Genomic DNA, 144,179 nt, shown 5'->3' with positions numbered 1-144,179 from the left:
TTGCACCATTTACTTCTTTGGTAGGTTAAGTTAACACGGGGGATTATCTGAAGATAGTGAGAAAAGATTGAATCAAATTCTAGGCTACCTGTACCACATTTTAACAGCCTGGTGACTCTGTCTGGAATGTATGTAGCTATCACTGTGGCAAACAGGACATTTAGCCATCTATGTTGATCCATTATGCTGGCACCGGTGGGATCCTACTGGGCCCAGTCTGCTGTGTGGCTTTTCTCTGTAATGGAATCACTGATTCTCTAGCGCGGAGTTGAGTTGTGTGTCCCAGCTTTCTGTTGTTTTTTTGAAATAACTTTGTCCTTTGTTAATCACTATTATATGGAACGGAAAGAGCTTTCCAATCAGTGATTCACTCAAGACCTCCCTTTGTGATTTGAAGCTGATGGAGTGAGGGCAACAGTTTGGATCTTGTAATCCCTATATCTTGATGGCCGTTACGTCACCTTCTACTGCTCCACCACGTGGGGAAAGAACATACCGAGAGCCTGGAAACTGGCAAAGGTGTAGCTGACACTTCTTCATCTCAGCTAGATGCCATGCGTTACGCTGAAGCCTTCACGGGTAAGGTCTTTTTTTGTCATCAGGACAACCCTCTGAAGTAAGTACAACAATCTGCATTTCAGGGAGAGGAAACTATGTCTTAGGTCAGGGCTGTCTAAATCCAAAAGCCATTCTCTCAACCACTTTGCTGCACCGTCCTTTGGTTATTAGTAGGTGCTCAATAAACAAATGGATTATTGAATAAAGGACGTTATCTTTGACACACAGTCACTCCTGACTTTTGGGTGAGTTTTTTCCCATCTTTAGTTTTTATATTCCCATCTTTAAAATGCAAATCTTAGATTAGGAAACCTCTAAATTCCCTTCCACTGCTGCCTATCTGTGATTCCAGGATACCTTTAAGTATCTGGTTATCTGATTCATTTCAAGGTCCCCCAACGAATTCTTATCTCAGGGACCTCCTAGAGAACATAGAGAATGAGCATGTTATGGCTAATCTCTATTTTACTGAGTTTAATCATTTCGTTTAATTGATTTGCTCATTTTTTAACCCTCCTTCCTAAGGATTTGAGAATTTCAAAATTAGAGAGAAGCAAAAAAGAACAGAGTAAGGCAAACCAAGTAAAATGAGACCAGGGTAAAATCAGTACGTAATCCAGACACACGAAGGCTTAACTCCTTTGTGAAGGGGGTGGATTCCATCTCTGGCTGTGAGCTTCTTAGTGATCAGTTTTTCTAAGAGACAAAAGAGGGACTCAGTGGGAGCCGCCCAATTTCATAGACAAGGTTGCCACTCAGCTTTGACTGGAGCCAGGCAGCGGGGCTGGACGGGATGCCACCTCTTGGGCTGACGACCACTTCAGAGACAGACCCATCTCCCTGCTGGACTGAGGCCTCATTAGGCTGTGATAAACTAGAAAAGACAAGACCAGGGCTCAGTGGAGCTTGGGCGACCCCTTACCATGGTTTCAGCACATGAAGCCACAAGGCAGAGCCTGGTGGACATGGGTGCCCTTGGGTCTGTTGGAGGACAGGAGGGAGGCAAGGCTGGAGAGGGCAGAGGGTGGGATGGCGGCTGCTGAAGCTGGGAAGGCTGAACTGGAATCGAGTTGTTGATCCATTGCAAGGTGATGAAGAACTGGACCCAGAAGGGGGTTGTGAGACCCGGGAAGAAAGCAGACTCCGAGCAAGAGTGAAGCAGGCTGGGGATGTCCTGGAACAACTCCAGAGGAAGAATGTGGTTGACAGGAGTGTCTTAATGCCGTCACCGCATGGGCTTGAAGGGAGGGGGCCATACGGGGTATATTTCAGGAGCTGGAGCAGGTGGGCAATGGACAGGTCTGGGGCTGGGCCCACTGTCTATCGGTCCAAGAGTATCTCTGGGGCCCCGGGCAAGGAGACCCTGCCCAGGAGCTGCCTCAAAGCCAGTTCTCCTTCTATGTGACCCTAATTCCCTGTCCCTCACCTCTTCCATGTGGCTTCACTAGAGGTCTTGGCGAGGGGCTTGACACTCAAGATGGACATTGAAACTCCCTGAGTGCTCTGGGGTTGAACGCACTGGAAAGAAACAGCCTTTTGTGATCAGGATGTGACTAATCTGGGAGAGGAGCCTGTGCTCACAGATGGAAACACCTGTCCTCTGCATGACCAGAGGCACATCTGCTAATCGTGCTCATCTTTCTTTGTAAATGGCAGAATTCAGGATTTTTGCTTGGAGTAGGGAGTAGCGGGGGTCATGTTGTCAATCACACAGAAGCGAGATGAAGCCTGGCCCTCTCTGCCCCAGCGTGTGTGAACTTACCCTCCGTTGCCCAAGTTCAAAACCCAACACCCTCCACTAACAGCCGTATTTCCATTGCAGACTTTGGAGAAGAGTAACTCATTGAACACTGAGTCAGGGCTGGCAGGAACCCTCGCTGGAAGGGCCACTAGATCCGCATGCACTTTCTCACGCTTTTATTCATACCATTTGCCATTTGAAACACTTTGTAAACTGTAAAGCACTCATAAGTATCAATGAATGCAATTTACTCATTCATTCAGCAAATATTTGCAGGGCATCTAATGTGTACCAGATGCTGGGCTAAGTGCTGGCCCTGCAGATGTGAATAAGACAGGCAGTGTCCTCAGCGCCACAGAGAGCTGTGGAGGGTGGGTGAGAGAATGTAAAGACATTGTCACAAGCAGGGTCTGTCAAAGCAAACCAGGAGTGCTAACGGGAGCCCTGAGACCCCAGGCCCCTGCGGGTGTCAGGTGGGGATGGAGAGTTTTAAGGCGGGGAGGGTTCAGGGAAGGAGATTCGTGAACTAAGTGTTGAAAAAGTGGTCCAAGTTGGACCACGGGGCAGGACACAGTCCAGGAAGAAGGAACAAACAGGAGCAAAAGCCCTGAGGCAGGAGAAAGCCTGCTGTAGGAGAAAGAGCTCTCCCGCTATGTCAGCACATGCAGAACAGGAAGGAGGAAAAGGGTTAGCTTGTTTGCTGGTGAGGATGGCAAAGGCCATGATGGGGCACAGAACGAGTCTGAGCTTTTAAAAATAGGTGATGGAAAGATACTCAGTTGTTTTCAACAGGGAGAGGTTTTGTTTGTTTGTTTGACTCTTGATTGCTTTAGTAGCACTGTTTTTGTTATTTCAGAAAAGATACTCGGTCCACACCAGAGGGTTTTCATTCTGGAGAGGTATAAGAATGAACTGTGGAATTGTTTTAAATGCACTCGGCTGGGTACCACTGGAGCTGTGGTGGGTCTGACCCCAGCGTGTGGAGCTAAGTGATTTCTGATCTGCACAAGGAGTCCCCTGGAGCGGCACCGAATGTGGGTGAGAGGGACAGGAGACAGGCGGTGAGCAGTGAGGCCGTGTCCCTGATGGTTCAGGTGCACACAACAGATGAATGGGTACCATGGGCTCTGGAGCATTGCAGTTGTTTATTTATCTGTTACCTAGGACTCAGTTCACTCGTCTCCCACCCACTGGAGCCCCCACTGGATGGCATGCAGTGGATACCAGGTAAGGCCGCCGTGGACCCGCTCCGAGGGCCTGTGGTCTAAGGCAGCATCTTCACCCTGCTGCATAAGAAAATCATCTGGAGAGCTTTTTAAAAAATGTAATTTTGTGAGCCCCACCCTAGATCATTTAAATGAGAATCTCTCCTGGGAAGGATGTAGTCCTAACTGAAGTGCAAGGTAGGAGATGAGAACGTGCCAAAGGTTACTAGGAAAAGGAGGTGACGTGTCCTGAGCGTGCAGAGGAGAGGCCTCGGGAGGGTGGGCTGGAGGAGGTGCATGTGAGGGGTGTGGATAGAGACTGTGGCAACCAACACCTTTCCCGGGGACAGAAACGAGCCCTTTCATTCCAGAAAGACACTGCACAGGACTGCAACATCGTCCTGGCTCTGCCTCCCCCGCTGTGCTATCGTTCCAGACAGTGGTCTAACCTCTCTGTTCTCAGTTTCGGCACCGGTAAACTACCACAGGCTGGGTGCTTGAACAATGGAAATTCATCACCTCATGGTTCTAGAGGTGGGAAGTCCAAGATCAAGGTGTCAGCAGGGTTGGTTCCTTCTGAGGCCCTGAGGGAGAATCTGTTCCGTGCTCCCTCCTGGCTTCTGGTGGTTTGCTTTGGCCTCTTTGGCATCATTGGCTTAAGAAGCGTCACCCCAGTCTCCTCCTTCATCTTTACACGGAGTTCTCCTTGTGTCCATGACTGTGTCCAAATTTCCCCTCTTTATAAGGACTCTACTTATACTGGGTTAGGGCCCACTTTAGTGACCTCATGTAATTTGATTACCTCTGTAAAGGCCCTCCAAATAAGGTCACATTCTGGGTTTAGGCCTTCAACATATGACTGGGGCTTGGGGGGGGGAGGTAGATATAATTTGACCTATAACAACTTGGAATAGAAATTTTATTTTTATTATTATTTCTACCCCTTTTTGAACATTAGGTGCCAGACTCTATGTAACATTATCTTATTAATCCTCCCCAAGCACTGCGCAATAGATGGTACAGACCTTATTTTAGAAATGAAGAGGCTGAGCTGCAATGAAGTTTAATAGCTGGCCTGGGGTCGCAGGAAGCACATGGCCTCGGTCACCAACAGGGAGCGAATGGTGGAGCCTTTCCTAGCCCAGACCTGGCTGCATGTTACCTATTACGTTTCCATTAAGGACGGGGCAAGCCTGACCGACCTCAGAAAGCCCTTTCAGGTTTCTGAGACCTGTCTTTTTCAGTTGGGAAGAGGAAAGGCCTGTTTGGCTTTGCCGTTCTCGAGAAAATGCAAGTCTGCAGGGCTCACGGGAAAGGTATGCGTGTATTGAATTTGTAACAGGATACTGGAGTCCTGGCTGTCTTTCTTTATTCATCGGGTTTCAGAGCTGGAGGTACAGTACAGGGAGGAGGACAGGCGGTTGTGTAATTCTCTCAGGAAGAAAGCCAAAACGAAAAAGAAGAATGCAAGCAGCGTCGGCACACAGGCAATTTTACAGAAAAGAGATGAATGTTCCACTGTGTCCTGAAATGGTCATGGAGCACCGCGCTGGAGGAACTGCTGCCTTTTGCAGTTTTGCCAGAGGCATGATCTAGACGTCGTAAAGGATCACCCGCTCTGCTCAGCTCAGTTCAGCTGTGTTCGAGGAATAGGAACTGAGCAGCTGTTGAGGCTGCATGCTTACATCCAGAGACAGTTCATGCTCTGCAGCAGTTTGGAGTCTGCAGGTAGCTGCAGACCCACAAAGAGATCACCTTGGAATTATGTGCAGAAGAAAGCTGGGGGGCGGCCTGAGCCAGCCTGGGGCAGGGTGTGTGTGTGTGTGTGTGTGTGTGTGTGTGTGTGTGTGTGTGTGTGTATGTGTGTGTGTGTGTAAAATCAAGGAGGGCTTCCTGGAGGAGGCAATGGATGCATCTTAGAAAAGAGCACATACGGAGTAATGGGGTAAAGTGAGGAAGGCAACAGCACAAGCAAAAGCACAGAGGCACAGGACAGCACACATGGGGACCAGCAGGCAGGGGTGTTTTAATTCAGGATAAATGTGCCTCTTTGGGGGAGATGACTGCTGCCAAGCTTCTCTTCAAGGGTTAAGACAGCACATCTGAGCCTCTTCCATTTGAATCTCACGGGGCCTAGAATCGAGTACAACCTCCAACGTTACAATTCTGTTTTGGCACAACTGGCTTAGAGATGCCAAATATATACTCAGTGGAATCTGCATCTGAAAAATCAAAGTCCTTTAAGGAAAGGATTAATTATTAAGAGCATATCTATTCAAGCTTAGCACTTAGGAACCAGACACAGATTGGGTCTGAATAGAGCCGTGAAGAGATTCTGGATGTAATATTTAGATTCTTGTGCCATGACATCTTGCAAAGTGTTAGCTGACCCAGGTAATAAAAAGAGAAGTTCATATACCCCCTGCTAGCTATTAAAATTCTTCCACTACCTTCTCCTGAGATCACCCAAAGATTAGCCAAATATTAGGGAACATATCCTGCGGCTGCAAAGTTTTATGTACTGTGTCTTCCTGCTGGTAAAATGACGCTTAGTTTGTAAAAGTAGCAAGGGGCAGAAATGCAGAAAAAGGATCTGTTGTTAGTGTAAATACTCCCTCTACTGTATTATGCTAACGGAGGTATCAGATAAAACCACCACATCACAGAGATACATTTTTCCTTGGAACAGAAGACTGTTTTCTTTGTAATGTTAATCCTAATGTGGTTTTGAGAAGAATATTAAATATTGATGAATCTTTTAGAAAAGTTGTGGATGATAATGTGTCTTAATTCATTATAAAAACTTTTTAAAGACACTGATGATTATTCTTTCAAAATTACGTTTCTGACTGTAAACATTTTGACTTCTATTCAAAGGGAATTTTTCCTATTACATTATCAATATGCGGTGGAATTCATCCTTAAGGCAGGTACTTCCAAATCTGAATCCGGTCTTGCACTGTTTTTAAGGTGGCACATTTGGGATTGCATGACTGCCTGTCGTTTGAAAGTATGCCTGGGTGTCATTCAAGAGAAACAGAAGTTACTTTCAGTACTTAGAACAGGAGGAATTTAATCCAGGGAATTAGCTACAATGGAGAAGGAAGATTGGAGAAGCCGAATAAATAACAAATAAACAAAGCAACCCAGAGATTAGCACAAGAAGGAAAGCCAGTACCATCCCAAACTGGATAGCAGCGGGATGAGGCCATGCTGCCCAAGGCCAGAGGCCAGGTCTCCAGCAGGGCTGGAAAGGCTGCAGTGAAGAAAGAAAGGGTAAACACCCCAGCTCTTCCCTTCCTCTAGCATTCCCATTTCTCATCCAAGACACTCTTTGGCCATCTGGAGCCCAAAGCCAGCTGAGAAAGGAGCCTGGAACTGCAGCTTCGGCCCTAGCACAATGCAGGCTCTAGCAGAGGCAAGGCCAGGGATCTGCACAGCTTGTCAGCTTTTCACCACCTTTAGTTATTGGCGAGAGAGAAGGGGCAACGACGTATGAGCCCCTCTTTGATTAAGACAGGTGAAAGGAAAAAGGGGAGGAGGGAGGAAAATGTTTCAAGTAGAGAAACAAGCTGGAATCAGAGCCCTGATCTTCCTTTCCATCTTTTCCTCTACCCTCTGGAGTCTGCCTGGTGTGTTTTCCCATTTCTATTTTTTATTTTCTTCTGACTTTTCAGATCTTACTCCATACCTTTAAAAAATGACCCCCAAGACCTAATGGGTTCCTCCCCGAGAGGTGTATTTGCTGGCGGCATCCAGGGAAATCTCTGCAGGAAGAGCACATGCTTCAGGCACAGAAGGATGGATGCCCTTCTTCCCTCTAGTCATCTGTCTTTTGGCACACGTGGCCCCTCCCTTCTCATCTGCTGCCAGCCTGTATCTCCTGAGAGCAAGGACTCCTCCATGTCTTATGGTCTGCTGTATACAGTAGGTGCCCAATAATGAGAGCTAGGATTTGAAACTTGGCTCAGCCATGAACTAAATGTGTGACATTGGGGAAGGTCTAAATTTCTCTGAATTCTATTTTCTCATCTGAAAAATAGAATGAGGGGTTCTTAATATCTACTCTTCATAGTTTTATATGGATGACTTACAATCTACAAGCATTTTCCTGGAACACTGTAGCTTTGGTTCTTAATCATTTTTAGTGCATCATTCTTGCCTGGGTCACTGCAATAACCTCCTAATGGTCTCCCCACATCTACTCTTATCTCCCATGGTTTATTCTTAACATAGCAGCCAGGGTGATCCTTTTGAAATGTATTCTGCACATCACACCTCAGTTTCAAGCCCTCGCATTGGCTCCAGTACCCTTGATGTTTACATGGTTCACCTCTTATCCCCTTCAAGCTGTGCTCAACGTCACCTTGTTACTGAGGCCTCTTCTGACTCTTCTACTTAAAATTGAGCCTCACCTTCTATACCTTGTCAGCATCCTGGCATTTCTGGTCCTCCTTCATCTTTTCAACTTTCCCTTTTGCCCGTAGCACTCAGCATCTTCCCACATACTCACTCATTCTCTCGTGGTTAGGTCTGATTCCCTTACATACATTTCAGCTGGGAGAGACCAGGGTTCTGGTTCTGCCCTTACCACATGGGTGGCAGAGCCAATCCCTCCGCCCCACTGCCAGGATTTCAGTGACCTCATTATTTCCACGAGCAGGGGTCCAGATGAGCTCTAACTTGTTCTCAGAATTTAAATTCCATCCTGTTAGCCCGTGCACATGTTTTCAGAAGCCGTTCTCTGCGAGTGGAGCGCACCCATATTTCCCCTCACTTATCTGTCCCCATGTCAGGCTGGAGGCAGCAGGTTAATTACATGAGAGGCTATCTCACAAATGAGTGAAAGCAAAATGAAGAGGCTTCCACGAGCGTCTCTGGAGGGACAGGGTCTCAGAGGGCATCTGGCCTCTCACCCCTTCGCTCAGGGCTCTTGCCTTTCTGCAGTTCCTATGGTGGCTGCTTCAGGATGGTGTGCGGGGAGGGGTACAGGATGCTGAGAGAACCAGGGTCCAAGTTAACTCTGCATCTCTCTACAGAATAATGTCTGAGCTCCTCAGCCTCAGGTGCAAGTCTGTCCATCCATTTATCTGTCCACTCGATGACCTGTTTATTCCTTTCTCCAGCCTATTGTCCTTGAGGTATTAGATGCCTTTATAAGTTCCTCTCAAATCATTAGGGTTTTTTAAATTATTATTTCGTTTTTTCCCTCCTTGAGCCCTTGCTCATGCTATTTGCTTAGCCCTCGATGTCTTTGCCTATCAGAATCTTCATCACCCTCTTAAGTGCCTCTGGCAGAGACTGGCAGCACCGACTAAAAACAAGGGAGCCCCCCTCCATTCCCCAGCTGCCCTTGCACTTGGTGAGTTGTGTGACTAATTCTGGCCAAAGGACAGTGGATGAGAATGACATGCGACCGTTGCAGACAGAGGTGTCTTCTCGACATGCTCTGCTCTCCCTCTGCCAGCCAGCTGAGGCCAGAAGATAGCAGAGTCTCAAGATGGACACAGCCCAGCCCCCAGAGAGGGCCCCTGGAGGACAGCCACTCTGAGAAGCGCTGCTGAAAAGGGTTGCATGACTCCACGGTGAGTGAGAAATAACTTCGACCGTGGAAGCCACTGTCAATTTTGTGACTATTTGTAAGCAGGTCAGTCATTCAACAAATACATATTGATCGTGATCGATATGATGATGAACTACATATAATAATGAACAGAACATACCTAGAACTTGCTCACAGGGAGCTTGTAGCTACGTGTGGGGAACAGACTTTACTCGTGTATCACTGGATATATCCAAAGCATAGGAAGTTCTGGGAAGAGTTGGGCAGAGGAAAATGAGAGCCTAGCGTGTATACATTGGGCATGGGGACACCAGTGAGATGGAATCCATCTTGAAGATCTGGAAAGAGTCCCCAAGTCAGTAAAATCTTAGCTAAGATCTGAAGGACGAGGGCACTGAAGGGAGGGCTTTCAGGAGAAGGGTGTTCAAGGTGTTCAGGCTGAGCTGGAGGAAGGTCAGTGGGTTATCTGAACACACAGTTAGTTTAACCCATGGTAGGGATTAATACATGTTTGTTAAATGAATGACCCATCATTAACTGATAATAGGAAAGATTGAAGGAAGTAGAAGCAAGAAGAGGAAGGAAAATTGGGGCATGAAAGGTACCTCTCCAGAAAGAAAAGCACCTGCATCTGTAAAGAAAGAGGTATATGAAGTGTTGCCCTATTAAGAAATCTCCCTCAACCTCAAACCTGTTGCAATTAGAGGGAGGAATGGGAAGGGCTTTCTCAATCTGTCCTTTGTAATGTGAAACTTTGTAAGGGGTTTATTCTGTATTGTGTTTAGAAGATTCCTCTAAGCCTGGCTTTCCCTCCAGAGGCACCAGGAAGCCATACAGGATCCATCAGACAGAGGAGAGGAAATTCTGCTTTTCATTCTACAGAACGGAAAACAAAAACTGATGAGTGGGTCTTTATGGCAAATGTGGACAGAGTGTTTGGGAGAAGATGCAGAAATCCATTTGTAGTCTCCTGCACGAACACAATAGAGTAACCCTGTGTGCTCTTCACCGGTTGATGAACAGAAAATTTATATCTTATAATCTAAACCGTCAGAGTTTCCTTTATGTAATGACAATAGACTATACACAGCTACCTTTGTGGAACCTAAAAACATCATTGCTCAGGGCCAGATGTAATGCGCAATAAATAATTTAGCAGCAAAGCTCCCCTCATTCTATTTACGGTAAGTTAGAATTCATCTCCGTGGCCCATGTGAAACAGCACTTAGTGGATGGCAAAATCCAAATATATCTCCAGTGTAACCTGATTCGCACTGAAAGAGCTCCAAGAATTCCAAAGATACTGCAGAGCTTGGAATTCCTTGCGCCCTCCAAGTCAACATATGTCCTTTTCTCCCCTCCTGGTTGCTTTTGCTCCAAATAACTCAATGCCTGATGTGTAGGTCTATTTGTTTCAACCTTGGAATGCATTTTTCACCTCCTAAAATGCTTTGCATAGAAACTGTGACACCTCAGGCCCTGGGTGCATGTTCATATTTTTGCGTCTAAAGAGTTTTTCGCTGTAATATGCACAGCAATCATGTGATGGCCAGGGAGATTCTTTGACGGACGTGGAAACCAAGGCTCAGAGAGCCTGGGGCTTCCCCAAAGTGGTCAAGGGGTGCTTTCTTTCATTCAAAATATTTTAACGAGCACCTTTTACTGGCAAGGTGTCATAGTTACAACGGACACTGGGTTCCAGTGTTGAAAAAGACAGAGGTGGTCCCTAACCTCATCCAAATTATATTCTAGTGGAGAAGACAGACATTTACTATTTATGCAAATGATGCCTGCTTTGGGGCTGTGGCAGTGCCCCTGGAGATGCTTGGGATGGCAGTGAGCATGGGTACCTGCTCTGTCCTGGAGGCCTGGGAACGCTTCTCTGAGGAAGCAGCATGAGCAGTTAGATTTAACCGTTTCATAGAGAGAAGGGGAGAACGTTTCCAATAGAGGGACAGACAGGCAGAAAGGCCCCGAGGCAGAACTTGTTTTAACGCAGGAAGAAGATCTTCAACAGGTGGCAGAGGTCTTTAATTTCACACCTTTGAAGCCAACTAACCAGGCTCCCTTGCTGTTAAAATGAAGAGACCTTGTAACATTTGTCCTGGCTGCCATCTGAGAAGACCACCTCTACCTCCCAGAAGAAGATTGTAACCTCAGCTTAGCATGGAGGCTGCTTTGGGACACGAGGGACAAGTGAAAACAACTCATGGCCAGAATGTATGAATTAATGGTCAATGAGAACAACGTTTGTTTCCTGGAATGAGATGGAGGCAATCATGTAAGAATTATAATATAATAGTGTCCTAACCTTGAATGGGATGAAAACATACTGTTGTAATGCTACCCAGTGAGTAACAGTAGCTTATGTTTTTGCGGGCCTCTCACTGCTGTGGCCTCTCCCGTTGCAGAGCACAGGCTCCGGATGCGCAGGCTCAGCGGCCACGGCTCACGGGCCCGGCCGCTCCGCGGCATGTGGGATCTTCCCGGACCGGGGCACGAACCCGCGTCCCCTGCATCGGCAGGCGGACTCTCAACCACTGCGCCACCAGGGAAGCCCAGTAGCTCATGTTTTGATAGCACTTTCATATATAATGATTGTCAGCCTCTCAACAACCGTGTGAATGTGTACGATCCTATCCTCCTCATCTTACAGCTGAGGTTACTGGAGTTTAGAAGATGAAGTTACTTGCTTATGTGACTCAGTTACTAAGAGGCAGAACTTGAACCCAAGCCCTTTGCCCTGCCTGTTGCATTTCCTCTGCTCTACCATGACCCCTGGATTCTCCACACTGCAGCTCTGTAACCTCGAGTGAATTCCTTAACCTCTCTGGCCTCAGTGTTCTGATGTGTTAAAGGGGGAAAATAATAATACTGACTCACAGGGTTAATGCGACGATTAAGTGAGTTAATATATGTCGTATGCTTGAGACACAGCCTAGCGCATAGTAAAAGCTGTACAAGTGTTAGCTATATTATTGATTCTCTTTGTTATTATTACTAGTTTAATATTTTAATTTTATATTAATAGCATTTGACCATTCCATCAGTTTATTCTGAAACTAATAATGAGTAGATAAGATCATCAAAAAGGATATTCTTTATTCTTTTTTGATAAATGGAATCTATTAAAATCAGTTTAATGGACCTTGACCTTCAAAGGAGTCATCAGACTTAGGCTAAAGTGATCACTCCCTTTTCTAACAAACCTGTCAGTCACAGCACAAGTAGTGAATGACTGAGATTCATTCATTCATTTTCAATAGAACATGCACTGAGCACCTATGGTATGTCAGACACTGTTCTAAAGCAAAGTAAGAAAAATGCTTGCCTCTGAAAGGCTTACAGCCTAGTAGAAAGAAGGAAACAAAACAAAGACTCAATACATACTATTCCAAGATGATAGGGCTTTAGAGAAAAGCACAGCAGGAAAGGGAATGGGGGGCAGGGGGAGGGGGGTTTCAATTCAGTGGTCAGTGGCCACCCCACCAAGAAGGTGACATTTGTGCCGGGACCTGTAGGGGGTAAGGGAGCCACCGCTGGGGCTCCCTAGGTTAATAGCATCCTATAGGCAGACTGTTTCCTATGTGTCCTCTAGTTGCTTCATATCGATGTTTTTGTGAGGAAAGAACCTTACCTTTGCAATTGATTAATTCAGTAATCACTTTCATTCATTTATTAAGCATTTTATGAGTATCTGCTTTGTTCGAAGCCCTGTCCCGGGTGCCACGGCTCCAGATGAACAATGCCTCATCCTGGCAATTACTGTGAAATTCACAGTGTAACCGGGGAGGCTGAAAGTCCATCCACAATAACCATGCTGTGTGATAAGGGCTGCAGCTCAGGGAGCACAGGGAGGTATTCCTCCACACCAAAGGTGAGAGAGAGGGGGTCAGGGTCTCAGGGCAGGTGACAGTCAAACGAGCTTTCAGAAAGGAAGGGGACTTTATTAGGAAGACCAAAGAGGGCGTTCCAGGCAGAGGACTGTGCCCAGTCAGTGACGAGCACAGTGGTGTCCTCTGGTGGCTGGAGCAAAGGACGGGCGGAGGGTGTGGTAGGAGAAAGTCTGGCAGGTTTGTGAGCACAGGAGGCTCACACACTGGGATGGGGGACGTGACCTTTTTTCCTGGACCTGGTAGGGGTCAAGGAAGGATTTGGAGCAAGGGTGGGGCATTATCGTACTGGTCTGTTAGAATGACTCTCTCCACGGCTGTGTGTGGGAACGATTGGCTTTCTAACGGTACCCGATCATAGTTCTGGAGATGGACTAGCCAGAAACATGACGGATTATGAAGCCTTCCAGGCAGATGGACTTAAGAGCTGCTGCTGGATTCTAGATGTTGTAAGAAGGGCGACTCGACAGAACTTGATGATGACGTGGCTCAGAGCAGGAGGGAGGAGGCCAGGAAGGGTCCTGGGCTTCTGACATGGGTGACCCACAGGACGATGACGTCACTGACCGAGATAGGGACTCTGAAAGATTGTGGGTTCCAATTCAGACATGCTGCCTTTGAAGACCTCCAAGGACATCACTGCAACGAGCAGCACCTACCACGTGCCCTGCCTGTGCCCATCAGATGCAGGCAGCCTGGCAGGTCCTGATCCAGGGTTCCATGCCTGACAAAGGCCCATCGTCTTCCCGCCACGTGGGGACTGAGGTGGCTTGTCTTCTGTGTTCAGGAGATGCGCTCACAGTAGCAGTTTGGAGAGCATTAGCCACACACCATACACTGTTTGGAGAGCTTGACAGTAACTTTCACACTGTGATCCTTAACTGCCCTCCAGATGGTTGGTACCATTTTATGTTATTTATATTCTTTCCTTTTTTTGTTATTTCCATTTTGTAGAGGAGGAAACCAAAGCTCAGAGCAGTGAATCAACCTGCCCAAAGTCACCCAACTACTTACTAGTCGAGTCAGGACTTGAATCCAGAACAAGTAACAGGACCTGCATTCTTAGTTAACACCCTTCCCACTTAAGGCTTTGTCATTGCTTTGTGTTTTGTTTTGTTTTGTTTGTTTTTTTCAATAGCTTCACTTAAAAGAAGGGGTAGGGTGGAAACTTCAACTAAGTAAAAATAAACTCTTGTTGAGAAAATATTGACTATAGAAAGAGAGCCTTATAGGTATAACTGAATCACTTTGCTATACACCTGAAACTAACAAGACATTGTAAGTCAACTATACTTTAATTAAAAAAAAAAAGAAAGCTTGAAGAAACATGGGTCTTACATAAAGTGGATTCAGTAACAAGCTTATTGGTACAAGAAGCCATGCTTTCACTCTCTTTGAGGTTCCCCCCAAAATACATATATTAATCAACCATCATTTATTGAGTATCAGTCTGCACTGGGGGTGTGCTGGGAATGGAACAGTAAATAAGATAAACGCTACCTACGCCCTCAAAGAGCTTACCAAAAAGGAAACCAAAAACGAGGCTACTGTATTGGCCCCAAGGTGAGTCTCTTTCTACCAAAGTTTAGAAACTGAAACCTCAAAAACAACTTGTCTTGACTGTGCTCGGTAACCTAAAGCCCCAATGCCCTTCTCTGTTTGAAGGTCACCCTCAGAATCACATGAGCCTCTTGCCGGAGGGCAGAGTTGGGAGAAAAGGAGACTGGAGTGGAAAAGACAATATTCAAATTGGTGGCCAGCACTTTTACTAACTTTTTAATAGTCACAAGCAAGGGCATTGTCTCAGAGCAAGGCTGTAGGATTATTGTCACTTCCATTCCATAGACGAAGACAATGAGGCTCTCAGATATACAGCAGCTTGTTGCTTGGTAGCAAAACTGGGATTCAAATGCAGGTATCCACCTGTAAGTTCCTTACCCTGTGTGGGTACCTGGCTTCCCTTCTGTTTCAAAAATCTTACTGAGATTGCCTTTTTCTGAAACGCTTCTAGCCACCTTTGTGGTGGAGGGACACTGGTGAAAAACTTTTGAAAAGTTTGATAGGAAAACTTATCTTTATGTGTCACCGTCTTACGGCACCAGCTCCGGCAGCCAGTACAGAAAAGAAAGGCTGCTGTGGACCAGCTGTCTTCTCCACTGTTTCAGAGAATATCGTCTCCTTGGGCTTTATAGTTTCTTTTACTTTCTGGAGAAGACCTGTTGCCTTGCTTTCTGGCAGATATTCTCCTGAAGAGGGGTGTCCCACTCCAGGAAGCTCATGGTTCAGTGTAGAAGCAGAGTGCAAGGCGAGGTATGGCATGAGCCCTCCTGGATTGTCACAGCACGAGCCTGGCTTCCCCTGGAGACGCCACTACCAGGACTGTGAACCTCTGGCCAAAACCACTGTGATGTGCCCCCTACAGCTGGGTCTAGGGATCCTCCTGGGCCTGGCACCCCTCCCCCCCGCAGCCAAGGGCGTCAAGAAGATGGCTTGTCCCTGCGTCTCCCTCGACAGAGGGCCACCGCATGGGGCAACCCACCAGGCACTGATTTCCCTGCTTCCAGACTGACAGCAAGTTCACTTCACCCAGACTTGTGTTCCTGCGGACAAAGGGAAACACGAGCTGTCATTTTTCCTTTAAAAATTGTAGGATTCCTTTTTGTCTTCTTCTAGCTAGTGTTCATGGATATATATGTATGTATCTATATGCCGATATACATATATATGAATATATACTGAGATGGAAGAGCTGGGAAAGCTGCAAAATTATGTTACACTCCAACACATTAGCCAGGAAAATCCCTAGGGAAGCAGGAAGAGGGTTGTGAGGGATGATGCTTCATTCAGGGAGAGCCTGGCTAGAGCAGATGAAATTCATCATTCTGTTCTTTGGCTCACAATTTCATACCCAAATACATACCAAAAAAAAAGAAAAAAAGTTCTTCTGGTGGTTATGTTCCAGACAACAGGGTGATCTCCCCCTTCCTCCTTCCCGCATGGCCACTGAATTAACCTAGCAGTGGAGCATTATTCCCAATTGGCCAGAATTCTCCATGCACCCTCCGTGTGCCTGGCAAAGTGGGAATTGCTGTGAGCTAGTTAAGAAATGTACGGTCTCCAGAAACAGGATTACAGCTGGTTAGAATTGTGCAATGTGCTCCTACAGAGTCATTTAACTCTAAGACCCTGGAGGTCAGGACTCACATTGCATTGGCGTTCATACTCTTGACACTTAGGGAGGAGGCTAGACCTTAACAAACACTCAAGGATTATTCTTGGAATAAATATATAGTGAATGAAAACTGAGCATGTTAATATTATGTTTAATACCATTTTTCTTCTAGAAATATTATCTTTAATACCATTTTCTTCTAGAACATTAAAATGCTAAAATGTGTGGTCTGATTAGAGTATAGGGCATTTTAACATAAGACACATAATAGTCTTTTTTTTTTTTTGCGGTACGCGGGCCTCTCACTGCTGTGGCCTCTCCCGTTGTGGAGCACAGGCTCCGGACGCGCAGGCTCAGCGGCCATGGCTCACGGGCCCAGCCGCTCCGCGGCATGTGGCATCTTCCCGGACCGGGGCGCGAACCTGCGTCCCCCGCATCGGCAGGCGGACTCTCAACCACTGCGCCACCAGGGAAGCCCCATAATAGTCTTCTGATTAGAATCTTTGTTGAGTGGTTCTCAGGGAATGGGATGTTTGAGTTGAATTCTGAAAGGTTATGCAATCTGTTCTCCTGGTACCCTGCTCCAGTTCAGGTGGATTTATGTGTGTTTGCCTGCCCCACTGAACTGTCATCTCCTGGGAGGGCAGGAATCAAATATGATATAACTTCTTTGTTTCCAATAGCACCTTCCAGAGGCAGCACTAGGAGTCAGCATGTTGTATTAGAAAGAGCTGCCATTTGAATCCCACTCTTACTAATACTTACTTGTTCTTTGAGCAATTTCTTAAAAACAGTTGGAGCCTTGGTTTTCTCATCTAAAATAAGAGATCATTGCTATCTCTTATTGAGATAAGAGATATCTCTTATCTATCTTATCTCTTATCTGTCTCTTATCTCACCTTCTAGAGGTTGTTACGAGAATTAACTATTGTTAGGGATGTAAAGGGTCTAGTATAGAGACTAAAATTATTGTCATGTGGTTAATGACAGTATCTCCTCTCCTCATCTTCCTTGGTAAAGAAGAGATGTTGAGTGAGTCAAAACCAAAGCCAAAGGGGACAAAGGGCGGTGACAGTACTGAGTATTTATGGTGGCAGGGCCGCAGTCCCTAGGAAAATCCACAGAAGAGAGGAGAAAAGTGTCAAGCATTGACTCATAGACAGGAAAGGACAGGCTAAGGATCAGGACTCTATCCAGGTCCTGCAGGAGTAGATATGGCAAGACCAATGTAGGAGATGGGATCCTTTTCTAGAGAAATCCTGATTCCCAAAGCAGGTGGTGCTTTCACGCTATTCCCCGGTTGGAACACCAGCCCTTACTTACAAGTCGATCAAACCTCACCTCTCCTGGCCTTGCTCAAGTTTAATAACGCCTTCCAAGAGCCAGCTCTTCCCAGGGGGACCTAGTATTCCTTTGGCCTTACTGATAACTTTGTTTCCTTTACCCATTTAGTATTGAACATCAGGACCAACCCAGATCCCACCGTAGACCCACAAGGTCAAGAGTGCTGAGGATGGGGTAGGACAGAGTAGAACGGAGATTTTTAGAGGGCCTATGCATTGTAAAGCCTATCACGACCTCATCTGAAATGAAAAGAAAACCCAAAAACAAAGCTGTAAGATAAAAATGAATTCAACTAGGTTGAATGGATGAATGTTTTATAAAAACCGTCAAAAATCAATTTCTTTATAGAAAAATTTCCTTGTGTGCAATTAGCCTGGCTAGTGTTTGGTCTGCCAGCTGGGACAGTTAATACCAACGCACAGCTAGGACTGAGGTCCCACTGAGAAAGCTTTGGCTATCCATGGAGCCTTTTCCAGAGCAACTGGGGCTAAAGCCCAAGGAGTAAAAGCCTGTCAGGCATCAAATCTGAAGGAGAGAAGGGAGCGGGGCTGGCCTCAAGACAAACCAGTCTAACCTGGAAGAAAGCAAAGGGAGAACATAGAGTTGCAAATTTCTACTGGCCAAAGACCTAAGGGAGCAAGGTTACACCTTCCAGTTGAGGAAAGAGTAATTGTAGCATGTAAGTTGGATGTCCAAGTAATTTATCATTCAACCCGGGACAATTCTGAGAGGAAAAGGGGTCAGTATTAGCAATTATGCTGAGAAAAAGCATAGGCAGAAGCTAGGAAGTATGTCTGCCTACCTAAACGGATAGCATTAGATCTGAAGGTCATATTATGGGCTCCTTGGAATAAGATAAGGAAAATAAAAACGCATCTTCGTATTTGGGCATACAAGATTTACTTGGTACATACATGCTTGATGTAGCATTGTAAAAATTCAGCAAGTAAAATTCACTTCTTTGGCTTAGAATTCAAGGTCTTCTGCCCTCAGGCTTAGCTTATCTCTTCCCACACTCTGGCCCAAGGAAAACTAAACTTTTAGCACCTCCCTCCAAACTCTGCTTTTTCTCACTTTAAAATTCTATCCATCCCTCAAGATCCAAGTCAGGGTTAATAGCCTGCAGGCCTGGTCCCACTTCACGTAGATGGCTTTTAGAACTTTCCATCTTACTTTATTATAAATTAGGTTTATATTTTATTTGCCCCCTGACAATTTTTTTGCTCATAGTCGCCTTTTTTAAGGTAGTTTGTAAATTAAAATTATATACCGGGGCAGGATGTGGAGTTAGCTTTGGACTAGTGTAGATTTATACTTCTGTTATGCTGCACGGTTCCCTTTCTGCAGGGTCCTCAAAACCCAACCCTGAAACAGGGCAGGACCCTGTGGTGCTCCGGGGCATGGAAGCCTTTCAAACAATTGCTAATCAGGGAAGAGAGGGGATGCAGAGACGAGGGAGAAGTAGCCCAGAAATAATATTGCAGCCTTGGGGCAGGGTCCTGGTTCCGCCTCAAAGGATACGCAGAACAGTATGTTTGAGCCCTTTACAGAACTAAAACCTCCAACAAATAGAAGATGTTAGCATTCCTCATTCCAGAGCGCCCACCTGAGGCCAGAATAAAGGAGCCAGAGAAGCTCCCTACCTGAGACCACAGTAAAGGAATGCAGGCCCTGTACACAACCTAATCCTTTTCAGCAACCCTGCCCTTGAACCATTGCTATAAAATTCCTAACCAAACCTCCGGGGATGGGACACACAGTTTTGAGGGGCATGGGCCCACTGTGTCCCCCTTCGCCTGGCAAGGCAATAAAGCTATTCTTTTCTACTTCACCCAAAACTCTGTCTCTGAGATTCAATTCAGCGCCGGTGCAAAGAGGCCGAGCTTCCAGCATCAACCCCAGTGTCTCCTCCCTACCGCATACATCTTACTTCCTTTACCACCAATGGCACATATTTATTGATCTGCCTTATCCATTGCTGGGAGATCCTCAAAGGTGGGGATGATCTCGGGAAGCCTTGGCCTGCAGCGGCTTGAAGCAAGATTTCGGTTCCGGCCAGAGAAGGAGGTCGGGCAGTGCCAGTGAGAGCACTGAATCCTAGCCACTAGACCATCAGGGACCAGGGGCCAGTGACAAGGCCCTGGCCCATCAGCTGTGTAGAAATGAATTTCCACATAGAGGTGGAAAGTAGTAAAGCAAGTAAAGATTTATTAGGAGGAAAAATCTTACAGTACGTGTGGATAGAAACACGGGTGGGCTCAGAGAGAGAGTCGCGCCCCCGTGGTAGTTTGAATCACTTTTATGGGGCATGTGTTCCAGGTTTCCTTTGACCGATCACCTTGCTTTGCCTGGTTCTGAGTCCGTATTTGGTATATCTCAGGGTCCTCCCATGTGTGCGTTGCACATCTCTTAGCCAGGATGGATTCTAGCGAAGAGGCCTATGGGTAGTTGACGTCACTTACTGTGGGGTGGCGCCCCCTCCCTTTTTGACCTCCAAGGAGCCTTTCTGCGCATGTGTTGTCAAGGAGGTCTCCTTGACTTTGAGAATGAGGACTATGTGGTCTTTTATCTCTGATCTGGGAAGGGCCCAGCCTCCTCCATCATCCTGCTTTTATGGAGTTTCCGCTATTATGGAGTTTCTGTCCACAATGCAGAAACTGTTCATCCTGGGGCCCATCTATCTCCTGCCTCAAGGAGACTAGATCTGCTTAAACTTTGCAAACTCCACCTCCCACACTGCACAGGAAGGGGCCCCCATCCAGTAAATCTGCCCGTGAATTCAGTTCGTGATATCATTTACGTTCCAATTTACCCAGTGATAATGATGAAAGGAGCAACCATGTTCTCAATTTCTTCTTCTCTCAGAAAACTAACTGTAAGGTTTTTGTGTGTAAGGGAGGGGAAGGAAAGGAGTTGGAAGGACAGTAGCTTCTTTGCTAAATTTGGAAATAAATTCCCAGACACTCTGTAGATGAATGATTTTTGGTAATAATGAAACTTCTCCACGTTTAAGTTGAATAATATATAGTTACTGACAAAGAGAGGTTAAAAATGTTAATTCAATCCACATCTAGATAGTCAATCAGATAGCTATTATGTAAGCTTAATTATTTAACTTTTTTTAGTTATCTCCTGCTGACTCATGTTCTCCAAGAGCTGCCTTTCGAATCACAAACTATTCTTGCCTGTCAAACTTTTCAATGCCTAGAGACATTTCTATTTCGTCTGCCCTCTCTTGTCAGACTCTTTGTGGTTTCCTCTGTCTTCCAATTAAGCGTTAACACTGATTCTTAGATAATTCATTCAAATCCACAGGAACTCAGTCGTCTAGGAAGGAATTTTAATGACAAAGGAATTCAATGCTCATTTTCTTCCTTTCATCTCTGAACATTAGGATTTACCAGGTTTTCTTTGAAACTATATGTGACTTCACTCAGCGCTGGAGAGTTGGTGCCTGACCACATGGCTAGAAGGAAAGACAGAGATGATTTCATGGAAGTTAAAAATTCAGAGAAATATAGATTTTGAAGCAATTTTAGAGCTTCCTTTGTGCAGCCATGTCTTTTATGGGTAGAAGCCTGAGACTCCCTAGAAGAAAAGGTTGCTGGCGAGGCTCATGCAGGAGTCCTAATTCCCAGTCAGATGACCTTTCCTCTACCATCTGCTGCTTTGGGTCTACCACTTTGGAGGCCAATGTCCACTCCAAAAAGTCAAGTTCAGGCATGGTGAGGCTGTGATATTGAACATCTTGTTTTGAGATCTTCTCTGCATTTTCCCTTCTTCCTCTTTCATTTCATCCCCTCTCTGGAGTAGTATTCTGTCTAGGGCATAGACTTTAAATCAAAGCTCAGAAGAAAACACTTCAAATGAAACCAAAAGAGCAGCAGTGTTGAGACCTTGCTTTATCTCCAGCTCTCCTGGAGCTGACCACTGAAAACTTTTCTTAAAGATAGTTTACTCTCAAGCAGCCAGCTAGCAAAACTTATTTAGAAAGGAGATACTTTCATTTAAATAGTTCGAAACCGAGTTGGCCTGGGAGAAGTGAAGAGTATCACTCATCCACATGTTACTGGCTGTTGGCCGAGATTCCTCAAGTAGGAATTATTTAGAGAAATCCAAGTGATAATGGACATGACTCTGGCTGTGAATTGAGAATTTTTACTGGGGGCATTTTTGACTAAGAGCAGAAAAACTGCTTAGATAAAACCAAATATAAAACTACTTCAACTTACTACTAATTTTTTCAATAATTCACATTTGTTTTATAAAGATAGATCCTGGTTTAACAATTTTTAAGATCATTGAAAGAATAAGAGATACTTTTTTTGATTCTCTATTTCATCTGGGCGCTCTGTTAGTGCTTCATATGAACATGAATCCTTGTATAACCTTTCAGGTAAATGTTTTCTTTCACACTTTATAGATGAAGATTTTGAGGTCTAGTAAGTCACTGTTCCAAAGTGAAGAACCTTGCTAAGTATCTTGCTAAGCTGGGACTCAAACTCAGATCTGAGCTTTCTCCAAAGTTATCTGATGTCAGTGTTCTTTCCACTGAACAGATTTCCTCTCTTAGAGTTCATCTCAAGAAAAATCCCATGCAGCTCTGAAATTTCAGTGCAGATGCTTCTTCCTCGAGAGAGCCTCAGATGCATATCTGGACCACTTACGTGCTACTCTACATACTCATTCACAAATCATTCATTTATTCACTATCCACAGAGTGTTTGCATGTCCCAGGCACTGTGCTAGGTCCCAGAGATTAATCAGAAATTATTTCTGTCTTTAAGGAGCTCAGTGCCTTAAGCTAGATTAGATCAAGTTTCATTCATTCATTCATTCATTTGCTTACTGCCTATGGATGTCCTATTGTTTCAGCACCATTTATTTATTGAAAACCTATCCCTCCTTCATTAACTTGCTTTCAGACCTTTGTCAAAAAATCAGTCGATTCTATTTGTGTGAGTCTATTTCTGGGTTCTCTGTTCTGTTTCATTGATCTATGTCACTAATACTGTACCGCTTTGATTATTGTAGCTCTATAGTAAGCCTGACAATTGAAAAGAGTGTTTCCTGCACTTTATTGGTCTTGTTCAAGATTGCTTTAACTATTCCAGGGCTTATGCCTTTACATGTAAATTTTAGAGTAAGTTTATCTATGTCTACAAAAACCTTGCTGGAATTTTTATAGGAATTGTATTAAACTTATAGATCAATTTTTGGAAAATCGGCATTTTTATTAAGTTGACTGTTCCAACATTTATTTGGGTCTTCTTTGATTTCTTTAATCACCAATTTGATTTTCAGCATACAGATCCTGTATTGTTTTAAGTACATACTTAAATATTCTACTTCCTTTGGACGAATTGTAAATGATATAGTATTTACAATCCGTTTACCACATTTTCATGGTTAGTATATATAATTTTCTTTTATTGTTGATCTTGTATTCTGTGACCTTGCTGAAATCACTTATTAGTTCTAGAATTTTTTTGATTTTTAGATTCCTTGGGATTTTCTACATAGAAAACCATGTCATCTGCAAATATAGAGTTTTAATTTTTCGTTTCCAATTTGTGTGCCTTTTATTTCTTCTTCTTGACTTATTGCTGTGGCTAGACCTTCCAGTACCCTCTTAAGCTGAATGTACCCTTAAGCACCTGATAACACCAAATGCTGGTGAAGATATAGAGAAACTGGATAAGTCATACATTGCTAGGGGGAATGTAATATGGTGTAACTGCTCTGAAAAACATTTTGGTGGTTCCTTAAAAAATTAAACATGCAACTATCATAGGATCCAGCAATTGTTCACTAGGCATTTCTCTCAGAGAAATGAAAAATTAAGTTCACACAAAACTTGTGAAGGTTCATAGCAGCTTCATTTTTAATAGCTAAAAATGGAAAATAACTCAGATGTCCTTCAATAGGTGAATGATTATACAAACTGTGGTACATGCATGCCAAAGTATACTAGTCAGCAATAAAAAGAACTACTGATAAATACAACAACTTGGATGAATCTATAGTGAATTGTGTAGAGTAAAAAAGAAAAAAAAAGCCAATTCCAAAGGTTATGTACTGTAGGATTCCATTCATACAAGATTCTTGAAATGACATTTTAGAATTAGAGAACAGATTAGTGGGCCGGGGATCAAGGAGGAGATGGGTGGAATGTGGGTGTGACTATAAAGGGGCAATAGGAGGGATTCTCGTGGTGATGGAAATGTTCTATATCAGTGTTAATATCCTGGTATTGTAATACCATTTCAAAATTGTAAATCTCTGGAGGTACGGTGGTAAAAGTATTGATACATGAGATCTCGCTGAATCATTTCTTATAACTGCATGTGAATTTACTATTATCTCAAATGAAAAGTTTAATTTAGAATGTCCAGTGTATGAATGTGATACAAAATGTGCAATACAAATATTAATAGTAGTTTTTACTATTATCACTATTTCTAGTATGATTGACATTAAAGAGAGGAGTTACGGAGAGATTAAACATTAAGTAAAGAATGAGAAGGAATTAAAAATAATGATCCCATTGCCAAGCGTTGGAATGACATTTTTGGTATGTGGTTGGAGATGGAGAAAGGCTGGCTAGAAAGGTCTTCTGGAGTCTGCTGTGCTCTCCCGAGGATGCCCTCCCTGGACATTCCCTTTTCATGAGGAGAGAGGCTGGTGAAAGGTGAGCTAAAGGTGCTCATCATTAATTAAGCCACATGAGGGGTGCTAACGAAGCTTCCTCAGACATTTTCTCCCTGAAGTAGCAAAGGCAGGTGTGAATTCACAGAGGTGCACATGCATTCAATGGGAGAATCAACTAGGTAGTGTCCAATCGTATGATGGAGGCCAAGAAGTGTGGGCTTTTGGAGATGATGAGGAAACACTGGAGCTGTTCTGCAGGGAGGGATCCAAGGAAGCTACATTTCACACTGGCTCTGCTGGGGAGAAGGGAGAAGAGGTGCACGGGAGCAGGTCTACAGGCTGGGTCATGGGCCAGAGGTTGTGCTGAAGCCAGGGAAAAGATGAAAGGAGTGAGATGCAATGCAGGGGCAGGAGGTCCCTGCTGCAGAAGAACGAGGCTGATTTTTTATAGGTGTTTGTAAATGAACAAAGTAGGGAGTTTTTCTACTGCAAGCTGAAGAGATTGTCTGGGGTTTCTTACAATGAGGGAGGGAGGATTCAAGAGGAGTCAGTTAAAAGGAAGATATTGGAAGATGGGTACTTAATGACTGTGTGGGATCCAGGGTTAAGAGGCCAGATTTCTTTCAGACAAAAAGAGTGCCGTCTCTTACTTTGAGATATAGAAGATGGATAAACAAGGAAAGATAATCCAGAGAAAGTTTGAGGCTTGGAGAAGTAGGCATCAAATGGGATTGAGAGTCCAGAACAATGTTCTACTTCGTGCATTCTTCTAATGGCAGAATCAGCTTCTTCAAAAGTTCTCCAGAATATTCCAGTCTGAAATACTCCATTCAGAGGAAGGAAAAAAAAAAAAAATCACAAGAGAAATGGCTCCCAATGGACTAAGATAATTCTTTTTTCATTTTTTATAAATTAGTTTATGGTCCGTGACATTAAGAAAATCAGTGCCATTTCTCATGTTTACATAGCATTTGCTTAGCTGAATAATTCTCCTCCAGGGTGTGAATTTCTTCATGATGGATTTGACAGGAGACATCATTAATTCAGAAAAGCCTCTCTCTTTACATGTCTGATCTCCTCCAACTTATAAACTCATACAATACTGAAGCCAGAATTCTAGTTTCACCGCCTCCTTTAAGAGATGAAGAAAATGTAGATCAAGCTAGAAGGGTTACCAAAGAAATCAGTGAGGCTAGAAACTGAATTTCTTTTTTACTGTTTTGATTCTCTTTTATGAGTCTTTGAATCAGTAAAATGACTCCAATTTAATACAGCCCTACCCGATCAGGGTTGCTGACTCCCTTCAGTAAGTCCAGGGGTTTCTGGGGTCTGGATAATAAAAAAAAATTGAACTAATGGGATCAGAGTTGGTGGACCTCAAGATCCAAAGGAAGAGAAATGGACAGTATGGCTAAACCAGAAAAGCCATTGGGGGAGTGAGGTGGAAAATGAGATGAGGTCAGGAGTGAGGAAGATAGAAGATGGCAGAATGGAGTAAACAGACAGGTATGCAGACTTCACATGGCTCATGTGTACTGACATCCTCTTTTCTTTTTATTTATTTAAAAATTTATTTATTTATTTTTGGCTGTGTTGCGTTTTTGTTGCTGCGTGCAGGCTTTCTCTAGCTGCGCGTGCGGTCTTCTCATTGCGGTGGCTTCTCTTGTTGCAGAGCTCGGGCTCTAGGTGCGTGGGCTTCAGTAGTTGCAGCATGCAGGCTCGGTAGTTGTGGCTCATGAGCTTAGTAGCTCCGCAGCATGTGGGATCTTCCCCAACCAGGCCTCAGATCCATGTCCCCTGCATTGGCAGGTGGATTCTTAACCACTGCACCACCAAGGAAGCCTTGGCATCCTCTTTTCTTTTCTTTATTTTTTTTAAATCAACACGGTAGGGACTTCCCTGGTGGCACAGTGGTTAAGAATCCACCTGACAATGCAGGGGACGTGGGTTCAATCCTGATCTGGGAAGATCCCACCTGCTGCAGAGCAACTAAGCTCATGCGCCACAACTACTGAGCCCGCGTGCCACAACTACTGAAGCCCACGCGCCTAGAGCCCGTGCTCTGCAACCAGAGAAGCCACCTCAATAAGAAGCCTGTGCGCTACAACAAAGAGTAGCCCCCACTCACTGCAACTAGAGAAAGCCTGTGCACAGCACCGAATACCCAACTCAGCCAAAAAAGAAAAAAATCAACATGGTAGACCATGCAGGCATGAACCTACGTAGTATGTGCCTGCAATTTGCCAAGCTTGTTAAAGATGGAAGGAAATAGAAAGCATTGAATACTTGACTCTCTAGTCCCAATGCCCTGTTATTGGCTTCATTTTGGCATACTTGAATCAATCTTGAGCACTCTGGACAAAAGGGACTGGACTGAACTCTGCCACAAATTCACTCGGTGACCTTAGGTGTTACGTTTCTCCTCTCTTGGCAGAGGAAATGAAGGTATTAAACTGGTCCCTGGGGACCTATTCACTCCTGGAATGCTGTCATTGTTTCTGGACAAGATGGTCAGGCTAAGCATAACTGGTAAATTCCATGAACCCCATTTTCTCTTTCACCCCAGCCCCCAGATATTTCAGCTCCCTATGGGGTGAGTTCCAGATGCCACGAAAGGATCACCTCTTCTCCCACTCTGATGTTCCTCTGAGAGATACAGCAGCCAGAATTCCTTCCCTAGCTGTTACCAGGATACATTTTATTCCCCATGCTCTTAAAATTCTCAGTGCTAGCATCCTGAGCTGGGATGAGAAGCTGGCATGGCAAACATCATGCAGAAGGAGTGGCTTGTGTCTGCTCTTTGCCTCTGTCTGATTTTCACAAGATGCCCTTGTCTTGGCATCATGCTATAGTGAGTGACCTCTGAGGTCTCACCATGAAGGGAACAATTGCATAACTGGAGCAGCTATGCTGAAGGAAACAAAAACATAAGGAGATGAGCCTGCAACCTGTAACAGAGAGGAAGTAGTGAGCACAACAGAGAGATTCCACACGTTCCACTGTGGACCCAGCATCACAGCACGGCACAAGTATATTTTGAGGAAACCTTCCAGCTTATGCAAATACAGTCTTCTGTCATACCCCATTGTCTTCTTCCGCGAATACAGGTACAGTGATTTTGAGTTTCTGCCACACATCTTTAATTTATATTATAAAATTTAATAATTTTACGTTGTCCAGGTACTTGTACAAGATCTATTTCATGCCATTTAACATAACTGAAGAAAACTTAAAAAAAAGAGATTTGGTTCATCTAGAAATGAATTCTGGCCTGGCAGTATTGACAGGGAGATTCTGGTCAAGTGGCTTTCTCTCTCTGGACTTCAACTCCCAAATAAATGAATTGATTTTATCTTTCATTTGTTCATTAAAATTCTATGAGTGTCACCCATGTCCCAAGTGCTGGGAAAATAAAATAAAGCTATCGCCTTCAAAGACAAATCTTCACTTATTAAATGATAGATATTGACTGCAAGGTTGTGAGTCTCTTCTCTAAAGTCAGGCAATCAAACCATGGATGGGGTTATAATGTTGTTTTAGGTCCATGGGTCATCAGCAGGCCCTGAATACTGTGGAAAGAAGAGAAGCTTTGTCTCATAGATGGCCTGGGCTCCATCCTGCCTCTGACCTCTACCAGCAGTGTGACCTGTGTCTATGTGTGTATGACAGCACTTCGTTAGCTACAAAGCGATGACAAATGTCAGGGATGATCTATACAGGAAGAACTTGCTTATAGTAGAGGACAAACTGATATTTCGAAAACTAATCTCTCCTTGATTGCTCAGGTTCAAGATTGACCAAGATTTTGTATCTAGTTAAATTTTTTGTTGAATGGTATTTTTAAAGTTTTATTTGGACTTTTTATGATCCAGTGACTTTTGGCAAGGTATCCACAGAAACGAGCTACAACTTGGTGCAAAATTTGGGCTCCAGGTGTATGCAAGAAATGTTCCTAAAGGTAGTTCTTGGGAATCTTGAGCATCTAGAAGAGCATCTAGAAATAATGGATTCTAGCCGCAACATTTTCTGGTGAAGAAAATGGAGTCCAGAAGAAAGCTAATGATTTTCTCTGGATCACATAGGAATTTGACCCATCTGGCAACTCCCAGATCTTCTGGTTCCCAGTTCAGTGTCTGTTTGATTATTCTACATTCCCTTATTACATAGCTTTTTCTTTTATTTGTTACCCTGGACTAGAACTAGAGATGGACAATCCCAATGCTCTTCCAAATAGCTCCCTATGCATGTTTGAATCTACTAATTCTTTTTTCAGATTTATTTAATTTATTTTTATTTTTGGCTGCTTTGGGTCTTCGTTGCTGCACGAGAGCTTTCTCTAGTTGCGGCGAGTGGGGGCTACTCTTCGTTGCAGTGCACGGGTTTCTCATTGCGGTGGCTTCTCTTGTTGTGGAGCACAGGCTCTAGGCATGCGGGCTTCAGTAGTTGTGGCACGAGGGCTCAGCAGTTGTGGCTCACAGGCTCTAGAGCACAGGCTCAGTAGTTGCGGCACACGGGCTTAGTTGCTCTGCGGCATGTGGGATCTTCCTGGACCAGGGCCCGAACCCACGTTCCCTGCATTGGCAGGCGGATTCTTAACCACTGTGCCACCAGGAAAGCCCTGTATCTATTGATTCTAATGCCGAGTTAGGATATCATCTTTGTTACTGGATTTATTCGAGAGATTGGATTACGTTGGATGGGAGTTGGTGAGATAGATGTTCATTATAACCCTTCTAACATTCCTGAATGATAAGAACTTATTCCAAATCCAACAGACATCATGGATGACTTGATCACTGAGTAGGAGAAGCAAACAAACAAACATTTGTGTGTCCTCATGGGAGGGAGACCTAAATTTGCATCATAGCTTCACTACGCCTGTCTGAACTTAGGTTAGTTACTTGCCTTTTCTGAGATTTCTTGCTCAAAAATGCCCACAGAGCAAGGATGGTTTATTAATTTTCTTAATCTGCTATAATAAATCATCACCAATTTGGTGGCTTAACACAAACAAACAAACAAAAACTTATTCAAAAGTCTGAACTTCAGTGGGGACAGTCTCCCTCTGGGAACTCTAGGTGGAGAAGCTATTTCCTGTATCTTTCAGCTTCTGATGGCTTTCCTGGCATTCCTGGGCTTGTGGCCACACCACTCCAATCTGCACCTCCATCTTCACATCACCTTTTCCTCTGTGTGTGTGTTGTAAGGACATTTTCATTGGCTTTAAGATGCACCAGATAATCCAGGACGATTTCCTCATCTCAAGATCCTTAACTAAATTACTTCTGCAAAGACTCTTTCTCCAAATAAGGTAGCATTCCTAGGTTCTGGGATTTACATGTGAGCATATATTTTTAGGGACTGACCATTTAACCTACTACAGAAAGTGTGAAGATTAAATGCATAAGCCTAGCGTCTGGCACACAGAGATAGGGCTCCACTAATGTTGGTGGTCTCCTAGCCCAGCATTTAGCGAAAATTTAGTTGCCTATTTTTCTTTAAAAGTGGAAAGTGATTTTCTGCCTAGATAATTTGGTTAATGCAGCTGCCACTTAGGGAGCAACCGCTACGAAGCTGGAAGTTTTCAGGCATTGCCTGACTTAATCCTTACAACTGCAAGACTAGAAACTTAGGCTCAGCGAGGCTCAATCTTTTGCATGAGCTCAGTCTGTGCATGGCAGAGCCTGGAGTCCATCCCAGGCTGGCCTGCCCACTGCCTGTGGTGTACCAGTCTGTCTCTTCCACTAGGAAAGTAATTGGCGGAACAGACCCAGTGCTCAGTGAATTCGGGCTCCTCAAAAAGTATTCCTCTTTGAAGGCAACAAATGAGAGTCCACAACCTGCCTTTGCATTCCGATTTCTAGGCCATTTCATTCTAGACGGGGAAAGGCCTCTGAAAGTATTCTGAACTTTTTCCTCCTGTGCATCTTCTATTCTGAGTCATCTGTGTGTGCAGTATGATTAGACTATTCATCAAATTCTTAATAAAAACGTTTTCTGAAAGGGTGCCCACCGTGAATTATGGAATACTTACTTTCACTTGCCTCATCTCATTTGAAAACGTGGTGCGCCATGATTAAATATCTCTGCCATGAGCATTTGGGCTTTTCAGAAGAGCAGTACATTAAGATTTACTGAAGTGTTTGGAGAAAGTTCTGATAAAACAGTAGACCGTGGAATCTGCAGCTCAGTGAATCGAGCTGACGGAAAACAACATTCAGAGGTCTGTGGGTTCCGAGGCCGGGGATGATTTTCACATCTGATGAGTCTTCTCTGTGTTGGTATGCCTCATTCTCATTCTATCTGTGGGGCCTCATGAATGTCAGGGAGGTAATTGAAGACAGGAGGATAAGGCTGCTTTAGACTAAAAGTCCATCTTCCTGGAGTCCTCTTGGTCTGAATTAGGGACAGACAGCCCAGAGTGAGGCAGGAACAGGTTGCTTAGGTCTGCATTGGTCAATTAAATTTTGGATGAGTGCGTGTGAACCTGAGCACTGTACTCTGTAGGGGCACGATGAATGGATTATTCAGAGAAAAGATACCAGGATTGGGTGGTAACTGGAAACCAAGTTATAGGAGATGCTGTTGAAGAGAATGATGGTGGATCTCCAATACCCAAGTTCAGGAATCTGAAAGAGTAGACAATCTGTTAAATCTCAGGGGGTAAATGAGAACCAAAATATGCGAAAGATGCAAGAAGACCTACAAAGGGTAAGCAACAGCATCCAGCCGGGTGCCCACCAGTTGGACCCAATAAATATTTGTTCAGTGAATAAATGAATGAACATAAATGGAAGAGGCTTTGGTGTGGAAAGATTGGATTTCTGAGTCAAATAAACTGAGATTTGATCTGCCATCGCTTAGCTGTGTGTACTTGGTTGAGTCATGTCTGAGTTGATTTCTATTCTTTAAAATGAGGACAATGGAACTTACTTCCCAACACTGTTACGCAGCTTAAGATTAGACGAGATCAAAGACTTTTTGAGCCCTGGTTAGTCTCAGCAGGAGCACAATTAGTGGAGCTAAAGAAAGAGGAAAATTAGATCAAAACAAGAGCAGATGTGGCCAGTGTAAGAGCTGTGTCGTCAGGGACATTTCATGGGGGAAAATGGCTGAGACGGGCCACCAGTGGCACCACTGAGTAACCCATGTGTGTGATGACGACTCTATGCCATTCAGAAAGTGTGATAGTAAAAAAAAAGTAAGACATGTAGAATTCATCAGGGGAGTGTTCTTTAAAAGCTGGGTTTAAAAAAATGTTTAATGTGTTTCATTTATTCTTTTATTCATGCTTTCACCCTAAACAAGATAGAAATAGTTTTTAGGAACTTTTCTTAAGTGTAACGGCTCCTTCCTAAAATGAGGAATAATACCTTAATTCTTCAATTGTGTGATTCGCGTTCACTGTGTTTTTATGAGGCCAAGCACTACTCCATTTGTTCTTTCTGGATTTCTTTTGTTTGTTTGTTTTGTCTTCGGCTGCACCACGTGGCATGCGGGATCTTAGTTCCCCAACCAGGGATCGAACCCTCAACCCCTGCAGTGGAAGCACAGAGTCTTAACCACTGGACTGCCAGGGAAGTCCCAAACACTTCTCCATTTGAATAAGCAGTTTCTGTTTGCTGAGTATGAAATTAGAGGAATGCAATGTTAATTCTCAATTAACATTAACTATAAAACCATGTCATTTTTTTTTTTCTCCCATCAACGGCATGGTCAAGGTTAATAGGGCAGCCAGGATTCTTGATGACTCTACCTCCCAGACTCAACCCTTCTTCCTGCTTAGACCCCATGCCCCAGAGGTTTTGGCAGCTTCCTGATTCTTGATGACTCTGGAAAGCTTTTTCCTGACTCTGCCAAGCTTACTTCCTTCTTTTTTGTTGTGTTTACTGAATCATCTGCTCACTTCTATTACAGCACAAATAAAATAATAGTAAAATCTCTTTTTTTTTTTTACATCTTTATTGGAGTATAATTGCTTTACGATGGTGTGTTAGTTTCTGCTTTATAACAAAGTGAATCAGTTATACATATACATATGTTCCCATATCTCTTCCCTCTTGTGTCTCCCTCCCTCCCACCCTCCCTATCCCACCCCTCTAGGTGGTCACAAAGCACCGAGCTGATCTCCCTGTGCTATGCAGCAGCTTCCCACTAACTATCTATTTTACGTTTGGTAGTGTATATATGTCCATGCCACTCTCTCACTTTGTCTCAGCTTACCCTTCCCCCTCCCCATATCCTCAACTCCATTCTCTAGTAGGTCTGCGTCTCTATTCCCGTCTTACCCCTAGGTTCTTCATGAAATTTTTTTTTCTTAGATTCCATATATATGTGTTAGCATACGGTATTTGTCTTTCTCTTTCTGACTTACTTCACTCTGTATGACAGACTCTAGGTCCATCCACCTCACTACAAATAACTCAATTTCGTTTCTTTTTATGGTTGAGTAATATTCCATTGTATATATGTGCCACATCTTCTTTCTCCATTCACCCGATGATGGACACTTAGATTGCTTCCGTCTCCTGGCTATTGTAAATAGAGCTGCAATAAACATTTTGGTACATGACTCTTTTTGAATTATGGTTTTCTCAGGGTATATGCCCAGTAGTGGGATTGCTGAGTCATATGGTAGTTCTATTTGTAGTTTTTTAAGGAACCTCCGTACTGTTCTCCATAGTGGCTGTACCAATTCACATTCCCACCAGCAGTGCAAGAGTGTTCCCTTTTCTCCACACCCTCTCCAGCATTTATTGTTTCTAGATTTTTTGATGATGGCCATTCTGACCAGTGTGAGATGATATCTCATTGTAGTTTTGATTTGCATTTCTCTAATGATTAATGATGTTGAGCATTCTTTCGTGTGTTTGTTGGCAATCTGTATATCTTCTTTGGAGAAATGTCTATTTAGGTCTTCTGCCCATTTTTGGATTGGGTTGTTTGTTTTTTTTGTTATTGAGCTGCATGAGCAGCTTGTAAATTTTGGAGATTAATCCTTTGTCAGTTGCTTCATTTGCAAATATTTTCTCCCATTCTGAGGGTTATCTTTTGGTCTTGTTTATGGTTTCCTTTCAAACTACCACTGGCATTTTTCACAGAACTAGAACAAAAAAATTCACAATTTGTATGGAAACACAAAAGACCCCGAATAGCCAAAGCAATTTTGAGAACGAAAAACAGAGCTGGAGGAATCAGGCTCCCACCTTCAGACTATAGTACAAAGCTACAGTAATCAAGACAGTATGGTACTGGCACAAAAACAGAAATATAGATCAATGGAACAGGATAGAAAGCCCAGAGATAAACTGACGCACATATGGTCACCTTATCTTTGATAAAGGAGGCAGGAAGGTACAGTGGAGAAAGGACAGCCTCTTCAATAAGTGGTGCTGGGAAAACTGGACAGGTACATGTAAAAGTATGAGATTAGAACACTCCCTAACAGCATACACAAAAATAAGCTCAAAATGGATTAAAGACCTAAATGTAAGGCCAGAAACTATCAAACTCTTAGAGGAAAACAGGCAGAACACTCTATGACATAAATCACAGCAAGATCCTTTTTGACCCACCTCCTAGAGAAATGGAAATAAAAACAAAAATAAACAAATGGGACCTAATGAAACTTAAAAGTAAAATCTCTTTTACTAGTGCCTAGAATATAGCAGACACTACATCACAGGTTCTGCCTATATCGACTCATGAAATCCTTTCAACAACCTTGAGAGAAGATATTATTTGCATTTTACAGATCTAAAGCTTCCAGGGCTTAGGAAGCTTGCTAATATTAATCACTCAGTTAATGAAAGGCAGACCCTGAACTTGAATGGAGGTTTTCCTGGATCCAAAGTTGTTTTCCTCAACTTTAACATGATATTGTGTCTCTTTCCACTAGGCTGTGAACATTTTTCAGGGCAGATATGGACTGTAATTTACTTCTGTGTCTTCATTGCCTTCAAGGGAGCTATACTAGATGCTCAGGAAATGTCTTTAGTATCATGAAAGGTGCTTCTGAAATAGATGGCTCCTAGGAAGGAACTGAACACAAATCACACACACACAGAAACAAACACATACACAGACACACACACAGAGACAGAGACACACCCAGATACACACACAGAGAACTACACACAGAAACAGAAACACACACACAGTGACATAAACACATACAAACACACACACACACACACACACACACACACACACACACACACACGCAGCCCATTAAGGAAACTTTTTTTTATAGCCTAACATAATGAATAGAGAAAGTCCCTGATGATCGTACAGAAGGTCCCTGATGACTCAGTGACCTGGATTCTGACCTGCCTAGCACCTGCGAGAGGGTCAAGTTGCAGCACTGTTGAAGCTGCCCAGTCAGCCCACTGCGTCTCCGAGGCCTGAGTTTTCATACAATCAGTGACTGGGAGTTTTCCCTTGCGCGTTGGTGAGCTTCCGACGAGATGGAAATAGGTCTGTTTGTGTTTAAGGTTGCCCAACTCATAGCCATTTCCAGCACCAGTGAGCAAAAGCAGGGAACATAGGAACGAGGTGCAGGACAAAGGGGAAGGGAGAGGAATGCTGTGTTCAAAGCTCAGCCTAGGTCAGAGTTACACTGCAGCTCAGATTGAAAAGTTCTTTTACTGCAATGCAGTTTGCTATGTTTTCTCTCAACAAATTCCATCTAACAATTTATTAGCTTTTGCCTCAGTCTGTGCCACCATTTTCCCCTTCTTCATGAAGCTAAGAAAATAAAACATGAAACTGCTGTTGGTTGAAGTATCCATTTCCCAGGGCTGCTGTAATAAATGACCACAAGCTAGGTGGTTCATAACACCCCACGTGTATTCACTCAAGAAGTCGGCAGGACCTGAGGCAATCTGTTTGCTCAAGGGCACAGTTTGTTCCTGTTGCAGGTGGCCCAGGCGTTCCTTGTCTTGTGGTCATATCGCTTCCATCTCTGCCTTCAAGGTCACGTTACTCCCTCCTGATCTCCTATCTTTCAGGATATATGTAGTTGCATTTAGGGCCCATGCATACAATCCAGGGTAAGGTGCAATGACTCTTTCTCCAAATAAGGTAACATTCATAAGCCAGGGGTTCAGGACACAGACATATAATTCCGGGGGCCACCGTTAAGTCAACTTCAGTTCATACAGTGTCACCTGAATTACCTGGGAACGTGTTCAAAAGACGCATCTCTAGACTCAGGTTTAGAAGACATGGGGTCAGGAACCTGAACTTAGTATGAGCTCCCTGAATGAATCTCATAGCTCAGCCAGATTTGGCAAACCCTGCCTGGAGCTTAGACCAATACATCGTTCATTTAAGAAGTCTCCAGAATGATCTTTCTAAAACAGAGGTCAATAGCATATCACTTCTCACGTTCAATCCTCCACTCTTCCACATACTTCTTAACCTCCCTCCTGAGGTTCCATATACAGAGGGTGCTCTAGCCATGCAGGACCCTTCGTAATTCTGAAGGTGCAGCATCTTCTCTTATCTCTGGAGGTGCAACATCTTCTCTTATCTCAAATTCGTGACATCTGACCTCCCCTCTATTCAGAACCTTCCCTCCCCACCTTTAGTTTTATTTACTCTTCTGTGTATTTCAGCATCGATTTCAGGTAAATCCTCCGTGGTACCAGACGAGGTTTGGTGGTCCTGCTGTTTACTCTAACCAGCTCTGGGTTCACATCCCCGTCACAGAAGTTAGCACATCAGACTAGGATGGCATGGTTATTTCTCCCTCTCTCCCCTTAGGTTGTGAGCTCATTGAGGGCCAGAACCGTGTCTCACTCCCATTTATTTCTCTAGTACTTGGCAGAGGGTGTGTGACATGTCATAGGGATTCAGAATATGTTTACCATAAAATGAAGAATGAATGATTCCTCCTTATATCAAGTTTCCCTCTCTCTCAAGGTCTTTACCATATTTTCTGAGTATGCTCATTCCAAAGAGAATTTTGTTTAAAGAGAAAAGGCCCAGGGTTTCAGATTGCATTGCATTAAAAACAAAAGTCATGTTGTTCTTTTCTTTTTTTTTCATTGGTGGCCTCATATCCCTTTAATTTGGATGGGATTGTTTACAAAACCTATTTACATATTCATCTCACATACCAGTCAAATGAAGTAGGCAGGGCGGTTATTAGTATCTTCATTTCACCCATGAGAACATAGATCCAGTTAGATCAATTGACTTATCCAGGGTCACCCAAGCATTCCGTGGTGAAACCCACATTATCTGACTCAAAGACAGCAGAATTTGCACTATCCAAGTTTGCCTGTTAAAAAGTATACTAGGAATGTGTTACTGGGATCAGGCTGATCTGTGATGGGTACAGAATATGCAGTAGCAGAGATGCATCAGGATGATGCAAAGGGAGGGACTGATGGTGGGACTGGGGGGCCAAAGTCTCCCTGACCCAGTTACCCAAGGGACAAAGCAAAGTGCTGTTGACAAAGTGCAGTGTTGGCTGTGCTGGGTACAATTATAGTCCGAGCTCAAGTAGCTCTGTGGCTAAAGGTGGCTATCTTTAAATCCTTCAACACAAGTCTGAATATCTGGAGTTGAAGAATAAAGGTAGAAGGGCATAGGGCTAGTCGGCCCTGAGGTCAGTTTCCCCTCTAGCCAGATGTGGACAAAGCAGGAAGAGCAACGCCCCTGTGTCTGACCTTTGCAGGCACGGTGACCCACCCACTGGTAGACCTGACTCAGTTCATGATCAGTTAGGTTGGTACCGCTCCTTGGGGGAGGGACGAGAAAGGGGGCGTAGGGAGACTTCTGGGGAGTTTCCCCAACTCACGTTGGATCCCGATGACCAGTTTGGTGGTTCCTTCATTTGGAGAAGCCCGGGACAGTCAGGGGTAGTACAGCAGGTGGTCCTTCACAGCTGTGCGTTCAGAAATAACAGAACAAGACAGGAGACTAGGAAGCAGCAGTTTGATTACATGGCCCTTGGCGCCTTGCAACAAATAATATCTTGGTTTGTAGAGGTGTGGTCTGGAAAATGGGCCATGCTCACCCAGGCAATGCCCAGAGATGATCCATTGTAATGGAAAGACGATATTGGATCTTCCACTTACGTTGATCTTGTATCCTCTCCTTTTTGACATTTTTGTATTTTTTTGTGTCAGTTCAATAATGAACATGACATTTTGGGTGCAGTAGTTGGAGTATATAATATATAAACAAATAAATATATGTATAAAAAGGTAAAACTAAGATCATTTGTATATTACTGGTCTAGAGATACAAAGTCAATCAACCACGTATTCTAAGCCAGGCTGGAATGCTCTAATTCAGTGACTCCCAAACACCATTCCATAAATCTGCTTTGATTTGGCTTCATGAGAATAACTGTTAAAAACACAAAATTTCAGGTGCCACTTCTAGAAATTCCATAGTTCAGAGTGGGGCCCAGCAAGCTTCATTCCCTGCCTTGTCCTCAGGTGGTTCCACTGCAAAGCCAGGGGTGCTCCTTTCTGGGCCTTGGTTCTCCTGAGGTACAGCAGAGAAACCGGGCAGACGAGAGCCTAAAGCCATTTCTCTCCTTGATGCTCTGTGAGTCTATTAATTTAATTTATATGGAGGAAAGGTCATGGCACCCAGAATCTGGAAAGCCGGATGCTAATTTCTACATTTTCATTCATTCACCTTCTGACATTGCCTCTGGGCATCTCAGTTCCCTTATCTGTTGGATAGAAACAACAGTTAGCATTTACTCAGTGCTTACTGAATGCCGGGCGTTCTAAACAGTGAATGTCTAGTAACTTATCTAATACATCAACTTTATGAGGCAATAAACTTATGTTTATTATCACTATTTTGTAGATGGGGAAATTGGAACAGAAAAGATGAAGTATCAATAGTTCACCTAAGGACACACGGGAAGTAGATGTTATGAGCAGGTTATAAACCCTGTTAATGGTCCCTAGAGCCCACACTCTTAAACACAGTGGTATTAGCAAGATGTAATAAATTAACCTATAGGAGAATGCCACACCAATGACTAGAATCCAATGGTTAAAGAATTCCGTGATTCCAATCTAAATGGGAACAGGGAGTTATTTATACGCCTGATTTGCTGTGTCAGATTCATCTAGTGGCCTGAGCATGGTGCTGTGGGAAGGATCCAGAGCTGGGCATCAGGGACCTGGGTTCTAGCCCTACCCTGTCATAAAATCAGTGAGCCAATCACTCCCTACTTGTGCCTTTCAGCTTCCCCATCTGTATGGCATGCTAAGGTGCCTTCTGGCACTAAGGATCTATTCTCTGTTTGTTGCCTGTAGGTAAAATTTTGAAAAACATGCTTATTTGAGGTGGAAACCGTGACAATACCAGTCACAGCTCGGTTTGCTTTGCTGGAAGGTATTTGAAAAGACTGCATGTACCCATGACAGAGGCCAAGACAGCCCACGTCTGAAGCCTTGCCCATTCTGTTCCTTTGCATTGTCAGCTCCCACACTGTCAGTTTCCATGGAGTGATGGGCACTAGAGGACCTGAAGCATGTTCAGCTACAGGAGCCGTGGGGCTGTCAGGAGATGTAAGGAGCCTAACAGACATCAACCAGGGAGCCCTGAGGCCTAAAGTCTCCTCCTGGGAGCAACTCCCCGTGGTTTAACAATGATCTTCTTTGAAGCCCTCCCTCTATTTAACAAAAACCTTTCCTTTTATTGTTTTGAAAATGTCAGAGGGAGCTTGAAACCTGTATGAAGGATGAGGGAGAATTACAAAAGTAGTGTCATGACCCTGAAGACAGAGATCTTCTGAATAGGACCATTAATTTACTCAGTGAGCTTGGACTGGTCATTTTTCTATCCTGGACTCATACCTTTATGAGTTAGTAGTATTTTTTAAATAAATGAAGAAATGAACAAACAACAGCTCACCACCATCATCTCACACACCTGTAAGGCAGGTGTTAGGATGCACGCTACTGAGGACCAGTTGAAGCTCCTGGAGGTTAATGACTTAGCGCAGGTTACCCAGCAGGTAGGCAAAGATCTAGAGCTAAGTCCAGATCTCCCAGATTTTCTTTGAGGCCTTGTCTACTGTACCCTGGCTGCCTCCCTGGAGCTGGATAACTCAACTAGGCTGTAACCATGTGTTAAGCCCCATCTTCCCTTTCATGGTCTGAGTGTGGTGTTGTGTCACTGGACACAAAGGGCTCTTTCACCAGCTGCCTCCACTGAGGACCACCCAGGACAAAGTCAGTTTCAGCCACAGCTGGACAAATTTAGGTCAGATCTGGAGAAGAATTTCCTGGCAGGGCAGTTACAATGGGACAAGTTCTTGAGCAAAGTTGTAATTTTCATCTTTGGAGGATAAGAAAATCAGAGCAAGTTTCCTCTGTGTCAAAGGAGCAGAGGCTTTAACTTTGCAGCCTCTTCATATCTCTTTATACCAGACAAGTCCTTGAAGCCTAGAAGACAAAAAACTTGCTACAAGAAGAAAAGAAGTTGCCTGGTGTAGTAGACAGAGGGGGTCAGTCTGCAAGTATTTATCAAACCCTCAGTGTATATCTTGCATTATCTAGATGCTGGGGTTAGAGCGACAAATGAGACAGTCTCCATCCAGATAGAGATTTGATTCTCGTGATGGGAGACAAACTCATAAATGAATAAGATGATATCCTATACCAATGAGACTAGGAAGATAAAATACGATAATTTGAAGGAGAGACTTGGGGCCGCCTTAGCTGGGTGGTCCAGGTGGTCCAGGCCCTCCACTTCTGAGGAAGTATCTTTGGAATTGTGACCTGGAGGATGAAAAAGCAGCAACCAGGTGGACATATAGGGGAAAAGCATTCTCAGCAGAAGGAACAATAAATGCAGAAGTTTGAAGCCCAGCAGACCTGTTGTGGTATATTCCACTTACTAGCTGACTGTTCCTCTCAGAGCCTGAATTTCCTCATCTGTAAAATGGGTCAGTATCAACACCTATTCATTGGTTTACTGAGAAGTTTAAATGAGAAAAAAAGATGCTCAGAAATAAAACAAGACAGAGTCCCTGCCCTTCGGGAGCTCACAGTACAAGCAACGAGGAGGAGATGCAAGCAACTCAATTTAGAAGAAATAAATATGAAATATATGATAAATGATAATCAACATCATCAAAGTCCAAAGTGCTTGTCCCTCCTAACATACAGACCTACTGTTGTTATAATCTATTGTTCAAATCATAAACCTATAAGGAGAGTGAGCCAATCTCTGCTGGAAAATCTTTCTCCGCCCTGGGGCATGTCTAATGCTCTATATACCCCAGTGTCCCCTATACCCAGGAAGCTCAGTGACAATTTTTAAGACATCAATCAGCAAGAGTAACCTAAGAAAGAAGAAAAGAAGTATTAACCCTGAGCTCCGGGTGTTTGCAGTCATAAGTAATAAACACGCACACCTTTGTCTTCTTGCCTGGAGGGATGTTCTCCTATGGATGACTGAGATTGTCTAGTGTTTCATTTTAAAGAATACTTCTCGCCTTCCCAGACAATTAAAGGCTACAGTTCATGCTGATTACAGCTTTATTCTGGGGACTCCATTTTTTCACCTCCAAAAACAGTGCTTATTTCACCTTTGGATACAAATGATACAGTTTCATTTGATGGCAGTATTGAATGTCTTTATAAGAGCTTGCACGCTGTCATAGCCGGGGGATTATATACCAGGGAGGACTGTGAAATCAATTGAAGAATTATCTCCTGAAGAAAAACAGTGCTGCCCTAGGAGGTGGTGGAATTGACTGTTCTATAATAAGGAACAGAGCTCAGGCAGCACTTGGAGGGAGAACTTTCAGCCATACCTGATACGTCTCTGTAACTGGCATTGGTGCTTTGTCCTGTTCATGCTGCGTCTGCACAGTATCTGAAGGGGCGGGGCTGCCTCCATCATGGGCCACATAATGTGCTCTAACTATAAACCACCTGTGACCTTGACAGCAGTCCTGAAAGGGAGGCCTCAGATCATTCCTACTGAGCAGTAAATAAATGCAGTCAGAGGGGTTCAACTTGATCGTGATCACATGGCTGGTAAGGGGTGGAAAGAATTCCTAGCCTGTGTTCTTTTTTTCATTGATGCCACATATCCTGAAGTGTTTTGAATAAAGTGTAAGATTCAATTCAAATGCATATAAGGATGGCCATCATTTAATCGGTACCATGATCGCACCCATATTTGGTCATTACAAAGACAACTGAATCCTTTTCTGAGAACGCAAATCCTTTTCGACATGCTTTAACCGTAGTTGCCCCTTTACGGGGACGTTTGCTGTGCCTTTATACATATCCTACGGTCTGCCTGACACGACCTTCTCCTTCTACCCCTGCCTTCTGTTTAATCCCTTGTATCCTTTCTGAAAATTTCCAGGTAGAGGTAATTACTCTAACCTCTGCTCGCAGAGTGCCTGCCCCTCGCATCACCCTGAACTGTGTGAGTCTTCCTTACAATCTACGTCAAAACTCAGTTTCACCTCAACAGCCAGTCTGCTTGGGGGGCGGGGACAGGACTGGGCACAGTTCATCTTTGTTCTACAATCGCCAAGCACAGGGTCTGCACACAGTAGGCACAGTGGGTACATGCTTGAAGCTGAAAGGGAGGACGGAGGGAGAGAGGCAGAGCCATGTGTCCGCCCCCTTCACCCATGTGGATTCAGATAACTGAGGCAGAAGAAAATACCCCAGGATTACTATAGCAAAAGGCAGCCGTGGTGGGTGTGTGGGAGCAGAGGGCCGACCAGGGTATTTCAGAGTCCTCAGAAAGGCTGAGAGCCCGCTGCACTGGTCCATCCCTGGGCCAGAGAATTGGTGCTCCCTTCACAGGCATTGATCAAATTCCAGGAGGGCATCTCCGTAATCTGCACATTCCAGTGGGTTTGTTATCAACCTTCTGGTGACAGAGGGGTGAGTGAACGCAGGAGGCCCTCGTGTAGTGGGGAATGTTACAAACGCCTGGCACCAGGCTGAGCTCCTAAAATGCACCCTCTCCAGCAAAACGTCCTCCTTGAGCACAGTGTGTGAAAGTGAGAAAGGACAGGAGGTGGCCTTGAGTCCCCGAGATGCCAGCCCTCCCTGCTGGGCCCTATACTGTACGAAACACATGACACAAGCCACCCCTGAGACGGGCACTGCCATTGCCCTTGTTCCTTGATGAGGAAAACGACTTTCAGAGAGATTAGGTAATTCATCGCGGCCAGTGGGTGAAGGCAGAATTCATACGCAGGTCAGCCTGACCCACCCCTGTTCTTTCCATCTCCCCGTTCTCCTTCATTTCTGGAAATGTTTTCCTTTCTTAAATATCTGGAGAACATATAGACATTAAATATTAAACTATATAGCATTTTCCCCTGTTTGATATGTATTTTTCATAGTCTACTATGTGAAGACACACTTCAGGGCACTTGGGCATCACAGGGAATCATTTGATGTGGGATCTACCTTTGGGTACTTGCCATATAATTGGGGATTGAATCAAAGGAAGAGAAGAGGTCGGAGAATAGCGAGAGCTTGTCATCACGGGCCTGAGTCAGTGAAACAGGCATGAGTTCTGGAAGGAGGGGCCAGAAGAGGCCAGTTCGCAGTAGCAGGAAGCTGAGGACATGCTTCCAGAAGATCAAGAGATCCGGGAGGACCCCTGTGTATGGCCGGCTGCTTGGTTCCATCTTCATTTTCTTAACAATCATAAGCCCTTTGGCTTTTGTGATTTACATATGTATTTTTTTTTCTTTTAACAAGGAAAATACAATGTCAGTCCAAGAGTGTTAGCAGAGCTTTACGAAAAAGGTGATTTCAAATCGTTCTGTGTTTGGCAAACTTAGTGGCTCTGTCTCGACTCAGCCACCACCGGGACGGGGGGGCGGTGGGGGATGTCCCCTGAGAGCTGCGTCCCAGTTTTAGATATAATCTCATTGATGCCAGTGTTGGAAGATCCCCTTAGAGATTAACTTCCTTTCCCAGGGGAAGAAAGAGCTCCAGAGAAATAACTGGCCTGGGTACCTCACTGATCTTTGGATCCAATCTCAACATTTCCCCATGGAGGAAACTGAGGCCCAGGGGAGATGGACATAGCTTCCAACTCTTGGTCGAGACGATGTTATTCGCTTGGTCTTCTACATTGTTCAACATCATTGTCATTCAGTATGCTGTAGTAAGAATTCTCCATGTCAGTTTCTGAGCTATTGGGCTCAGGTAAGTATAATGTATCTTTATGAAATTTCATACCAAAATCTTTTACATAATCAGCATTAATCCACCCATAAATGTAAAATACGGAGCCACGGTGAAAAATTTTATGCAATGTTCTGTGCTCTGTTTACACAGATATTCTGAGGAGGAGAAAGGGAGGTGTTTCTGGAAAGTGGTAATTTTCTCAAAACTTTGATATGTTGATTATTTTTCCTTCAGGATAAATATAATTGATCAACTCACACTGAAAAAAATACATATGCTTTAGAAATTGTCATGGATTATGGGGTTAGATAATTCTAGACATATGGATTCTAGTAGAACTACTGCCAGAAAGTTTTCTCATTCCTGGAGCTCTGTTGTCTCGTATGTAATGAACAGTTACTGCATGGAAGGCATGGGGTTAGATACTGAGCACTGACTTGGGGAAAAATACCAGGAATAGATACTGCTCAGAGTATGCGAGAGGAGAGATCACCATGGGACTGAGACCCACAATACAATAATAATACAATAAGTGATGCGTGATGCAAAAGTATCGGTCTTTTCCAGATTAATTTACAGACAACACAATGTGTATCAAAATTCTAGAGGTTTTAAAAGACAAAATGTTTCTGAATTTCATTTTGAAAAATTAATGAATAGGAGCGGGGGAGAAATTGGAAAACCAGAGCGAAATGTAGGACTTGATTTATCGTTTGCAAGAATGCGTTATATAGCTACAAAATTAAGAGTGTGGCAGCTGTGAAAAGTTGGCAGTAAAAGGTATGGCACAAGAAGTACAGCAGTCAAACTACTCCTGTTGCATGTAAGAATCTAGTATGTTAGTCAATAAAATATGCTGACAAATTTTGCTAAGAATTTTTTAATTGCAATTAATTCTTACCTCATGTCGTACACTAGGATACATTCCTGCTGAGTAATTAAATCCAATGCACATTTCTAATTTAATTGACTGTTTAATTGTTACTGGGCTGAGGAAGAGCTTCTAATAACAATGGAAAAACAAATCAAAAAGAAGAAGAAGAATATATTTGAATATATACAAATTAAAAATGTTGCACAGCCTGAAACTTTAAAATCCAAATTGAATAAGCCAGTGGGGGGAAAAATAACAAAACAATGACAAGGAACACAGTGAAGACATTAGGAGGAATTTCAAAGAAAATTCAAAGGTTCTGTACACAAATGAAAAAAAAATGTTAAATTACACTAGAAATGTAGAAATTGGCAAAGATATTGACAAATAATATTTAATGTTTGGGAAAATACTCATGAGATACAAACTTGAAGACACACGTATGCTCAGATGTATATCCAGATGGTGGCATGTTTCTAGTGTCTTCTTTTTACTTTTCTTTAACTTTCTAATAAAAAGATTAATTGATAAGAAAGAAAAGGCCTTTATTAAAAATAACAAACCCAAAGGAAAATGGGGTCAGATCAAGTTCTTTAGGGTCCTGGAGGAAATGGAAATTTCTAGGCAGAAGCATTTTTCAGCTTTGCTCTCTCATCTCAGATTTCCCTTCCTTGTTCTCCCCACAATCCCCCAAAGTCACTGCAGTCCCTTTTCTCCTACGCGAACTGAGCTTTTTCCTTCATAGGATGTTTTTATTTAGGTTGAAAAGCAATAACATTCACAAGACTTTTCCCCCATAGTCATGGAATCTCAAACCACTCTTCCTTGTGATGTCATGCTTTTCTGTGGAGAAGGCTGCATCCTGACAAGGGAACCAGGCAGTGAGCTGTGCATGTCAGCTCACCCCATCCTCAGGAATATCCAGCCTACAGGCGTGGGCACCGTGAACTCTACTTACAAACCAGGAGAGGACATCTCAGAAGGCACAAAGATTCATCTGCATCCCCATGGAGCCAGGATGAGGCAAAGTCTGGAAGGGAGCGGATGGGAACGCCATGTGTAGAACAGGCAAGAAAGATGGGCAGGAAATTTCTCTGACTCTCAGCTCATTGACACTTCTCCTTCACAATGTCGCAGTCCCTTAAAGGGACAAAATTTGCATTTGTTGAGTGCCACAAGAATCCAGGCAGTAGAAAGAAAAAAAAATAGGGTGCGTTACTGAGGGGAAAAAAGGTGCAATTGTTTTTTTCTGGATGCACAAACCTAAGAAACAAACCAAAAACAAACAAAAGAAGCCAGGCGGCCACACGTTGTGCTGGGAACTTCGTACATTGCAGCGAATCCTGTGGCAACCTGGCAGGATAAGAGCTATGCCCATCGAAAAGGATGAAAGTACTGGGACCTGAGATGCTGACAGGCTGGCAACTAGCCTGAAGCTGTACCACCTAGAGAAGTTCCTAGTAAATCCCAACAAGCTTTCAGGAATGACGGTCTGATGACACAAAGCCCCTCGTTGTTCGCTCTCTTTATGTAGAGAAGGTAAACCCTAGACCCTCCCAACTCCCGTTGCAAGCACCCATGAAACTGTTTTTATCATCTTTATTTGTGTCTCCCTGTGGTGGAAATTTCTGTGTGATTTCATGTCCTCTTGTATCATCCTTATTTCAGCTTTGCTTCTCTCCAAGTTTACCTTCTCAAAGGCTCAGAGAATCACAGAACTAGTCTCTGAAAAGGCGTAGGATGACTTGGAGTGAAATGAAACAGGGGTCTTTGCTACCTACATACATATTTGCAAAGCAACGGCATAAGCAGTTTCCCAGGTGGACATTTTTATTTTTTTAGAAGTTATGCATTACAATTAGCACAGACAGGAAGTACTCTTCCAACTGCTCCCCATGGGGCTTCCCCCACGTTCAACTACACCCTCCCTCACATGTATACACATAAAAACCAAAAGAATTTATGGACAAAATCAAACACGGACACTATGAGTGACTTCCATCCTCACAGCTCCCCTCCCCCAGCTGATTGATGCTATGGGCAACCATTGCCAACAGGTACCATATGTTTGGGGCCACATGGCAAGGCTGGCTTCAAGTCACAGCACAGCTCCAATAACTGTGTGTGGGCGGAGAGGGGCACCACTGGATGTGTTCTGTAATCAGTCCTTCTCAGAGTGGCTTCTCTGTCAATCTCAGGTCAAAAGAGGATGGCTTTCCCCGGAGAGAGCGATAATAATAGCTGAATTCTTGATAAAGCAGAAATTTCATTTTCATAGCTCCCTAAGGGTGCTCTACATGACTGGGATGAGAATGTACCAAATCTAGGATGTGCTGGGCTCTGGGCTCAGCACTTTATTATCTGCAGTCACGCAATCATTTCTTAGGGCAAGCTCTGCAAAGTCGGGATGCTTATCCCCATTTTAGAGCATGGGCAATTCGCTTACCTAAGAGCACACAGCAAACGTACAGCAGGGCTCTGGGACTCAAGGCTTTCTTTCTTTCAAAAGCTTATTCTTTCTGATTCAAAGCTTGTTCTCTAGCCACAGCACTGCCCCGCTGTCTTCAGGGTACAGCTGCAGGGCAGGGCTGCATCTGGTGGGAGGGATGCTAGGGTGTGAGCCAGAGGGAGCACATCACATTGGTGTCTGCAAATGTTCTGCTCTGGCTTTGCTACTCATGAGCAGGATAAATCAGGCTCGTCCCTGGACCTCTCTGGCCCTCCATAGGGGCTAGTTCTTATTAACCTGTCTTTATGGATCTATATAATGCTGCACACGCCCCCTCCCTTCTCACCACTCTCCTGGGTGCTTGGTACTCTGACCCGTCTGCAACTCCCACTCCACACTGCTTGTGCAGGACAGCAATTTAACTCTTATGCCCATGTTTCCACTTTTCATCAGTGTAATCATGAGACAGGACTGCAGCATCCTGTTCTTTTACAACCTACTCATCAAACAAGCAAACAAAACCAGGAAGACTCATATCTCGCAAAGTTGAATCCAGCTTAAAATAAAATGACAATAAAATTAGGTCATACATGTCAATAGTATGCGGGGAATGTAAGAGCTCAGTACTCGTTGTGTTCTCTACTTTTCTAGGTCCCTTCAAAGTCAAGCCCTGTGCTAGGCATATAACATTATAGTATATGTTCATAATGTCCTGTTAAATCAGCAAATGAATTGATGATGTCCACATGAAACAAAGCTCATTGGCAGGCTTAGCTCCCCTTAAGCAGAGCTGGGAGCTCTGGAGCCTGACTCAACAATGTAAATTAGGTCAGTTTTTGTTTCTGTTATTTACAAATGAATTCAATTGTACTCTCAGTTGATCATTCTGATTAGTCCTGCTGAATGGGGACTTAAGTCGGTTACATATAAAACCTAAGTATTCTGCCCATCTCAGAATGAACCAGAGGCTGAAAAATGACCAAGAGCGTCCAATGATTGATTGAATGACCTCAACAGGACAGAGGAAAGGAAGAGCCTGCAAGTCTTTGGGCAGGAGATTTAACATCTCCAAATCCCAGCCTCATTATCTGTGAAATAAGCATGGATTATAAAAATAATGTAATGATAATAACGATACTAAAATAAGCTATCATTTGATGAGTTACTACCAGGTCCTGGACCTTTAACAGAGAGCATCACATTTAAAATTTTTTCTTTTTCTTCTCTTTCTCTTTCTCCTTCCCCTTCTATGAAGGTTAATTTTATGTGTCAAATTAGCCCAAACACTTGGTCAAATGTTTCTGTGACGTTTATGTGACATGTTCTTCTTTCGATGAGATGAACATTTAAGTGGTTGAACTTGGAGTAAAGCACATTGTTCTTCATAATGTGGGTGGGCCTCATCCAATCAGTTGAAAGCCTGAATAGAACAAAACTCTGACCTCCACTGAACAAGAAAAAATTCTGCCAACAAATGGCCTTTGAAATTGAATTGCAACTCTTTCCAGTCTCCAGAATACCAGCTCACTCCGTCAGATTTTGGACCTGCCAAGTCTCCACAGTCACATAAGCCAGTTCCTTAAACTAAATTTATCTCTCTCTCTCTCTCTCTGATGTTGGCCTGTTCCTTTGGAGAACTCTAATACAACCTTTCTTTCTTCTTTATTTCCCTACTTTCATACCTACACCCTTCTTTCCTTATAGATTAGAAAATTGGGTCATGGAACTGACATAAATTGATGAGGGTCTACTGGCTTGTAGACTAAATTTCAGGTCTATCTCCCTCCAAAGCCTCTATGACTGCCACAGCTCCAGTTAGTGAATTGTGACATGCTGTGCAAACAAATGGGCCCTCCTTTGGTGGGTTTTGTACCACAGAGCACATCTGGCTGTGGTTTCTCATCTCTCATCAATGCTGCACCTTCAGGAGCTTCCATGAAACAGTCAAAGACTCCCGCAGATCTGCAAGGCTACATAGAACCTGCCACCAAGTATTATGTGTCTCCTTTGTTGTATTTTGCAAATAAAGCAGACATTTTACTAGTGTTAACGTATCATTTCATGGAGAAAAGTACATCTTATGAGTGGATCGAATCTACATAAGGTGCAGTCAAAGTCACATGCCTGTTCAAGCTCTCGTTTCTCTCTTTTCCTCTCCATCCCCATCTCACTGCCTGAGTTCATATTTCCACCAACTCTTCAAGAGTGTTCTTTTCCTCTGCTCCTACCAGCAGCGTGTTGCCTACAAACCATTTTCCACAATATAGACAAGATGATGTGTTTAAACTGGAAATCTGACTACCCTACTTCCCTCTCCCCCAGGCAAAAACCTACCAATTGCATGATTGTTCATAGGATTAAGGCCAAGCTTCTTAGTAATATAAACTCCCTATTATCTATTTTCTGCCTTAATATCATTTCTTCCTAACCCTCTGTCTTACTTTATGCTCCAACCATAATTGATGAAGGGCATTTTCCCTGTGGTAGTTTCTATTATTTTTTAAAATATTCAGTGTCACTCCTTATTAGACACCTCTATGTGGTGCATTAAACAAATCCAGCCCGTGGCCATGTGACCTGCTTTGGCCAATGAAATGTAACAGGAAGTGACAAGTAGCACTTCTAAGCCATCATGACATTTTACCACATGCCCTCTCTGTCTTCTGATCCACATGTTCCAGGCAGGGGCTGCTTCTTTAGCCTGGACTCCAGAATAAAGATGTGGAATCAACCCTAAATCAATCTGTGATCATTATGTGAAATGAGCAAGAAATTCAGGCTTATTGTAAAAACTGCTAAAATTTTAGGGTTGCTTTGTGATCATCACATGACAGTCTGTGCTGACTAAACCCTCTCTCATTCTGAATTAGGTAACCCTTCCTTTAGGACTCACTGTGCCATGCACTCTATTTTTATCACAGCACTTATCACATTAAACGGCATTTGATTTTACACACTTGTCTTCCTTATTATTTGGAGAAGCCCTCAAGGACAAGAGATTGTGTGCATGTTTACCAATGTACTTCCAGTGCCCAGAACAGACTACCAATTGGAACATGCTGTCTAAATGTTTTGAATCAATGTCTTTTATTTTTAAGATGTTGGGGGTAGGAGTTTATTAATTAATTAATTTATTTTTGCTGTGTTGGGTCTTCGTTTCTGTGCGAGGGCTTTCTCTAGTTGTGGCAAGCAGGGGCCCCTCTTCATCACAGCGCACGGGCCTCTCACTATCGTGGCCTCTCTTGTTGCGGAGCACAGGCTCCAGACGCACAGGCATCTAACTTAATATGCTAACGGATATAAATGCTGAAAGTGTTGGAGAAACTTTCTGCTTTCTTCCAGCCCTCCCACTATTCCTCACTGCTGTTGTATTTGATGCATCCCAGATTCCCAGGCTGAACTTGGAGGAACTTAACTTCCTCCTGCATCCCAATAATTCCCTCTCTACTCCCATCCTGTCATTCTTCCGTCAGCAATCCCTGGGGGATAATTGGCATTTACTACCTTATACAAGATGGGGTTTCCTCCTCTAAGACCTTCCTCTGCTGATGTTCTCCCAGGCCGTCTGCCTACTCACTCTCTCTCCAGCTCTCTAACACATTTAAATTCTTTATTTCCTCTGACATTTTTCTTTTTTTGACCTTATAACACGCTCATGTTTCCTCCAATTTAGAAAACACAAATCAAAACAAGCCAGCATTTCTAAAAGAGGCTGCCGCTTCTGTGCCATGCTTTTCCTCCTGGCCATTCTGTCTGGAGCAGAACACTGCAGCGTTCATACATATCCTCTGAGCGTCACTTCACACTCATCCCTAAACCTCCTGTACGTGGATTCTGTACTGAACTGAAGATAGATTGGTGTGTATCTTCCACCTTCCCAGCTCAGACCCGAAAGAGGCACCAGCTGGAGCTTTGTTGCCCGGGAGCTAGTAAGGAAAGCCAGGATACAAAACGTCAGGAGGTGAATCTGAAGAAGCCAGAATGCGAGGAAACTGGAGGTGCCATCCCCACTAGACTAAGAAACCAGGGGAGAATGGGCACAGGAGCAGAAAATGGCAACTTGGCTTATAAAGTACATGGGAAATTGGTTAGGGCAGTAGATGTCGAGCAGTTGTCTGAAGTAGGCATTTTCTACCTCTTTTATGATCAGGCAAATGGATCAGTTTTGAGAACAAAAGCTCATAGAAAACCCATCATACAAAGCCTTTAGGGGCTGTTCTTGTTTTTACTGGGTGTGAAGAGCTTGGCTGATTGGACTGCTTTCAAGGGCAAAGGCAGAACAGAGAAAGCCCTTTAAGGCTGCCATGGATACCCCATGGCCTGGGCAGGCACCTTTCCTCCATCTCTTCTCCTCCATATCTCTACTGCTCTTAACAGTGTCTCTCTCTTCACTAACGCTCCCCCCATATTTATCATCCTCTGCTTCCCTGCTTTGATCTCTAGGCTTTAGGGCAATGCACCACGCTGGTCTCGTAATATTTCTCTAATCCTGCTTCTCTGCACTTTTCACTGGCTTCAAGTTTGCCTCATCCCATTGCAATGGCTGCTAGAACTCTGTGCTCCCCTTTCTTTGTACCATTCTGCTCTGGAGAACTCATTCCAGCTATCACGTCAATGCAAAGACAATCCATAATTACATCCTTAACACCAAGGCAGCCTAAATGATTAACTGAACACCCCACTGCATTATGATTCAGCACATCCACCCCGAAACCCTGTGTCTGTCTCCAAACATCTCCCTTCCCTCCCATCTGCCTGTTATCTCTGTTCATGCAGACCTGCCAACCACACTTGACTTCTTCCCCTGCCCAGGTCTCCACGTTGGCCAGTGGAATGGTCTTATCTGCTCTTCTTTAAGAATTTGTTGTTTTTGTTGTTGTTTGCTTCTGTCATCTTGTCTCCATCCCCGTCGCCTCTGGCTTTGTTCTCAACTGGATTCATCGAGTGATCTCTCCTACCTTTTATCTCCATGTCTGGGTTTCCTCTCTCTCGCTGTGCTACAACAGTCTGATATTCTACTAATGATGGAGCCCAAGCTCAGGAAAGTTGAGTGATGTTTCCAAGACTACACACCATGTAATTGGCAAAGCCATGTTCAAACCCGAGTTTTCTGCCTCCAAATTCTATGCTCTACAGCTAACATTTCTGTAATTGGGATGTTTCTTGCAGTATGTACTTACCCCAGAAAAGGTGGGGACCCTATACCCTTGAAATAGATGAAGAATTAATCCTAAGTGTATTCACTTAGGTTGCTGAAAAAATGATGGTGGTTTAGAGGAAAGGAGCAAAATGAGACCTGCAGAAAGGCATCCCAATGTGACTACTTGGGGGGACAAGAGGAGCAGCGGAAGGAGACCCTTCACATTTGATTCTAACAACTCTGTGATCCTCACCCATTTTATATTCGAGTAACTTCAGACTCAGAGAAGTTAAGAAAATTTCCCCAGGTCACCCAGCTAGTAAGTGGCAGAGACAGGTGTCTCATTCTCTTTGTCTCCAGAATTGGTTTCTCCCTAGTCCCCCATCTTCCTTAAAGCCTGGGAACTGTTAACACACACACACACACACACACACACACACACACACACACACACACACACACACACATATATGATTAATAGATTAAATCACCATCCCTCCTTCTTAGTACCTAAATCATTTCTCCTGATTCTTTGTCTGTACCATGTTCTTTATGCCTGAGTCCCCAGGATAAAATTATAAGGAAATGTGTCTTTTCAACATGATTGTAATAACCTTATTCTCCCCCATGAAGTACTTAGCAAAGTTATTTGCATACAGTAGGGCTTTAAAAAAAACTGTGTGTCCACGTTTTTTGGTTCTTCTCTCATTTTGGCTGCAGGAACCCAGTTGCACTGTGGAGTTCAAGGTATCGGGTAGGATGAGTGATCCAGTCTTTAATCACTTCCTTGGCTGACAGACCTGTGTCTGCAGTCTCCACCTCTAAAGCCCTGTAGTCAAGCCCTTCCCCAACCTTCCCAGGGAGCAAGTTCCTGCCAGTCAGCTCATTTACATGGTAATAAGAGTCCATCTCTGTCTTTTTATCTTGAAAAAAAAAAATCAGTACCTTGACAGTTATTCTTCCCTGATGAGATGTCTGATAAGCTGTCTGTCTTAGACACAAAGTTACTTTATCACAGTGTTTTACAAATAAGAAGAAAATTGTCAAGGTCCAAATAAAAGTGGTGTCTACCTCACCAGTCCTGACATTCCCCAGGAGAGCCAAGCAGAGCGGTGTCTCTGAAGCGCAGCAGCCGGGGCAGCTGGAGCCTGGACAGAGGCTGATGGGACACACCCAGAAGAGCCAGCTAAGGAGGGGTCTTGACTGGGGCAGACCTGCCCCCTTAAAGATAGAACAACGTAATGCAAAGCGGCTACATCAGTCTCGGACTTGGGTTCAAATCTCCACTCAACTTATTCATTTTGGACAGGTCTAAACTTTTCAGGCTCAGGTTAAAGGGGGGAGTGGGGAAGGGTTGTATTTGGAGTTTGGGATTAACAGATGTAAACTATTATATATAGGATGGATAAACAACGAGGTCCTGCTGTATAGCACAGGGAACTATATTCAATAGCCTGTGATAAACCATAATGGAAAAGAATGTAAAAAAGAAGGTATATATATGTATAACTGAATCAATTTGCTGCACAGCAGAAATTAACACAGCATTGTAATCAACTATACTTCAATAAAAAATCTGTTTTTATAAAGGGGAAAAGAAACTATCATTTATGAAGAGCTGACTGTGTGCCGGGCACTTTGGTAGTTATCTTTACAAATACCACCTCATCTTATCCTCACAAACTTATACATTAGAGATCATTTCCCCTCCTTTTCAGATTGTTGATTTTTTTTTTGATAACTACCTTCTACAGTACCTCCCTTTTTTTTTTCTCCAAGTAGCCTAGGATACCACATCCAACATATTTCTACATTTAATGAGTAGTGTATATGGAACCTGAATTTTTCTGAGCCTGTCCTAGGGGTCATGTGCTGTGTCAGGCATTTTATATCCTTAGTCTATTCTTTAAAAAAAAGAAAAAACTATTTTATTCTGCTAAGAGCACAACATGAGATCGACCCTCTTAACATGTTTTTAGGTGCACAATACATTGTTGTTGACCATGGGTTGACCATTGTTCTTGTTCTGTGGGTCTCTAGAGCTCATTCATTTTACTGAACTGAAACCTCACGCATGTTGATCAGTTGCTCCTCACTTTCCTCTCTCTCCAGCCCCTGGCAACCACCATTCCATTCTTTAATTCTATGCATTTGACTATTTTAGACTTGATAGACGTGGAATGATGCCACGTTTGTCTTTCGACGACTGTCTTATTTCACCTGGTGCAGTGTCCTCATGTTGTTGCAAATGGCAGAATTTCCTTCCTCTTTCTGGCCACTGTGTGTATATTCCACATTTTCTTTATCCATTCATCCTTTGATGGACTCTTAGGTTGTTTCCATGCCTTGGCTCTTGTGAATAGTGCTGCAATGAACCTAGGAGTGCTAAAATCTCTTCAAGATTGATTTCTACATCAGGCCTGGAGGCAAATATAACCCCATTGGCAGAGGAAAAATGTTCAGAAAGACTCAATCTCTAAACTAGAGTTACCCAGTTAACGGTGGCCAGGTCAGAGTTCATACTCAAGTCTGGCTACCTCTATAGACTTTGCCCTTCATACAACATCGAGGTCTTCCTCCACTTGGATTTTCTTATTGTCTCTTCCAGGACTTATAAAACCTTTATAAATGTTTCATCATTCCTGATTAAAGATACAATTTTATAAGTCACATCAGTCAATCTTTATTAAAATCTTCTAAAATATTCCAGCTTGTGATACTGGAATTTGTATTGAAATTTCCAGCAGTTGTTTTTTTTTCTTTAATTATATGCTAATTGCTATTTCTAAGCATAATTAGCATTTTGAATTATTTAGTGTAATTACGTCAAACAACATGTTTAATTTGTCATGTGAAGTACAATAATTAGTAATAATTCTTGAAAGGATGTCATTACAAGTTTGAGGTATTTACAAGGGATAATTACGTCAAATGTGATAATATTCAAGAGTAATACTAGAGTTTATAAAAAGATATTGCTGCAAATATTTGGAAGGTTTAATGTTGTGGTCATTTTAAATATTTTTGTTCTTCAACAAAAGTCAAACCTGTCATGGTTTAGTGGTCTGTTTATCAGTTAAAGGAATAAAAATGAGATCTTAGATTACAGCTGAACTAATATTTAATCCGTCAAGTGTTCTTCCCGCCTCCTCCCTTTTTTTATCTCCAGAGTGAACAGTAATGGTTTTCCATATTAAATAGTTATACTTAAAAAATGACTCTGGGAAAATAAGGACAATCCAGAAACAAATGGATTTCCTCCAAATATGGAAATTTCAGGCTCAGATAAGAGGTAAGCTAGGTTAAATGACCCAACCATTTCATGGCTGCATGGCTTGCCATATCACTGACATATTTAATTTTCAATAACCTTGCTACCATCATGGAGGGGAAATGAGATGATGCTAAATTGTTTTGTAGTTGAAGGTGGTCAACAAGTGCACCCATTCCATCATTGTGTGGATATTCCAGACTCAGTCTAGAACAGCAGCAGGAAAATAAAAAATTATAAGTAGTTCTAGTTCTGTCATCACTGGGCTGATCTGGGTGATCCTGTACGAGCCATTTTACCTCTCTGGGCTTTAGTTTCCCCCCTTAAAAAATAAGGAAAATAATACAAATTTCAGTAAGAGGAGGCAACAGAGTGGTTGGGTTAAGCCAATGTTCACTGCATGAGTTAATAAATGAATAAGCTTTGGCATGATGTCTAAAATAGAAGCTGGTGAAAGGTAACAGAAAATATTCAGGATTTGAATTCAGGCAGAAATGGTTAAGTTATTCATTCATTTATTAATGCTACCATAATTTATTGATCATTGCCTAAGTACCAGGCCGTTGGCTAGGATTTGGGGAGTGTGTCAGTGAACTAAATTAACACAGATATATTTTCCTTATGTTCTAGCTCAGTCTTTCTCAAGGTGTGATTGAGGATGCATCAGAATCAGGCAGGGATGTTATAAATGAATAATTACACTGTGCATGTTAAAAATGGGCCACACCCTGACCTGCTAAATTAGATTCTCTAGGTATGAACTTTGGGCCTTGCTTTTTTTTTTTTTTTTCCTTTTTCTTTTACAAATATTTGATTCTTACAGTGCTTAGAGTTTGAGCATTACTGGAGTACATGTTGACTAAGTTACAAGCCAAGTGTGTGAACTTGGAGTGGTTACTCAACGTCTCTGTAAAGCAATTTCATCATCTGTTAAATGGGACGAGTACTACACACCACAGAACTTAGTGGTGAGAGCTATAAATCGTCTCCTTAAGTTGCCTAATAGGTGCTCAGTTAATGTTCAGTGAGTTTTTCAAAGGAAATGATTTTACAGGTACCTGTGATCCCAGAAAGGACATGAACATGTGATTTCCTTAAATCAAGTCATATTTTAACTATAGTAACACATTTTTCCATTTAAAATGAACAACGAGAGTTCTCTGGTGGTCTAGTGGTTAGGATTCCAGGCTTTCACTGCCATGGCCCGGGTTCAATCCCTGGTGGGAGAAGATCCCACAAGCTGCGCAGCACAAGAACAATGACATCTCAGGGCTATCAGTTTTGTCAGCTTAGATTTCATGTGACACAGTTCCAATTCAATTGGACAATGAGTTATCAAGTACCCACTCAAATGTAAGGGTGCAGAGATGTGCAGTGGGGTTCTTGACTTCCAGCAGCTCATAATCCTGTTAGGGATACAGACCTGTAGGTATGAGTCATGGTCCAAGCAGGGAAACAAGCCGGTCGGGGTGTTATAGGAAGTGGATTATGCAGGGGTGAAAAGCAGAGAGGGGAGGGGCAATACAGAAATTGGAAACAGCAGTGAAAAGCTCCCACCTCTTAGCTGGAAAGAGAAAGGGAGGAGGTGGAGTGACCAGAGTCAGGGGGCACAAGCTGAAACCATAAACTTGCCTGGGGGAGCTGGATACGGAGCAGAGTGAGCTGCTGCCGGGAACACCCTCTGAGACAAAGCACAGAAGGAGACAAAGTTCTGGCTTTGCCCTTTTTCTCCCCCTCCCATGGCTTGTCATTCCCTCACACTGACAGAATCCAAGCTGAAGCATCTGAACAAGGACCCGGGAAATGGAGCCTGAATGGGGTCAGCCTTCCTGCCACACAAATCAGGGGAAGGAGAGGGCAAGATTCGATGTGGAGGCAAATGGCAGGACTGACACGTAAGGGAGATTAACGCAAGAGGCTGCACTAAGTGTTAAGACAGAGGTGTGTGGGGAGAGAGAGAGAGGACAGCAATGTCCTAGAGGAGCCAGGCTGGCTGCCCAGGCAGAGCCTTGAAAAAGGACAGAAATGGGATGAGATCACCATGGTTTGGCATCTTCCTTACAGATTTTCTGGTTGAGAGTCTGTGTTTTGCCAAAGCGCCCTTAAGTGATGAGACTCCGGGGTTCTCAACCTGCCCGTCAAAACTTCAGGCAATGGAAGGGAAAAACCAGACCTTATTATTACTGATGTACAAGGAAGGATACCTTTCACAGGATACTCATGTCTAATGTATGTCTAGTCTCCCCTTTTAGTGACAGGTATTTGGGAAGCTAAGTTATAATTAGAAGTGGTTCCATAAGTCTAGAACCAGGACGAGCGGGAAAAGGAAGAATCTTAAAACTGAGTGTAGGGCTTCCCTGGTGGCGCAGTGGCTGAGAGTCCGCCTGCCGATGCAGGGGACACGGGTTCGTGCCCCGGTCCAGGAAGATCCCACATGCCGCGGAGCAGCTGGGCCCGTGAGCCATGGCCGCTGAACCTGGGCATCCGGAGCCTGTGCTCCGCAGTGGGAGAGGCCACAGCAGTGAGAGGCCCGCGTACCACCAAAACACAACAACAACAACAAAAACCTGAGTGTAATTCAGCGACATCTCTTCTGTAGGATAACTGTGTTTCATCCCAAGAAGCAGGAGGAGGAGGGAGATGGCGAAGGAGGAAGAGGACAAGAACGCTGTCACCAAGTGATGATACGTTTCTTTACCACCTTGCATTTTTATCTTAAACTTATTGAGAAAGCTATTTTATAATGTTTTAGACACCGAAGCGAAAACAATATGAGTAGCCAAGTCCAAGTTCATGAATGCACAGTCAGTGATAATTACAATATTAATACTGCCTTGCTGACAATAATTTTAAGTCTCTCTCACTTCAGATGCATCTGGATTTTAGAGCTGATATGCGTTTTTAAAAATGCACATTAGACCTGTTGGAAAATGGTAGCTTCAAGAGATAGGAAAAGCTCTTTAAGTTTCTCAGCATCTAGAGAGAAGTTGTGTTAACACTAACTTCACCTTGCTCTTGGATTCTCTTTGGTCTGACCTCCAGGCAGATACCTCTCCATTCTGCCCATAGAGTAAGAATCAATACAATAGTTCAGTTTTTCCTTAGGCAAAATCACACTTGGCTATCTACGATCAGGCCAGGCATCTCTAAATCCCCCTGACCTTCTATTTCCAGTACTAAATTCAGACTGCAACTAGAGGTGACTGGTATCACCCATGACATTTTAAATCTTCTTTATTTCAGTTTTCTTGATTGGAGTCAGGAATTTCTGGAGTGCTTTACTGTCAACTGCATGAAGACAGATCTATTTAGTATTTTTAACTTATAAGTATCTTACAGCCAAATATAGTTTCCCCCCGCCCTGCATTTTCTTATTCAACCCTCGTGAAAATGTCGTGGAGAGGGCAGACACCTAAGATTGCATTGCTGTTATTATCTTTTTTAGGCAGAGGAAGAAACAAAGCATCTGCTATTTCTTTTGCCAGCTGCCTGAACTATACAACTCTTTCCAACCTGGGTAGAATATTGTCTCTAAACAGAAACCAATTACTTTATCTGGTGGGCAACCAAATAAAAGGTGATCTGTTACATTGCTGGGTTGGAAAAGAAAGCCACATGGTTGTGTTCGAGTGAGAATATGCTGGTCTCTACCGTGGAATCTTTTTAAGGGATTTTCAAGGACAGTTGGACCATATTTCACTTTCCACCTATATTAACTTCATAGCCCCACCTCCACCAGAAATATGCCTTTATTATATGTCACCAGAAAGACACAGATGAGGCCTCATGCAGTGTATATATTATCCTGGACTCAGTGAGCGCTTACTACCTCCCAGGCACCATGCCAAGCCCTTCACAGGCATTAACCCCAATCCTTTCAGCAATCCTTGGCACTACATGTTATTATTCCCACTTGAAAAGGAAATACAGAGAAAGCAACCATCCTGCTAAGCACTGTGCAGCCAGGAAAGGGAAGAACTGGATTTCTAGCCTGGGTCTGACTGGTACCATGATCCATGCTTTTTTTTTTTTTTTTGCGGTACGCGGGCCTCTCACTGTTGTGGCCTCTCCCGTTGCGGAGCACAGGCTCCGGACGCACAGGCTCAGCGGCCATGGCTCACGGGCCCAGCCGCTCCGCGGCATGTGGGATCTTCCCAGACTGGGGCACGAACCCGTGTCCCCTGCATCGGCAGGCGGACTCTCAACCACTGCACCACCAGGGAAGCCAGACCCATGCTTTTTAATCTCTTTCACATTGATTCCTAGAATAAGCCCAGAGTTATACTGAAGGGCTACAGTTTGTTGCATGACTCAGTCTGGAATCCATTTCTTAGGCCTCCTAAGAAGGTTTCTCTTTGTAATATGGGATTTTGGAACTCCTAATTCTAACATGTGCAATTCTGCATTATAGCAGGGCAGGCTGGGGGCTTGGGGTCGCAGAATGGGTCAGTAGAAGTAGGCACAAACCAGACAGAATGTTCTTGCCTCGTATACGGTCCTTTGCAGGTCTTCTGCTGAATCTTCTATTATCCTGTTATCCTCCCTGAAAACAAGGGTGATGGAGGACACACGGAGTGAGCAGTTACCTATACTATATGCCTGTTGCGTTGTGAGTAGCATGTAACAGTGCTGGCAGACTTGTGCGGATGTCAAAGCTATTATCTCCTTTGACTGCACTGCTTTTAGGTCACTCCTCTTTGTCCTTGACTATATCTAAAGACCAGGCTTTGGGCCAAAACCTGCTCTGGCTTCAAAGAAGAGGTTTGCTTGTGGATTCTATTTATGTGAGAGATGGTTTATCACGCATACTCTTAAAAGATACAACGAATGTGTCAGGCCGACAGGTGCACACACGTACAAGGAGAGACCAGAGACGCTACTGCCAACATGTGTGAGTGTCATGTGAAAACAGAATTAAAGCCAGGGTTAGTGATAATTTAGTCAAACTCCCCATTTTACAGAGAAAAAAAAAATTAATGGTCCTAAGCTAGCAGCTTGCACAGGCCTAGATCTAGGAAGTATTTAACCAGTATCTGGAGAGCCTCTTTGGCCAAAAATTCATTAATTCTAACTCTACTGGATTTCTGCCTGGTAATCATAGAAACTTCCCGTTTCCACTATTTGCTTTTGCACTTGCATTGCTGCATGAAATGCAGCCATTTTTCTGGCCACCCGCTTCTTGTTGGACTGACACATCCCTACTCTTTCTTCAAATGCTCAAATGTTTCTTCTTCCCTGACTATTTGGAGCAGGGGGCGGGGGCAAGGCAGGCTGTCCTTTCCCAGGGCTGCCACCGTCATTGATTTACATGTGCTTTGCACATATGTGGACCATTTGCAATGCATCATTTCCCATTGATCCCTTTGGTTTCACAGTGAGTTGTTCATTCTTCACTTGCTCACCCGAGTGCCCACCACAGTTTCTGGGACATCGAAGCTCCTTAGTAAATATTTGCTGAAAAAGTGTTCTTCACATACCTCATTGATGTATTTCCTGCTTTGTTCAGATATCATTTGAAGGAGATTGAAAGGAAGGAGGAAATGTGAGGAATGAGAGCGAGAAGAGAGAGAAGGAAACAGCAAACTAGAAGGAGAGTCAAGAAACAGAAGGTGGGAAGTCATGAAAGCATAGGACGCGGGTGCTCTGGGGCCAGCCTCGGGTCCCTGCTCCACAAGGCTTTGTGCTGCCTCTTGCCCTGCAGAGGGCTGTGCAAGGACACAGGAGAGGAATGAGGGCCAGGATTGGGCTTTACTTCTGACACGGCTGTGGGGTTAATCACGTAAGGATTCCGGGACTCCCAGCCTTTCAGGGCTAAGTGCCCCATCGCACTGTCACCCCTCGAATCTCTTCTGCACATTCCATGGGGACGACGGAACTGTGTGGCTGGGGAGGCGTAACTTTCCCTCTCCTTTTCTCTGTGTTGACTTTATGGTTGGGTTTGTGAGAGCTTTTCTCTTTCTGCAGCTTCCCCACATGCCCATCTACCCTCAGGTCAGTTCCTCCCGTGCATTTCTGGAAGATAGTGGGCCTTACAAGTGCTAAGGAATACACACCAAGGCACTAGAAAGAGCTGCCTTTCCTCCCACTGTAAAACTGTTCTGAGGGACACTGTTAGGTCTGGAGGGACTTTTTGCTCTGCTGAGTTCTGTTCAGCGAAGCTGTCATTGCTTTTCCTTCAGGCTGTCTCGCTTTCTGCCAACTAGAACTAGCAGAGCTGTTTAACATTCATATCCTGTGGCTTATTTTGAACAATTGAATCAATATTTCATTAGAAAATTGTTTTCTGAGTCTACTGGAAATGTGATTTTTAAAAGATGGATTGCATTTGTTCGTAAAAACCATACTAATTATTTTTATTTACAATAAGCTAAACATAGTTAAAACGCAGAATTGATAAGTTCTGGCGTGTGTGTGTGTGTGTGTGTGTGTGTGTGTGTGTGTGTGTGTATCTGGTGAAACCATCACCACAATCAAGATAATGAAAATATCCATCACCTAGAAGTTTCCTCATGCCCCTTTGTAATCTCTCTTTCCTGCACTGCACCTCTTTGTACCTCTCCCCTCCACATTGATGTGCTTCCTCTCACTATACATTGTTACATTTTTTTGAATTTTATCTAAATGGAATCATACAGTATGTGCTCTGTAGTCTGCCTTCTTTCACTCAGCATGATTATTTTCAGATTCATTCATTGTACAGCAATATTTTGGTTCCTCTTATGCCATTGTATGAGTATACTAGGTTTGTTTATTCATTCACCTGCTATTGGCATTTGAGTTATTTCCAGGTTTGGTCTATTACAATTAAAGCTGCTATGAACATTTTTGAACAAATCTTTTCATGAGCACGTGCTTTACTTTCTCTTGGGTAGATAAATAGGGATAGAATGGGTCATATGGTAGATGCAAGTTCAACTTTTTAAGAACCTAGTTCTTAAAGTGGTTCCACCATTTTACACCACACCAGCAGTGTATGCGGGTCCCATATCCTCACCAGCACTTGGTAAGGTCATTCTTTTTAATTTTAGCAATTCTAACAGGTGTGTAGTGGTGCCTCACTGTGGTTTTCATTTGCATTTCCCTAATGATTAATAGTATAGAGATTCTTTTCATGTCCTTATTTTCCATGTGCTTATATCTTCTTTAGTGACATGCATCTTCAAATAGTTTTCTCAGTTTTTGTTTTGCTGTTTTTGGATCCTTTGTTTTTTGTTATCAAGTTTTGAAGATTTGTTATGTATTCTGGATACAAGTCTTTTGTCAGGTGTATGATTTTTAAATATTTTTTTCCCTTTTCTTGGGTCTTTCTTTTCATTCTCTAAGTCTTTCAAAGAGCAAAGGTTTTTAATTTGGATGAAGTTCAACTTATCAGTTTGTTCTTTTGTGGATCCTGTTTCTAGTGTCGTATCTTTGCCTAACAAAAGCTCACAAAGGTTTTCTACAAGAAGTTTTATAGTTTTAATTTCTACCTGTAAGTTGATCATCTGTTTTGAGTTATTTTTGCATATGGTGCAAGACATGGATTTCAGTTTATTTTTGCCTATGGATATCAAATTGTTGCAGCATCATTTATTGAAAAGACTATTCCTTTTCCATTGAATTGCTTTTGCATCTTTGTTAAAAATCCATTATCCAAATACCTATGGGTCAATTTCCGGACTCTATTCTGTTCTATTGATCTATACTTTTCTATACTTGTACTAATACCACACTGCAGTTTTATAATAAGTCAAAATCAGGGAGTGACAGTCTTCCAACTTTGTTATTCTTTTTCAAACTTACATTGGCTGTTTTAGATCCTGTATAATTTCACATGAATTTTAGAATCAATGTATTGATTACTACTAAAATGTCTGTTGAAGTTTTGATTGGTATTGCATTGAATTGATAGGTTAATTTGGGGATAATTTACATCTTAATGATACTGAGTCTTCTGACCCAGGGACAGGGTATATCTCTCCAATTTTTAGGTCACCTTTAATTTTTCTATGCAATGTATTTAGTTTTCAGTCTATAAGACTTCCATGTACTTTATCATTATCATTATGAAATTATTTCATTTATTCCCAGTAATATTTTTTCCTTTAAAATGTATATTTTTGATATTAATATAGCCAGTATAGCTTTATTTTGAGTAGTGTTAGTATTTGTATCTTCTTATATCCTTTTACATTCAACCTATTTGTATCTTTATATTTAAAGTGTGTTTCTGTAAGCAGCATATAGCTGAATATTTCTTTTTTGTAAACTATGACAACGTCTACCTTTTAATTGAGATTTCTAGACTATTTAAATTTAATGTGTTTATGTGTTTAGGTTTAAGTCTATCATCTTGCTATTTAAAATTAAAAAAAAAAAGAATTCCAACTGTCCTTTGCTCCCATTTTCTTCTTTTTTGTTTTCACTTTGGATTAATTGTGCATTTTTTCATAATTCCATTTTATCTTCTCTCTTGGCTTTTCAGCTATAACTCTCTGCTTTGTTATTTTAGTGGTTGCTATAGAATTTAAAAGTACACCTTTAACTTATCACAATCTACCTATAAGTGATACTGTGCCACTTTGAATATGGTATAAGAACCTTAACACAATATGTTTCCATTCCTCCTCTCTCAGACTTCATGCTATTGTTGTCATACATTTTACTTATACATGTTATTCTGTATGTTATTATTTTTATTTACAGTCAGTTATCATGGAAAGTGATTTCCATAATTAAAAAGCCATCTATTTCCCAGGTAGTAAGCATTTCTATTGCTCTTTTTTCCTCTGCCTAGACTCATATTTCCATTTGATATTATTTTCCTAAAAGATTGAAAGGAAGCCTGAAAGACTTCCCTTAACATTTTTAGAGTGTGTGTCTGCTGGTGATGAGGCTTTCAGCTTTTGCTTTTCCAAAAATGTCTTTATTTCACTTTTGGTTTTTGAAAGATATTTTTGCTGGGTATAGAATTCAAGGTTGACATTTTGTTTCTATCAGTATTTTTAAGATATTCCTATCCTGTCTCCTTGCTTGCTCTGTTTCTGCTTAGACGTCTCTGTCACTCTTATCTTTGTTCCTTTGTATAAAATGTGTCTATTTTTTTTTCCTGGTTGTTTTTAAGAGCTTGTCTTTATTGCTGGTTTTGAGCAATTTGAGTTTTGTGCCTTGGTGTAGTTTTCTTCATATTTCTTAGATCTGTAGGTTTATAGCTTCATCAAATGAAAAATAATTTTGCCCATTGTCTTTCAAATATTTTTTCTGTTCCCTTTGCTTTCTTCTCTAATTCAGGGACTACAAAGTATATATTGAGTTGCTTAAAGTTTCCTACAGCTCATTAATGTTCTATTCTTTTTAGTTTTTAAATTATTATTCTACCAGTGGTTTGTTTTAGTTGCTTCTATTTCTATGCCTTTAGGTTCACTATCTTTTCTTCTGAAGTGTCTAATATGACATTAATCCTATCCAGTGTTATCATTTTTCTCTCTAGGAGTTCAATTTGGCTTTTAAAAATTCTTTCATGTCTCTAACTTTGTGAATACTTGAAATACATTTATAATAACTATTTTAATGTCTTTGTTTGCTAATTTTAACCTTTGTATTAGTTCTGGGTCAGAATTTTTTATTGGATGGAAAACATTATAAATACTACCTTGTTAGATACTTTTTTTTTTTTACACTCTTGTAAACATTCTTGAGTTTATTCTGTGATGCAATTATTTGGGAAAAGTTTGATCCTTCAGAGTCTTGTTTTTGTCATTCATTAGGCACATCCAGAGAAATTTAGGGCTTACTCTCCATTACTGAGCCATGAATTTCCTCAGTATTCTACCCAAAGCCCAGCGTACACTGAGTTTTTCCAATCTGGCTGGTGGAAACAGGTACTATTTCCAGCCATGTGTAAGTGCTGAGCCCTGTTTCTGTTAATTCTTTGGATGGTTCTTTCTCCAGTCTTGGGTAGTTTACTCATGTGCTTGTCTGGATCAATATTCTGGTGAAAACTTAAAGAACCTCCTTTGCATTTCTCCAGGATTCTCTCTCTCTTCATATCTTCCTCTTCAGTACTCTGTCCTACAAATCCTGACTTCCTTGGTTTCTCTGAAATCTCATCTTTGTTTCCCTGCCCAAGAAGTTCACCACATTCTGCCTAGGTTCCTTCTTCCTGCAGCATAGTCTGCAAACTATCTCAAGGTGGTGAACTGGAAAAATTGTAGGGCTTACCTCCTTTGTTTTCTGTCTCTCATGGATCATTGTCTTTAGTTGCCCGATGCTCAGTGCCTTGAAGACCATTGCCTCTTATTTTTTGTTAGTTTGACTTTTTTTTTCAAGTGGGAAGCTAAAGCTAGTTCTGTTGTTATAGCTTGGCTCAATGTCGGAGATGAATTGTGTTACTTTTGATCCACAGAATTATATCTCCAACAGTATAATAAAAGCCAGAAGACAAATATAATTCAATATATATATGTGTATGTATACATACATATATATATATATATATTTCTATTCTAGACCTCCTTTTTAATCTTATCTGAATCCAACTAAAGTATACTTATGGTTGTTCTGAGGACAAAGCATTATTGAGTTGTGGCATGTAAAGAATTAATTTTGTATCATATTCATTTCTAACAATTATTAAACATGTCATGTTATTGTGGTACTTTGAGTCACTGGGGAAATGGAATATTTTGGACATACAGAGCCAAGGGAGTCTGAGTGGATCTCTCATGGGTCCCCATCAGGACCATATTCGCAAAAGGTACTTAACAAATATGGTTGAATGAACAAATAAGGGAAGAAAGTGTGACTGTAAAATGATGAGGCTGGTTATTTAGTGTGCATATCTTCATGGATGAAGAAGAAGTCTAGTCCGGTTGGAAAAGGACATAGACTTTGGACATGGAGGAAATTGAGGTCTAATTCTAGCTCCCCTGTCTATCAGGTAGGTGAAAACAAGTTAAAATATCTATGTTTCAGAGTCTTTATCTTTAGAGATAATGTTATCTATCTTGCAATACTATTGTGAAGATAAAATCAGATGTGCATGAGCTTCACCTACATAGAAAGAGCATGGTGTGCAGTAAGCATCCAATTAATGTAAATTCTCTCTCTTACAAAGCAGCCCATGGGGAAAGGTAAAACCTGTACATGGTTATTGCTCACAATATGCAAAGGATTGATTTAAGACATGGATGAACAGACTTAAGGATTTCTTCACTGAAGTCAAATCTTTGAACTTTGAGAATGGATTTGATTTTTGCAGAGAGCCAAGAAGTATTCAAAGACAAGGCAAGGAAATAAATGGAGTGACTTATCAACGGGGATAAAAATAAATAGGTACAAAAGGATGTGACTATAAAATCATGTCATACAAAGTCAAGTGTTTCACAAGTAAGCACTCTATCAATCTCCGGTTTGGGAGCCAAAAGTGTTCTGAGGATTACTACACCATAAGAATAAGCTTTCCACAAACTCTTGGAAGAAAATACATTCATGTAGATATATACCTTCTGCTCTTTCAAAAAAAAAAAGTAAAACAATGAAAGAAGTCTAATTTTATTACTATCTGATCACACTTTTTATAATTCCTTGTATCCATTGGAAATGTGCTTTCACATATGCTCATTTGTAACCTGAGGAAACAGAGATTCAGGTAAGTTTTAAGTGACTTGCCCAAGGTCACACAGTTGGTAATTCACTAGGCTGGATTTTGAACCCAAATCATGCTCTTTTCATCATGCTACCTATCTTTATTTTGTACCCTAGTCAAAAACCATTTCATTTTCAGAACAAAATTAATGTAGTCGATCAACCGATAACACCAGGGAAATTATTTGGGGAAGTAAGTAATGCTACAAATTATTACTTTTCTTCTTATTAATTTTTATTCCCAGTGTTTCAAGCTGAAGATAAATTTAATCTGCAAGCATTCTTAAAGAGTGACTTCAGTTTTGTGCAGCCAGGTCTTGGCAGTTGGAAAACACATGCAGTGACATGAGTGAGAGTCTGAGCCCTTATCTCAGGGGTCTCCGGTGGCCTGTGGGCTCAGAGTACAGTGGGAACTGCTTTTCCCACACCTTTTTCTCAAGCATGCAAGTGCAGAGAGCTGGGATGGTCCAGCTGCATCCAATTAGACTCCTTCAGACAGGAAGGGAGAGGAGCTACAGAAAACAGTGGAATGCACAGTCTCACTTGCACGAATGCTTCAGCCTCCTCACCCGGGCACGCTGAGCCCTGTTGTGGAGGAAGCCCAGGCTCTGGAATGCAGCGATCTTCACAAGGGGAACATTGTTCTCTGCAGCGGACAGTTCACTGCGCTTTAAGAGTGCCCACACTGTGAGTCAGTGGGGGAAACAGATCTTGGCTCCAAACCAGCTTCACTCTGCCTTTCCTGACCCAGATGCAGAAAAGTCTGGTTTTAAAAACCATGCACCTTTTAAGATCAAATATGGGCTGTCCCTATGTCTAAATATTCTTGTTATTACAAAATATCTAGACCAGATTGAGATGAAATATGGAGCTCTAAGAGAAATGATATTCTCAATTAAGCAGCTGGGTCCATGTGAGGAGACCAGCAGTAGGTTAGAGCAGCGGACACTGGACCATTGGGCTTTCCCAGTTGTCATTGGACCTAAGCAGAAGAAACAACTCTTAGTCAAATTTGGAATTATTGGGTGTTTTTTCCTGCCTTGCCAAAGCCCGTATGTCTCACCAATACAACCTATTGGGCTCATTGTTTGGCATTTTTTGCTGATCTCAGCTCAGGGAGAAGACGTGCGTGGAAAGGCATGCCAAATCATCCTCAAGGCTCAATTTTAGAAGGATAATCTTATTTTCCATTGTACTAGTTAAAGGTACTATTGACTTAGATTGTTAAAGCTTAAAGTTACCCGAATGTAATGACTCCAAGTATATCTCATCAAAACCAGCATAAAGGTAATATGTAGTTTTGGGCTAGAGTCCAATATTTGGGTGGTTTCTTCCTTCCCTAGTTGACGTAAATGACGGTGAGACCAAGGCGGCAAATTTACCCTATTGGGAAAATTTTAAATGCTTAATCTAAAAAAAAAATATTCATAAGTTTGGTATTGTTATCCCTACTATAACAGAAAACTGCTATTCAAAGAGTGCATTGCATACTTTGTTAATTACAAGACCAGTGAACAGTAAAGCTCAAACTTAAGATTTGGGGTTCCTAATAGTTGGTGTATTAATTTTTACATCCCTTGACAAACAAACAAATATCCCTTAATAAGGTCAAGGTAACACTTGAATCAGGGCAGGCTGCCTTCCCAGTCCCGGAAATGTGTCAGTCTATAGATGTGTCCATGTATTTATAGAAGCAGTGGATGGTGACCAGGAGTGATCTAGACAGGCCATATTCACCATTGATTGCTTAGGTTACCATAGTCAAGGTAGATGACAAAACCTTGGCAAAGTTTTTATAGGGATTAAGTAGGAAAACATATGTCAGGTGCCCTGCATGGTGCTTGTATGTGGTCAAATCTGAACCTAAGATCCGGAATACATTTCAAAGGGACTCTGAGCTTGGGGAAAACCTCATTCCTTGGCTTTGCGAAGCGCAGGCTCTGGACACGCAGGCTCAGCGGCCATGGCTTACGGACCCAGCCGCTCTGCGGCATGTGGGATCCTCCCAGACCGGGGCACGAACCCGTGTCCCCTGCATCGGCAAGTGGACTCTCAACCACTGTGCCACCAGGGAAGCCCCCTTGGGAGCCTTTTTGTAAACTTTCATCTGGGATGTGTGGAGGTCAGGTATCATCAGGGACCTTTGTCTCTTGAAGCCATGCACAGGGAAGTTGAATTGCAAAGCCTTGTGCCTTTCCTAGTAAGTGGCTACCTCTTCTACCCAAAGGACGCAGAAGACGTTGCCTGAGCTGGCTTCCCTGTTCTGATCCAAAGCCACACACCCCACACTAAACAGGACAGCCTCTCTGCAGAGTGAGGGAGGGTGACCAGAGCCTTGGGGAGGCCCCCACTTGTGGTCTGGCCTCAGTCATAGTTGGTGATATCTGGGGCATGACGTAAGACTGAGTTGTTTGCTTAACTTTTTAGTGAGACTACTATCTGAGGCTCTGCTTGTATCTTTTTCTGGTCCCTGATGTTTCTGCTACTGGTATCTATTTCTCCTTCCCTCCAGAGCCAGCTACATACAATGGAATGTTTCACGGAGATTCCCTGCACCCCCCTTCCCACTGCCTACTCCCCTGCTGTCTCCCTTCACTCTCCCCACCCTTCTCTACACACTCAGATCTCTAGGATAGGAAAAGTCCTCACTGATGAAAAATGGCATGTTTCTAGCAACCTGACATGCACCCCTTTTCTGGGGTGGAAAGACGCCTAGAGTGGGGTATGGTGTGTCCAAGAGCTGTCATCTGACAGAGGGAGAGGAGGGGTGGCAGTGTGTACGCTCAGGTTTCCAGGACTTTCCATGATCTTGTTGCTGCCCTTCTTCTGGCTGGAAGATTCATTTCTTGCCTTGAATACAAGTAGAGTTCTTAGGTATTAACACGCAGCGATCTCCAAGGCAGGACTATCTGAGCTCCAGGTGCCTTCATACAATCAGCTGCTCTAAACTCTCTCCGGATGCTTCACAGGCATCTCAAAATCAGCAAGTCTAAACGTGAATTTATCACTGTCCCATCAAACCGGCCTAGAATCCCATGTTCCCTACAGCCCGAGAATAGACCCATCAACTGCCCAGCCACCAAAGCCAGAAACTTCCCCTTCCCTCACCCCTTACCCAACTAATCCCTATGCTCCACTGAATCATATATATATCTTGCATATCTCTCCCCTACAGCTGTCTCCACTGCGTATTCTAACCATTATCATGCCAGTACTTCCCTTCATCATCTCTCACTTGGACTATTGAAGCATGTCCACTCAACCACGAAAGTTTTCAATCATAACAGCTTCTGGACCCCATTGCTGATCAATTAAGTTACTGGGGGAGGGGTGGAGTCTGGGTATCAGTATCATATTAAAATCTTCTTGGATCATTCTAACTTATAGCCAAGGTTGGAAACCATTGTTCAGTAATGCAAATCTGACCCCGTCTCTCACACCCATGCTTGAGCAGCCTTCTTTCACTCTTACCTGACCTTGAAACAGCATCCTACCTGGGCATGCATCCCGGTCCCCTTTGCCATTTTCTCATGCCATGTCACCAGTAAGCCCATCTCCTGCGTTTTAAACAGGATCGGTCCTCTATTTTGAAAACTGTGCTTGATATCAAATGCTAGTAGTGCAACTGGTCAAGGCTAAATGAATCATGGTCATATTTTATTTTTATTTTTATCTGGGCATCTCCCAGCAGGATGGCGTTTTGGAAAAGCCTAGTCTGGGAGGGAGGATACCTCATTTATTCACTGGATATGTAAACAGCTTTTTGTGTGATCTTGAGTAAGTTGTTATCTCTCTCGCTCTCTTGGCCTCAGTTTCTCCATCTATAAAATGACGGAAGTAGATTCGTTTCTGATATATTTGTTGTAAAATTTTATGATGATCTCCATTAATGTGTATTTCCCTCAGAGCTATGTGTGTTCCTGGAACTTATTTCTTACCTGGAAGCATTTATTTTACTCTGTCATTGAGCTGTTTCACAGCTCAGATTTTTATCATGACTAGTCATTTTTGTCTGTTTTCTAGAAGACTGAGCCTGGTACAAGTCAGTTTAGTTTGATAAATGGGTTAAAAGCCTCATGGTGAGAGAGAAAACAAAATCCCCAAACTTCCACAAGACACTCATGTGACAGGAACAAAGAAACACAGGAAACTCACAATCCCCCACACCCTTCAAAAATGTGACCATAGTAACATCCCCGGCCCTGATAATAAAGAAGTCAGCTCTTCTGGGGTTCCGAGTACACATTGGGACACTAGCTAAATCCTGTGGGCTTTCAGCTCTGAGGCCTGCTGGACCCAGCCCATGCCCCTTGGTTTCCAGTTTGAACAACCAGGCCTTTTCAAATGGAGTACTGAGGCATCAGCATATTTTTACAAAATAACATTCCAATGATGACTTAAGTGTCACCGAATTAGAAACAGATGGTTCACATTCTCTCTTAAATATACATGTTTGAAAATTAAAGCAAAGAATATTTGACATAAGCTAGTGAAGGGTTTTCCCAGTCTTTTAAGGATTAGAGTACCAGCGTGTCATATTTAGTTGAATCCAAAGACCTCAAAATGTGTTCTTCAACCATCAGTTTTCTCACTGGTAGAGATGAGACAAGCTCCCAGTATTCAAACAGATCCGTGTTCTCTCAACCTTGGCTATACATTGGAGTACCCTGGAAAGCTTTGAAAAGCAAAGTGAGGCTTTGGTCCCTCCCCCGGAAATTCTATGGAATTGGTCTGCAATCGGTCCTGGGCATCAGGTTTTGTTTAAAGTTTTCCAGGTGATTCCAGTGAACAGCCAAGGTTGGGCATGTCTGTGATGGAAGACTCCAAGGAGCCTGGGCTTTTCAAAACAAAAAGCATTTTTCTTCAAATTCTCTGGATGAATCAGAAGGAAACATAAATTGATATGTACTGTGTCCATGCGAGCTAGAATTATAGGAAACAATGGATGTTTCAAGATGTCCATAGATAGAAAGGTTGCTTGGGAAGGGAGTCAGTTTTCATCACTTGGACCAAAGGTAGGCACAGAGAGGTCGTAAACGGGATTCTAGCATCAACTTGAAAATAAGTGTTATGGGTAGTATTGCATCCCCTGCAAATTCACATATTGAAATTCTAACTCCCAGCACCTCAGAATGTGATTTTATTTAAAGATAGGTTTTTTTGCAGAATAGTGAATTAAGATGAGGTCATTAGGGTGAGCTCTAATCCAATATGACTAGTTTCTTTATGAAAAAGGGGAAATTTGGACACACAGGCATGTGCACAGGGAGAACATCACGTGAAGATGAAGACTGAGATTGGGGTGTTGCCTCTGCAAGCCAAAGAATGACAAAGATTGCAACAAATGACCAGAAGCTAAGAGAAAGGCATTCTAATAGAATGCCTAATAGGCTGGGTTCTCCAGAGAAACAGAACCAATAGGAAATATGTGTATATCCTCTATACACACACGTCTATACATATATACAGATATATGCATATATAAAAGGGTAGTTATTATGAGCAATTGGCTCACACAATTATAGAGGATGAGAAATCCCACAGTCTGCCATCTGCAAGCTGGAGACCCAGGAAAAGCCAGTGGTATAATGTTCAGTCTGAGTCTGAAGGGCTAAGAACCAAGGGAGTCGATGATATAAATCCCAGTCCGGGGGCAGGAGAAAATGAGAGGAGATGTCCCAGCTCAACAGTGAGGCAGCAGAAAAAAAATGGGGAAGAATCCCTCCTTCCTCCGCCTGTTGTTCTAGTCAGTCCACCCACACTGGGAGGACAATCTGTTTTACTGAGTCCACTGGCTCGAATACAGATCTCATCCCAAGCACCCTCGCAGACACACCCAGAAATAATGTTTAATCTGGGCACCTCCTGGCCCAGTCAAGTTGACACAAATTAACCATCACCTGCATGGAACAGATTCTCCCTCACAGACCTTAAAAGGAACCAACCTTACTGACACCTTGATCTTGGACTTCTGACCTCCAGACTGTGAGACCATACATTTCTGTTGTTGAAGCCACCCAGTTTGCTGTACTCTGTTACAGCAGCTCTATGACCTGATACAATAAGCTGGATGGTACTTAAGATTCCTCTCCCACAGAGACTCTCAAAGGAGACAGGATCAAAATGGGAAATAAATCAGCATTAACTGAGCACACACTGTGTGCCCAGCGCTCTGTTAAGCGCTTTGCAAACTCTATCACATCTTAATACTTATACCACGTTTTAATGATTGTTGCAATCATCTTTACTTACAGATGAGAAAACTTAAGTGAAGGTAACTTAGCTAGACGAGCCATCATAAGCAAGAAAAATTAAAAAGGAAAAGGCCATAAGCCCTGGAGTCAGGCAGTTGAAACCAACTGTTAAGAGAGAGCTGCTGGTCTTCCATATGTAAAGTTAGAATGATACTATGACAACAGTAATAATAATGCTTAGATCACGTGATGGATGAGAGTGTTTGCTTCCTCTGAAGGGACTGACATGGGCAGGAAGTCAGTAAGAGTCAGCCTCTGCCTTTCTTCCCAAAGCCAGGTGGCTAGCGGTCGAGCAGAGACAGAATTGTAGCCTGGGAAGCAGTGCTGTCTGAGGGCTCCCTTAAGCAGGCAGAGCCATACCTGAGAGGGCTTAGTATAGTTAAAAATAAACAAATTAAATTAAACAGGGTCGTGCAGTGAAGGACAGGACAGCCAGGGGAGGGAGATCTACCTTGTACCAGCCACAGATGCTATTGCCTTTGGATTCTGAACAAATTTTAATTTTTCTCCAGAAGAAAGAAGAGGCAGGATATCAAAGAAAAACAGTTCTAAAGACCCTTCCACCTTCTTTTGGGGAACCATAAACCAAAGCCTGCTAACCACAGCCGAGGGAATGGTTAGTTCACACCTGGGACCAGGCCTGGAGACAGCCCTGGAGCCTCTGCCCTGACCCGCCGCAGGCACTGTTCTTTGGCTGTCACTTTCCCGCACAAACACAACCGAGCACGTTGCCCAGGAGAGACACAGCAAGGCCAGATGGGGGCCCCACAATGCACCACGATCACCATGATCGGCATATGCTGTTTTGCCTTGTTGCACAAGACTTATTTTCATTTCCTTTGGCCTCTTCTGCTGACTGGTCAGGGGTGGGTGAAAGGAGGGAGTGGCGCCTGGCACTTACTAAAAAGAGAATTACAGTCCCCAAGCAGATGGAAGTATCTGCTTTGCACAGGATGGTGGCTTTGAAGTCTTCCTGAACTTGGAACCATGGGAAACGAGGGAGAGAGGCGATCACTCACTGCTCTGTTTCACAGCTGGAAAGTGGGGCTCCGAGAAAGGAAATGTATCTACTTAATTGCACACAGAGAACCTCAAACGGTTGGGATGAGAATTATCCAAGGCTCTTGAGTCTACCGCAGCGATTGTCCCAATTCCTCAGAGTCATATATTTGCCTTCCATGCCTTTGCCCACACCGGCCCCTCCGTCTGGAATGCCTCTCTCCTGGTGCTGTGGTGTGCCCTAAAAGCCTCAGCTCAGTCCTTATCCCCTCCAGGAAGTCTTCCCTGACCCATACACCTGTTCCAGTTTGCGTGATGGGCCCATTCTCTGGGCCCTCATAGCGTTTATCTCACTGTCCTGTAATTGTGGCCCCCAAATTCTCTCCATCCCCTGGAAAGCAGCTCTTTGAGTGCAGGGCCCAGGGTACAACAGAGCATGGCACGGGGTCAATGTTTGGCCATGTGTGTTGAACTAGATGTCCCTGTCCTGGCCCACCTGGCTCGCCTGCCAGAGAGTCCCTTTGGAGCTTTGGGAATATTGTGGTCAACTAGGATTTGTGAGGTTGCCTTACCTCTAAAGAAAAAGAAATCCTGCTTTAACTCCAAAGATAAATTAATTCAAGGGCTCAGGAATGGGCTTCAACTTAGAATCAGATGGCAGTTTCCCAAGGAATGTTTGTACTCTAGGTAGGATTGGCTTGTATACAATTACAGCACAGAGTTTCCCATGCAGCCTCCTTCAGAAGCCTTCAAAAGGCCCCTCGGATCTCCTGTGATTTCTGTTGTGTTAAGGCGTCAATGTCTCTTTTTAAATAGAAGTGCTCTCTGAGTTGGGAAATCCAAGGAGTTAGTGCCCTGAGTTGAATTAGTATGCACCATTAGCAGGTATAAGAAGCTGAGGGAAGGGAACACTGAATGTTAAGTAGGAAAAGCCATTGAAATTGCGAGGTAAAAGAGAAAGGTAACACCACATGACTCATCCTTGAAATTGTGCAAATGCGTCCCATGGAAGATAAGAGAATTCTCTAAGTCACTGATTTTCAAACTTGCCTTGCCTGTTAGATTCACTTGTGAAAATTTTCAAAAAGGTTCATGCCTGGGATGTACCCTAGACATTGAAATAGACTTTGAGGGGGTGAAGCCCAGGCATCAGTATTTGTTAAAACTGGTCCAAATCATTTTAATATGCAGGCCAAGGGGAGAACCATTGATGGGGATCCTCGATTTGGTGATGATGGGAGGACCCACCTACCTTTCAGTGGGAGTTCCGGATCATTTACTGTGATTGTGGAAAAACAATATGAGATCTACCCTCTTACATTTTTAAGTGCACGATACAGCGTTGTTAACTGTGGACACAGTATTGCACAGCAGGGTTCTAATTGTGCTCATCTTGTATAACTGAGACCTTATACCCTAGCAGCTGGCAACCATGATTCTACTGTGTCTGCTTCTATATGTTTGATTATTTTAGAAACATCATAAAAGTAGAATCACATAGTATTTGCCCTTTTGTGACTGGTTTATTTTATTTAGCGTAATGTCCTCCAGGTTTATCCATGTTATTTCATATGGCAGAATTGCCTTCATTTTCAAGGATAAATAGTATTCCTTTGAAGGTTGGTGTGTGTGTGTGGTGTACGTATACATCACATTTTCTTCATCCATTCATTGATTAGGTTGTTTCCATATCTTGACTATTGTAAATAGTGCTCCGGAGAACGTAGGAGTACAAATATCTCTTTGAGATCTTGATTTTAATTCTTTTGGGTATATATCCAGAAGCGGGATTGCTGAATTGCATGGTAGTTCTAATTTAATTTTTTAAGGAACCTCTACACTATTTTCCACTGTGGTTGCACGAATTTACATCCCCACCAACAGTGTATAAGAATTCCAATTTGTCCACATCCTTGCCAGTACTTATCGTTTTTCTTTCTTTATTTTTTTAAGAATAGCCATTCTGACAGGTGTGAGGCAATATTTCATTGTTGATTTGCATCTGATGATTAGTGATGTTGAATATCATTTCATATACGTGTTTGGATTTCTCCTGCATATTTCTCCTGAATATCATTTCATATACGCCATTTGGATTTCTCCTGAGATTGGACCATTATCTTACACGAATATCAACTCAAATGAATTAAAGATTTAAACATAAGACCTGAAACTGTAAAACTCCTAGACAAAAACAGGGGAAAATCTTCAAGACATTAGTCTAGGCAATGATTCTTGGATATGACACCAAAAGTACAAGCAAGAAAAGTGAATATATCAGACTACATTACACTAAGAAGCTTCTGCACAGCAAAGGAAAAGGTCAACATAGTGGATGGGAAACATGGAACGGGAGAGTATATTTGTAAACCATATATCTGATAAGGGGTTAATATCCAAAATATATAAGGAACTCCTACAACTCAATAGCAAGTAATAATAATAACAATTAAATTAAAAAATGGACAGAGAGATTGAACAGGATTTAAACTTACATTCAAACTTTTGAATTGATGGACCTCTGGGTCTGCACCCATTGTGAGCACCTTGTTGACGGGATTTAGGCTGACTGAGGTTTTGGAATCTGCCCACCTCTCCATGCCAGCATCCTTCCTAGAGAGCAGTGCTGCAGCCTCCCCTGACCACCCATGCTCCCCTTGCTCATACTGGTTTGCCATGCAGAGAACGGACCCTTCCAGGAGTCAGCCAAGCCCATGCCATTCCCCACCATCTTTCAGCGTAAGGACTCAAAACTGTAGGAAACTTGGGCTGTTTATGGCCTCATTCAGATTCTCTTAAGTTTAGCATAATTGATGACAGGGGACACTTTTCACTCATCTTTGGAGACAGCATATAGGTGAGCTGAGATAGCAGAGACTTTGGAACCAAACGTACCTGTCTTTAGGGCTCAGCTCCAACATCTCCTGGCCAAGCAACCTTGTCAGTTCCACCTAGGAATCTGAGTGTCAATTTCCTTTTCTGTAAAATGCAGACCCTAGCACTCGTCTCAAATCATGATAGGGAGAATTTCAAAGTAAGAGCATTTGCTATTTAGTAAGTTCTCCACGTAAGTGAGATCCCTTCCCTCACCCCTTTGCCTTGTACCTGTGGCCACCACAGTTCAGACACATTGCAGATGATGAGATAAGGGGCTGCTTTGAACACAGATACATAAATTAATTGATTCCAAGTGTGTCGTGATCCACAAACACAACATAAGCCTCTCAGGCTTCGTTGTTGAATAATAAATGGATTTTAAAAGTCCTATATTATGGGGTTTTAATTCATCATTTATTGGGGACTTTCCTATAGAATGTGAAATCCTGTTAGGATGCCTACACAGAATGAAAACACCAATTACCCTGATATACAGACCCAGTCCCCACCGAAAGCACGGGGTACAAAAGGAGCCCATCAATGAAGCATTGTTAGACCGGTCCTGTCAGGAAATGCTCGTCCATGGAGTAGGCCCTGCGGTTTCCTCCCCTGAGGCCTTTTCCTGCAGACGGCAAGTCTGGGGCTTTGTCACAGCAACGCCCTCTTATAGGGTCGCCCTCTAGCGCCAGGTCTGCCACGCCCTCACTCATTTTACGTTAATCCTCACCACCTCCATTCACCCTCTTTTACCAGTGAGGAAACTGAGACCCAGAGAGGTAACGTGATGCCCCAAACACTTGTGGACCTCACACCAACGTCCTCGCCACCATCTTATCTTCCTTTAAAAGCCTAAGACAGAATCTTCTAAGGCAGAGGAGGGGATGAATCATGGTCTTGCTTTCAGGCCCAGCCTGGATCTACAGGCTGCATGGATTCAAAACTCCACGTCATGAGGAAATACAGGCAAATCCTTTCACGTTGAGATTTTTGAAGGAGCCTCAGAAAGATGCAGGAGAGCCGGAGGCACGTGCAGATAGATCAAAGAATATAGTGAAAATGCATTTGAACACAATCGTTTCAGGCAGCATTTTCTGATTTCTCTGGGACGGATACCTGATGACAAGGATAACAGAGCTCTTTAGAATCTTGGGCCAAATCTTGCTCCAGGGAAAGAAGGCTTCCCAGCTTGCAAGCCAGAGGTGAGACAGATTGTCTGCAACCTGCAACCTCACGTTTTAAAATGTTACAGTGGAGACCTTCAAAATGCACCAGACCTTCGAAATGATGTTTCACAGAAAGTTTCAGCGACGTGGGCAATTTCGTACATTAGCGCTCATATCATTTGTTCTTTTAGCTGTGGCCATAGTGATCTTAGTTTTGTTCTGTGTACCTGCTGTGCACTGTGCTCTTTCCTGGCCCTACTCATAGGCTGCTTCTCTTCCAACCAACCCCCCTTTATTCTACTAACTCCTATTTGTCCTCTGTTTTCATTTCCCGTATTCTTCCTTCCAACACCCTCAAGAGCTTTGATCAGGTTCATTTCTGTAATTGCTTTGTCTGATTCTACCTGCCTTGCTAAGTTTTGTTCTCTTCCCCCCCAGGATCTAGCATATGCCTGAAACAGTAGAAACTTAGGCACGTTGAATGAAGAATGAATGTTAAATTTTCAGAGTAAGATGTCAATGGTGTGTGTACACCTGCATTATATAATCTTCTCTCAACAAAACGTTTTATGGGCCCTCACACATAGAAAACACAGGCTATAAATATTTACCACTAGGGTCTGGGATTATAGGTATATTTTCCCTTATTTTTAGTCTATATCACTTGTATTTTCTACAATAAGCACATGTGATTTTTATAATCCGGTAATAAAAATCAAAATAATTGCCTTAAGACTTGGTGAAGAATACAAAGCAATACATATATCGTGTTCTTCCCGTAAAGCTATTTATATAAAATGTGTATTTCTATTTGCGGAAAAATAATCATAGTCATTTACATAATCACCGCAATGCTTCATAGCTTTCGAGGTAGTTTTAATCCACCCCCTTATCGAACATTCAACAACCCTTGACATAACTAGCAGAGAGGTTTGCTTTTCACTTTGCAGACAAGGGTACAGAGGCCCCAGTCATGTGCGGTATGAAAAGAGGTGGGGCCCTGGCACCTTGAGTTAAGCGCCCACTTGGGAAGGGCATCTGAGTTCTCTTGGCCTCAGTTTCCTCATCAGTCAAGCTGAGAGAGAAGCACCAATCAGAGAATCAAAGCACCATGGTGGAGTCACCACCTGCACACAGAAGATGCTCCGAAACCTCTCTGACTCACCTGGGGTTTGTCACCTGTGCAGACGAGGAGCTGGTTTGGAACTCAGGCTTGGCTGTATCTTTTCCATACATGATGCTGTTGATTGAGCGTAAGCCACCACCGCCGCCTTAGGGTATAACGTACAGGAGCCTACTCACAGTGATGAAGGTATGGGATGTATCTAGAAGAGGAACGGCCTTTGTCTCTCTAGGAAGGCAGTGGTTCTGCCTGCCGTGGGTTGAGTAGTGTGTCATGTCAGCAGATCCGAGCATGCTGCCTCCTCCTTCCAGCATGTTCCTGGGGCAGTATTGCTTGTGCCATCTTCGTGTCACTGTGGAGGTATCCAAGCCAGAGCCTGGGAACTCCTATGCCTGGGGAACCAGCAGCTGGAGGAGGGTCAAGGCTGCGGGTGTGGCTGAGATTGCGAAGCCATCATGAGGCAGTCAAGTGACGAGGATAACTTTTCTTCCACAGATGCCTCGACCAGAGCAGTCGTCGCCCTGGACCAGGTACCATCTAATGATCTGCCTCTATCCATGCGAGTTCCTCAACCCAGCCATATATTTCGTTAAATGACCCTTCATGAGCTGTCTTGTGTATAGAAGACTCTCTGCCATGCTGGAGAAATAGAAATAAAAAGCAGGGTCTATCTTTACAGATCTTTGCATCCCCAGCCTCAAGCAGCATGCATGGTACCCAGTAAACCCTCAGTAGACTGTGAGAAGTGAACGGATGCACATGCAAGAGACGCCTCCCAACGGCTGACCCACTGCATTTAGAGATCCCTGTGCCGTCTGAATTCATATTTTAAAGAATCTGGGGAAGATGCCCAGTCTGAAGGTCTTTAACAATTGCACTTGAGCTCTTTGAAATGTCTCTTTAGGGTGGATTCCTGGGCCTGTGACCTGTCCAGTCTTATAAGATCCCGCCCTTAGAAAGGTCCCAGGCTTGGTTTAATTATCTCTTGTCACCCTTTTGAAATTCTTAACAGCTTTTGAATAAAGGCTGCACATTTGCCCTGGGCCTTGCAAATCATGTATTTAGTTCTGTCTCTTCTTTCTCCAAAAAAGACTCACGACACTGGAGGACTTTTTTCAATATTAAATAACTTAGACAAAACAACATGCTGAGGAACGAAGTCGGGCCGAATCAGAAACATGTGTTAACGTTGACTCCTGAGCTTAAGAAGATGAAGATGAAAGAGGCATCTGTGTGATTAGCTGAACTTCAGCCGCTTGAAGTTCAGCTGATCAGCAAACGTTTGAAAAAATTCAAAAACCTTGCTACAAAGAAGTTCTTCTGTTGTTTCTCTGTCTCTCTGGGCTTAGATTCTGAAAACCTTACCCCAGTGACTTCCATCTATGAAGTGAGTATGCTCCTTATACCTCGGCTGGAGAAGTTTGTTCATTTATTTTTACAATTTTAAAAATTTTATCGAAGTACAGTTGATTTACAATGTTGTGTTAATTTCTGATGTACTGCAAAGTGATTCAGTTATATAATAGATATATATACTCTTTTTTATATTCTCTTCCATTATGGTTTATCACAGATATTGAATATAGTTCCCTGTGCTATACAGTAGGACTTTGTTGTTTATCCAGCCTGTATGTTATTTTACAATTTTTAAGGGTTAATTTCCATTTACAGTTATTACAAAATATTGGCTATATTCCGTGTCCTACAATACATCCTCGAGCCTGTTCTACACCCAACAGTTTATACCTCCCCTCTCCCACCCCACAGTTCCCCACCCTCTCCCTCCTGGTGACCACTAGTTTGTTCTCTGTATCTGTGAGTCTGCTTCTTCATTGTTACATTGACTCGTTTGTTGTATTTTTTTAGATTCCACAGGTAAGTGATAACATACAGTATTTGTCTTTCTCTGTCTCACTTATTTCAGACAGAATCTGACTTATTCAGTTGGAAATGTTTGCTTCAAAATAAACTGGTATCTTCAACACTGGAGCTTTATAGTGAGTCCAGGGAACATGGTTAACCAGGGCAGGTATTCTGTTCAGAGGGTGAGGAAATAAAAAGAGTCAAAGCTGGGAACTGGGGCCCCCTCAGCGCAGAAGAAGTTTCTGGGAGTCTGAGCCCCAGCTTGCATTGGAATGTGGAAGAATAGAAACTTGTCCTTGGGTCCCCTTGTCATCGACCATTTTGTTTAGAGAGTTTTAGAGCAACAACCAGTGAGTTTACCGGTGTCTGAGGTCCTGCTCTCAGATGAGTGACACTGCACCTGGAACAGCAGGATTGACAGTCATAGGGAAGCTGACATCTGTCAAGAGGGGCTCATCCGACGTGTGGGGTGATTGGGCTGAAAATTCCAAATTGTTTAGTCCTCCCTCCATGAAACCCCTGTAACGATGTGATAAGGTTTGGCCTCATATTTTAATCTATTCCTTTTCACGTGTCTTTCTGTAGCTCTGCCATTAGGGAGACCTGCAAGTAAAATTCCTGATGGTGAGAGGGTGTATCTTTTAAAGAAAAGGAGAGAGGAACTCATGCTTGTTGGGAACTTAAATACTTTACTTATATTTAGGCATTTATATCTTCCAGAACCCCCATGAGATGATTATCATTTCATAAATAAATACATTTGTCAGAGGATGTAGAGCTGTTAAATAACACAGTAACCTATGGACCAGGATACGGAGCAGCATGAAGTCACTCCACGTGCCTTGCTCCTCATTTCCCCAGGGCACACACACCAGCTCTGTGGCCATGGAAGAAAGATCGGTTCTGGGGTCACCCTGAGTGAAGTGGTTTGCTTAAGGTGCTCTTCCTGCTGAGAATCTGAGAGCCGGGACCCCAGTCAGGCAGGCTCGAGGCACTTAGTCATCCTGAGAAAACTGCTTCACTTCCTCGGGTCCTCATGCTCCTGATTGGCCAGTGCAAACACGAACACCCTCACTGCCCACCTCCCTGGCCTGTTTGGAATTAGAGGGAACACGTTTCAGGTAGAAATCCTCCCAAAGAAGTCAATGGCACGTGATGACAAGGTTATTGTTGGTGATGTAATTTGTTTTTGCAGAGACCTGAATAGGTTTATTCTGGAGGTGATAATTGGGAAGGGCCGTCCCCAAGCCCCCAGGCACCATAGGCAGCCAGGTCGAGCTATTTAAACTGAGAATTTCATGAACAAGGCAGAATAAGATGTTCAACTCCTGTGCAGGCAGGGTGAGGCAATGGCATTCATCGATGTGGCAGAGGAAAGATGGGCTCGGGTTCTTAATTAAGGGACCCTGTGAGCACGTTTCCTTCTCGGGCATCTTTTGAGCAGAGAGAGTGGTGGCTTCCACAGAGGGAATGGGCCCCAGCTCCCTCCCCGGCCTCAGCCAGCTGACTCCCAACCCTGGGATCTGGGTTCAGGAAGATCAAGTTTACATCCTAATCCTTAGGAAACTTTGCCTCAGCTCACCAGATCCATTCCAACCGAAAGGTGAAAGGCGATGAAGAGTTAGCTGAGCCAAGAAAGACACCCACACCAACACAGATCAGAACCAAGTTATGTCACGCTGCGCTTTCTGCACCGTTGCCACCATTAACACCTGGAAAGCCTTTGATTCTCACATTAGCAAAACATGCCATAAAGCACGAGCTTCCCCTCTTCCCACAGACCTGGCCCCATCGCTCGCGGGAGGGGGACTGTCACAAAGGTGCCATTCAGCCCCGGCAAGGCTGTCTTGATCAGGCCTCAGAGAGGAAACTTCAACCGAGTCTTCGCATAAATGTGAAGGCAATTACAGCATCCAATCCCAGCAGCCACTGCGGGAGGGGGTCTTGAAGTATCTGAACCCAGAAGGACAGCGGAAATGAGTGAGTCAAATCACCTTATTTTACAGAGAAGGAAATTGACACTTCAGGTGAGGATTTTCGCCTGTAACATGAATTTTTTATGTTTACCATGTGTCAGACACCGTGCATAATGTTGAGGATGCAATGGTTCCTAACCTCAGTTCATTCGGAAGAGACTGTCAGTCATGGTCATGGTACCTAGAATGTTCACCATTTACGACCAAATACAAAATAGCTGTGGTTGTAATGAGAGCCCCATCTTCCCAATTAGAAAGCCCAAAATAGGGTTGTGCACACACACACACACACACTCACACATAATCACACACAATATGGAAGTAGCTAAGTTGGCTAAAACTTCATAAAATGTTTAAATTTCAAATTAGCTGTACATTGCAAATTATATAATTTATAAACGATGCTAAATCTTTCTATTCTCATTTCATGATGCAAGTATATTCAGACTCCCCACAGGGACCCTCAGTGTCAGTAACCCCTTGTCAGGAGAACTGTTCTTTGAATCATCTAACACTCGGCATCTTTATTTCCATCTGTGTGAGAGGCAGCTCTTCTTGGATCCTTGTAAGATGTTGTCACTGGAAATTTTCTCTTAAGCCACAAGTTCCATTCACTCTTCATGAGCTTCTCAGCATGAATCTGTTTCTCTAGTGCTTTTTGAAAGTGACTTTCTTTTAAAGGCTTGTTGGTGACCACATGCCAGGAAAGAACTTAAGAGGTCATAATCCCCCTTTACCCAGAGGAATAACTACACCTAAATTAAATTTCTTTGCCCCGTTTGTTAATAATTCCATTTGGTGACTTCTAGGAGGATCCAATACCAACATTTACTGAGGTTACTTCATGCTAATGTCTCTTCTCCAAATACTACTCTGATTTGAAAAACAAAATATTAGGGGGGGAGGCCCCTGTAATAGACTTTATATGGAATCAGGTAGCACACAACTCCCTATTTTCAAAAGGATATTTTTTGAGGAAGATATTTGGCCTTTAAATCTGGCATTCGTGGTAAATAAGTGTAAGTAAAAAGGTGAAAAGAGGAAAGTGTGATTGACTTTTTCTAGGGGAGAGAGAGGATGAGTCATGAAACTTTCCAAGGAAGAAGTGATGTCCAACGGTGATTTGGAAGAACCAGAGGATAAGATGCTAAGGAAATTCAGTTGGGAAAAATCACTCATACAGAGGCATATTGGTGAGAAGCAGCGCAGCTAAGAACCATGAATGGTCTGAGGGTTTATACTCGGGCTCTATTATTTACAACCCAGTGAGCAGCACGAACTTCATGGTCACACTGGCTCTCCTTGTCCCCCAGTCTTCATGGAGCCAACACAGAAGCGGGCCCGGGGGTCACTGTACACACAGTAGGTTTGCATCACAGACGACAAATCCCAAGTTTCAGGGCAATGGAAATCCTTTTATTGGACAGCAAGCAAACTTGTGCAACTTCTGCCCTGGAGAGAGACACGATCTTTATTTTACTGGACAGTAAACAAACCTGTTCTCTGTTCCAAAGGGTGACACTATCTCCAAGGCTGTTGACAAGATGGACTGAAACAAAATTGTTAGTGCTTCTGCTTGCAATGCTTGCTGAAATCAGAGAACCCAGTGGAGAATTGTCTCCCAATAGGAAAAGCAAATATACTTGACGTGATTTGTGGTCACAAAGCTGACCAGATCGGCTCACGTCCTGGGCAGGTCACTGACGCTGCCCTCCCTCCCTCCACTATTTGTGGGGCTCTTCTGTGGGGTCAGTGGGTCTCTGGACGCACGTAAGCCTAAGGGGCTACATGATGAGGGAAGAGCCTATGTGGTAGATAGAATTTTAACATGACCCCCAATGACCCGTACCCTTGTATGTTCCCCTCCCCTCAAGTGTGGGAAGTGCATATGGGGGTATCATTCCTATAATTAGGTTACATTGTATGGTAACAGTAAAGAGATGTTGAAGATGTAATTAAAGTCCCTAATCAGTTGACTGACATCAACTGATATCCCAAGTGGGTCTGACCTAATCTGGTGAGCCTTTTAAAAGGGTCTAAAGGCAGCAGCAGACACTCTTTTCCATTGGTCTGAAGAGGCAAACTGGCTTGTTGTAGAAGTAGCTGTGCAGCAGGGAATGATGAGTGGCCTTTAGGAGCCGAGGGCCTCAGTCCCGCAACCATAAGGAGCTGAGTTCTTTCAATAACCAGTGAGCTTGGAGGAGAACTTTGAGCCTCAGATGAGATCCTGGCACCGGTCAACACCTTAGTGGCCTAAGCAGAGAACCAGTTAAGCTGTCTTTGGGCTTCTGACCCACGGAAACTGTGAGGTAAGATGTCTGTGTTGTGTTCAGCCACTGAATGAGTGGCAATTGGTTACACAGCAACTCATTCAGCATAAAAGTAACTTCCAGTAGTTACATGCTCATCTCTGCTTGCATGAGAGAGCAGAATGAAGACACATGTTTACTGAGCACTAAAAACATGCAGGACACTAGATGGGCATTGTGAGGATTAACAACGATGCCCTATGCAAAACCTTCCTGCATTCTCTCTTGGCCATTTTGGGAGAAGGGAACATTGTGAAAAAATTAGCTCCTAACACACAATTAATGTATTTATTTGTTGTTCCTTCAATAGACATGAACCGAACACCTAAGTATATACCAGTCAGTGTGCTAAACCTGCTGGAAAATCCTGACTTCACTTTCAGTATAATTCTTGCTTCTCTATTTTTTTTCCTCTCTGCCACCAATGGAGCCAATTATGTCCACCTACAAGCTTCCCTCTACTCTAGCCTAGTAGTTCTACGTGACTGTTCATATAACCACCTGTGGAGCTTCAAAACAATACCCAACCCACTGCCCTAACCAATTAAGTCAGAATATCTGGTGGTGGATACCAAGGATCAAAATATTTTTTTAAAGCCTCCTATGTGATGTCAATGTACAGCTGGGGCTAAGTTATAGACAGGAAAGAGTTAAGATCCTGAGCCTGGTTGCTCAGTGAACCAGACCTTTTCAGAGCCTTCCCCTTCTACGTTGGGAACAATTTCATCTTTCAATTGATCACGTCAAAAATCTTTCTCAGCCTTTCTCTTCTCTCCCATAATTTTAATGATTTTTCCTTTTCCTCTAGTGACCCAGGTTTCTTTTGTTAACTAGTCGTCTACATCAGACGTTGGCAAATTTTCTCTAGAAAGGACCACATAGTAAATATTTTAGGTTTTGTGAGCTACTGGATTTCTGCCCAAACACTGCCTCTATACCAGGAAAGCAGCCGTAGATTATACGTAAATGAATGGGAAAGAGGTGCTTGTGTGCTAATAAAACTTTACCTGTGACGTTGAAGGTAGAACTTCAAATGTTTCATAGATCATAAAATTTTATTCTTCTTGGATTTTTCTTTTCTTAACTATTTAAAAGCGTAAAAATCATTCTTAGCTCAAGGGCAATACTAAAGCAGGGGTAGGCCCAATTTAGCTTTTGGACCATTATTTGCCAACCCTTGTACTACATCATTGATTCCACAAGTATTGATTCAACTTTTTACTGCCTCTATTCCCTATTTTAATATTTGGTATAATTGTATTTTGGTTTAATTGCATTTTTCCTCAAACTCTGCCAGCTCCTTTAAAACCTTATCTGCTGGGGTTTCCCTGGTGGCACAGTGGTTAAGAATCCACCTGCCAATGCAGGGGACATGAGTTCAAGCCCTGGCCCAGGAAGATCCCACATGCTGTGGAGCAACTAAGTCCATGTGCTGCAACTACTGAGCCTGTGCTCTAGAGCCCGTGTGCCACAACTACTGAGACCGCGTGCTGCAACTACTGAACCCCATGTGCCTAGAGGCCATGCTCTGCAACAAAAGAAGCCACCACAATGAGAAGTCCGTGCACCGCAACTAAGAGTAGCCCCTGCTCACCGTAACTAGAGAAAGCCCGCGCGCAGCAATGAAGACCCAATGCAGCCAAAAATAAATAAATTAAATAAATTTAAAAACAAACCTTATCTGCCACTGGACCGGTGCAAATTCCATCCCACTTCATAGCACTAATATTTACTTACATGCTAAGAGCAGAAAGCGGATGCAGTCTATTTATTTTCCTGCCATTTGTATTGAATTATTTTCATAAATGTGCTTTTGCTCTGAACATTTACAGCTATGACTTACCTTTCTGTATGTCAGAATCTTTTCTTGCAGCCCATATTGTTGTTTTCTGTTGCTGTCTTTTACTTTTTCCTCTATGAAGTGAGATCTGTTCATGTCTGCTGTTGGCCAGCAGACGGGGATGTGCGTTCACCTCCATCTTTTCTATTGTCCACTTGGGTGCAGCCCTGATTTTTCTCTCATATCTTAAGCTGTGCTATAAGCACCATCCCTAACTTCAGGTCTAGTATCTGGCAGCACTTTATCTTGTGCTGCTTTACTGCAAGGCTGGATTTTTTTTCCCTTCCATCCCCTCGATATGGTCTGAATATCAAAAATGTTTTCTCCTCAAGGGAACCCTCCTACACTGTTGGTGGGAGTGTAAATTGGTGCAGCCACTGTGGGAAACAGTATGAAGGGTCTTCAGAAAACAAACAATTGAGTTGCCATATGATCCAGCAATCCCACTCCTGGGCAGGTACCCAGACAAAACTATAATTCGAAAAGATACACACACCCCTATGTTCATAGCAGCACTATTCACAATAGCCAAGACATGGAAACAACCTAAGTGTCCATCGTCAGGTGAATGGATGAAGAAGATGTTATATATATATGTATGTATATCTATATACATACACACACAATGAAATACTACTCAGCCATAAAAAAGAATGAAATAATGCCATTTGCAGCCACACGGATGGACCTAGAGACTGTCATACTAAGTGAAGTAAGTCAGACAGAGAAAAGCAAATATCACATGATATCATTTATATGTGGCATCTAAAATATGCCACAAATGAACTTATCTACAAAACAGACTCACAGACATAGACAACAGACTTGCGGTTGCCATGGTAGAGGTGGGTGGGGGAGGGATGGATTGGGAGTTTGGGGTTAGCAGTGCAAACTATTATGTATAGAAGGGATAAACCAAAAGGTCCTACTATATGGCATAGGGAGCTATACTCAATATCCTGTGATAAACCATAATGAAAAAGAATATATATATGTATAACTAAATCACTTTGCTGTACAGCAGAAATTAACACAATGTTGTAAATCAACTGTACTTCAATAAAATGTTTTGCAAAACGTTTTCTCTTCCCATCCTCTCTTCTGTGTATTTGAAAGAATCTATACTTGTTTCTATAAGCCTGTGAAAATGCATTCCTCCTAGCACAGTGCTTCTAATTCGCTGCTGCCCCTAGTGGACTTGTTACTGACAATGTTCTACTGTGTGAGGTCCTTTCCACAGCTGGACATGCTGATATCAGGGCTGGGTGAGCGTAAGTGGGCAGTGGGGTCGGAGGGAAGGAAGCAGGCCCAGTCTCACCTGGGTAGATGTGTCTGGGGGCCAAAAAAGCCTTTTTGTTCAGCATGGAGATGAGGGGCTTGGGGGAAAGGCTATGCAGTGGAGGCGGCAGCATCCTCCTGCCTCTCTGCTTTCAAGTTCCGAGGTCCAGGTAGGAGTCACTCACTGGTCCTTTTCCCAGTAAACTCATTCCTACTGTAGGTAGGAACATTTCCTTCAAATACCAGTATACCATTCATCAAAATGCCCACTTCTAATAATACTGCACCTTTGCTATTAAAAAAAAAAAGTGTTCGCAGGTATGGATTCAGAACCACTAAGTGACTTCCCTCAAATTTCGCAACACATAAGGATTGGAAACAAGACTTAAGCCCACTTCTCCCTTCTACTCTATCTCCTATCTCGAGGTTAGACTATCAAGAAGTTAGCTGACAAGTCAAAAAGTAACACCAAAATGCATGTATGTTGTTGTAAAACATGGTAAAGTCATTCATCAATAGAAGATCAACTGCTCTCAATGTGTTTTATGGGGGCTTTTGTCTGGTCCCATCTCTGACTATCCAGTAGACATTGGCATGAAGAAGCAATGTACAAAGGAAGCCTATATTGTCATAATCCCAAGTTCTCTAGCATTTGATTTATAAGTCTGAGGCAGTTTGGGGAATGCTGGCGCCCAAGATGCAAATTGTGATCCATAAATTAATGAGTGATTAAAATTGTGCTAAGGCAAACACATAGCCATAAATCTGAATGATGCACGATTATTGCCAGCCATAGCCAGCAGATGTATAGAATAATTGGCTTTTAATGCTCATTAGTCAGTTTTATTACAGATAATGCATTTGCATGATGTTTGTAAATTTATGCTCCAGTGGGAAGACGCAGTGACAGCACAGTATAAACAAGCAGAGGGATTACGAAAAACGCATCCAAAATGTATGAATGTGCTCAAAGTTACATTTATTTGTATGTTTATTTGTTTTTAACCTTGCTTCCTTCCAAAACAAAATAATTTACGGCAATTTGAAGAAATAGAACCATTATGAGAATTTTTCAATGAAGACATTATGAAGAAAAGAAAAATGAAGGTCAGAAAATACAATGAACCAAGCAGCGAGTTAATATGCAAGATGAATGTCATAATATTCTGTGCACGCGATAAAAATGTAATGCAAAGTATCCCCTGCACATATTAGCATTCAAAGCAAAAGAGTCAAAACTGATTAGTGTAAGGTTCATGTGTTCCTAGGGAAGAATGTAAAAACAAAGAAGTATGTTTTTCTCAAGGGAAAGATAACATTTCTCAGTAAAATGACCAGAGGGAAATTTACCTAATAGTTGTTCAGAAAGGTGACATGGACATAAAAGGAGACCAATCTTCAAATATATCTCTAAAGCAAATACAATAGAGTTTTTTTTTTCTTTTCTGATAATCATGTGAGCTGATATCCTTCTGCCGAATCACACTTTAGTAAAAAGCAGGCCCTTGAAGATGAGAATTTACCTCTCTTTCCAATCCCCTTCCCTGCCCTATTCACGCACACTTCTTGGCCCATCATCCTTCCCAACTACCCATATTATAATTTTAACTGGATAAAAATTTAGCATTTACCTTATTATGACTGTAAAAGCTATTCACAGTAGAGTGATATACTACACTTCAAAGAATTTCCTTACACAGCTTTGTTTTTCCTAAAATTGTCTTATCTCTTTTCTATTTATTATTGCTAATTCGACCCCCAAATCTTCCCCAGAAAGAAAATCTCCCCATAATGGATACATCCAGTAATATAAAGATTTCATCTACCTGAAGACATTCCTTCCAGAGGCTTCTGTTCAGACTGGCAGCTTGCTGAGCCTGGGATCTCTTCTCACTGTCACCCTGGAGACCCCCCTTGGCTCTCTTGTATTGAATTCTTAGTTTAATGAATCCCACCTTTGTTGATGCCTTCCCCCTTTTTAGGTAAAATGCTTCCTTGAATAGCTAGCTAGAAAGGAGTATGGGGGCGTAATTTTTGAGCCTATAAACATCTCAAAATGACTATTTTAATAATCATGCATAATTGATGGTAAAGATGGCATAGAATAACGGCTGAAAATATTCCTCTCAGAATTCTTAAGGAGGTGCCGCTTCGGCTTCTACCATGTTGCTCCTGGAACCAAGTTTTTTTTCCTACTAGGAACACAACGCCACCTAGAGACTCCGATTCAGTGCATTTACTGCTTCCTGGAGGATGGCATCCCATCCTCCACCAGTCTCTGAGCTGGTGCTTCAGCTGTGCTCTTGCTGTTCCAATGCTCTTTCAGGCTAGCAGCTTCTGGGTGGTGTCATATTTATGGTCAGTTCTGTGGTCATTGGCCCAGGCCGTCACCAGTATTGCTCATCAGAGGGCCCACTGGTTTTTTGCAACTTTATGTAGGATCCTATGCGAGTGAATCCAACACCCCATAGATCTTCAGACAGTGTTGCTATCCAAAAACCCGTGTGCAGTAATATCTAGAGTATCTCTCAATTTCTCTCAGAATGAAATGCAGGCACGTGCAGTGTGGGATGTACCACCAGGAGACCAGCTGGTCTGCTGAAGGAGTGGTGCTGTACCAGAGACTGAGTGTCATCCTGGATTATCAGGGTGTGCCCTACATCCAATGGCAAGTGTTCTCACAAGAGACAGAGGGGAGATTTGGTAGACACAAGGGCAGGAGTCAAGGTGACCATGAAGGCTAAGGTTGGAGGGAAGGAGTCACAACCCAAGGAATGTCTGGAGCCCCTAGAAGTGGAAGAAGAAAGGGATGAAAACTCCCCTAGAGCCTTGAAGGAAATTTGCCCTTGTCAACACTTCAATTTTGTACTTCTAATCTCCAGAACTGTGTGTAAGAAAATAAATTTCTGTTATTTTAATGGTAATTTGTTATGGAAGCCAGAGGAAACCAATATAGATGGAATCCTGGTTTGCCCCTGAACACTGAACACCTAAATATTCTATAGATTTGACACTTTGTAGGATTTATCTTCCCCCTTCAGTTGTATATGTGTCTCACTAAGCCTTCCACAAAGTAGCCACTTTTTGCTCCTCTAATCTGACAAGCATGACTTATCAATGTTGTGGGTTAATGTAATATTCTGTGGGATATCAGATAGTCCAGAGTCTTTTCAGACTATATTTTTGGCTAGGTGAGGGAGAGAAGTAACTAATATCATTCTGGGGCAAAAGCATGACCTATAGTTTTGTCTAGTCAGAGTTACACAAATTATTTTTGATCTTCTTTTCTGATAGGGATGGAAAAGGTTGGCCACAATCAATGGACACAAACCATGTACTTTGAAATCATGTTAACATGCAGGATCGATGATACTTGGTCTGGAACAGAGATGGAAATTGCAGCTGGGATTACTGCTTGGTGGCGTTTATGGTCGTCTGTTATCCTCCTCTAGAACTCATCTTCTTTCTGCAGGAGATGGATGAACTAAATGGGGTTTGACAGGGACCACTCCCTATGCATCATTTAGATACTTGTGAATGAAACTAATGTTCAACAAATGTTCACCTGGATGTGATACCTTTCTTGATTTGCTTTCTTGGCTCGGTGAGAGGAGCAGTTGCAGAAACATCTGGGGAAAGGAGCCGACTTTGTGGACCCACAGTTGGTTGCATATTGGCCAGGACTCGGTCTGTTTACTTGGCCTCACTCCAACACTGGGGCCATGATGACTTTTGAGTCTGGTATCAATGTCAAGTTGGGTTTTCCTATTGCCTCTGTATAAAGTTGTCCAAGTTGATGACTTTGGGGAAGGACTAGGAGAGTCATCATCATGACTCCGATGCAATTCTCCATGGCATTGCAGGATCCTTCATTCTGTCCTCTCCCTTATTTAATAGATTCTCAGTATTAAAATTGGCTTAGGTCCAGAAGCTATGTAGGAGATCATAATTTATTTTTTTAATGGAGTCAACTGTTTTCACCCTCCAGATCATTCATCCTTGATTTTTTCTAATGAGGCAATTTGAGTATTGTCCTAATTGGCTTTCCAACTACTTTGACTCTAGGGACACTGCATTCTAATGATTATCTCTACAGCTCTCTTCTTGCCTGCTGCTACAATCTTGCCATGTATTACAATGATTGTGTCTACCTGTATTTCAACAATTAAGTGACACCACCTGGCTTAAATAGAGATTCTATCATCCTCATGGCTATCCGTGACTCTAGTTCTATAATGTGCTCCCGTACTGTCAATCCTGCCCAAAAAGGAGAACCGCCAATGAACTTCTTAGTGATGTTGATGTCCCTCTCACCAGCACATTCCTTGTTTCCTCTGGGAAAACCCATAAAGTGGGTTTTTCATACACTGTATATCTCCTCCACATGCTCACTTCCTGAGCCTTCGAGTCCCATAGAACACAGACATTCTGGCATTTAGTCCTCACTCACCCTGGGTATCACTTTTTCTAGGCTTCTAGGAACGAGTTTGCACCATGTCTGAGGGTTTTTGCTAAGTGTTAACTCCAGTGTCTTGCAGGGGAGAAACATCTGGCTAGGTTAATAGGGGGGGAAGGCCCCTTGAGCAGGCTCAGAAATTTGGGGGAATTTGGGAATTCAAAAATTTTAGGGCCATCAACCCATATGTCTTCATTCCATGTGTCTGGGTGCTATTCTTTCCAATCAGGCTCTTTACCCAGGCATAAACATGTTGGCGGTGAGTTTACTCTTCTTTGTAGCTCAGCTGCCATGATGACTAAGTTGTGAGGCTGTTCCTCAGCTTCCTTTGCCCTTCTGCTACAAGGGATGGTAGCCTTTTTATATGCTACTACAGACACTCTGGCTTTCACACTTGGTCTCTTAATTACTCTCAGTCTTAGCTTTATGTTTTTCTAGATCTTAAATACAGCTCAACAATAGTCATCTACTAATCTCACTGCCTTTATCACCCCTATTTTCTCCATACGTTTCAGATGCCTGATGTATTACACCAGTTAGTGCATTCCCTTTCACTGGCATAGCATCCCAGCTCACCTCCAATGTAAGTTTTAACAAACGGATACCATCTTGTTCCAGACTATATGTGCACCACCAGCCACAAGTGATTGCAACCTAATAACCAGCTAGGTGGTGGATAGTCCAGCTCAAAAATCCCATTTTAGCTCTGCTTGCTTCAGTCAACTATTTGGATTCATCAGGATGCCGACTCCAAGAAGAAATTCAGTGTTCAGAGTGTTTATTAGAGTATCCTTGTAATCAGTCTCCATGGAAGGGAAGCAGACAAAGCAGGATTGGCCAAAAGGAAAAGCTTAGCTGCCTCCCAGGCACAGCCTCAGCCAGTCCCATGGAGAACATGAGAGCTTGGGAACTAAAATGGCTCATCAGAACTGCCCTGCGTTGGGCTGAAATGGCTGGACCTTTATGCCACTGCCTTGATCAGTCAGTCCAGGTGACTCACTCTTGGAAGGCCATGACCTTGGTCAAGATGGCTCTCTGAAGCTGAGGCAGTCCCTGAAAAAGATGGCAGTTAAAGCTGATCTCCCAATAGCTCTACCAACAGCTAGGGGGCCAAGTCCTTCATTCAGGGGACATGTGGGGGCTACATCTCTATGGCTACCATGCTTTGACTCTGCCTTAGGAAGATGTGAGCAGGAAATTAGTATTTTTTCCATCTTCTGCAGGCCCAGTTTTATTCTTGCTATCAAAATAGGAAATTATAATCTCATTCTGAGTTGATGTTCCACCCCAAACCCCAATAAATCCCAGAATAATTATCAATGCACCATAAAAAAAAAAACTATCTGTAGGAATAAGTAGGGTGTATGGAAGCTAAACTCTTAATTCTTTAGAGCATAGAAGAATAATTTCAAAATGATCCAGTAAATAAAAATTGAGTGTCTATGGTGTGTGAGATACTATGCTCAGTGGCAGTGATTCCAAGATAGATGCTCCAGATCCAGGAGGAGAGACAGACAAAAACACATTGGACATTAATACTGTTCAATATGTGTTATCATTATATAATGTCCCGATTACAGTGAGAGTTCAGGAAGAGAGCACCCAAGGAACACTTTACAAAGGAAGCTCAGACACCTCTGAGCAGAGACTTCCAACACAGAGCATCCATTCAATGGATGCTTGTTGAATAAATTATGTGTGGAATATTAATTAATAGGCAACAGAAATTATGGTGGACGGGAGAGTCCAAGTAGACCTTGAAGGCCTACTTGTTTTCCGTGTATAGAAAGCAGTAGGTAGTTCAGTGTGAGTATTTATTAGATGAGGCTAGAAATATGGGGTGATGTCATATTGCCTTGAATTCTCTTATAAGGTGTCCTGACAATATTCTATAAAGGGTGGCAGAGGGCATGGGCTTCTTGAGGGTTTTGATCTGGTGAGTGAGTAACACGTCGGTGGTTTATGGTGGTCCCTCTGTAGAAGTGAGAGGAATGGATTGGTTAAGGGAAGAATTACAGCACGATGACCAAGTAGGAGGCTGACGCAACTGCCTGGTGAGTGACTATGAGGCCTAAAGTACGATACAAAATGAAGGTGGACCAAAGGGGAAAGGGTGGGGTGGGATAAATTAGGAGTTTGGGATTAAGATATACACACTACGGTGTACAAAATAGATAACCAACAAGGACCTGCTGTATAGCACAGGGCACTATGCTCAATGTTTTGTTATAACCTATAAGGGAAAAGAATCTGAAAAAGAATACATATATATTCCGTAACATCTTACGGAAAACCCGAGCGAACTTTTTGGCCAACCCCGCATATAAAACTGAATCACTTGGCTGTACACCTGAAAATAACACAACATTGTAGATCAATTATACTTCAATAAGCTTTTTTTTTTTTTAAGTAAACGTTGAGAGAAAACATTCCAGAGGGATATTGGAACCACATTTTGGAAAGACGCCCTGTGAGCCATAGCATCACATGTTCACTGACCCTCACAAAACTCAGTAGTACCCATAACCTTACCTTGTCAATCCTTCCCGACAACCAAGTGACTCAATATTCTGGTCGCCCACATACAGATAAGAACACTGAGCATGGAGGCCATAGATGACCAGTGGAGGTGGGATTTGAACTCAGTCCTGACTGTCTCCAAAACCCAGCCTCTTTCACTGCAGCTTTACCCACTTGATCAAGATTACATTACTTCAACTCAATTCATTTCTTTCATAATAACTGCATAGCAGTAACTACATTTTTTTGTCTCCACCTTTTTTTAGGTACTATTACAAGATATTTAGGAAGCAAAGACACTCGCTGAACCGTGCATCCATTTGTTATGACCGACCTTTAGGTCTGAGCAGTCCCAGAGCCACTGAAAGGTGGCGTGTTGTTCTAGAACTCCACAGGAGCTAACTACAAGCACATACCTAAGGAATGAGGCAGCACAAGGCAGTGTATTTCAGCCTTCTGTCAAAATACATCAATTACTGATTTGTTGGTCTCTGAGACCAAATTGGCTCCCACTGGCAAGCAAGGTCATTGTATCTGTCACCCTCTTCACACCCCCTGGGGAACATCTTTTCCAGACACTGCTGTCACCTGAAACCAGATTTGATTTCAGTTACCTGCTCACTGTCTGTCTGCGGGCTTTGAAAGAGTTTTAGCAGGAGGACAGGAACACTGCTTGTGTGCCCCACGCACTGATCATGCAGCCTCACGTCCGAAGCTGGGGAAGCCTTCTCCCTAATGGGCTGATTACTTGGATGAAGATTTTGCAAAAAATTCTCTAGCAGAGACCACTGAGCTGTTGCCCAAGGTAAAACCATTCAGTGGCTTAAGCCCAGAAGAACTTTTTTTTATTATTATTATCATCACTATTATTTTAAGGAATTACCAAAGATTGGCTCACCGTGTGTCTTTTGCTGTAAGTCCATCAGTGCTCCATGCCCCAGTTTTATAAAGTCACCTAAAAATATCGCTTGTCACCTGCTGTGGACGACTGGCCACCAGCGGATTTGAATTGGGTGACGTCTATTGAAGGAAAAGATCTGTCCACATCCATTTCTGAGAATCAGGTGAAATCCTTGTCTCACCGTCAGGTGGCCTTGAGTTTGAATCACAGCACCTTTGCCTTCTAGCTCTCCAAGTTCCTTTATAGTCTTCTTGTGCCCTCTCATACATGGTGGGCAGGGTCTAGCTGTACCAAAATGTACTCTCCGAGCTTGAGTGCACTTCTCAGCCCAAATCACCTTACATATGTGGAGGGAGCAAAGAGACTCAGATAGAGAGCTGGGAAATTCTCAGATAAGGAGAGCAGGAATGAAAAAGAGCAGGCAAGTTGAGCGTGAATGGGAGGGGGTGGTCCTCTTCTTCTGGTTTCCTTCTCTGTATAGGGGAGTCTGCAGGTGTCCTCTGGGTAACATCAGCCAGTCCACTTTCCCTCTGAAACTGTTTCTCATCTCCAACAAGAAATAGCAGTCTGAACTCTTCATGGTCATGATAAACATGAAGAGAAATAATGTATTTATGGTGTCAATCATAGAGCCTGGCATATGAGATGGATTCCACAATGGAGGTCTCCCTTTTCTTCACTTATATAAGGATTTTAGAATTCACCAGGTGCTTTCATAGACAGCGTCTCTTAAATATTTCAAAATCTCGGCGAAGAAATTAGGATCAATCTGTGTTTATATGGCTATTTAGCAGATGAGGAAAACTGAGGCTCAGGAAATTGGTCAAAACCCTGAAACTGATGTGTACCAACGTCCCCGCCACTCCCTGCCTGGGTCTCAAATCATGGTGGATTTCCCCTTATTTTAAGAATTTCAAATCGGGCTAGTCTCATCAGGGAACTTTAAAGTGTTGATAAATTGTGGGTTGTTGCTTTTCAGAACCCTGCACTCCAGAGATGGGAAATGCTCCACTGCATTCTGCCACCATATTTGAACCTCTCCCACAGCCTGTAATTTTCAATATTATCTACCCCAGACTCTTCTACTCTTCTACGCTGAGAAGTCAAACTTAATTTATTTCATAATAGTAGACATGTATTAAGTGATTTTACAAATCTAACTTCCCTTCATTTCACTCATCCATTTCCATTTTGAGAGAAACGTCACATGTAGAATGCTCTCAATAAAAGGTAATTTGAGAAAATAGACATTTAAAAAGCAGACACTTGTGCCAGTTACTTTCTAGGTGCACAGAAGGGACATGTAATGGGCTGGACCCTCACCCAGCTGTCTGCTCTTTCTTTCCTGCAGAGAAGTGAAGGGGGTCTGCTTCAGCACTGTTCCCCCAGCCCAAGAGGTGGAGGCGGAACCTTCTGGAAGGTAGCTGTGCTTCATTGAGTTAGCCAGTGAGAAACTGAGTCATGTCTGCAGAAGTGCAGTGCTGAACGTGGGATCATATTGTGAATCGCGTCCTCAGGTGTTAGCAGGGAAGGAATCGGAGCCCCAGGGTTAAAGAAAGATTGAAGCAGACGTTGCCTTGAGATAAAAATGATGGTTGTGTTAGAGGGGTTAGAGTGTTATGCTTTCCCTTTTAGAAATTTTGCTGAATGTTTTCTTGGATTAATATTTCCATAAAAAATGAAGTAAGAATAAAACTGGCTTATTGGAACCCACTATGTCTGTGTCTCAGAGAAATCATCATAATGCCTACTTTGGGTCGATGCCTTTTTGCATGTACACAAAGTTCTTCTTATGCCACTGTCTGTCTTCTGAAGCACTCACCTTAGCCATCTTGACCATGTTCCCCTCCAGAACTGGTTACTTAATTAGCTGGGCCTATTGCAAAATGAAAAATATGGGACCTCTGGTTCAAAAAGCATGCTCCAGTTTTGCATCTGATTTCACTTATGAAGTACAGGTTCAAATATAAAATTATTAAGAATTTCAAGCTGGCAACAGCAAAGCATTAAACAGAGTGTGGGTTCCTTTCAATCTTGGACTGGACCAGTACCTGCACTGGTCATATGCTGTTCTTGACCTTCATGGTCCATCATGGCTTGCTTTCACTCTTGTTTATGGCTCTGACCTGGGCTACATATTACATAATTCTAGATCTTCCTTGATCATGTTTTGCAGCAACACGTTGATTACTTTTTACCCAGCTTCTTTGAGTGGCCATTCAAATGTTAATAGACATTTGGTCATGTCCAAAAAGTCCATAAGAACATTTGGTAGATGACAAAAGGTTCTTGATATTTGGTCATATATGGTCCTGTCTAAAACATCCATGGAAACATCAAGTCCACACCAAAAGGTTATATTTGGTCCTGTTCAAAACGTTCAGGGAGACATTCAGTCTGTGCCAAAAGGTCCTTGATATTTGGCCCTGTCCAAGACCATTTGGCATGAACCAAATATGCCCATGGGGCATTTTAGATAGGATCAAATTTCAAGGACATTTTGGGGTGAACCAAATGTCTTTCTGGACAAAATGTCTTATGGATGTTTTGGACAGGACCAAATGTCCTGCAAGGCCGTTGAAGTGTTTTAGACAGTCTCATGGGGTTCCCACCTAGCCAAGATATGCATGGGTAGCACTGGCTGTTTGTCAAGTGGAACCAAGGCTTTATGGTTAATGTAAATCCGTATATGATGTTTCAACATTTGAGACATCTTTTCAATGATTGATTTTTTTTTTCTTTTCCTTCCCAGCCACTAATGCAACTCTCTTCTCTCTCTTCTTTACCATACCAGTTCTGACAAATATCTACATGACCATGGAGAGGGTTTCAGTTTCTTTCTCTTTGTGCTTCTCACCCTCTGGGGAAGATGCTAATGGGCAGTGGAATGCAGAAGAGACAGATAGTAGGGGAGAGGACACGCAGAAGCCTGAGTCTTGATCATCACCAGTTGTCAAAAAATAAGTAAACCACCAAAGGATTGGTGCTTACAGCATCCCCGTATCCAGAACAGGGCATGTCACACCAGAGTTACGTCTCACAATGAATGACCATTTTCTTCCAAGCTTCTTTGGAGAAATAAAAACATGTTTTAAATTGTACTTATGTTCCTTTTTTTAATTCGGGGGAAATGTAATCATTTAAATGTGTGCTTGTGGTAACCCCTTAGGAACGTCCTTCAAACTCTTGTCAAAATACCCATTACACAAGAGAGAGTACATTTTCCTTTCTGTCATCCCTGTATTATATTCGAACTTTGATCTATCGTTTTCTCACATGATGCTTTTGCAACTTTCAGAATGCCTTGCAAATGATCCAAATATATTTGCAGAGAGCAGATCGGCCGTTCCTGTCAGTGTGGCATCAGGCAATCCCCATGAGGAAAATGCTCATTAGCAGTTACTACTTTGATGACATCACCAGAAATTTGCCTCATTCACTTTCTAACATGTAATTTTGCTTTGAGAACACTGCACATTATAAAGAGCTATTGGTAAGGCCTTTGAACTACCACATCTCAAGTCATCTTACAAGTTAACTCTCCCAACACTGATCACTTACTGCCAGCCTAAAGCTTGAGGGAACGCCTGCAACATCTGAGGATCCTGTGTACGTACAAGTTTTATCTCCTCACTTCCATGTTTTCAAATTGTGGCAGCCTCCCATCAGAGCCAAGTCATCTGCAAAATTACGAAGTTTGAGGCGATAAGAGGTAGTGAGGGGAACTCACAGTTTTGAGTCAGACGATCTATACCAATCTTTGAGCCTTGGATAAGTTACTTAAAGTCTTTAGGTCTGTTTCCATCTTTCCCCTATAACTACACTAACCATACAAGAGCATATACCTAAAGGTGATTTTTAAACCTTTAAAAAATTAATTTAGTATAACAAATACAGTAAGGTATAAAACCATGAGTGTGTTGCTTAGTGAATTTTACTAAGGAAACAAACCCACATTAACAACCACAGAAATTAGGAGATGGAACATTACCAGGACCCCAGGGGCAGCCTTCTTGCCCCACAGAGTTATTATGACCCCTCCTCCCAAAAACCTGGACTCTTCCTTCAATTATCATAGTTAGGTTTTGCTTGTTTATTCATCCCTGGTGCCTCATGCAATAGTTAAAACTTTGTCATAGCAACATAGTATTCAACTGTGTGATTGTATAACAATTAATATACCATGGAAGGATATTTGCAATGTTTCTATTTTGGAGCTATTATGAATGATGTTTCTAAGAATGATCTTGTGCCTATCTTTTGATGTGTATTTCTTTTGGGCATACATTTCTAAAAGTGAAATTGCTCAGTCAAAGGGTACGTATATGTTGAGTTTTAGGTGATACTGCCCAAAAGTTTTCTAAACTAATTGCGCAAATTCACACTTCTGCCAGCAGTGTTGAGAGCAGTTCTACATCCTCCCCATCGCTTAGCCTTGAAGGTCTTTATGTTTCTTTGTTTGTCCTTTCTTTTTCTTTTTTTAAAATTCAGTCTTTCAAATAGTGGTGTCTAGTGGTGGTTTCAAGGAGCAGTTTTTAATGATTGTGATATTGAACAGATTTTTGCTCACATTAAGACTTTCGCCCATTTTTTCAAAATTGTATTTTTTGTATTGATGTGAAGGAAGGAGTAGACAAACCTTTTCCCATTCCTCTCACAAAGTATAAGTAATATCAACATAAGTAGAAGGAAAAATTATAAAAATAAGATCAGAATTCAATGAAAGAGAAAGCAGACCAAAATAGAAAAAAGAATCAAAATTGACATTTTTGTGGATATTAATAAAATTAATACATTCTCAAAAAGACTGTTGAAGACACACACACAAAAACCCCCCACAAATTTCCAAAACTGACATGAAGAGACCCTGTAGGACTGCACAGGTCGCAAGCCTGTTCTTGACCTCCATGGTCCATGGTGAATTATTTTCTCTCCAGTTTATGGCTCTGCCCTTATGTCTCTAACCTGAGGCTACCTATTATGCGTTTTGATCTTCCTTGACTATGCGTTGCAGCGACATGCTGACCACATTTTATCCAACTTCTTTGGCTAACCCAAAGAAGCCTAACCCAAAGAAGCTTAACAGTCTTTAACAATATCGTAAGGGAATACAGAGCCTACAGATATTAAAATAAATAAAAATATTGTAGGAGACTAAATAACAACTTTTTAATTAATAAATTTTCCTAAAAATGTTTACTACTTAACTAGTAGTAAACTTACTACTTAAATAAAATTTACCTCTCTTTTCATTTTAACTCAGGGATAGTATTTTTTACAATGAGATTATTGTACACTTTATTAGTTCATCATTATTTTTACAATGATGACCAATCCCTGGCATACCTCATTTTATTGTGCTCCACTGATAATGAATTATTTACAGATTGAAGGTATGTGGCAACCCTGCATCAAGCATGTGTATAGGAGCCATTTTTCCAACAGCATTTGCTCACTTCATGTTTCTGTTTCACATTTGGATAATTCTTACAATATTTCAAACCCTCCGCCAGCAAAAGACAGTGACTTGCTGAAGTCTGAGATGATGGCTAGCATTTTTAACAATGCAGCATTTTTAAATTAAGGTTTATTTATTGTTTTTTTTAGATATTATGCTATTGCATACTTATTGACTACCATACAGCGTAAACATAACTTTTATATGCACTGGGAAATCAAAACATTTCTGTGCTTGCCTTATTGTGATATTCGCTTTATTTCAGTGGTTTGGAACCCAGCCTGCAATATCTCTGAGGTCTGCCTGTAGACTATCTCTAGCATTTTCTATTGCAAACCAGTGTAACGACGATGTTTATACATGAATTTGCAAGAATTTCTCTGGGGTACTCATCTAGAAGTGAAATGTCTTGGCTAAAGGGTATGTTACCCAATGTGACTGAACAATTTACACTCACATGAGCAGTGTGTAAGAAGTCCCTTCCTACATTCTCATCATCATTTGGAGTTGCACTTTTTAAAAATCTGATGGCTGTGATATTTATGATGTTTTATTTTGCTAACAAAAGATTAAAAAACTTTTCATATTATTAGCAATTTAGATTTCTTTTCCTGAAAATTATTTTTTCCCATTGAGTTACTTTTTTAGTAATGCATTTTGGCAATATCTTGAATATCCAATGGACATCAATCATATATTGGTTATATGAATGGCAAATACCTTCTGCCATTCTTTGGCCTTAAAAAAAAGCTGCAGTGTCTTTTGTCATACAGCATTTTCCATTTTAAGACAATGTTATCAATATTTTTCATTATAAGTTATGTTCATTGTATTTTATTTAAGATGGTCTTCATTGTCAATTCCAAGGTCATCATGTTAATTTATATTTTCTCTAGGTGATTTAAAGGTTAGTGGTTTTTCAGGTTTTAATCATCTGAAGTATATTTATTTTGTACAGGTTTGGGTGGAGATATAATTTTTCCCTATATAAAGAGCAAATTTTTGCAGCACCAATTATCGGATATTTATTTCCCTTTGTGATTTGTTTTTTTTTTTTTTGGCTGCGTTGGGTCTTCGTTGCTGCGTGTGGGCTTTCTCTAGTTGTGGCGAGCGGGGGCTACTCTTCGCTGCAGTGTGTGGGTTCTCACCGCAGTGGCTTCTCTTGTTGCAGAGCGCAGGCTCTAGGTGCGCGGGCTCAGTAGTTGTGGCCCGCGGGCTTAGTTGCTCCATGGCATGTGGGATCTCCCCGGACCACAGCTCGAACCTGTGTTCCCTGCATTGGCAGGTGGATTCTTAACCACTGCACCACCAGGGAAGCCCCTCCCTTTGTGCTTTGAATGCTACTTCTCATTTGACAAGTCTCTATACAGGTGTCAATCTGTCTCTGGGTTCCATACATTGTAACATGAATCTATTTGTTTTGCGTGGTACTGAACTAGTACCACTGACCTAGTACCAAACTGTTTTATAATAAGTCAATTAGTTTTTAGAGTGAGTCCTCCCACTTTATTTTCTTTCAAATATAAGTGGCTATTCTTAGCTACTTATTCTGTGTTATGAATTCAGGGATTAGATTAATAAGTTATATGAAAAAATGCAATCATTTGAGAATTTAAAAAATAAGAGCTTTATTGACATATAATCTACATATCATAAAATTCACTCTTTTAATATACACCATTTAGCATATTCAGAGTTGTACAACCATTGTTACTATTTAATTTTAAACTATTTCCATCACTCTCAAAAGAATTTTAAACTATTTCCATCACCCTCCGTGACCCCTTAGCAGTCATCCCCCATTCCACTCACCCTTTAAACTCTGACAACTACTTATTTACTTTCTGCCTCTCTGTATTTGCCTCCCTGTATTTATTGACATTTCATATAACGGAATCACACACTACATGCTCTTTTGTGCCTGGCTTCTTTCACTTAATATTTTCCAGATTCATGCATGTTGTAGGGTATAGCAGTACTTCATTCCTTTTCATGGCAAAATAATATTCTGTTATACAGATATACCGTATTTTGTTTGTTTATGTATCAGTTGATGGGCATTTGGGTGTTTTGACTTTTAGGTGATTTTGAATAATACTGCTTTGAAATCTGTATCGAAGTTTTTGTGTGAATATATGTTTTCAATTCCCTTAGGTGTACAGCTAGAAGTGGAATTGCTGGGTCATATTGTATCTCTAGAGTTAAATTTTGAGGATATCAACCTGGGTCACCTTTGAAGTTGTCTCCTTTAATTGTCTTTTCTCTTGAGAATGGATCACATTGTCCACATTCGTTGTATGCCAAGCACCTTGGGATTATAATCTAAGGTATTTGCTGCCCATAAAATAAATATTCAGAATACATACTGTGTATCTGAATGCTATGCTGTGGAACAACAACATATTGGCATATTAGGTAGAGGCCAGATTTTCTTATACTTCTCTGAAGAGTATCGGTTATTTTTCAAGCAGGATTTAGCTCGGTTGGACTCGAGCAGGTTTCACTTGATTGGGCTCAAATAGCAAAATCTAGCTCTTAAATGGCAGCTCAGATCTCATTTCAGATCCTTTTCCTTTATCTGGATTTGGTTCCATATATGCATGGGTCAGGAATTAGCAAGCCATTTAGGGAGTATTCATATGCAAACTTTCATTTCAAATTTATCTTTCATCTTCTGTTTCCTTAAAATAAAGAATTGAAAAATATGTAAACTATTTTAACACTAGGATACAAATATATGTGATTTTTTTTTTAGTTTTCTTATTAAAGCCAGTAAATATTGATAATGGCCATCCTGAAATGCAGCAGAAAGTAGTGGGCTTTAAGTTACAATGCCTTTGATTTGATTTTTTATTTCTTAGCAAAAAAAGAAATGAAGTCTTTCATTACTATAATTAGTATTTCTACGATTAGTATGCTTTTTGTCTTTTGAATTGTTCTGCTATTCCTGGACTAAACCTCACTTTGGTACACACATATTGACATATATATATGTAGATTCATGTGCATTTAATGTATGTTTTATGTAGTGTATGGGTGTAAATGGTACATGCAGTTTACATGTGTATATGTAGTCGTATGCATAGATAAAAGTGAGTTCATATATACACCTACATATCTATGTAAATGCGTACATGTGTGTTATATATGTTCGTGTATATTATACATATTATATATACATATGATATTTTATATATTGTATATACACATTTTTATACATAAAGACTGCAGAATAATATTTTTGACATTTTATTTGGGCTTTTACTTGGATGTTCATAAGTGGCATACATCAGTAGTTTTCTTTGTGCTCTTCTTTTCAGATTTTGGTCTTAGCCTTATGCTGGTGTGGCAGAAAGAATCTAAAAAATGTCCTTCTCTGTAGCTTGAACAACTTAAACACATGGGGATTATATAGTCCTCAAAAACGTTCAAATAATTAGCCTGTGAAACACCTTTTAGCATTGTTGTGGTTGTGTGTGATTGTGTGTGTGTGTGTGTGTGTGTGTGTGTGTGTATGTATGGGTTAGGGGAGACTGTCCAGTACTCTTTAAAGAAATTTTTTTGTGTGGCATTAATATGTTTGGGTTTATAAGATCTTTTCCGGAATGGGTTTCAGTCATTTATATTTTCTTAGAAATTCATCTTTTGGAGGGATCACAAATGTATGTACACAGAGTTTAGTGACACACTTTGGCAATAATTAGCAATATTGAATATGTGTTTTCCCTTTAACTGAGCAATTTCATTTGGTTTAGAACAATCTACAGGTAAAGGTGGACAAAGAGGGAATTTGGCAAAACATTGCATCTTTCATGATTTTGTTTCTATAAATGTAATACCTCATGATTTCAAATATATTTCCCAAATATGAATGTATACATTGTTCATGGAAAAAGATGCTATTTTATAATTTGGTTCAAATGATACATACTGATTTCATGATAGTGACTGCGTCAGAGAAGAGTGAAAGGAGAAAAAAAAGAACAAAGAGCTAAGGAGACTGATTATATCTGTGATACTTTATTTTATTCTTTAAACATGTCTAGAAATAAATACAAATAACAATGTGAAAAACTTGTCAATTCAGAATAATAGATATGTAGTAGATTCTTAACTTATTCCACTTACTAGTCTGTACTTCCAATTTTTTTCCTCAAAAAAAAGCAAACAAAATAAATAAAAAAGAAAGAAGAATATAAGTCCCTCTGCATCTCATGACCTCCACACTTTCCCGCTGCCCGGGAAGCATCACTGTTCGCAGCTCGCCATGCAGAATTTTCTCCATATATGTAGAAATGTGCATTTCAACTCTTCCAGAAATAATGAATTATGGGAAACACTAGCTTTTGTCTTCAATTTGCATTTTAATATAATTTGGAAATATTTTGCCTTTTGTTAGTTCTTCTCCTGTTTACCTTCATACAAAAATAATTTTTCCCATAAACCTGCCCTCTCTTGATTTTCCACTATGAATGTAGGAAAATAGGAAACATAAATTCTCCTCTCCCTCCCTACTTCCTGACATTTGTTACAAAACATTTTCCATGCTTCGTCGGAGTTACACAGTCATTTTTCTTCCTAAAGAAAAAACTTAATTTCTCCTAAGTTTTATAATCTCATGTATATTTTAGGTAACGATAATTGCCTCAATTATTTCACCATAGTTTTATGTTTGAATAGTTTAGTCCTCACTGCCAGTCTTTTCATATCAAGCCTTTCTATTTTGTGAGTTTGATTTTTTCTTTTTTTACTCGGTAAATTGCTTGTTTTCTTCAGTGAGCTTTTTCAAGAAGGCTTTAGTCTCTGTATCCTGGTATTTTTCAGAATGCATGTTGATTTTCTTTGTACCTGAATGACTCAGAGGTTGTCTGTAATATTTCTGGATCATACAGTTTCCCACTGTTTATGCCTCTGTTGACATTCCTGCATTGTCTTCTAATAATGCTGTGTAGATGTCTGAATGCAATGTGATTCTTTTCCTCTTATAGGATTATGTCTTGTCCTCAAATGTTCAGGAACTTTGCCAAGGTCCAAACAATAGCTAGTAATTATAAAGAATATCCTCTGTACCTAAGTACATTACATATTAACTCCTATAATTCTCACTCACAGAAGATCATGAAGCTGGTGTTTTTAATATTCCCATTTTACAGACTAGACATCAATTTGAGAAACCCGCCCAAAGTCACATAGCTACTCATGGATGGAACCAGGATTCATGTCAATCAGTTTCTTATTGGCGTGGCTGGCTCTCATATTTGAAGATTAAGCAACTTTTTCTTTTCAGAGATATTTCTCATATTTGTATATTAAGCGACTTTTTCTTTTCAGAGATATTTCTCTCTGAGTGTTCTTTTTTTGTTCTATTATTTCAAGGACACAGATGTCCACATGTAGCTTCTTTGATGTGATGTGTAACTTCCATATCTCCTATTGTCACTGTAATCGTTGGCCTGCTGTGCTGTCCAATGACCCTCTTTGTGATGATCTCAGTTCTCTCATCCACATCACAGATTTGATTTCCAGTTCGAATTCATTCTCTTCCCCATCCTCTGTATTATGTTTATTAATTCTACAGTGATGTGTTTTGATACTCAACTTCATTTCCCTGCTTTTGCAAATTATCAATAATTTGATGATCTTATATTTTAGATTTTAATTTTTCTTTACATCAATCAGTTCATCTCCATATTAGTTTTTTTTAAATAAGTTCTTTTGAAATGTTTTATACAAATACTTATTCTATTACTTGGGGTGTATCCTCTTCCAGAAGGTATTCTGTTTTTATTTCAAATGCTCCCTTTCTTACTTTTCTTTGGTGATTTTTAATAGCAGCATGAGATTTGTTTTTCATTTTACTCATCTTTTGCATTGGCTACACTATCTGGATACTTTCTTTGTTCAAATATAGTCTATGCCAAATCTTCCTGATTACTTGCCTGAATTAGTGGAAGTATATTTACATCTTCTCCCGGAGGTTCCCTTTGTGAACTGGTTGTTACTGGCGTTTATTTTCTTAAGGAGCCTCAGATGCAGTTGTGACTGTTTTGACTGATGGATGCATTCTTACAATTTCACATAATTGTATTATTATAGGAGGGTTTATGCTGACTAGTCCAGGGTGTATCCTTCTTATGTGAGCAGTGAAGTTTATGCTGGATTGTTCTCCGCATACAGACATAGCCTGACAGACAGCACAGCTCTGTCCCTCTCTTGCCCTGGGCTCCCCTCAGCTGGGATCCCTCTTCCTCCCCAGTCAGATGAGGGGAACATGAGGGACACTTATTGTCTGAACACGGTGCTATAGGGAAAAAGACCATGTAGAACTCCTTTTTCTACTTCCTTCTGCACTATTTCGTTTCTCAAGGGACAACCAAACCCCATCAGGTTTCGTCTTATTTTATTATTGTTTATAGTGGAAATAGCTGTGATCAATCTGTTTCCATGCCTGATAAGAAATAACTGTTTTCCCTTCTTTGGAAAATTTCCCATCTTGAGAAAAGGCTTTTAATTTGGAGGAGACATTAACAAAGTCACTCAGGATGGCCTTCCAAATTGGCAGATACAAAGAAAATTTTGCAGAATTTTGCCTATAGGTGTCATCTAACACCCTATATTACTTCTTGAGGAATAAGAAAGTATTTGGATTTCATTTTCTAGATCCCTCTGTCATTCTGTTTCAAGATTACCTTCTTCAAAATGAGTAACAATACACTCTTCTCTATCTGTTTTTTGTACACTCTTGGAGAACTGATTTTTTTCAATCTTTTTTTCTCCTTTCTGTTTATCGTGTTAAGTGTTGGGTTGGGAGGTTTGCAATCCTCCTGCTTTGAATCATGCTATTTTCCCCAAATCCCCCATCAGCTTTCATCCTGTCTTCCAAGTCATCTTTCCTACCTTTGATTTCCATATCTGCATATGAAATATTCAAATACCTCCCTTTAATATGGTTTACTGTCACTAACAATTTACGACCTATTTTGTTTCCTTTTGTTTTGTTTCACAACCTCTCTTCTCTGGACAGCCATCTTTCTTCCTTATTTATTAAACGTTGACTTGATTATGATCTTTTCCAGCCTAATATTCCCGCTTTAAAATGTCATAATCAACCTCAGTGCCCCGTATCTATTGCTATGTACAAATTAGCCCACACTTAGTGATTTTAAAGTAACATGTTTCTCACAGCTCAGCTGGATGACTGATGGTTCTCCCTTGAGGCCCCTCACTTAGCTGTAGTCAGAGGAGGAGACCAAAATCATCTGCAGATTTCTTTGCCCATTCAAGTCCAGCTGGGCTGGGAAGAGGTGAACATCCAAGAGTTATAACAGCTGGAGCTCCCTGGGCATCTATCTCTATCCCCAAGTTGTCCTGCCATGGAGTTTCTCCAGCATCGTGGCTTTGAGGGCCAGGCAGTGACAAAGTCCTGCCCAATTTCAAGAGGACAGTAAATAGACTCCACTTCTTAATTGGGGCATTGCAAAGTTTTTGTTTTTGTTTTTTTTTGCGGTACACGGGCATCTCACTGTTGTGGCCTCTCCCCTTGAGGAGCACAGGCTCTGGATGTGCAGGCTCAGCAGCCATGGCTCATGGGCCCAGCCACTCTGCGGCATGTGGGATCTTCCTGTACCGGGGCATGAACCTGTGTCCCCTGCATCGGCAGGCGGACTCTCAACCACTGCGCCACCAGGGAAGCCCATTGCAAAGTTCTTGAAGATCATATTGGACTGTACCTACTAGTATGGCTATTTTCAAAAAAAACATCAACAATCTGTCAGTCCTCCTTCTGGCCGCAACAGTTCACTTTCCTTCCACATGAAAAATATACCAACCCTTACCCACAAGACCCTCCAAAGCCTTATTCCACAATGGCATCAGGCTCAGGCTTTAGATCCAGAATCTCATTATCTAAATTAATTCTAGATGTGGTGATACACCTAGGGTGCAGTTTCTCAATCATACTCCTTGAGAATGGTTCTTCTTAACCTGAGGATTTGTGATGGGGAGAGAAAAGTCTTCTGCCCCACCATCCTCCTTATGGCCAACATAGAAAAGTGCATCAAGCATAGGATTACCACTATAGACATTCCCACTTGAAGGAGGTATACTGGAGCACACACAGAAGTTCCTGGCCCATAGCACTCCTGAAATCAAGCCTGATTCATGTTGTCAGTTCTTGATTAGAGCTCAACTCTAATGCCTGGAGATGATTCTTTGCTCTGGGACATAGAGAGGGGACATGTCTATGGGACATAGCTCTGCCCTCTGAATTATTTTTCCCTTTTCTAAAAATGTAGCACATGTTCACAACTTCATAGTTTTGTCAGCCTGCTTCCCACCTGTAGAAATAACGGGTCCAGCGCTCTCTTTTTATTTCTTAGTATCCTTATCCCTTTCGGTGTAAGCTAATACAATTCCTTTAACAACTTTCTGATTCATCAATTTATAATTTGCCCTATTAGGTAACAGACACACTCACAACTTTCTTCCAGATAAGCCTACTGTACTGTGGACTCTCTGGGGGATTGCTGTGTGACAAGGAGCTTAAGATTTTCAGAAGACCCGTGTTGAAGAGATAGAATCAGCAAGCCATGTCCTTATGATGTTTAGAAAGATTTTTGTCTATTTGAAAGGGTCTATTAGACAACATCTTAAATAGTTCTATGTTTTTAGCAAAGTGCTTTACTCTCACACCTTTGGCTTCTCCTTTACATCATATTTTCATGGAATTATATTGATTCTGTCTTCTGTCTAGAAGAATTTCAGCACTGTTTACCCACTGGTAGGGCTGGGAATGGGAAACAGTTTTATTTCCAAACTACCAAGTCTTAGGCTCTTTCATATTTATATTCTTTAGATTATTTATCTCCTTTTACATTTTACTATTTGCCCTAAGAAGAAGCCACGTAACACTGTCAACATTATACCCAGAAATCTCCTTAGTTAGGTCAACCAGGACCTTAGGTATGTTGCTGTTTCCATGTTACAGTTGGCAATCGATGCTAAATTTTCTACCACTCTGTAAGAAAGTTCCTCTTTCCTCTAGTCCTACTAATCTTTTGCTCACTTTTCTCTAAGTCTTCCCTAAAGATCTCCTTGGGGATCATTAAGATCCCACTAACCATTTTTAAAAAAACTTTTATTGGAGTATAGTTGATTTAAGATGTTGTATTAGTTTCTGCTGTACAGCAAAGCGAATCAGTTATACATATACATACAGCCACTCTTCTTTAGATTCTTTTCCCATGTAGGTCATTACAGAGTACTGAGTAGAGTTATAGTAGGTCCTTATTTGTTATCTATTTTATATATAGTAGTGTGTATATGGCTCTTTTAACTTTTTCTTGGTCCCTTAGTTCCAAAGTCTCTCAGTCACTTAGTCTCAAAGCCACTGCCACACGTCAGACTGTTAGAACAGCACCTCACTTAATGGTACCAACACGTGTTGCAGTTACCCACTGCTGCATGACAAGTCATCCTATAACTTAGCGGCCTTAAACAACAACATTCACTTTATTATTGTGTTTCACATTTCGGGGGGTTGACTGTGCTCAGTGGGGCAGTTATCACAGTTCTCCCCCACTGCCTTTCATGTAGGTATAGTCTAGTGTGGCAGGAGCTGGAACCATGTGAAGATCTGCTCTCCCATATGTATGGTGACAGGGCTGCAAGACTCTAACTGCTGGGGACTGGAAGGGTTGGAATACTTGGATGTTTCTATCTCGATGTGGTGTGTCCACTTGGCCTTTTTAGCTTGGAGGCTTCAGGATAGTTGGAATTCTTATACGATGGATCTTTGCTCCAAAGTGAGTTTGCCAAGAGAGACACAGATACAGACAGAGAGGCAGAATCTGTCCACCTCTTCTAATCTAGCTTCAGAAGTCACATATGTCACTTCCACGGTCTTCTACTTGTTGGGCCAGCCTGAAATGCCTGCCAAGACTCAAGGTGAGAATACATTACACTCTGTTTCCTTGATGAGAAGATTCTGGAAGAACATGTGGGACCAGAACTATTGTTGTGGCCATGTTGGGAGAATATAATCCACCACACTGAGTCCTAACTAATATTTCAGGACTTCAATTTGTTTTAGACGTAAAACACTGGGGCACAAGTAGATTGAAAGTGAGAATAGAGATGGTATGGTGAACCCCATCCTGAAAGATAAGGATAAGCTTGAGACTCTCTCAGAAGGGAGTCAGGAACTCTGAGCCAGGGATTACAGCTGTAAAGATTTCAAAAGTTTTTCAAACTTTGCCACTTCCTCTCTTGTTGCCATTGCTGTCAACCCTTGGACTTGACTTCAGGAGAAATAAGGAAGAGTATTAGCAATAGACTGATTCCATACTGCAGCTGTTTATAGAGCTAGATCCTCAAAGGAGAGCATGAGGGGTGTCTGCTCTCTAAGGCAGTGCAAAGAGCAAAATCCTGGGTCTTGCAGCCAAGAATCACAGTGCAGGACTCTGGATGGTCAGGACAGCCATGCAACCATGAAGTGGAGACAAATGGGGCAGGCCCTGGCGTTGTACTATTTAATCTTCACAGCAACCCTGGAAGAAACCTTTCTGTGTCATAGATGAGAACATTGAGGCTCCTGTGTTTGATCAACTTCACACAGCTACGAAGCAGAAAACTAGGACACGAAACCACACAAGTCTGTTCCCGAAGGCTGCGACATTTCACAGCAGTGCACTGGGGCAGGTGTCTGAGAAGACCATGGCCTCTCCACTCTTCAAGGGCACATTCATCCTCCCTCCCTGGACACAAGAAAGCAGAGACCAATAAAGACTCGGAGAGGCTGGTCTGAGGGCAGGGACATTTGCTCCTTCCTTCACAGAAGCACTTAGAGATTGAGCCAACTCCTTGCCAATTATAAGTTATTGTAAAGGAATGGAAATAGTCCGTCAACGACTTTTGTGCCCCTAACCTCTGCTAAGCACTTCAACTTCCTTATTTAACTTTTCAGAGCATCTATTTAAGGTAGTAGTTATCTACTGCATTTTTCCAGGTGCAGAAGCTAAGACGCAGAAAGGTTGTCATCTTCCAATGTCACGTAAATAGTAAGCGGAAGAGTCAAGAATTTAGCCAAAGTTGACTGGCTGGAAACTTATTTTTGGGTTTCCAAATGTGCATTGAAAGACTGCCCAGGCTGGTTGGGGAGAGATTGAAGGAACTTCTGTTGTCTGGGGAACGACTGGATGGGCCTGGGCCCCTTAAACTCTTCTGCTGTACTAAATGTTGGAGTGTATCATCAAGAGTGAACACAGCTTTCAACCATCCTTAGGAAGCTGAAATCATGCAACATGCCAGATACACTCATCTGAGTTTATTAACTAGGGATTTAGAAATCTCTGTCCAGATTGGTTTTCATCCACATGTTTTAAGACAAATAATTGAAGATAATTATTTAACGTTACATCTGTAAATTGATACATCAAGCTAAGTGCTTAACGCACTTAATAACCATTCTTCGTCACAATGGCTCCGTGACATGGTTTACTGTCCTCAGGCTACAGGTATGAAAACTAAGGACCAGAGATGCTAAGTAACCCCTGGCCTTCTGTGGTTGCACAGCTCATTCCGGAGGAACCAGAATTAAGATGCAAGTTTGCTTAACTCTGAAACCTGTGTTCCTTCTGTCATTCCCCAGTTCCATTGGGAAGAGTCCCCTTCACATACCCCTTATACTTAAAGGATAATACATGCTTCCTTGCTTATGCTGTCCTTTTCCTGGAGGATTTTATTCAGAAATTCATTTGTCTTTGCTTCTTGGGGGTTGCTTCCTCCTGACTTATGACTCAAGCTTTTTAGATCATTTGCCCCCCAAACCTCTCATTAGGGAATCCAGGGTGGGGAGAGTTCTAGGTATAGTTAAAAAGGATTTTCCCCCCCTTCCTATTTTTGCTTTTATTTTTAACTGCACTTCTTTCTGACAGGAACTCTGTTTGTCCTGACTTGCGTCTGATATTATGAGTCACTGGGGAGATATAATATGCTGATTGCCGAACCAGGTTATTATTTTTTCTTTTTCTGTGACTCATTCTCTTCAAAATCTCTAATTTATGATAAAAGTCAGTAAGATGTAAGCACAGAAAATGTTTTGAGTGGGTTGTCTTAATAGATTTGGGCCCACTTTGTCTTTTTTAACTCTTGGGCTGAACAATGTAAACCAGCATGCCTCTTAGAAAAAGCTAGAGCCAGCGGTCAGGCATTCTCCCTGTACCAGGGCCAGACAGGATGACCTCTGGGCAGCAATGGAGCTGGATTCAGAGGATGAGTTCAACCCACGGCCCCAGATGAAGGAAGAAGAGAAAGCCTTTAGTGAGATATTATTAATGTTCCTATATATGGGCATCCAAAGCGCAAAGAGCAAAAAAAAATTTTTTTGATGTACAATGTTTCTAGTAAAGAAAAACTGTAAGCTGTCATCCTCTTAAAATGCCACTGAAAAATGAAGCAAACTCAGACGCAGAATAGGAGCATGGTTCAACATCATTACAGCGAAACTAAGAAAATGTACTCGGGGATGGAGAGAGATGGGAAGACTTTTCTGGACCACTTTATTACATAAACAAAGAATCAGACTATTAGGTCAGGACAGGATTTTGAATGCCTCACCCAATGCACGGCCACCTTCTGTAGCCCCTTGGACCCATGCAGCCTCTGCCTGGAAGTAAGTCTCCAGTTACTGGGAGCTCACTACCTGCTCAAGTAAACAACCATCAGAAATTCACTAGTAATTGAACACTTACTCTGTGTCCCGATCTCTCCCAGGAATCAAAGATACAAATGTGATATCCATGGCTCTGAGCTGCTTTGGTCTTAGGAGGACAAACTTCTTACCCAGCCCCACCTAAAGTTCCTCTGGCACCCCAGCCTTGCTCTAACCCTTTTCCCTTATTCTGGGCAGTAGCCAGAGCATGAGACTGAGGCAGCTTCTAAGCAGCTATATTTGCCTTTTGTCCCTGGGTTGCTTGTTTGTGTCAGGAGCCATGCCTTGTCAGTGCCACTACCTGGGAGTTTTCCAAAAGTCGAGGGAAAATCATCTTTTTCCGAGCTTCCATGGTGCCGTAGCTGGATAGCTCATATCCCTCTTCCAATTTAAGTGGTCTCCTCCTGTTGTGGACTGAATTGTATTCCCCCTACCTCCACCCTGACAAATCTGTATGTTGAAACCCTAAACCCCAATGTGATTGTATTGGGACATAGAGTATTTCAGGAAGTAATAAGGTTAATGAGGTCATAGGAGTGGGGCCGTAATCTGATTGGGCTCGTGTTTTTATAAGAAGAGGAAGAGATACCAGAGATGTGCATACCTTGAGGAAAGGCCGTGTGAATTAGACCTTGAAGGGTAAGTAAGAGTTCACAGATGGAGAAGAGAGAAAAATGTGTCCCAGTGAGAGCAGTGGCCTGTGAGGCAGTGGGGAGGTGTGGGAAAGTGAGGCATGTGTGAGGAAGGGCAAGTGGGTTTGTGTGGTTACAGCTCAGGGTTCTGCCTTAGGAGGGGAAGAGCACCACAGAGGATGTGATTACTACAGATTTACTGGTACAATTAGCAAACTGTTCTCCAGAAAGGGAAGGAGCATTTCCTAGGCCCTTTGAGCCCATGTTTCTTCTGAGAAAATATGAATGCAATACATGACAAATGAAAGACATAATGATTTTTTACTAGAAACTTTCCTGGAGTGGGAGAGGGAGGCCTGGGTAAAACACAGCTCCTTGCTCCCCTCTCCTAAGTGTACGCTGGTACCAAAGTGTAAAATGGCACCAAAAAAATAGAGAAATTAAACTTTGCCTTTCATGGATATGCTCTCTCTGACAGTTCCACCATCAAATCAAGATGCAGGGAGGAGAGCTATGCAACTTTTTAAGATCCTTCATTGGATAAATAATAGAACATGGATTTAGTCTCAGATCTTTGATTCCAAAGCTGTTCTCCTCAACCATATTCCCTCCCTCAGATGTTGAATTTTTATAAAGAAATAGAAGCAGTTTAATGTATTATGATAACTTATTTTTCTGACCTTAGGAAAGTGTCCAACAATTGCCTAAATTACCTATGGAATAAACAATTCTACTTTGGAACTGTTGACTCTCTCCTCCCTCACCAAACTGAAGTGGATTACTTTAATGGGAAAAATGCAAGTTTACATTTTAAAAAACAATCTACATAAGGTGTTAAGCCAGTACCTTATATACAGTAGTTGCTCAGTAAATGTTGGCTATTACTAATGCAAATAAAAAACTATATTTTCCTAATTATGTATATATATACATATATACACACACACAGTTAAGAAAATTTTGTTTTTCCTAATATATATGTGTCTGTGTGTGTGTGTGTGTATATATATATATATATATTCACATATAGTAGGTAAATGGGAATTTAAAACAAAGTATTACTCATAAATACACTGATTTAATTTACTCATTTCTTCATTCAGCCAATATTCCCTGAGCATCAATATTCTCTAGACCTTTCAGATCAAAGCTTACATCCTTCAAGAAAGAGTTTACATCTCTAAACTCCAAAAGGAGCTGTGACTCAATCAGCCTTTGTTAGCAAAATAGTATGGCAAGTGGTACAAACTTTGATAACGTCTTCATACGACAATGATTTTGTAAGACTTTCTGTAAAGAGAAGAGAAAGATAATCCCGTCTTTCCTCTCACAGAGTTGGTTGATTTCTTTTAGCTCTTAATTGATCAGAAAAACTTCTTTCAGCATCATCACTCTTTTCATGCCGTGAAATTGTTTACTATTGTCAAATGTGGAAAAGCCACCATCATGTTTCTTTTATTTAAAAGCTATACAATTTGGGTTCATTTCAAGTTTTCTTGGCAGTAGCGATTCTTAAACTCTTTGATTAGACAATGTTCATTAACCAGCTTGTCAAAATGTCACAATTGTGTATTATGGGTTTGTTATTTTTGTGGATGTCAGTATTTTCATTCAAATCAGCAAGAATTTAAACAGTTATTTTAATAATTCTATTTCATCTGATTTTCTTCTAAAAAGTGTGAGGTATTTTAATTGTATCTGCTGCATTATCAAGTGTATTCTTGGAAGGGTAGAACTTCTGTTTCAAATTATCTGCTTTTAATTTTATATGTTTGATGATTGGGAGGATTTTCCACAGATTAGCTCCTGGCTCTGTGCATTTTGAGACCTGTTTCTCCACTACTCTCCACACATTGCTGGGTTTATGGAGTAAGTGCATACTGTGAATTAACCTTCGACCCTGCATGTTGGGTCATGGAACTGGGGGAGTCGACACCTGGATGGTAGGACCATTTCTAGACTCCATTCCTACACAAAAATGGTTAGCAGTAACTCAATTGTTCTGGAAGTGAGTGTGAGACATAGATTCATTTCAAGAAACTCAGACTAAGTCCAACTCAAGTTCTTCTTCCCAGTTAGATGCTCAAAATTCCCATGGCCACTCTAACATCACCCAACATGAGGGAAAGTTTGACAGAGAAAATGGAATGGGCAGAGATAGTGGTCTTAATTGATTGTGGTTAAAGAATCTTAACTTTTGCAAATTTTATAAAGCCATATGACTATCTAAGCAAGCTGCCAGTGCCTTCAAGGGCCTTGGGAGGGGCCCAGGCAAAGGAGGATGCTGAAGCTTAAGTTCCATTAAATTCATGGGAAACACATGCCTGGCTCCATGTTTGGAGCCTTTGCAAAGTGAAAGACCAGTTTACATCACTCTGAAAAGCACTGACTAGGATAACGAGAACACAGTCTAAGCCCCAGACCATGACCCAGGACCTAGATTCTTCTATATAAATAGGCACATCTCTTGTGATCATGAAGCCTGTCAGGACCTGGACATAAAAGTCATCTCTCTTCCCATGTACTTTTCGGCACCAACTGTCGATTTATAGCTGTGGTCATTTAAATGGTTCTGGGTAAAGAATTACAACTTTGTACTCTAAATCAGCCTGCCAGGATGTAGGTAAATCCTCACCTATAGTTCCTCAATGTTGTAATCTGATCAAAAGCAAAGACTTGAAGAAATCATGACCCCAAAGTTGCCCAAGCTGACTGTAAAACAACCAGATATCGGTAGGAAAGAATGAATTGGGCTCTAACTATATGAGGGTCTGAATGGCTGGAAAAAGGGGAAAACATGCCTCATGGATGTGCCGAGTCTCAGCTGAATGCTTCAAGGAATCGTTCCCTTGATGGTTCTGCTCTCCTAGTTTCCTTGGAGATCCGTCCTCCACACTCCTACAACCGGGGTGGTTTAAAGAAAAGAAAATATGACCATTTCACTCCTTTCCCTTAAAACTAGCAATAGTTCCAATGCATGTTAGAATAAAGTCCCAAGAATTCAGCAGACATGCAGAGTCTTCATTACCTAGCCTTTGTCTGACAACAGTATTATCTCACATTGCAGTCACCATCACCTCTATACCTGTGGTAGTCAGGGGTCTCCAGAGAAACAGATCCAAAAGACTATCTATATCTATATCATGTATGTTCTTCCTATCTATCTATCTATCTATCTGGATTTAAATTAACCATCACAATACCCTTCCTAGGTTGATTGCTAATGCCTATTTTTATTTTTGTCCATATCATACTGCTCTGGGTGTTGAGTCTAATTAGGGAGTCTGTTAAGTTTCTTTAAGATTCTATTAGTCAGTGTCTAGTAACCAACCACTTTAGGTGTTTCACAGGGAGAATTTAATACAGAGAAGGTGTTATAAGGACAGAGAGAACAGAAGAGAAGATAAAGGGGGTGAAACAGTAAAAGGAAAAAATGGTATTACCCAGAGCTCAGAATATGCTGACACCCTTACGCAGCAGTCTACAGGACTATACCTGCTACCAAGCTTTTGGAGACACTATCACAGCCAATCCTGACTTTATTTAAGGGTCACTGCTTGGGCCAGGGCTGGAGCTACAAATAGGTACTACTTCTGCTCAGGCCACTGAAGTCTGCAACCCCCTTATGCTCACGGCCAACTACATCCATCAACTTCTACACTGTCAGAGGCACAAACCTCAGCTTCTCTCCCCTGTCTAGAGATCCCCAGCCAGCACTTGCTATCAGCAAGGGAGCTTGGAAATACAGTTTGCAAGCTCCCAGCTTAAGCATACAAGCAAGTGTGTCTTCTACTTTGGAGGGTCTCTGGGAGCTTCTGATCTGGAGGATTTTACTGTTGTCTTCACATGTCTCTTTTCAGCCTCTTTGTCAAAGCAGCAGTAAAAGTTTAAATAAGTTAATCTGTTGCCAAGCAACTCACTTTTGTCTCAGCACACTTCTCATTGCCGGTGGTTGCATTTTTCTATTTCTTCAGTGACAAGGCATTGGCAGGTTTTAAAGAATTATACATACACCTACGATACCCAGAGGTTTAATATTTTTTTACTTTTCTAAAAAAGTGCTGATTTTTATTACTTTAGATAGAGGTCTCTCTGAAGCTGAAGAGTGAAGTTATGTCGCTTTTCAAAATCTCGTGTACTTTCAAGAGGCATTGGCTGCACCATATATATTTACAGGCTTTTCACTTCCTTGTTTTAAAAATGAAGTAGATTTAGTGCCTTAAAGAAAGCCATGGATCCTTCCATCTTATTTTCTTTTTTTGTTGTTCTTCTGTTGAGCATTAATCATATTCCAGATTTACCGTTGTTTCTTGAGGAAAAAGAATGTTCAAAAGAAACTAGCTGCTGAAGCAGAGATTTTGGACATTACCATTCAGCTGCTATTTGGTCTTTCAATTTTAAAAGTTTCAGTTTATTCTTCACTAGGAGAACTCTATATATACACACACATACTTATAAATGTGCATTTTTTTTTCACATCTACCTTCTACCTGTATTAGTGGAAGGGAAGGGAGGGACATTTGTAGAGTACCCTGTTGTTGGTAGGTGCTGTTCTCTATTTCAGCCCTGTGTGTGTAGTTCATGGTTTCCCCTTAGGTCTTATTGTGCCCATTTTACAGACGAAGAAGCAAGGATCAGAGAAACTGAGTAACTTGCCCGAGTCACACCTGTCATTGTCAGAGAAGGAATGAAGCCCAGGCGTGTTGGTGTAGAGGTTTGAGACTCTGTCACTGTTCTGTGATGGTCTCCTAGGGCGTCCCGGGTGCATGTTTCATGCTTAGGATCATGGTGAAGTTGATGAACCCGAAGATCCTTTTAAAATCTGAGTTTCTAAAGTTTCTATTTCAGTTTTGTTTAAAGTTATTCTTTTTCTCACTGTGATCCTAACCGAAATACTTTCACATACCCAATTACATAATAACAAAAGTCTCCAGGAAAGAGAGGATGGTGCCATGAACAATCAGTCAAGAATTCTTATCCTAGCTACAGAATCTGTCACACCAGCAGTTTCAACCTGGGTCTACTTTATGAGCACATTTTAAAGACATGGTATTGAGCTATGGCAGCAGCAGGTAATTCCCTTTGGTTGTCCTACCAATGAGATATTTTGACCAAAAATTCTAGAAGGTAAAAGAGACTGCACCATTCTGTTGCCTTTAATATCCACAGACTCAGCTAAAAAATGACTTTATCTTTAGCTCTAGCCTATCTCTTATTTGTGTTTTTGGCTTTGCTGCCACAACTGCACATTTTGAGAGCAATAGTTAAAATAGGAGTAAGTATTTCCTTCTGTTTTTTACTTAATGGGCTGATCAAGACTTAGGAGACAGGGAAAGCAAGACCATCTTTTGGTCAAGTGTATTTGGATTCTCCAACCAAAAGTATCAACCTTGCTGCCTGTTGTCACCTAGTGCCTACCTCCCACAAACCAGTGGAACCAGGGTTTATTGTGTCTTAAAGTACTGTTCTTTATGTTATATTTGTTTCAATATATTAAAATGCCAGCATCCTAGGAGATGTAAAAATGTAGCTATCAGCCAGTTGAATTTTGAGTGGGAAGTTGGGGAATTGTTTTATATGGAGATGGTGTAAGAAGAAAAGGTCATTGTCAAGGTGAATCAAAGTATACTTTAAGTCCAACTCTAAGATTCAAAATCCCTCCTCTTAGACCTGACGCCATCTTTATCTCTAATTCATAACCTTTGAAATGCAAAATTCTGAAATAGGTTCTGCAAAAACAAAAGGCATCAGATGAGTGCATGTTGGAAAGAAGAGAAAAACTACTATGAAGAAGGTAAGGTCCACACAGTTATAGAAACACCTTCCCTTCTGCCCTGTTCCTGGGATTTGGGGAAGTTAATCTGGAGAGTTTTCGTCTATCCTAAATTACCTTAGATTTGATCATTGTATTTATTATATCATGAAACATTTGAAGGTGCATTATTAAAATATATTAGCATCTATGTTCATCAGTGATATTGGCCTGTAGTTTTCTTTCTTTGTGACATCTTTGTCTAGTTTTGGTATCAGAGTGGTGATGGCCTCATAGAATGAGTTTGGGAGTGTTACTCCCTCTGCTATACTTTGGAAGAGTTTGAGAATGATAGGTGTTAGCTCTTCTCTAAATGTTTTATAGAATTCATCTGTGAAGCCAGCTGGTCCTGGGCTTTTGTTTGTTGGAAGATTTTTAAACACAGTCTGAATTTCAGTGCATGTGATTGGTCTGTTTATATTTTCTATTTCTTCCTGGTTCAGTCTTGGAAGGTTGTGTTTTTCTAAGAACTTATCCATTTCTTTGTGGTTGTCCATTTTATCGGCATATAATTGCTTGTACTAATCTCTCATGATCCTTTGTATTTCTACAGTGTCAGCTGTTACTTCTTTTTCATTTCTAATTCTATTGATTTGAGTCTTCTCCCTTTTTTTCTTGATGAGTCTGGCATAGATGTAAAAATCTTCAACAAAATACAAGCAAACAGAATCCAACAGCACATTAAAAGGATCATACACCATGATCAAGTGGGGCTTATCCCAGGAATGCAAGGATTCTTCAATATATGCAAATCATTCAATATGATAAACTATATTAACAAACTGATGGAAAAAAACCATACGATCATCTCAATAGAGGCAGAAAAAGCTTTCAACAAAATTCAACACCCATTTATGAAAAAAACCCTCCAGAAAGTAGGCATAGAGGAAGCTTACCTCAACATAATAAAGGCCATATATGACAAACCCACAGCCAACATCATTTTCAATGGTGAAAAACTGAAACCATTTCCTCTAAGATCAGGAAGAAGACAAGGTTGTCCACTCTCACCACTGTTATTCAATATAGTTTTGGAAGTTTTAGCCATAGCAATCAGAGAAGAAAAAGAAATAAAAGGAATACAAATTGGAAAACAAGAAGTAAAGCTGTCACTGTTTGCAGATGACATGATACTATACATAGAGAATCCTAAAGATGCTACCAGAAAACTACTAGAACTAATCAAAGAATTTGGTAACGTAGCAGGATACAAAATTAATGCACAGCAATCTCTTGCATTCCTATACACTAATGATGAAAAATCTGAAAGATAAATTAAGGAAACACTCCCATTTACCACTGCAACAAAAAGAATAAAATACCTAGGAATAAACCTACCTAAGGAGACAAAAGACCTGTATGCAGAAAACTAAAAGACACCTATGAAAGAAATTAAAAATGATACAGACAGATGGAGATATATACCATGTTCTTGGAGTGAAGAATCAACATTGTGAAAATGACTATACTACCCAAAGCAATCTACAGATTCAATGCAATCCCTATCAAACTACCAATGGTATTTTTCACAGAACTAGAACAAAATATTTCACAATTTGTATGGAAACACAAAAGACCCCAAAGAGCCAAAGCAATCTTGAGAAAGAAAAACGGAGCTGGAGGAATCAGGCTCTGGACTTCAGACTATACTACAAAGCTATAGTGATCAAGACAGTATGGTACTGGCACAAAAACAGACATATAGATCAATGGAACAGGATAGAAAGCCCAGAGATAAACCCATGCACATATGGTCACCTTATTTTTGATAAAGGAGGCAAGAATATACAATGGAGAAAAGACAGCCTCTTTAATAAGTGGTGCTGGGAAAACTGGACAGCTACATGTAAAAGAGTGAAATTAGAACACTCCCTAACACCATACACAAAAATAATTCAAAATGGATTAAAGACCTAAATGTAAGGCCAGACACCATAAAACTCTTAGAGAAAAACATAGGCAGAACACTCTATGACATAAATCACAGAAAGATCTTTTTTGACCCACCTCCTAGAGAAATGGAAATAAAAACAAAATAAACAAATGGGATCTAATGAAATTTAAAAGCTTTTGAACAGCAAAGGAAAACATAAACAAGATGAAAAGACAACCCTCAGAATGGGAGAAAACATTTGCAAATAAGCAACTGACAAAGGATTATCTCCAAAATTTACAAGCAGCTCATGCAGCTCAATATCAAAAAAAACAAACAACCCAATCCAAAAATGGGCAGAAGACCTAAATAGGAATTTCTCCAAAGAAGATATACATATTGCCAACAAACACATGAAAGGATGCTCAACATCACAAATCATTAGAGAAATGCAAATCAAAACAATGAGGTATCACCTCACACCAGTCAGAATGGCCATCATCCAAAATTCTACAAACAGGGTTATTCCCTGGTGGCGCAGTGGTTAAGAATCCACTTGCCAATGCAGGGGACATGGGTTCGAGCCCCAGCCTGGGAAGATACCACATGCCATGCAGCAACTAAGCCTGTGCACCACAACTACTGAAGACCATGTGCCACAACTACTGAAGCCCATGCACCTAGAGCCCATGCTCCACAACAAGAGAAGCCACCACAATGAGAAGCCTGTGTACCACAACGAACAGTAGCCCCCACTCACTGCAACCAGAGAAAGCTTGCATGCAGCAATGAAGACACAATGCAGCCAAATAAATAAATTTTTAAAAAGAAAATTCTACAAACAACAAATGCTGGAGAGGGTGTGGAGAAAAGGGAACCCTCTTGCACTGTTGGTGGGAACGTAAATTGATACAGCCACTATGGAGAACAGTATGGAGGTTCCTTAAAAAACTAAAAATAGAACTACCATATGACCCAGCAATCCCACTACTGAGCATATACCCTGAGAAAACCATAACTCAAAAAGAGTCATGTACCACAATGTTCATTGCAGCTCTATTTACAATAGCCAGGACATGGAAGCAACCTAAGTGTCCATCGACAGATGAATGCATAAAGAAGATGTGGCACATATATACAATGGAATATTACTCATCCATAAAGAGAAACGAAATTGAGTTATTTGTAGTGAGATGGATGGAACTAGAGTCTGTCATATAGAGTGAAGTAAGTCAGAAAGAGAAAAACAAATACCGTGTGCTAACACATATATATGGAATCCAAAAAAAAAAAAAAAGTTCTGAAGAACCTAGGGACAGTACAGGAATAAAGACGCAGATGTAGAGAATGGACTTGAGGACATGGGGAGGGGGAAGAGCAAGCTGGGACGAAATGAGAGAGTAGCATGGACATATATACACTACCAAATGTAAAACAGATAGCTAGTGGGAAGCAGCCGCATAGCACAGGGAGATCACCTCGGTGCTTTGTGACCACCTAGAGGAGTGGGATAGGGAGGGTGGGAGGGAGGCTCAAGAGGGAGGGGATATGGGGATGTATGTATATGTAGAGCTGACTCACTTTGTTATAAAGCAGAAGCTAACACACCATTGTAAAGCAATTATACTCCAATAAAGATGTTAAAAAAAAAAAGTATTAGCATCTTTTTTTTGCGGTACACAGGCCTCTCACTGTTGTGGCCTCTTCCGTTGTGAACGCGCAGGAAGGCTCAGAACGCGCAGGCTCAGCGGCCATGGCTCACGGGCCTAGCCACTCCGCGGCATGTGGGATCTTCCCGGACACGAACCCGTGTCCCCTGCATCGGCAGGTGGACTCTCAACCACTGCGCCACCAGGGAAGCCCAAGTATTAGCATCTTTCATGATAATTATTCACTTAATTCTCCCAGCCCTCTCCTTCCAGGCTGTGAAGTTTGTTAAAGGGAGAGAGGGAGTCCCATTGTTTCTTCCTCTTTTAGCTCCCTACTGTCCCCAAAGCATCCAGCACAGGCAGGCATCTTATTGGCAGTTTTAGAAGAAGCTATGAATGTCCTCTTCCTCCTTATTTTCTCTTCAGATCTGCCTACCTACAGAAAGGAGAGACTTTTAGGGATCAGCTGTGTCCTCGCAAAAAGAGGCCTGTCACAGACAGTAACTGGGTGAGTAAATCTGTCCAATTCCAGGAGTCAGTACAGGAAGTTCACTGTTGCAAAAAATCTAAACTATATCCTCCAACTTGGCCTTTCTCACTGTATTTTGATTTTCCCTGGGTCCTGTGGCTAGCTCCCAGTTGCTTCACAACTTTGTCAAAGAGACAGTTAACTATTGACTTCTTCAACTCTGAAGTGCCAACTAGGAGCCCATCATGTATGTATGTATGTATGTATGTATGTATGTATGTAGTACTGATTACATACATTCACTCATTTAATGCTTGTAAAAATTCCGGGGGGGGGGTTACAAATGGGGAGATGATGCTTTAAGGAATTAAGAAAAAGAAACCTTGCTAGAGTTAAATAGCTAATTAGTGGCCAAGCTGAGAGTCAAATTCAGGGCTACTTGACTCCAAATTTCCTGATATTTGTACCACCATCCAAGACCTTTGTAATCATTGATTTGTCCCACTTCCATCTCTTCACATGTGTTTCTTGGTGGACATAGACACCTACCCCAGGTGTGATAGAAGAAAGTCTCCTTTGTGGTTCAGTTCTAGATACTGCCTCTTGACAGTGTTCTTTCCACTGCACCACTGGGCAGGGTCTGCAAAGGAGCAACAGGCCTCCAAGTTCTCCTGCAGCTTGTTCATCCTGTGAGTCATCTAAGATCACCGTTTTACTTCTCTTCATGACCAAGGACCTGTTTACACCACAGTGTTTCTTTCTCCTGTGAGAAGAAGCAGATTCTAACAACAAAGAAACCCTTGCCAGGAGTGGAGTGATCTCTTGTGTAGTCCATTGCTGTGACCAAGGTTGTATGCTTCCATCCACTCGTTTATTTATTCACTCCTTTTTAAAAGACACATTGAGCCTATTTAATAGAAGACGTTCTAGAGATGCAAACTTAAAATAATAACACGTTATGGACTAAATGTTTGTGCCCCCCAACCCCCATGAGTTTGTATGTCGAAATCCTAACCCCCTATCAGGAGTTGGGGCCTTGCGGAGGTAAATAAGTCATAAGGGTGGGGCCCTCATGAATGAGGTAAGCGCTCTTATAAGAGGAACCCCAGAAAGCTCTTTTGCCCTTTTCCTGCCACGTGAGGACTCAAGGAGAAATTGGATGTGTACAGCCAGGAAGAGAGCGCTTCTCACCAGAACACATGTCTGCTGGCACCCTGATGTCGAAGTTCCAGCCTCCAGAACTGTAAGAAATAAATTACTGTTGTTCATAAGCCACCCAGTCTATGGTACTTTGTTACAGCAGCCAGAACTAAGCAAATAACTTTCACAATTGTCTCTATTCATTTTCTTTAAATTAAGGTAGAATCTGAGCATAATTTCCAGATCGCCTGAGAAAACCAACCTGTCAAGGACAGATAAGATTCTTGATAACTTTTTCATGAAAATGGTTAGGGGGCAGAGTTAGGGTTCAGGGTCACTGTCCCTCTCTTGGTTAGAAAGGCAAGTCATTGCACTTGGTTGGAGTGATACTGTGCTCCCTCCCTTTGATGGATGATACCCTCCAAAGCTGATTACACTCTATAATAGCAAAAACAATCTGCGGATTATAAGAATCTAGAGCAGGAGGAATCATCCTGGTCTCTGCTTTATGAGACGTTCACCAGCCATGTGGAACCACTTTTGGTTGCTCAATCACTGTAGCTCTGAAATACTTTAAAATTCTGAGCCATGTGTTGCCACATACTAAACACAGATTCAGCAAACCATCCGCTGCGGCATTCTCGTGGAATCACAGTTGAAGGGTTGTCAGAGGTTCTGAATTTGCATACCAGAAACAGCAACACTTCATCAGGGCTTTGAGAAGGTCCCCGGGGAAGCGGAGGCATTCCTGCTTTCCTTCCTTCCCTTCTATGTAAGTTCCCAAACACTTATTTCAGACACCTGGATAATAGGTTATGATAGGTGAGTTTCTTCCACATTGCATTTAATGAGGATCACATTAAATTCTCTTGTTGGAAGAGCTTGAGAAGAGGGAGAGAACCAAAGTGAATCAGAACTGTGAGGGCAGACAGTCCGTGGGGATGGTCCGCATTCAGACTGAGAATGATCATTGCTTGTTGGTGCAAGGAAGCAGTCACACATGCTAAAGAGTGTTTCCTTATGCTGCTGTGTGTATTTAAGGCTGTGCCAGTCCTAACATAGATGCTTTAAAAAAATTTATCCTCTTCCACCAGCAGTCCCACTCCTAAAATAATGTTCCCGCCTATATTTGCTCAGCTAATTTCTTCTCATCCTTGACATTCGGCTCAAATATTACCTCAGGGAACTTCATTCATTCCACATCACATGTCCCTCCCTTGTGTATACCTTACATATACCTTATGTATACACCATATGTATACCACTCTCAGATGGAACTGTAACTGCCCCACTAGGTACCAACTCCTTGAAGGAATGGCCCTGACTAATTGATTTCTGTGACCCCAGGAGCCAGCATGGCACCTGGAAAAGAGTATTCACCCAGAAATTATTAATTGAATAAATTAGTAGATGGATAAATGATCACAATTGAAAAGTTATTAGTTATGTACATATTTCTGGTGAATGGTATGAATCCATAATAGTTTTGTCCAACTTATTCAAATTTTCCAGAATCACAATGTCTAGGATTTTCCAAATCCTCATGAAATGAAGGGTCAGGAGCATGAACTGCATTTGAAATAGTGGATCGAATCATCTCATCCTCACCTGCTTAATAGAATTAAGATGTGAATAAATTTCTTCTCAGTTTTGATACTATGTACCTGGGATTTTAAAATTATTTTGAAATATAATATATATAAAGGAATATACATAATGTTTATGTACAATTTAAGGGATAATATCTGTATAAAAGAATAATAATAAAAACCCTCATGAACCTCCTACCTCGCTTAAGAAATAATGGACTATGGTCTTTGCCAACCTGGAAATGAAATGTGAACATATGACTATGTCTTAATTATAAGTACAATTTGTGAAAACTTTATATTGTGTTTAGTAAACATGATTAACATTAGCAAAGCATATATTCATTTACGATTAAGACCTGAAGAGTCAATTTAATGCTCTTGTAATCTCTGTGATACCTATTGTATTTCATGCGGTATCTCCTTGCTTTCCTGGTGTTGGATTACTCGCAGTTTTTTTGTGTGTGTGTGTACATGTGCATGTTTTAATCACCAGTCCAGCATTTTCCCTGAACTGTATACTGCATATATCTAATTATCTGATAGACATCTGTATCTGTACTTGCAACAGGTCCTCAAACTCAACATTACTAAAACTACATTGCTTAAATTCTCTCAGTACCTCCCATGACCTAATCCTTCTCTCTTTCTTAGTCTGGTCATTAACTCTCCCACACCATACATTTGGTGTTATCATGAGTTTTTTCTTCTCTTTTAAAACTGCACTGTGTCATGAAACCCTCATAAACAACTTTTCTATTCATGGCTTCTTTCATTCTAAGATATCTTGCACAAAATTTCCGGATTTTTTTTAAAACAAATTTCTCATCAATCACTCCTCTGTTTAAACAATAAACAGACAAACACTTTGATGCATCTCTGTGGCCTGTGATCTGGAGAGACCAAGGTTCTATGGTGTTAACTCAGGAGCCATCAGAAGGAAAACCCAGTGAGCAAAGGTGTGGTTTCCTAATCCCAGACTCCAGGGTCGCCTGAGACCCATAGAATGTTTACTTGGGTCCAGCTACCACAGAAAGCAGAGGCAGAGATACTCTTCTGCATGGGAAGGAGGGGCAATGGCTGGTGAGAACCTTGGACTCGAGGAGAACAGGTCACTGGGCTACCCTCGCCCCATTTCAATGGGGCACACACTTGTCAATACATTGCTCCTCTTTATTCTAGAAAATCTAGTCTCAGTCTTATACAAAACATCCAGAACCTTCTCCTCTCTCAAATTTAGCAAAGGCCTATTCATTTTGCGTGCTTGATGCAATTTAAAGGTACTGAAGAGACTCTGCAAAGAAGTCAAAGTATTTCCCCTGAGGGGCTTTGGGTAAATGAATTTTTTATTTATAATTAAATGATTGAACTGTGACTGTCCCAATCAATCTGACTGTTCCCCAATTACAGATTAAAATACCTGTAATGGCCCCTTGGATTTCTAGAAGGTTCTATAGGTTACTAGGAGGTTTCATGTGCACCAGCTATATATATGTCTCTAAGGAAAGAAGGACTCAGATGATTATTTCTGTTTAGTAAAGTTTCCAAAAGAAAATGGAGGCTTCCATCAGGTAAATATTTTGGCCAGTGCTACTTTGCTAGCATCCAAGACACACCAGTTGAGAAGCCGGGTACCTTAAAGTTCCGAGGCTCTTGATTGGATCTACTCTTTGCTACCTGGTATTCACACTATGATTTTTGTTTCTTTTTGCTAACACAGTGGATCCTGTTGTTCAGGCTTGCATTTTATTCAAGTCAGAATTGTTTATTAGGAAGTGTGAGGGTTGGTAAAAACCTGGATTAAAGTCACACTCTTGTTACATATTTGCTATGTGACATTTGATGATTTATTTAACATCCCTGGACTTCAATGTTCTCACATGTAAAAGAGAGATACTATGATCTGCATCCCGGGGCTGTGTTGAGCATCACACAGGACTCTACGGTAACAGGTGGAAACACCGTGTGTATTATACATACCAGTTGCTGTCCCTGTGAGGGCCACTCCCCAACGGTGGACACATAAGTGGTCATCACTCAGCTTGTCCCTGACTTCCAGGCTCCTGCTTTCCATTTGGGTCACATCCAGTGGAAGTCAGTGCCTTGAAAGGGGATTCCATGTGATAGCACCTCTGGGTCTGCCATATTTAGATGGTACACAATTAAACTTAAGCCTTATTGAGGGACTATTTTGCTCAGTAGATGTAATTAGAAGCCAACTCTGAATAGTGTTATAATTATAAATACAACTTAGTTTGACTCAACAAATATTCACTGAACACCAGATTTTATGTATATAAAGATTTAATAAGGGAAAAATTTCTTTAGTCAGGAAGATAAGCACGTAAATAATATCTTAGTGTGATAAATAAGAAATGTACATACAAAGGGCTATGAGAGCACAGAGGAGAACAGCATAAGCAGCTCTCCTTCATCAGTGGATGGGTTTAGGGAAGTCACATGGAAGACACAGCATCGGACTAATACCCTGGAAGAAGAGACCATGTTGCCCTGGTAGAAAAGTGGGAAAAAAAAAACAAAACATTATGAGCAAAGAGAACAACACCTAAAATATCAACCAAGGTGTTCTGACTGGCTCTGATTGCCACTCCTTACTCCCCATTTCACCCTGGGGAAATTACTAGACCTATCCTTCAGTTTCCTTATTTGGAAACCGATTCTAATAATATCTACCAAAAAGATCTTGACACAGATGAAATGATATCGTGGAATTTCACTAATAGAATGCTAGGTATACAGGAGATATTCCGTAAATTTCAGACTTATCAATGGAACACAAAGAACTTGATGAGGGCAGCATAGTTGGGCATCTTAATGAAGGTCCCGGAGGTTAACATCCCTGGGAAACCAACAGTGTGGGTGCTTGGCTAAATGTGGACGCCTGTGAGAGTGCAGCTCCAGCCAGGTTTTGCAGTTGTGCGTTTGCTTCTCATTAAGCCCATCAACCTGAATTATTGGGGTACACATGTCCCCTCTCCCCCAGAGGACTATTCCCTGTGCTTGACACAGGATTGTCGGGTTTCTCAGAGCTGACTCCTGGTTCGACTGGTGGGACAGTCACGACTGTCTCAGCAAACACATCAGCTGTGACAGCATTGGTGGTGCCGGCCCTACAGGCGCACAGTTGGGAAAGCTCTCCAGTGAATGACCATCTACCTGGGTTAGTGTTTCACGTGACTGAGGTTATATCAGTGAAGCCAAAGTCCCAGATGAATGGATTATGCACAACTGTTTCCAAATACACTTTGTCCAAACTTCCATCTTGGGCTCACCCCTCCGCCAACCGACCTCCATCCTCTGTACCCAGCACACGACGGTACCCCTGACCTCCACAAATAATCATTCAGGAGACAACAGGTGAAAAAAACACCTCCCACCAGGTACCTGATGGAAAACCAGCGAACTGCTCGTGTTCCCTGTGCAGTTAGCTTTATTTTTAAGTTCTCCTGGGCAGTAAGAGGACCACAGCGCAAACTTCCCAAATTCATGGTATTAAGTTACCGTTAATAGTGCTGCCTTCAGACGACTGTGCTGTGGACTGACCCTCGGGCTTGTGGTTTTATTTTTTAACTCCAAGTTCAGGAGGTTGGGAGCAATAAGGTTAGCCACCTGAAATAACAACATTCGCCTAATCTAGAATGACCTATTTCCCCAGCGAAGATTGCTTTCTGTGTTATTTTTATTTTTCAAGGGAGTTAACATTCAACGGGCACATGAGCCCGGGTTCTTCTTCCTGAATAGGTCTGTCTGTTTCGGCGTGTCCCTCCACCCGGCCGCTGAGCCCCGCGTTCCTCGGGATTCAGGAAGCTCTAACTATTAATGAGGGCCAAAGATCCAAGCGCTTGGCGACTCCTTCCCCACCACGCGCTCCATTAAACACAATTTCCTAAGGCATTTTACAACTTAGAAGGGCTTATCGGGAAAAGTGCAGCATCGTTACAATCGTGCAGGATGATAGTTTTGAAAATGTCATTTACGCACAAGGAATTGGTGGCCTGATGGGTGTCAAGCCGGGGGTTAATACAAAGCAGCTCAGAAGATTTGTAGAACTGAGTGGTGCTCTAAGTGTGGTCTCGTTGTCAGCAGCGTCTGCATTTCCTGGGAAGTGTGTTAGAAATGCAAGTTGCTGGGCCCTGCCCCAAATCTGCTGAGTCAGAAACTCATCAGCAACTCGTCAGATGGGCTGGAGCCCTGCCATCTGGTGACTTGACAACCACTGGGGTGGACCTTATCTTCCTCCCTTGTGGAACCATCATAATCAGTGTTAGATAGACGCAAGTGTCCTACGGGGAGTTTAGGACTGGGGCTCAGACAGTCCCGGATTCTATGCCGAGTTCCGCCATTGGTTGGATACTTATCTCAGGCATCTTTTGTGGTATATCTCGGCCTCACTTTCCTCATTTGTAAAAAGGTAATAGTAATATAATTTGCTCTGTTTAACTCCTTGAGTTTATTATTATGGTGTTAGTAACAAATAATACATTTAAAATAAAGTAATTTTTTGAAGTATAGTTGATGTACAATGTTGTGTTAGTTTCTGGCGTACAGCAAAGTGATTCAGTTTTATATATATATTCGTTTCCATATCCTTTGCCATTATGGTTTATTACAGGCTGTTGAACATAGTTCCCTGTGCTATACAGTAGGACCTTGTTGTTTATCTATAAATTTTATTTTAAGTAATAGAATAAATATTGGTAAAGGGTTTTGAAACTTTGAGAGCGCCTCACATAGTGTTAATACCTTAATGCAAAGATTTCCTAGTTACGGGTCTCACAGGCTATGTGGGGATATCTGAAATCCAGGACAGTTTAAGCACAGTGCAATATTCTTACGTCCTATCAATGGCACAACAAAAAGTATTCATTTCAAGTGCTTATTCGATGGACACAAGAAGGGGGTGTTTCGGTGTTCCTGAGGAGACTTGAAAGATGAAATAAGCACGTGCTTCCTGGAGGCAAGAGAGAGCAAGGCGTGCTCACTAACGGCAGAGCTGACTGTGCCTAGAGCGGAGAGCGTGCATGCGTGTGTATAAATGCCTGCGTGTGCGCGTGTGAGAGAGAGAGAGAACAGGAGATAAAGAGAGGGGTGGGGGAGGAGGGAGGAAAAGGAGACACAGAGAGAGACAAAGACACAGAGAGATAAAGACTTAGAGAAACTGAGAGAGAGACAGAGAGATTGACAGAGAGGGAAAGCGATCCGAAAGAAGAGGCGGGGGAGGATAAAGTAAGAAGGCAGAGAAGTTTTCATGGCATCTTACAGGTTCCGTGCCACTCTCGGCAGCGGTCCCTCTTTGTACCTACCGGTAGGATACTTACGTTTTTACAAAATTCCACAGGAGGAAACTGAGGCCCAGAGGACGGAGTTACCTCTATCATGGGTTCTGGCATGAGAAGAAGCTAAAGCAGAAATCCAAGCGATGGCCACGGGACTCAGGACCAGCACGGAGCACTTAATGCCCTAGCCAGGTCGTGAGCACTGCCCATCAACATCTGTGCCACCTGAGCCAGGATGGGTCAGGGCACTGGCGGTGGCAGCAGGACCGGCCCAGGCCAGTTTTGCCCGCACGCGCACATTTGCACCAGTCCGGGCGCTTGCAGTTCTCGTTCACACGAGAAGTCCGGGAGAATTTTTATTTTTGCCTCCCGCCTGCCCATCTCCATGTGTTCATATTGAAACAGTAATATAACAGTGAAACTACTTAAATAAAAAATCCTCTGTATTCCCATCACCTTCAATAGATACTATTTTTGCACAATTTCCTTTTATCTCTTTCCCACAACTGTTTTTCCCGCTGCGGTGATCATAGCGCATACGTCATTTTGTCCCTTGCTTTTTCCTGTATTACTGCATGCTAAACAAAGTTACTTGTTGCTGTGGTGTTTCCACAATGTTCATTTTAATAGCTACATAATATTTTATTCAGGGAACACACCGTAAATTATTGAACGGTTGCTCTGTTGTTTTCTTAGTTAAGTTCCCATTTCCTTAGGAAATTAAGAGATTTAAAAAAATTTAAATGAAAGGTTTCAATGTATACATGGTGTATTCTCTTCCTCAAGGTGAAATACCTACAGTACTTTCCCTCTGGTGAAATGCTCAACCTCTTTGAAGAATATGAGGATAGTTTGCCATTTCCATTTCTTTGGGTAATTGACTGATTTATTTCCTCTTACAGTTTGATAGATTTTGGAAGGTAAGTCCACCATTTTCAACAGGAACCTCATGGTTATCTTAAGACATTCCTCAAACATTCCGGATACTGTGATCTTCTATTTATATCCATCTAGTCAAACACACTAACACTGGGCTCCCTTTTATGGATTTCTGTGCACTTTGGCTCTTCTCCAGCTCATTCTCGGTTCCCATTCTTCACTAGTTTAGTCCTGGGGGGCAGCACAGGGTCTGACATCCCTCCTTTAAAAAAAAGAAAAGAAACTTGCTTCTTGTGATTTGTTTCTAAGCCAACCATGAAATGAGTTAGATTGCCAGAGCTTTCCTTCTCTCTTCCTCGCTAAGCTTTTTCCCTTCTTGCTGAAATAATTGTCCAGATCATCCCTTTCTCCTTAGTACTTGATTTCATCCATCATATAAGTGTGCGTCCCAGCAATGTTCTCTTCTGCTCTCATTAACGGGTTTGGGGACACTAGGAGCTTCTGGCAGGAAAGAGCACAGCAGACCAGTGAGGACGGAAGGTAGTTATGTGCCCTACGTTGGAGGCTGCCTTCCTTATTTTGGCCGCTATTAAATGAGCTTATTGACAACACTCAGTTTAACCCTCTTTTAAAGATACACATGCATACCTTAAGTGCAATACCCTCACCTCTAGCTTCATCTAATTTTACTGTCAATATTACCTTTTAAAGGTCTGGATTTAACATCTTCTAATTGGATATTTTATAGGCTTCTGTAACTTGCTTTTTGAAAGAAATGGAAAGATATATGAATGAATTTCCACACGATTGAATACAAATGGATTTGAAAGTTAAAAAAAAAATAATGGAAAGACGTTCTCTGAGGTGACGCATCACTTCTAAAGCCATTTGAGTCATCGTAATTATTACCTATGGTACACAAACTCTAGTCCATAGTAGATTGGTTGGAAGTCCCATTTTTGTTACTCCCTGGAAAAGGGATTCCCTAGGGAGGATTTGATAGCCCAGTCCCTGGAATCACTACTGAAAATCTACCTTAAATGCCTATTGCATGCTGAATGCAAAGGAACTGTGATACTTATCATGCCTCCTAACTAGAGGAGGGATGGCAGAAGTGAGGATTTCTTCTAATTTGGGCAGCAGAGACTGGCTAGCTATTTACCAAACCCACTTCCTTTTTCTCCTGAGCACACAGCAAGGAGACATTTCTAACCGAGCTCTGACCAGTGCTATGTGTGCAGAAATGGTGCCACGTCCATCCTGTTCAATCCTGGTGCCCAGAACTCTACTACATATCATTCGTATGCTCTTTCCGTCTTTTCCAGCTTCATACGCATGGCTCTTTTAATTGTTTTGGAAAACATGTATTGAAGATAGCAGACCAGGCTTCAGAAAGTCTTCCCTACCAATGAGGAACATAAATTTGGGGATTTATGTGAACAAACAATAAATTTCTTTCATGTTTCTCCCTTTGTACTTTTTTTTTTCATTTGTCTGTTACAAGTACTGCTACTGTAATAAAATACACTATTAACACAATAGCTTAAATGGGTCTCTTTGTGAATCCTAGATCACTTATTATCATTGTTGCTCAAATTCAGCCCATCTGTTGGCGTGAGAAGCTGCATAAATACTTTTTAGAACCTCAAGTGCAGAATTTGGGTCACTTATTTCAGGTTCTGCTACTAATTACACACCCTTCTTTTCTTTAGAATGATTTTATATGCACTATTATATAAAGTAAAGGGAAGAGGTCTGTAGGGTTTTCAATGTCTCTCCATCTTCCCAGGAGCCCTTTAACGTAATCATTTAAAGTACAAGACAATCCAATGAAATGACGTGATGCTTTCCATGAACTCAGAGAACCAATGAGAACAGAGTGTTATATGATATTTGCAAGCCAATGGATGGTTGCCAGAGTCAGAGCAATGCATCTTAATTGAATTATTGCATTGACCAGGCATCCTATTTTCTTTCCGGTTTTCACTGTGTCTCCCTGGCAAGTGCAGCCAAAGCATTCTCCTTTTTTTAAGTAACAAGTCTGGCTTTTAAAAATGTGTATTTCTAGCTTGACATAGCATGACTTTTTCTTTTCTCTGTCATGTATAAATGTAGCATTTTATTTTCTTTGGAATCACTATATAAATCCTCGTGTTTTATGTTTGTGCTGGTGGTGTGCGTGCACACACACGCTCACACGTGTATCTATGGTGAGGAATTCTGTGAGTGCGATGCTTCCCCCCCTTAGTGCAGAGAGTGGTTGATGGGAGTTGATGAGGTGTATATTTTCCTCAGGGTTACCGACCACCAAAAGGAGTTGGGAGAAGAGAGCCAGTGAATTTGTGGGTGTTGAGTTGTTGCATATTCTGTATGCAGGGTTTTTTCTTTAATTTACAGTTTAATAGAACCCAGCTGACACCAAGTCTTTTTTGTAAATCATGTTTATGAGATATGAGTCAGTGATGACATATCCTTAAGCTATTCCAGTGAAAGGAAAGCCTCTCAGGCACGCGGCCGTTGGTTTTGTGGGAAGCTTGGCCAACCATGTTGCTCTAGCCTGTGGGGTGGCTTCTTTCTTCATTTCAGTGAGACCAGTACATCTTCAGAGTAAGTTCCAAGGTGGATTTTTTTTTCTTCTGTTAGAGGGTGAAGATAGAGACCAATTTTGTTTGTCCATCGTCAGTCTGACCCTCCAAACTGTCAGAGCAAGGACTGGGCTATGAACCATCATCTTAAGGGTGAAACAAGCTCAGTAGTCAGTAGGTCATTGTGTAGGTGTTGTATTTTTTTTTATTTGAAAATCTTTCCTGAAAGTTGTTCTGTGTCATGAAGGAAGGTGCCTTTGCAAACAAACAAAGACACCTTTCTTGTACCACCATCTAATTCCTGCCACGGGTATTTGCGTTCATCAGACCTCTCTCCTTACTATGCCATCAAAGTTGATGCCGTGGTCCTTTAACAGCGTTATTAAATATTGTGTTGGAAATATCTATGTAGTTATGAGCCAAAGGAAATGGTAAACTATCCTCATATTCTTCAAAGAGGTTGAACATTCCGCCAGAGGGAAAGTACTGTAGGTATTTCACCTTGAGGAAGAGAATACACCCTCTATACATTGAAACCTTTGATTTTAATTTTTAAAAATCTCTTAATTTCCTAAGGAACTGGAAACTAAGTCAGTTTTCTCTTTGGATCTGAAAATATAGAGTGTCAAACATAACCCAGGCATCCAACAATTGATGATGTTCAAGTAGGGTTTCTTTATAAAAATTTACCTGTGTGCTGTAGGGTTAAGCTTGACTCAGTTAAAAACTAATTTTTGTCATGATTAGATCCCATATGGCAACACACAGACAGTCTAACCTACACTAGAACAGTACCATTCAGTCTCAAACATATCATCAATAATCGTGGCTATATCATCAATAAATAGGGAAAACTACTTTCAGGAAAGCTCTTTCCAAGTATAATAAATACTGCTTTACAAATAAGTAGTGCTTGGAATTCATATTTAGTGAATTCTATTATTCAGAAGGCTGGCTTTCTCCAAACTCAGAAATAACAACTTAAAACAAAATACAAACACAACAAAATACAACTTAAAACAGAGAGGTTTAATAAAGAAAGAGGTAGAAAAATAGAAGATGAAAATGGAGAAGAAGAAAAGGAAGAAGAGGAGGAAAGGGAGGGAGGGAGAATGGGGGAGACGGAGAAGAAGGAGGGGGAGGGAGGTGGAGGAGACAGAGAGAAGGAGGGTGAGAGATCTGCTTCTGACAGGGGCAGCAGGTGTAATAACACCTTTGCATTTGATGCCACAGGAAAACCCAGGATCTGACCTTGACCTGATGGCATGTTGACCTGCTCCCAGGCATCACTGCAGCCTATTCAGACAGTGGGACACAATTCCTGGAGATGAACTCTGTTGTTTTCTGCATTAGTTTCCTCCATCACGTACACCAACTGCATCCTACTCAGTTGTGAGCATAAAAATGCAAAAGTAAGATCGACAAATAGGAGTTTATCCAGTGGAGAGCAACTAGTCCCTATACTAAGCCTCATAAGGCAAAACAACCACTTCAAAGGAGCTAACAATATTGAAAGAAAATTTATTTAGCTGAAGAAAGAAAACTCAGCGGGGACCCTAATTCCGTTTTCTCTGACGCTCCAAGAGAAAGAAAATTTTGACTCACTCTGGGTAGCTTCATTAGGGAGACAATTCAGAGAGGGAGATTTCAGCCAAACAGGATTATTTAATCAATAATCAAAGAGGAAATGATTTGTCTTATAAGTTCCTTATCACTGGAAGTGATCATAATCACTTGATAATCCCGACAAGGAAACTTTAGGTGAAATTTGCAATGGATGGGTGTGATCAGATTTGTACATTCCCATTCTGCTCTAACTTTTTATGGTTTGATGAACAATCTTTTTTTTTTTTTTTAGACAACTTTATTAAATTGATGGAAAAAATTTCAAGGTCTACACTTTATGCCAAGAAAAGCCCATCAATAGATTAGCTGACATGTAGTCTTTCCATTATAGAAGCAAAATAAGAATTCCTTATTCTCTTTAGTTTCTAATACTGATTGTGCCCAAATTTCTTTGTATAAACAGCTAAACTATCTTGGGCATTGGAGGTTTGCTCCTCCACAGAGATATCTTATTAAAAGAAGATAGACTAGCATCTCAGCAGAAAAAATATTATTCTCTATATCTTGATTAAAAGTTGTAGAATTGATGTAATTGAAGTGGTTACAAATCTTGAAACAATAGTAGAAAATTCTTGACGGCACAGAGGATGATACTGTATGAGAAAAAAATGGACATTAATAACTGAGTTGCAAATTATTTCAGACAAGTCATTCTGAGTAGGAAGTAGATTGAGGGTCCTTTAACCAATTAGCCTGACATATTTTCTTTTTCATGATTGCATAAGTGGTATAAGATGAAAAATAATGTCTCACATGTCTAAAAGAACCCTTGTGATAAATATAAAATACAAATTCTCTGAGATAAAAAGCATTGTTCCACAGTTAAATCACCAAGAAATTAAGTAAATGCATTTCCTTTTTTAGGTATACATGAAACTGGAATATTGGATTATTCAAAATGTGGTGTTAAGCTAAGAGCAGGGCATGTAAGCATTTGAAAAGTGTGAAAAGTATTTTTAAACAAAGTTTACATAGCTCCTACCATGTGTAAGTCACAATGGCCTGATGAAAGTACAGAGAAGTTGTGTGAAATAAATAAAAGAAACTTTACAAAGAAGTGAGACTATAGATGAATAGTTTTAATAGCATGACAACCTTGAGTACTTTGTTTTTTTATTGAACTATAGTTGATTTAGAATACTGTGTTAGTTTCAGGTGTATAGCAAAGTGATTCAGATATATATATGTGTGTGTATACATATATATACATATATATATATATATATATATATATATTCTGCAAAGGGCCTCCTAACTACACACTATGAAGAATCCAAAGATAGGAAAGATGATTTCCAGCCTGACTTGAGAAAAAGCCTTAATAATTGTCATTTGAGCTCAGTACAGCCTATAAGTAGGATTTTGACAGACACAGATGGTGGAAGAGGTGTCAGAGGGAGGAGGGATTATCTTTACAGGTGTGTTCAGTAAACGATGACTAGTCCAGGCTAAAACCTATGTTCTGTAGGACCAAGTAGTGGGGCATGAAGCAGGCACAGAGCAAGGTGCCAGCTCATAAAGGGTCTCAAATGCCAGGTTACCAGGCCATGGCACCTGTACTTCATTGTATAAGCAATGAGAAACTATCAAACATATGTGACATAGTAAGTAAATCTGACCATGATTTGATTGTGTTCAAGGAAGCAAATTCTGGTATCTTGTGTAGGGTCGATTTGCCTTGGGGCTGTGGAGAGGGAAGAAGCAGTAAGTAACATCACAGAAGGAATGAGGAGATGGGGGAGTCAAGTTATAACCTTCTCTGGGAGGTTTTTGTCTGCTTTGAAATGATTTGCAGACAGTCCTGCAACAATACCTACAAATACTAATCAGTGGTAGAATCATAACCTATGTGATTAGAGTAAACATCATTACAACAAGTACCATTCTCTTTGTTGGAATTTACATTTTTTATTCAAAGGAGCTATCTCCTTTGAGATTTGAACTAATTTCTCTAATTATGTTATGGGTTCAGGCCATCACAATGGTGGGTGAAACCAGGGAACGTCAAGGGTTTGAGCCGTGAGGGGCTCACTAACAGCTTCTTGGAATTGGAGGCCGTCAGTTGGGAGAAGGAACTGTATATCTAGCCCCCACAATGTTAGAGCTCTGAGTTCCAAGCCTTTAATTTAAGAGAGAAAAGCAACAAGATGGAAAAGACACACACGCATGCATGCACACACACACAAGCACAGAGACTTATGGATGGAAAAAACTATGAAAATTCGGAAGAACCTTTTCTATGTCTTTTAAAAGCAGTGAAGAATGGTGGAAAGAGCACATAATTGTTTCTTAGCTACAGTTGAGTTTAATCCTGATTGTGTGACACTAGGCGAGTGATTTAATGAGTGTCTCTGAGCCCTAGCTGGTTTATCACTATATTACATCTGTTGTATTATTTTTTGGAAAGGAAAGGGCCTCACAGCAAAGACTTGGGGTTTCTCCAGGTGCCCTGTGATGTGCAAGGCATTCTGCTCATCACAGACTTTCGAGCAAACACCTTGAAGCCAACACATCACAGGAGAGTGGGGTCAGCCAGGGGTCAGTGAGCACTTAGTGTTTTGGCGAAGTGAAAAGGAGAGGCTCCTTGGGTGGATAAACTTGACCTCAACTTGAGTAGTGTATGTTTGACCTGAGACCAGTCACTTACTTTCTCTGATCCTCAGATCTTTCATCTGTAAAAGAATGATTATAGGATGGTTATCCAGATTAAATCAAGGTATGATGTCTGCATATAGCAGGTCCTCAACTCTAGTCTTTCTTTGGCCAGATACCCTTGAAGCCGCTGGGAGGTTTCTCTGCCGGCCTCCGTCATAAGCTGGTTCTCACCCTTGCCTGCAGCACTTCAAGTGTGTTCTGATGTTATCTCATTCAGCAGAGATAGATGCTGGAAACTGACCTTCATCTTTAACTGTCAGTTTCCTCTGAACAGTTATCCCTCAGAACATCACAGTTCATTTAAGCCAAGGCCAAACAAGAGAGACACTGCCCACCCAGCCCCACGGGGTGTGACACTTGATTGTATCTCTCGATTTGGAAGTTCTTTGCTGGCCGTTTGTGGAATTTAACTGGTAGGAGTGTGAAGAAGGAAGGAAAAGAAACACACACACACACACACACACAGACACACACAGACACACAGACACACACACACACACACTGCATTCCTCATCTGCTCCAAGACTACATCTTCCAGAGAATGAACTGAATATTCTGTCTCAGCATCAATTAAAGCCATTCAGGCACTGCTGAAGGATATTCTATGCTGTGTTCCTTGAACACCTTCTAGTAAAAGTGACGGATTCCATTAAACTTCAAGCCAGACATTGGTACCGTGTCCTCATGCTGAGCGGCCCTGGAGCGCTCAGCTCTGGTGACGAGGCCCTTCCATCACACAGCCCTTGAGAAGAAACAGCATTTTGAGCCTGTCTACCTGCATGAATCTGAGTGAGGTCAGATTTCAAGTTTTATTTCTGGTTTTCTTCCTTTAAGAAGCTGAGCTGTCCCAGACCTCCCTTCTCTCCCCAGTGATTCCTTTCAGCATCCCCACCTGGCTCTGAGGAGTCATGGTTGACACTGCATTTGAATCAATGCTCTTTGAGTTGAAAATTGTGCCCGATGCAGATGCTTTGGACAGAGGTTCGTTTTTTTGTGGACCTGGACCACACGCACGCTCTCTGGCATTTGTTAACGTGATGCCATATTTCGGTGGTTCAAACAACAACAACAAATGTTTCCATTTATTTTACTCAGCAAACTGTGATGAGGGTTTACTGGGTATCAGATTCTGCTCTAGGCTCTGTGGTAGGGTGAGTACAACAGGTACAGTGGTAACTATATACATTCCTTGCCCTGGAAGAGATCATGTTTTAAGCCCTGTGACTAGCGTTGGAGATCCAGTAGAGTCCCTACCCACCTCTGGGTTTACAGCATAATTAGGACATAATGAGAGGCAACTAAATAAGCAAATGTGATGGGTGCTACAGTAGAGGATGTGTTCTAAGACTATATAGCTAGTTGTGGATATAATCTAAAGAGTCCACAGGATGAAAACTGGGAGGGCTGACGTTTAAGCTAAGACTTCAAATGGTAAGTCAGCATGAAACACGGCAAAGGAGGTGGTCAAACATATTTCAAGAACAGGGAACAGTGTGTGAAGGACAGAGGGTAAGACAGAGCTTGAGATAATTACAAAGGTGATATGGATACGCTGGATTGTAGGGAGGGAAGAAATAGTGCTAACATCTGAGGCTTAGAGGAATTACCAGAAGCCAAATCATGCAGGTCCTTACAAACAGTGAAGATCCTTTGAAAGGCTTTAATCAAGACATCATCGCTATTATGTTTTGGAAAGATTTATCTGGTTACTATGAGGAGAATGGATTGGAGGGAGGGAAAAGAGTGGCGTGTGTATGTGGTAGCCCAGACAAGAGACAAACGTGGCCAGACAGGTTGTTGGTTTGCAAGGACACAAGAAAGAAAAGAGAAATGGAGAAGCGTCAGGAGGTAGAGACAGTAAGATTTTGTGATTCACTATATGTAGGGGCTGTGGTCAAAGTAAAATGCAGGTAGATGCAAGTAGATGTCACCGTGAATTAAAGGGAATGGAAACCAAGTCTTCTGGCATCACTGTGTGGTTTGGGGACAGCCTCAAGCCAAGCTGTCTAGTGCAAGAATACCAGGTTGTCTTGGAACACATGGCATTTCTCCTAGTTGCACCAGGGAAAGTGCCAGTTGTTAGACAGAGCTAGTGACAGGAGTATGTGGAGCATGGCATCTCTGTAGGAGTTTGCTATCTTCAGGTGACCATCTGTGTAGACATAACTGTCTCTGGGATTTGGTACAGGGACACTGAAGCAAACTTTCGAGTTTGTCCTCAGAGCTATGGATCCAGGATGATTATAGTCCTAGTAGAAATACCCTTATCAGAGCTGAACACAGGCATAGCTCAGAAGATGTGCAGAACTTGAAATGCCTTTTGGGGGAAGGGCTTAGCATTTTGATAGCCAGGACTGGAGGGACCGAATCCCAGTTCTAGCTCTGGCTCACCCACAATTTTACACTCTTGCCTAAGAATTTTCCCTTCCTAGCTTCATTTTCCCTTCTTTAAATGGAGAGGTTTGACCAAATAACATCACAGGACCTCTACCAATCTGATAGCCTATGTTTTTATTTCATAATTAACAGATAACAGGAAGGTCTTATTTATCATCACAGGCTTGACTCTGAAGGCTATATCTGTGTACTTAGTTATACTGGAGGCTGCAGTGAAAATATATACAGACTCTAGAAAGCCAACTCAGTGATAGCCAAAGAACAGAGCCTGTTGACCAACAGTAGTCATGATTTCAAAGCTTAGGGACAAACACTGGGGAAAATAAGACCGTCAGGGATAAAGTAGTTTGTTTATTTACTTATTTATTTATTTGATATAAGGAGTAACCACATATTCCAAACCACAATTTGGGACATAGTATCACATTATTCAATAATGAGGCAAATATTTGCTATTTGGATTCTTCTGTAAACATCTGCAATACATTATTTATATTCTCAGAGTTGATAACATTGTAATAAGAACGTACTCTGGGCCATTCAATCTTCTATTGCTTTAATAGTTTTATTTAATCTACAGAGCAAGCACTATTTTCAGTACCCAGCCGAGGAAATTCAGATTCACAGAGGCGCTGTGGCCCGCCTGAGGTCACACAGTTACTTCATATCAGAACTGTTATTTGAAGCCAGCCCCTTTGAGACCAAAGCCCACCACATCTCTTCTGGAAGATTCAGAGGCAGCGAGGATAGCATTAGAGGTCCTGAAATAATCTTTCCCTATTCTGATTTAAGAATTCTCAGTATCTAGATGGAGGCATGGAATAGAGTCTCCCAGACTGGCTTCATAGAGAGCATGGCCCTCTGACACCTTGACCTTGGAATTCTGACCTCCAGAACCGTGAGAGAATACATTTCTGTTGTTTTACACCACCAGTTTGTGGTCATTTGTTACAGCTGTCTTAAGACACTAGGGCAGCATCTCAGCAGATCTGGTTGAGTCCTGATGTGACCTCCCAGGCCCATTGTGGCTACTTTGGAAGGTCACCATGCTGCGGTCAAGGGTAGACAGGACTCACTCAGTTCAACTAAGATCTTGTGCCACATATTCGTCTCAACCAGTAAAACCAAACTTGGCACCCCATCCTGTTTCTCCTGCCTTTCTGGAGATGTGATTTTAAAATAGAAAAGTATCTGTGCA

The sequence above is a fragment of the Grampus griseus genome, assembly GCF_964374135.1.
Source record: "Grampus griseus genome assembly, chromosome: 15".
In the NCBI taxonomy this organism is placed as follows: domain Eukaryota; kingdom Metazoa; phylum Chordata; class Mammalia; order Artiodactyla; family Delphinidae; genus Grampus; species Grampus griseus.
This window is presented reverse-complemented; position numbering follows the sequence as displayed.